Below are 121,970 nucleotides of genomic sequence, written 5' to 3'. Positions count from 1 at the left end.
TAAAAATGCACTTGACTAAAGTACTTTCTTTTTAACAGTAAAAGGCATGTTTGATTGTGTTTTATACTTTTTGTGATGGATTATTATGAATGAGATCATAGAGTGATTGTATTGACTTCAAGGCTATGCTCTGTTACAAGTTTTCTTCCCCTTGGTTATACAACATGCTATATTTACAGTTATTTGAAAATCGCAATAAATTCCACAGTGTGGATTTTGATTTCTATATCCTGCTTTCAGACTGTTTTATGTTGTTGTTGTTTTTGTTTTTGTTTTCTTTTTTGTTTTGTTCTTCTTATACTTATAATCTTCAAAGGGCTATGCAGCCTATCCCAAAGATCTGTATGTTGATTACCAGTTGTGAATGTCAAGCATCATAGACATTGGGATTACATTCTACTCTTTGCGAAAAGTGTAGGAAATTAACGTTCATAGGGCATGACTTTCCTACACATGGGAGCTCCAGTTAAAAACTGTCTTTCTGCGGAAAGGAGTGTTTTCCCCTAAACCTGAGCCTTCATCGAGAACAGAGGGGAGGGGCATGCTTACACTCAACACAGTGACAGTCACATTTGTCTGATTAGCGTAGGACTTGAAGTCTCGAACCCCTATGTATTTGTATGATGGAAGTTATATTGAGGTACCACATGATGATTTGAATTTGCCAAACTGCCTCCTGTTTTCTTTTCTTTCTTATTTTCATGTTTAAATATATTTGATGCATAGTTATATTTTTTTAAAACCCAATGGCAAAAGTAAGATTTTTATTTTCCAAGCATTTGGATACCTGTCACCTCCACCCCATCATACAATAAAATGGCAACATGCATGTACCATAGAAGAAAAAAGTGCCTCGATCTAGCTGCGCTTAAGAATGATCAACAATGATGATGATGATGATGACGATGATGATGAAGATGGTGATGATGATGATGATGATGATGAAGATGGTGATAATGATGACGATGATGATGATGATGATGATGATGATGATGATGATGATGATGATGATGATGATGATAATAATAATGGTCATTTATACTGCGCCATACAAGAAGTACCGTACCATAGCTTCAAATGTAAAAGAACAACAAAAAGGGGAAATGGTACCCCATAGGAGGCTGCATTGAAAGGGGCTTCCCCTGGTCTATGACGTCAAATAGCGGAAGTAACTGCCGCGCGCACAATGTGACGTACGGACTCTCAGAACAGCTGTGCAGCACAATCATTGACGATCGTGAAAAGAATAACAAACAACTGTTTGTTTGCTGCTCTACGATCTAACCATATCAATTCAGTAAGTCTTTAGAAATTAATTGATATTATTTACGTTCATGTCCCAGGCTTTGTGTAATCTTTAACTATAAAATGTCTAGGCCTACTGTGTATGTGTGTAAAGTATTTTTAAAAAGGCACTCCAGATCCAGCTAGCTCCGCGTACATATGCTGTACGCGTCCGAACAGCTACAGGCCCGGGTACGGCATGAGCGGCAGGCAGATAAGGCCGCGGCCGCGGGGAGCTTAACCGATGCAATGGATGGGGAATTTAAGTGTCACACCGATATGGACAGCATTTCCAAAAGGTGTTGTCACTTTGATCGTCTGTGTAAAACTAATGTAACTATTGTAATAAAGCCAACTTTATTTTTTTTAATTTTATTTTTTTAATATTTTTATTTTAACCGCACATTCACTAAACAATGTGTATATCTGTATTGACTGTGCGCATCAACCCACAGTGCGTTAATCTTCATTTCATGAAGCCTGCACTTTTTAGGAAGAAGAAGAAGAAGAAAGCCAAAGGTAAGTTTTATTTGGCCTAGAGGAATCTATATTATTATTAAAAGTCGTCCCAATAAATGGTTTCTAGTTCTTGCTATTTTGATTGCCAAGTATGTAGCCTAGATCTTGCCCTTTCTAAACATTATGTTCCATCAATTTTGCAGGTGCTGCCATCTGACATCTAGCATCATGCCGGGGCCGGGGCTAATACTTCACGACACAATCTCTGTCAAGTCGCAGGGAGGTGATTGCAAAATTGAGCTCTGTTTTGGGGACATCACAAAACTCAAGAAAAAGGACAAAGTGGATGTCATCTTTGTGTCTTCTTTTGGGAGTGAGTAATTTTTACAGTTTTACAATATTCTTTCTGTGTCTATCTCTTTCTCTCTCGCCAGTCTGTGTCTTTCTTTCTCTTTAAGTGTCTCCCTGTCGTCAATCTTGTAATAATATATCTCTTATCTATAGTTTTCTCATTCTATGTTTATCCCCCCCCCCCCCCCCCCCCCCCCACTCCGTGGACTGCATTTGTGTCATTCCCAAAATATCCAGTAAAGGGGTACTTTTCACCCAACAAAGTCCGGCCCATATTGAGTTAAACACACCAGAGATAGGGGAGTGCTTTAAAAAATCTGGCCCGTATTGACTTTACACACCAGAGATAGGGGGTGCTTTCAAAGGGAGGGAACATGCATACATTGTACATGTAAGCTTACCCTACTGTAAATAACAGTAATACTGAGTGGGGGGGGGGGGGAGGGGGGCCCGAATGTTAATGTCGTTATATTGTGTGTCTTTCTCAAAATACACGTTCACTGTATGTCTTCTTCATCCATTTCACTTTCATTTGTATTTTACCATTATAATATTAACAATACCTAAATATATTTATCAGTACATTTCTCTCTCTAGTATTTCTCCACTCTCGATCTGATCATCTAAATATTAATTAATGTACATATTTTATGTATCAACATGATGATTTACATTTATGTGTTATAGAATACACGTCAGTGTCCACCAATTTTCTCCCTCCCTCTGTCTCAAGCCCCCCCCCCCCCTCTCTCTCTCTCTCTCTCTCTCTTCCCCTCCCCCTTCTCCCCCTCTCCTTCTCCTCCATAGTATTGTATGACTGTTGACTACAGTGTCATGTACACAGTAAGCATATATGTAGGTTCAGCCAGTATTGTTTCTTTGCTTGTACTTACAGTTACTTGTAGTTAATAAAAATCCACTTTGGACAATTTGTACAAAACTGTATAACCCATCAAAACGAACGCTAGATACGCGTGTTCATGAAAGGTATACATTTAAATGCACTGGTTGTACATTATCTGAAACACAGGGGAAGTATTGTTTTAGAACAAAAGGTATTCATGAAGCATCTTCATCAGCATCTTCATCAGTTTCAAAAACGAAAAGTATATTGCAAATTTGAATTGTAGAAATAATAAATTCACAAGAAAATGGTTTCAATTCAGGAATTTGTTTACTTAAAATGATATTTTTTCTGTATTTGTTTTTCTTTCCATGAGCGTTAGAAATGAATTATTGATTTGTTAGTTTTCTGTTAACTCAACAGCTCAACAATACTTGTATCTTGAAAAGCCAATTTTATTTTATTTATGTTATTATGTAAATTACCTTGAATATATATTTTTGTATGTGTTTCAAATGAAAATCAATAAAATCCCTGTGGAGGGAAAAATATGAAAAAAAAAGAAAAAAAAATCTTCATCAGTTTGGACGTGATAATTCTGAAAAATGTGCAAAGTCTCCTTGTGTAAAAGATCTGTGGATATATGGGGGTCATTCATACAAGTGCTACCCTTGAAGTGTCTTATTTAGGTAGCCCTTATGTGGACTTTAAAGAATACCATTCTAATTTGAATCAATTTGAACGAATAACTGAACCGTACTGAAAAACTAAAACCCTTCTTTAGCTTTTAGTTAGTTGCCATAGTAGGCTGTATGAGATATTCCAAGCAATGTGGAAGTCTAAGGTTTAAGAAAAAGTGAATAAAAGAGATAAGTTATAAAATGAATATAAATCATCTTTTTTTTTCTCAATCTTAATCTGTCTTTAATATTTCTCACAATTACATATCTATCCAGATAACTATGACAAGATGCCAGGCACAGTGATCGGCGCTCTGCATGAAAACTTGGGTGTAGACGTGAAAGAGCTATCTCTAGATAAGGAAGAGGATCTCCGCTCTCTCTACTCGTGCTGGTGGTCCAAGCCGCTACCTTCAAAGATACCTTATCATAGACTACTCTGCTTCGAAAGTAGAAGGTAAGAAGAAGAATTAATGTGTTATAATTCATTTTGTGGTTGCAAGTGACTGATAAAAGCGTATTCTTCATTTTCTTTTTCTTCTTCCTCTTCTTTTTTTTTTTTAATGACTAATATTCATCTGACATCATCATCATAATTATTATTATTATCATTATTACTATGAATATATGTATATTTTCAGATATGTTTTCACACTGTTTTCAATGCATGTCAGATCAAACTTATGTATTTTGTGGAGGAAATAAAATACCATATTGCACTACATGTAGATCCTACATATATGGTTCATGAATTTACTGCATCCAATGTTTCCTGCCTTTTAGTCTCACTTAAAAGACCTATTCATTTCAAGCATTAAAGTGTTTTCCTGTTTATAAACATCACAAAATGCTCCTGTTTATTTAATACAAACATTACCAAATTTGCCCAAGACATGTATAGTTTGAAATTTGAAGTTTATTTGTTCCACATTTACATACAAAAAACAATTTAATTTTTTTGTTTTGTTTAAACAAGCGTATAAGCGTAGATTACACCAAAAATTAAAGATTTCAGTTTCAAAATATATCAATATGATAGACAAGGTTATACAATGCAAAATGTGGGGAGCCTAAATAAAAAGCATATCTTGTATGTGAATAGGCTCCCATACTGAGTAACAAATAAAGTTAGTAGGTCTGAATTTAAAAGATATTATAGGAGGCGAAGAAGGAGTAGTATAAAGGGCGTACAAGGAGAGTGAATTTGAGAGAGAAAAAAATAATAAAGAGTAAAGAAAATAATATAATAATGATAAGTAGGAGACCATCATGGTTTTGCTCAGGGGTATATATGCATTACGTCTCCTTTTGCTTCTTGGTTTAACAGGCATCGTTCAGGTCGCCCTCAGGAGTTGGTCGGCCACGCCTTCAGATGCCTGGTGCCCATCCTCAAGAACAAAGATGCTAGCGTTATCACACCATTACTTAGCACAGGCAATCAGGTAGGTGTCTAGCGTTGTTGTGTATTTTTCCTTTGGACATTGTTAGTGGTATAAGTTGTAAAAGTAAATCTATTTGGGGGGTTTTAAAGATAATGTGTCCCTTTTGCAGCCAACATCAAATTCTGTAGAACTTTGCAGGAATTATGAATATGTCATATATGTCCTATCTGTGAAATGTAAACGTTAGCAGTGTCCTAGTATCTCTAATTATGCAAGGAAACCCGTTTACTTCCTAGACTTTCCTGTCAGACACTATTGAGTGACTAACTGACATTTTTTTCTTCTGAGGTAATAACATACATAAAATGAGCTGTAACAGGTACATGAGCATTTGTCTACATTAATAACCCACTACTTGTAATGGCCATAATTAAACTGATTGAATCTTGAATGTGATTGAATGTGCAGCACAAAACGTACAATCCTTCGGTACAAGATGTCTGAAAATCAAACTATTACTTAGGTGATTACAATCACTTATGTCGATTCTACAACCAATGGTCGTTATTTTACCACAAAAAGTCATTTTCAAACCCTTTCGTTTTGAGGGAAGTTCTAAATAAGTACATTGTACTGTCTTTCATATGCCGTTGGAATTTAACCTTTTCCTTTGTTTTGACCTGCAAATAGGCAGTAGTACCTTTAAAAGTGATAAATTTGACAAGAAAATCATTGACTAATAAACTTAATAGTGGAATATTTTTTACAATGTACAGCTCACTGTATGGAAGCAGTAGAATCACATAGAGAGAGTGATTATATCACAATGTGATATATGATATCAGAACGGTGTATTAGTATTATTATTTCATACAGGCTGGTACAAATGAGGTGTGTGTGTGTGTGTGTTTGTTTGTTTGTTTGTTGTTGTTGTTGTTTTTTGTGAGAGAGGGGGGGGGGGGTTAAGTGATTCAATATTAATGTATTGTATTTGATCAAGATTTTTTTTCTAGATGGTCCTGCCTGTGTCCCATCTAGTCTGTACAACACATCAGTAGGGAAATGATATTGATAATACAGTCAAACCTGCTTTAGTGACCACCTGTCTTCAAAGACCACCTGTCTACAACAAGCACTTTTTGTGTTTTCCTTGGGTGGTCACTGTAGACAGGTTTGACTGTATTCCAGAATAGATGTCATCATTTACTCCACATAAAATTGAGACCAAATAAGTACTGCTCGCTTTTACCAGTGCTCTTAATTAACTTCCTTTAGTGATTTGAGGGATAACGGATGTCCTTGTGGGTGGGCATCAGTTTCCTGACTTGCTTCCTGAATCAGGCTACCGATAATTGAATACATTCATTATTAAACAGGAAATCAAACCTTAAAGTGTTCCAATCACCAAAACATGTTTTACTCTTGATGAAAGGGGCTCCATGTCTCTATTAAGCTGTATTTGGAATATGAGCTTTTAAATATTACTTCTATAAAGAGATGTAAGGGGTTTTAATACACTGTCAGTAAACATTAAATAGAATAAGGTATGCACGAAACCCAAGTTGAACATGTGTTCTCTACGCAGGTTTTTTTGTTGTTGTTTACTTTCCTCATACCGCTTAACCATTAAGCTATAGAATGCTAGGTAAAGTTTTTGTAAGGTTTATTTTATATATTCTAGATATTCAATGAACACAGATTATTTGTTCACGTGATTGGTACACTTGATCAGGTTGTTGTTAATGAAGCAGACAAATCAGAGAAGGGCAATGTGTTATGAATGAATTATATCCTTTATTCATTTATTTGATTCTAAAAATGGAAGATCTTTCTTTTCATTGTCATCGACTTGACTTATGGTAGTGATACAAGAAGACCCATTAGTCAAATCAAAGGATTCTCATATTTGAATGAATTAAAAGGATGAAACCATATGCCCATGCAATTGGCAGCACACGTCGTCTCATAGAATCTTCTGTTCACGTAGAAGCAGTTGGGTGAAATTTGTAATGAATTCTGACAAATATTAAGAATGTTATGACTTTATCGAAAAGCAATCACTACATGGAATTTTGAATCCCAAATGTATCTATAGTGATTACGGCTTTCAAAAATGAATGTACCAGTAAGTGTTTTATTGTTTGTCAGAATTTGCTTGCATTATCACCAATCTACTTCTCTGATATTTCTGCTTTCTTTCCAAGCATTTTAATTGATATTACATTGGACACGCCTGATAATTTTGATCTTTAAATTCTTTTATTTAATCAAAAGATAATTTTTTTCTTCCAATTCATCTCGAAATATCATAGGGCAAGGCCTGATATTGTCCATCTACATGTATGTGATACCGGTTAGGGCCCTGTATATAAATTAGGGTTGCTTTGAGAACCATGTACATGCATTTACACCGGAGTGTTGGCTCAGTCAGTAGAGCGTCCGCCTCACATCCGGGAGGTCGTGGGTTCGAACCCCGGCCGCGTCATACCAAAAGACATTAAAAGATGGGAGTTGTTGCTACCTTGTTTGGCGTTCAACGATAAGGGATAGAGCAACGTCGATCTGGCGCTGCTCAGTGGCTGCCGGGCTCACGATCAATTGGGCAAAAAGAATTTCTGTTTCGGTTTAATAAAATTTGGAGTGGACTATTACGCTATTATTATTATTATTATTATCCAATAATGAGAAAAAAAGGAATGAAAAATACATACCTAGACAAGCTGCTGTTTTCCACAAAGCTTTGTCAGTTAGTGATCATTCAAACAGCTTTATGACATTCAACAATCAACATTACCCAGCATTTTTTTTGTTAAGGCCCCTTCTTAAAGTAGCTACACAAAGAAAATTCACTAACAACTCATAATTAGAACAGATTACATATGGATGGAAAGATTTTCTTTTGAAAAACATGAACAATTTGCTGAGAAATCATATAGATATCATGGAAAGGCGTAAAATGCAATTTTTCAAGACCCTCCTTAGACCCCAGAACGCCACTGGACGTAAGTCAAACACACAAGCGTAGCGAGCTCTGAATTGTGACGTCACACACTGGACGAACAGCTCAGTGCCGTTTAGCAGTATGCAGCTAGCCAGCCGTGTCCCGTATGTGATGTCACAAATATTGACGCTCTACAAAGGACCGCTGAAGGCAGAAAATCTGGATCTCAAAACTAACATTTTTGAGAGTTGATTACTGCGGGCCCCAAACATATTTTGAAGAGAAGAGTTGTTGTATTTGATCGACAAGGCTTCCCCTTCGCAATGATATGAGTTTTGCATCAATTCAAAACACTTTTGATTCTTCGTGTGGCTACTTTAATTATACAAAGAGCTGTGGTTGATCAAAGTCTGAACTTTGCAAGTCCTTGATCAATCACAAATTTATTACAATCCCCCCTCCCAAAGTACACGTATCTTTGTGATTGATACGAAGTTGTGATCAATTTCAATCAGTTGCTATTCTTTGCCGCGAAACAGCTAGGGCCCAGGCCTCGAAATTGCAGTTGCCATGGTGCTATTGACAACATGCAGTGTACATAAGTTGGAATGACAATGAAAAGTATTGTAACATGTGAACTTTGTTCAAATCCATCCAGTGTTGAAAATTGAAATGACCTCCAAAAGTTGAATATATGCAACTTAAAAAGTAATTGTCTAGTTTGCCTGGCTGGCAAACCAAAGAAAAGATTATTAAAGGGATAGTTGAGTTCTGTTGCAGAGGGCGCTACACAAAATAATTTTTTGTGAGATAGTGAAAAACTGAATGTCGAATTTGAAAGAGCATCTTTGTTTGATCAAAGTCGGTTCAGAGACGGCTGAAATATCCATAAATATAACGATTTCTAGTATTTGTGTACCACCTCAAATATTTGATAATTTGAAAAAGCCGTTGAAAAACGTTGACAAAACGAGATAGCGCCTTTTACGTTGTATTTCAGCCAATGCCGATGTTGGCTCTTTCGTGTTGGTTATTATTACGCACGACCAGCCAGCCCATGTATTGTTAATTAATTAACGGTCACCATATTTTTTTGAAAGTGGAGCTGAATTGGTATGATTGTATTGGCTAATTATACACATTTTGGGGTCTAAAATTACCTTCATAGCAATTTTAGGTTCTAAAAGGGCACTAGAAATGTCATAGATATGAATAAGAGCAATAACATTTGAAGGCATTTGCGGTCTGAAAACAGAACTCAACTATCCCTTTAATAATTGAAAGCAATTAAGAGCAGTGTAGTGAACCTGATTTTAAGAGTACCTGTATTTAAAGAAAGACGATAGAGAATCTCATCAAAGACCACATTTTGGGGTTTTCCTTTAACAGTTTTCTCATTGAAACGTGTACTATAAAGGAATACATACCACTGTCTTCCTGAAGTAGTATGTACATGTACATGCATGACTATATATAATTGTACCAGTACAGAATATGTGCATCATTTGTCATGCACTGTCCATGCATCCCATTAGGAGCTCTGTATTCCCTCTCTTGGAAAAGAAATTTGCGGTCATGCAATCTTGACAAGGAAGCCGTATTGACTCATTAGGTGAAGGTCATAATATGATTGTGCCTCCGTCATGATGTCATTATATATTGCACAAGCAGCTGTAATATATCTGCTCCTTATTACATGGTGATATTGTCAGTAGTCATGTACCTGTTCTCACCCCTTAAAGTTTTATTTTTTTATTTTTTTATTTCCCCCTGGATAGCATACAGTAAATCGATGCCTAATTTTAATGTCTAATATCAAAGATGGGTATTGATTTTAGCATTTTGTCTGTTAATTGTGATGAACAGGTTTTATATTCTTCAAACTTTTATATTGAATATATTATTAAATTATAGTGCATATTCTGTGCTCTGTCCTTCTTTTTCTTCCCCTTCTTTCCCTTCTAGCTCGTTCTTTCTCCCCCCCCCCCCCCCCCCCCTAGCCTCTCTCTTTTTACCTCTTCCATTAATTTTCTCCCCTCTCCCTGTATTTCAGTCTCTACCTATAAAACCTTTTAATGTGAGACATATGATTTGATTTGTAATCTAAATTTGTAATAATTATTATAATGATAAAATGAGTTAAACTGATAATAATAAGAATAATAACAATGAAAATAATAATAATATTGATAAGAATAATAATTACAATGTTATATTGTGTTGGTAATTACTCTGGATATATGAACAAACATTAAATATAATGTACATTCAGAGAAAATGTCTATATATAATGTGAATGTTAAAGTGCTTTATGTTTATTCTCTCTATATATTTGTTTTAAGTTGTATAGATGTATCAATTCATGTGTACATTTTATTTATTTACTTTTCTCTGTGAATAACACATGTACATGTACATGTAAACGCAACAAATTTCCTTTTGGACCAATACAATTTTTGAAATATGAATTTGGACTAAATTGTGTAATCATTTAATTGTAGAAGGCTATGATGATTCTAATAGCTTTTCACATTCCAATAATACACAGCATCTCAAGGAGTACTTGGAAGGACCAACATAATTTTGCATCCTCAAAGTTTAGTTTAAGTTGTTGGTTGGTTTTACCTGACTGCTAAGAAAACATGTGTATGATTAAATAGTATGCAACCAGGATACAAACTGCTTTAAGTCCTCTCCAAGGAACTTGGCAATGAAGATTAAATCAAAGGGAACGAGCACATCAACTTCGTTTGAACCTGGGACCTCCTGGTTACAAGTCCACTGCTCTACCACCTAGCTGTATACCTAGTGTAAATAAATTCCTGCCCAGAAGCCTGATTATATATGCATTAACATTTTCATTACCATTATTTGTACCCTTCTTTTTGGTGGGGGGGGGGGGGGCATTGGACACTTTGTTCTTGGTATTTTTCCTGAAGTCAATAGCGCAAAGGTTATTATGCTCTGGTAATAACCCTGTATAACCCTGTTATTACAAGGGGGAAAAGAGAGTTTGTGCTGTATATGATTCTCCTTCTGTTTTGCTATATACACTGCATTGTAAATTGATTTATGTAATATATATGTTTACAAACAGAATATTGATTTGTTACATTACATTGTAAATTGATTTATATGACATATATGTTTACAAACAGAACATTGATTTGTGACATTGCATTGTAAATTGATTTATATGTTTATAAATGGAATATTGATGTACACATCAATGAAGTTAATACTATACGCTTCCCCCTCTTCCATCACCTGACAGGGCATCGACCCTAAGGTCATGTTGGAGGGCATGGTCCACGCAGCAATCAGCTGGGTCAAGGCTGGCCTTCCCATCAGGCTCCTGAAGATCGTCATCTATGCAAACATTAAAGATGGACAGGCCACTAATTTTTTTCGAGGGGTGGATAATAACATCCTGGAAAATTTCGCAGAGCTCAAGTCGAGATATGAGTCAGCTAATCTTATTCCTCAGGTATGCCTTTATTTATGAAGTAAACCATTGGAAATGAATCTCTCCTGGACATCTAAACCCCTACCCCTTCCTCGCTCCCTCCCCCCCCCCCACGCCCTCTTTGCTCCTCCAATTCTCGACATGTCTGCAGAGCTCAAGTCCAGATACGAATCGACAAATCTCAGGTCAGGTCAGGTTCAGATTTGAATGTTCTAATCTCATTCCCAGTTATGATTTGGATTATAATTCACATTTTACCCTTATGTTCCCCCTCAGTAATTACCCCCCCCCCCCCATCTCTTGTTCTGCACATCCTGAATCACACATTTATCACTATGATGCTAAAGCTCAGCAACAACTAATGTGTAGGTCATATATCTAAATTTATGTATTTCATTTGATTGAGCACAATATTATTATAGGCCTAGGAAATAATCATAAGTGTATACAAAAATTACATACCAGGGGGGTGTTTCACAAAACTTGTCATCAATGACAAATGACAGTTGTTGTTATAAGCTACTGAAATGCTTGCTCTGATTGCATTGTTATCAGCAGATTTGTCACTGATATTTGTCATTTGTCATTGTAAAAAGGCTTTGTGAAACGGGTCCCTAGTATGTATATAAAATATTTGTTCTTTGATTTTTTTTGTTAAATTAATCATTATAATCAAAAGAGAGTGATCACTGAAAGTTTGCAAATAATGAATTTAATATATAACTTTTCCATCAATACATGCAGGAGGTAACCCTGGAATACGACGTCTACCTCTCGTTCAGCGACAAGGACCAGGAGATCGCAGACAAGATCCAGGCCCAGCTCCAGGAGGAGAAATCTGACATCCGCATCTTCACCGCCAGACAGAAGGTGGATACGGAGGCCTTCTGGCAGGACCAGATGTATGACGTGGTCTCCAAGTCGGCCAGAGTCGTCACAGGTAGCTTGAACGAAAGGAGGGTTTTATCAAAATGGTGGTCCATCTACTTGCTTTAAAAATGAGGTTGAGTACTGGGGGGGGGGGGCATTTTACAAAACTTGACATCTGTGACAAATGACAAATTTTGTTATAAGCTACTGAAATCCTTGCTTCTGATTGGTTATCAGCAGATTTGTTACTGATTTTAGTCATTTGTCATTGGAAAAAGGCTTTGTGAAATGGGTCCCAGGTCGCGCAATTATGTTGTCAAAGCAATAGTCTAGAAGCAATTGGAAAATGGCTGATTACAGAGCTGCCAACCAGTATGATTTTATCTTATTTTGTAGGATTTTAATAAGTAAATAGGACAGTACGATTTAATTTTTTTTATTTTTTTTATTTGAACAAATTAAATGTGCTTGTGTATTTTGTGTGTGTGTGCCATTTTCATTGGCAAATTGCCCATTCTCTCCTGGAAACTATCCTACAAGCATCTCACATTGGCAATTTTGGGATGTTCATTGGTTCATCAAACACACCAGTCATGACGAAATCATGCATATCAACCAATGGTCCATAAAAATACATTTACATGCTGTTCATTTGTTCATTGAACGATCATTCATGACGCACTCTAGCATATTCAACAAATTATTTGTAAAATATGCTCATGCATAATACTTCAAAATGTTGATGAACACAGTCTAACATTTAAAAAAGTATTTATCGATCCAACTTTTTTTTTCTTTTTTTTTTGGGGGGGGGGGAGGATAAGATTTTTGTTCAGTTGGGGTAATTGGCAACTCTGTGATTAAGCAAACAATTATGCAAACAAAAATGAGTATATGGGACTACATCCAAAATGTTTGGACCAAATTTTCATTCATTTTATCATCATTTTTCAAATACAAGGGCATTTGCAGAGGAAAGCCTTTCAGGTGACATTTCTTTGATCATATTATTCTAAAATAGCATACAGAGAATGAGAATTCTTCCAAGTATGAAGTGTTCTTATCCTTTTCTATAGAGCTCAACCTTCTTTTCAAACAAGGGTTCTGCCTGATGTCAAGAAAACTTAAGCGTTGCTAGTATACACTTCACATTATGGTATCACCAATATGTACAACAAACCACCTGACCCTGGGTCGAAATGCAGACTTTACAAAGGGACAGAATTTAGAGTAAAACAAGTAGCAAGGCTAGTGTAGGGGACAGCAAGCTAGGTCACAAACAGACAAGAACAAGATTTTTAAGCTGTAAAAACACCTTGTATTTGGCTAGAAAGCATCAGATACATGTACCAGCATACTCACTTGTTAAACTGAAATATAATATTCAAAATGGGCCTTGGAAAATCTGTGAGAGCTCCTTGAATTTGAACCCGATATTTAAAGTGATGGGTTTTTGCTGGTATTTTCATTCAAGATTGTCAAAACATACACGTAGCAGACAGTATACGGTACTGGTATATAGATGATAATGTTAATAATAGTAGTACCGTATGTCTAGTTTGCACAGGGTAGCCACATCAGTATTAAAACTGTTGTCCCTGAGGGCACTGCAATCATGTTATGCCATGAAAAGCGCCTCAAGCAGGCAAGGAACTTCTTTCTACCGGTACCCATTTACCTCACCTGGGTTGAGCGTGGCAAATGTACATTAATGTCTTGCCAAAAGACGTTCGTGCTTAGACATGAATGTACATGAGTGCATGTTTGTGATCAGCATCTTTATCTTTATTAGTCCTTATGGTGCTATCAAATTTACAGAAATGAATTCAAGACCAGATTTTTCACAATTTTTTTTTAGCAAGTCATGTGGAAGCAAACAGTTGTCAATTCCATACTAATTAAACTAGTACACGACTTATGGACCCATTTTGATTTAAAAAAAAGAAAAAGAATCTTTGTATCATCAAAAGTATTTTAGAAGTATTAGCTTTTGGAAGTTTGGATGTTAAATCACCTGCAGCACTGAGACAGTTAATATGAATAGGAACCTCCATCTTAAAACTTTAATAGTCAGTTGTTGACTCTATGGCCTGCAATGTCTGCTAAGACGTTTTAAAATTGAAAACTTGAAGATAATTTGTCTTTTCATTCTTGATTTTTCCATCTACATTTATAGGAATACGATATTTTTCCTGTGTCAATTGAGCAAACTTGTTGTACATAAGCTGTATCAACTTTGCATCTCAAAGCTATTTACTATAATTTGCTTGCATGCTACTTTTCACCCCAGGTGGCTCGGAGCGAAGTTTCCCCCAAAATGCCAAGAAGAGCCCCCAAAAATGTGCATAGACTTCAATACAACACAAACTAAAGAGTGTTAATTTCATAAAGCAAGCTTGAAAAGTAGCCCCATAAATTTGTTGAATATTTGTTTCCCTGTTTCACCCCAAAGTCCTCAGCTCCAACTACCTGGCTTCGGAATCCTGTCTGGAACAGTACAACATCGCCCTCTGTTGTAACAGACAGGCGCATCGCAATGTGCTGGCGCCTTTTTTTGTGGAGACAGTGACCCTTCCAACGTATATGGGTCTTGTGCAGTATGCAGACTGCAGGTACTTTCCCTCTACTATCCATCCAGATTTTTGCAAATGAATCAGGCTTATAATAAGGAATTTTTGTAAAGTAGCTTAGTAAAATCTAGTGACAAAAAGCTGGTCTACAAAGCACAATCAATTTCATTCTAGCTATCCTCTGGTATAGCTCGATGGTATATGTCCATTGTCTCTGTATTTTTATTTTTGTAGAACTTTGCCTTGAAATTAAATAATTTAAAAATTTTAAATAAATCTAACTAACAAAATGATGGATAATTAATTTTTAAAAACAGAGATCATTTCCCTTTTGGCAGCACAATTTCTTTATAGTCAAGATAAGAAGATGACACAAGAAAATGCACCGGTTTAGTGGGGATTTTATTATTCCTCTCCACGACACATTGTAAATATTCGACAATCAACAGACAATCAGACTTTAGCTCTCATTTTATTCTATTGAAAAGATAGGGCAAGTTCAATTATTGGTTGCCCCAACTATTTCTTTTGAAATTTTTGCAATATTTAGGCTAATTTCTCCAATCTGCAGCACCTCCAAAACTCTTTATTTTTTATTTCTTGGCCTGCCTATGATATTGACTCAAACAGGGAGAACATGGATGCTAGCATAGCCCAGGCCTGCGGTCAGTTGGTCAAATCGCTCACGGCCACAGACAAAGTGGTCAAGGTTGCCACCACAGATCCCAACCACTACGATGTCTTTGTGTCGTATTGCCATGCCGACGCAGACCAGGCCACACCCATTGTCAGCCAGCTGCAGAAGCTAAACCCTGAGCTGAAGATATTTTATGACATACAGGAACTTAAGACTGGTGAGGGTCACTTCTCTGCACTTTCTACTCTACCCTATATAACACAGCACATCTCACAGTTGCATTCACAATTCTAGTTCAGTCTATACATGTGGCATTATAGTTCATTTTACATATTTCTGTTTCCTTAGCATGCTGTGTGTATTTGTTGAGCATTTGTATTACTGGTCTTATAGTGTTGTGGCAACTCATTCTGATGTTTTGAACACTGGTGAGCACATCTTCTCTGCAATCTCTGCTTTTCTTCTTAACAAAGCACCCTCTGCAATTCTAGTTCAGTCTTCTGCGGACTGGCAGTTATAGCTACATGTATAGATCTTCTCTATGGTTTTTGTTGCCTTTTACTTCTGCTGGCATACATGTACACATTTTTCTTGCACATAGATCATAGAGCCTTTTGTGTTTTTGTTGTCATGGCATTACATTAAGCTTTTTATCACAGTAATGATCTCTTTTCTTCTTCTTGTCTCTTAGCTCATTATATATATATATATATATATATATATATATATATATATATATACAGGTATCTCTGGTATACTAATTATGACTAACATGTACAGTACCAGTAGTTGGAGCTATATTCCAACCATTCTCATGATTATATTTTGTGTTTGGAGCCAGAAGGGTTTTGACTCATATTCTTTAACGCCCTTCTGGTTCCAAACAGACAAAAGATGAACATTCATACATAATCTATACACTATATATATATATATATATATAGACCCTCTCTGTCAGAAAACTTTAATAATAATCTGTTAAAAAAATACAAAACAAGAAACATTCATTTATTTGTTTGTTATGTAGAAGAAATAAAACATTAAAGATACAAACTCATTGTTGAATATTAAGACTGATGAAGCTGACATAATTTGCACCTTTGATAAGGCATCATTTGTCTATTAATGGTTTTGAAATGGAGACTAATCTTATTCATTTTCAATTGGTGCCATAATACCAATTACAAAGTATGAAAATTGGAGGTGTACAGTTGAATGCCTACGGTATAATGCACCATTAAACCATTTTGTCATGAGATATAATTATTCATGTGTTAGAATCATTTTGAACGTTATGAAATATTTTTCCGGGGTATTATATTGTAATTGATATGTATTTTGAAAAATGGCATTTCAAAGATATAAATTATGTTAAAATTCCCTGCAGTTGTTGAGAAATCATTTTCTCTTATCCCTCTTTAATACACTATACCATGCAAGTTGTCACTGTATAATGCTTTCCCTAGTCAAAATAAAATAGTCTAAAGCTAAGTCTCTACATATATTTTTCATTTATCTTATGTTCTAAATCCCTAGCATAGAATTTTTTTTTTTTCATTTTTTCCATAAGAAAATAGAAGAAAAAAAGTCCAAGTTTTCTAGGAAATAGAGAAATAGAGAGAAAATAGCCCCCCAAATATATTTATGTGCATGTGAAAAACAACAAGATGATTTTTCTTCTAATTTCTCATCCACTTTGTCCAATATGTGATGTATTCACTATCTTTCTCAAAATAAGTAATAATTGAGTCTGCATTGAAAATCTTTCTTGTCTTTATTACTTTATTCCAGTATCCAATATCCTATTAAAATTTTGTAAAAGTAAAATAAATTTACAGAGTTGCATGTTCCTTAAAGGGATTGGGTAACTTTGTCTTAGATTCTTAAACAAAGTCCTGGATTTAGCTCATGCTGCAATGATAATTATAAACCTTTAAATCAGTCAGGAACCCTATGACTTTTACAAGCTGATCACCTGTCTGATTATCAAGATATTTATGATTGGAAATCGAAATCAAATTTTGAGTTTTCCTAGCGGTTTTCATAAAACTACAGTCTATTGGGGAAAACGAGCTTGGTAAAACCGGTCGGTCAAAGATTTTTACTTTTTTGAGGCTCTTCATGATCATTTTGAAGCGCCAATTTTTTTAGGGCTTCAATATTACACTATATCAAAGACACTGATAACATGGAGGGCCATGCATCTCAGATTTAACATTGTTAAACGATGCCTTTAAAAGTCATTTTTGAAATTTGGTGAAAACAAAGTAAATTTACAAAGTTACATGTTCATTAAAGGAATCTCTAGATTCATGTAGGTTTTAAAGGAGCTTGAAATCCTCTAGACAAGGGATAAATCAGACATCTTCATGTTTCTTGAATAACTTTGATATTGTTGTTGTTGATCATTTACAGGGCATGAATGGCAGCGTACCTTGTATCATTCAATCGACGGGACATCCTGTATGATAGCTCTCATATCACCCAACTATCTCAAATCAGCTGTGTGTATGGAGGAGTATAGCCTGGCACAAACTAAACATCTCTCTCATGTAAGTTGTTTCTTTGAAGTCAAGCAAAGGTCAAGTCTTTGATTAAAATTTATATGGGCCCACTTACACTGGAAAAAAATGACCATTATTATTATTATCATCAGGACTTAACCAATCAACTTTATAACTATTGTTTTAGGATGATTTAACATAAGAAGTACATGTATTCATCAGGATACTGGTGAGTTTCATATTAAAAGCACTTTATAGAAACATTTAACCTCTTAAAGACTTTCCAAAAGCAGGGGGAAAAATATTTTACAAATTGGGGGGGGGGGGCTACTTTTCAAGCTTGCTTGCATGAAAATAACACTATTTAATTTGTTTTGCATTGAACTGTGCAAATTTTTGGGGGGCTCTTTTTGGCATTTCGAGCGCAAATTTGCCCGAGCCCCTGTGAATTTTTCCCTGTCCAAAAAGTGCTCATAAACATTAAACAATTATCGCTATCACTATAGGACACCCTGCACCTGATCCCAGTCTGCATCTCTGATGGCATCGAGAAGGACTTTGCGCAGGTATCCCACATCCCCATGCTGGACGCTCGTCCTGGAGCTTACGCCGGGGTGGTCAGCAGCATCTGCTCTGCGGTGGTGTCCTGGCTGGAGACAAACTCCTTCGCTCATCTGGACAAACTGCTCAAGAAGAATCTGGTAAGTACTCTCTAGTAGATTATTTCAAGACCAGTCTGAAAACTTATCTAATGAGCAACTTTAACTAATATCATCTTTTTTACCATGTATAATAGCATAATTGTATCTAAGTATAGTTTATATGTAGCTCGTTGTAAGCGCCTTAAGCACCCTCTGAGTGGATATGTTGCGCATTATACATGTCTTTATTATTATTATTAAGTAGAGGTCTTTACCCTTTTCAACCTCATGGATAATTAAGCAATGAAATAGAAAATCATATTGTACAACTTGTCTCTGAAAATCTGGACAAACTGCTGAAGAAGAACCTGGTAAGTGCTCTCCAGATAGTGTGTCACTTCGAAGGGCAATCCAACTTCTGTAATAATTGTGTGAAAGAAGAAAAATTAAGACAAAGATGATGGTGCGAATGTGAAAGATACTGGACAAATGATAAGTTATGGAAGTTATGAATGTTTGAAAGATAAGATCACTAGCTCTATGTGAATCTCTGTTTGGTCATTTTTCTAGGATAATCAAGTGGATGTCCCGGATATGATGGAGAAACTCAGAGCAGCGAGGTTCTGGGCAGAATATGCGAAAACCTTTATATCTGTTAAGACCTTTCCACCCACATTTGAAAAGTTAGAGGATGCAGAAGGTAAGGCTGAAACCACAGGAAAGGATCAGAATGGAGCAGAAGAAGCCAAAGAAGGAGAGAAGGAGATGAAGGAAGGGTCAGAGGGGGCAGGAAGTGATGTCAAAGGTGATAGTGGTGTTGCGGAAGTACAGACGGAGACCGGAAAGGAAGATGAAGCGAAAGAAGATAAATCAGGTGAAGTGGGTACAGATGGTAAAGAGGATGTTGGACAGATAACTGAAGATCAGAAAGTGAAGACGAAAGAAGGAGAGAAGGAAGAACCAAAAGATGGAGAGGAGAAGCCAACTTCTGAACCTGAATGCCCACATAAAGATGGCGGAAGTGCGACACAGTCTGAGAAGACTTTCAAGTCAGCCACTGTAGTCTTCAGCTACCACCAGACCGACGTCAAGTTCGTCTACTTCCTCAAGCAACTCATCAGCGCCTATGCCCCTCATCTTGTCCTCAAGTCCGAGTTCAAGACAGACCAGGCGCGACTGGACAGCCTGGAGGCAGCGGACAGCATCATCGCTCTCCTCTCGCCGAACTACATCGAGTCTCCTCAGCATGTCGAGGAGTTCCACATGGGTCTCTGGAGGCAGCGTGTGAGCCCTGAGGAAGCCCCTCTCCTGGTGCCGGTCCAGGTGGCCCTCCTGCCCAAGCGGCCCACCTACTTCCAGCTGATGGGATATCCAGTGAACTCCTGGGATGCCATGTGGGCCGACCTCTTGGGAGTGCAGAACATCAGGTCACCCGCAGAGATCGACAACTTCCGCCATTCTCTAGTGAAGAAGAAGCTGCCAGCGATCTCTCCAGATGAATTGCATCCGATGACAGAGGTTGCTCAGGTTGTGATTTCTTCCATCAAAGCTAGAAGGTTAGTAGATTTGAAGGATGGTAGTTCTTTAAAAGCACATTGCGTTTCTAATGTTTTACAATTTCACTAGTATGATAATGACTTACATCATTAGGAATTAGTTTTACGATTGAAAAACTGGCAACTTACTTCAAGTTGCCAGTACTTATCTGATAAAGATAAACCATAGACATCGAAACTATATAGGGTCAGTATCTTTTGGACATGTCATAAAACTAATTCCTGATCATAAGTTGTTTTGCTTTTCAATGGATGTGAAGTAAATGTCTCTTCTAGTTCTTTTCAACTACATTGAAGAATTATATGTGTTTCTATGAATGAAAACTAGATGAAAGTTTGGTAGAAGAATGAAGATGATGACTCTGTTCAGTCTTGAATTAGCTCTTTTGAAAGAAATCCTAAAATGATTTTACAGGGCAGATTGAGAGCAATTGTGTTGTCCTTGAACTTGATTTGTATGTAGAGTTAGATGGAATTGTCTGCAAGAGAGAAAAAAGACTCTTTGTAAAAGCGAACAGGTTATCATCCCTCCTGCTCTTAAGGAAAGGTGTATCTTAACCCATTGCCTACTGGAACTGGGTGGCTCCTGCATTAAAGCCTATGGGAATGATAGAATTTAATAGTTGATGGGTTAAGATGAATTCTGAAGTATTTTACCTGCAGTGTCCTTATCTACATTGTATGTCTGAGTGAAGATATTTGGTTTCATATTTCTGGAGAAGGGTTGTGTACATATCAGTGATGTAACACCAATTTTACATATTTTTGATTGTACGTTGTACTCTACCACAGGACAATCATTGTAGAGGATCCACCTCGTGTGCGACCAGCTCTTGTCAACACTGTGGTACTTCAGAAAGAGCTTGCGACACTCACACAGAAAACTGCACCATCGTTAGATCAGGTAAGTCAAGAACTTGTTATAAGAAATATCATTGAGTTGAATTAAACTTTATTTGATTCCAATCACAGTAAAAATTACCTTATACATGTACATTGTTGTAAAACATAGGCAAAGAAAAATAAATATATACGTTGAAAAAAGAAAGAAAAAAAGAAAAAGAAATCATGATTAAATCTACAAAAAGTATAGGATGGAAAAAGGTGCATCCGTAAAAGCCACAGGGGCTTGATGAATGGGCGCACCCTGAGCGCGTCACAATATAATTAATGATAAAAAGCTCAGTCTGCTGGAGAAGAGTAAAGGTATACAATGACAAGAAGTGCTGCTAAGTTTACGTTTAAACGATTTGTTGAACTTAATTGGTTGTAAAGAATGTGGCAATGTGTTCCAAACTTTAGGACCATTATGACGAAGAGAAATTCCTGAAGATTCTTGAGTTTCTGTTAGGCATTTCCTAATGAGTTTGATAATACTTTCTATTATGCCATGCTCGTAAAGGTCTGTTTGTGTTCTTCCTCTGTATATGAATTAAGGCAGATATCTTCTGAAGAATATTCAATTTTGTGAGATATAATCTGTATTGATGTGTTCTTTTTCATTGGGAAAGCTTAAAAGTATGTACAATGTATGTATATTCACCAACACTTCCAGTGATGGAGAGTGAAAATGCAATCAGATACATTCTTAAATACATAGATCTCTAATTTATAAATAATCACTGCTATATTGTCTTTACATAGTGTCTGGTTGCTGTACCAATGCCTGAGGAAGGAGCCTCAAAACCATGCTCTATCATGTAAACAGACATGATGACTTAAAGGTGTGCAGGAGGGGCACTCACTACACAACACTTGCTGTATAACATAGAACAAATAGAAATGAATGACAAAATGAGGAGAAGAGGGATTTTCAGGCAGAGCACTGATCTCGGTTAGCTGACTAGCTTGCCTTCTTCATTTACAAGTGCTGGAAATTATAAATCAATTAGGATGAAATTGTTGTTTTTCATACTATTTTTATTGATAATGTATTACCGGTATACATAAAAGTGGATCTCAATGAATTTCAGAGGGAGAAAGAGGATGAAGAAGAGGAGGAGCAGCTTGAGGATGAGGGGAAAGAGAAGGGGGAGGGGAAAGTGGATCAGGAGGGAGGAGGGGGATAAGAAAGAAGAGCCAAAACATATACAGGTCTGAGCCAGTTAGAGGTGCCTAGATGAAATAAAACTGAAATTACCTCATTTTTGATCAAATTAGACTTCCATTTTATATCAATTTTATTCAATTGAATCCTAGATTGTATCTCGCATGGATTTTCATTCCATCGTATATTGGAAATGGGTGTAGGTATATTTAACGTGACTGAAATAGTTTTATTATAGATCTTTATCATCATTTATGCAAAAGTGACACATATCAAATGTTATAAAAATCTCAGATCATGTAGCACACTGCCAAGTTATTTGAATTATATGGCAAGAAAACTATGTTATAAGGAATTCAATTAATGTTGATTTTAATCTGAGAGTATGAAGTGAGAGAGATAGAGAGAGAGAGAGAGAATGGGATGGGATGTGGAGGATGCAAGAGAATTAGAGATACTGAGGCGACCAAATTTGACCAAAAACTTTAGTGTAACTGATTCCAATCTTGCTTGACCAAATCTTGAAAACAAATTATTTAATAATTGTGACCAAAAAAGTTTAATTATAGATCTCTATCATCATTTTTGCAAAAGTGATACATATCAATGTTATGAAAATCACAGAACATGTAGCACGTACACTGCCAATTTATTTGAATCATATAGTAGGAAAACTATAAGGAATTCAATTAATGTTGATTTTAATCCGAGAGTATGAAGTGTGAGAGAGAGAGAGAGAGAGAGAGAGGGGGGGGGGGGCAGAGAGAAGGGGATGTGGAGGATGCAAGAGAATTAGAGATACTGAGGCGACCAAATTTGACCAAAAACTATAGTGTACCTGATTCCAATCTTGCTTGACCAAATCTTAATAACAAATTTTCAAATAAGTGTGACCAAATCTAAATGAAGGATTATATGAGCAATACTGTTAATAGAGGTAATGGATTTCAGTCATTGAGATTTATCTTGAAGTGCTGTATGGATCTGAAACCAGGAAATTTCTTATTTTTAAAAACATAAACCTTTATCATCTGTGAGTTATTCATTTAAAATGTATGTTTACATGAAGAATACTGTGTTTCAATTTTGGTATTACAATATCAGGACTGTATATACATTTTTGAAATAATGTATCCTTTTACAATGTAGTCTTTGAAGACGGGTAATTACTTACTGGTTGTAAAGAAAAGAATGATTTCCCCAAGAATGAATATTCCATCACTAAGTAGATGAACCTCTTCCGTGATACAGTGGAACCTGTATTTAAATACCACTCAAAGGAGACTAGAAAGTGGTCTTTATAGGCAGGTGATCTTTAAGTACAGGACTACAGGTTCCTTCAGTACATTTGTCAGTGGCAAATGCTGATGAGGGGAAACAGAAGGAAAAGTAATCTTTTTAGGCAGGTGGTCTTTCTATACAGGTGGTCGCTAATTAAAGCACTTTTTACTGTATTAATCTTCTGTTTGTTCAGTATTTCAAGTATTCTACATGATGATTAATTGGGACAATGCATAGTGAAAGTCAAGTTTATGCTTTCAAAGGGTAATATGATTTGTGTTCCATGTCATATAATTCAAATACCGGTAATTCATGTTTGCGAGTGCATTATTAATATATGCACTACACGCAGGTTTAAAAAGTCACAATCAGATAATCAAGATTAACCAAGTGCAATGTGCTAATATAAGAGCCTCAACACATTCATTATTTTTTAATAAAACGGGTATAAAATATCAATGTAAGTAGAGAAATAAGCACGTAATGCCAAGAATGGCACTGTCAGAAATGTGTACTGCATGTATTTGTTACACTTCTTTCTTTTCTATTAAAACTCTTTCAGTTTAGTGCAATATGATTTTAGACTTAACTAGTCTCCCCAATTAGAAGTCTAGCTAAAAGAACATTGTGAATGTACTTATTTCTAAAGCATTTTATTATTGTATAAACATGTTATGTCATAATAAATGAGTATAATCTATATGAAGGTCAATATTAATGTCAGTATCATTATAAGAAGCATTACAATTTTAAAGGTGCATTTAGTATTAATGGTTGATATCAGATGAATGTCTTCCTATCTTGTAACCTATTATAAATACTATATATCTACAAGTATTATGAGATGTTACTTTTAGGATATCTAATGTAGTTCCTACTATGAAATTAATATGATTTTTAAAGACCTTTGAACTGGATATATTTTGAAATCAGTTTATGACATAGAAACAATTTGTTTGTATTAGTCATACACTCTTTGAAGTGGATATCTTCTTCTGACATCAGTTTATGACATAGAAACAATTTGTTTGTATTAATCATACACTCTTTGAAGTGGATTTCTTCTGACATCAGTTTATGACATAGAAACAATTTGTTTGTATTAATCATACACTCTTTGAAGTGGATTTCTTCTGACATCAGTTTATGACATAGAACAATTTTTTTCATTAATCATACACTCTCGATGGACAATGTAATTATAGAGTTTAAAAGTTGTTAGTGTTTTATAGCTTTATTTGTGTGTCTGGTAGATTATTTTTATGATTGGTTCATTTTTTATGTCTGGTTTATAATTGTGTAAAACTAATAGTGATTAGCATGATTTAAAAACAAGTTTAAATGGCATTATTAATGAGGTACATGTATTGTACATGTTTCTATTGTGATTAAGTACCCTGGGGTTGTTTCACAAAGATCCTAAGTTGAACTCTAAGTTTGACTTAACATTATTGAGAGCCATTTGAAGTCTTAAAATAATATATACTCAAAAGCACAAATTCAAGTAATATAGACTTTTCATAAATTCCACATCAAGAACATGAAATTTCCTTGAAAACATTTGTGCCTTTTAAAAAAGTTTTACAAAATATTTTCTAAGATGCTAACAGCTTTCCATAATTGTTAAGTCCAACTGAGAGATAAGTTCAACTTAGGATCTTTGTGAAACATCCCTGGTCTTTAATGTAGTCTTATTAAAAGCCAAGGTAGCCACATCACTGAGTATTAATACTGCTCAGTCTTCTGATTCTACGGGCCCTGCAACTACTTCCACCCCACCATTGCCAGGTACCCATTTACACCTGTTTCGAGAGGCGAACATATGGGCAAAATTATTCACACACCTTGTCCAAGTATGTATAAAGCACCAAGCAGGGAATTGAACCTGGGACCTGTCATGTGAGAGTCACAAGCCTCCACCAATAAACCACAGTGCTCCCACTCCCTCTTTAATGGGAGTCAATCAACTCCTTTAATGGATACAGAAGGAAGAAAGTGGGTGATCGAGAGCACTATAATTTAATGATATAATATGCATTTATTGTTAACAAAATCATGTGCAAATTATATACAAGTCTATGCGATAATGTAGGTTACACTATGAATATGACTGACAAAGAAAGCAGACAAAATATACAGTTCCTCAGGTAGACAAAGGAACATCCCTTCACTGCTATTATGTAAAAAATGTGTAGAACAGGTGTCACATGCATATTCACCTTTTTACATAATAGCAGTGTAGGGATGTTCCTTTGTCTACCTGAGAAACTGTATATTTTGTCCGCTTTCTTTGTCTGTCATATTCATAGTGTTATTTTACCTGACAGCTAAGAAAGAAATAAATGCTTGTTAGTATGCAATGTATTAATTGTAATGGTATTTTATGTAAATGTATGTTTTGATAGTTCTTTATATGTATTTCTGTGTAGATATTTGCTTATATCTGGCTATATTACCTCCTTAAAAATAAATTTCTTTGAGCAAAATTTTGTTTTTACCCTGAATGAATTTGTTTACATTAAGTGTCTTCCTCCAGTTTAATTCAATTTTCTGTAAAATTGAATGATAAATGATATATGTATGCTTTACATGTTTAATGGATAATCAGAACAGAATTTGATGATGATGATAATAATTATAATAATTATAACAATAATAATAAAGATGTACCATCGGCGGATCCAGGGGGCCAGCCCCCCCCCCCCCCCCCCTGGCAGCTTTAAAATAAAGGGGGAAAAGAGAGCCATGTGGAAAAGAGACGAGAAAGAGAAAAGAAGGTAAAGGAGAAGAAGAAAAATAGAGGCTTAATTGAAATAATAGGGGCTGTGTGAATCACAAGGAGAGAATAACAATTTTCATTGCTCATGATGGCCATCTTGAAGGTTCGTTTTTTAATTGCTAAAAAAACTGAAAACTAAAACCAAAACCCTGGCTAAGACTGCCCCTGCAGGGGCCCTACGATGGGCCCCTACGTACTGTACCCCATGCATAAGCATAAAAGTGGTTCTCAAGAGAACCCTTTGTTCTATGAAATTGTCCGTAGGAGAAATATATATGTGTGTGTGTGTGTGTGTGTGTGTGAGAGAGAGAGAGAGAGAGAGAGAGAGAGAGAGAGAGAGAGAATATTTATTGTCAATGAAATAAACCAGGGGTAGAGAAAATTTCAAGGGATAGATTAGAGTTCCTATCACCCTTGACGGTTATCTTGAAGGTTCTGAATTCACTAATATACATATGCAGGCATAACTATGAAGTGCCCCAAATTATAGACTGATTTTTTTTTTTTTTCTTAAAATTTAAAATGTATTCATGATTTTGAACGTTTGACGTCATGGGTCACTAACGCAATTCGATTATGGTGAACAATAAACAAAATTATAATCAGGGACTGCTTTTTTTGTCAAGGAAGTTTTGTGCTACCTGATGGATGTGGAAACTTGATGATAACTCGCAAATGTATGAAGGGGTGATATGAACCAAAATCTGTACAACCAGTTTTGATAGCAAAAGTATAAGAGCAAGTCGAATTCTTTGAAGAAAAAAAGAATGATAATGATAATAATTTGAATGGAATTTATGCAAAATTTGATTTGCTGTCATTGCATTGGTTTTTTGTCTCTCATCAACTTAAGGACAAGGCTCCAAACTTAAATTCACCAAAGAAGGAACAAATTCATGTAGGTAATCATTTGCGATGGTAGTCATCAGAAAATCAAGTCTAAATAGCCTTTGAATCTTAATTGTCGAAGATAACATCTTATGCTATGTAATTTCATACGTAAATCGCTCATGGATTGAAAATTACTGTGTAGTATATAACATTCTGTATAATGATCTCTAAATAATTCGTATAGAATTGTTATCCCTTTTCACCCCCTCCTTTTCTCTCTCTTTGTCTCTCTCTCCCTCTCCACCATCTCTCTCCATCTCCTCATCATCTCTCTCTCACTCTCTCCCTCTCCATCATCTCTCTCTCTCTATCTCTCTCCACATCTCTACTATCTCTCTCTCTCTCTCCACATCTCTACTATCTCTCTCTCTCTCTCTCTCTCCCTCTCCACCGTCTACTCTCTCTCTCTCTCTCTCTCCCTCTCCACTGTCTTCTCTCTCTGTGTCTCTGTCTGTCTCTGTCTCTCTCTCTCTCTCTCCCTCTCTCTCTCTCTCCATCTATCTATCTCTCCCTCCATACAGTGCGTCCCAGAAAAAACGAAATCGAGAATTATCGATGATTTATCATGACTTAGTCACATTTATAATTAATAAATGACACATATTTGGAAAGCTTAGATCCTCCTCTTTCATTTGATGCAACTCATATGATGCATATTTCATGAGTGATTAAAATTAATTTGAAGAGAGGAAATCAAAAAGTCATTTGGCGGACGGTATCCGAATTTCAAAGAGAAAATCACATTTCTAGAAATTTGAGTTTCTGCCCTTTCATATGACATCTAAATTAGGAAAAATGAGCAAGGAATGTCAAAGTTCTGTTTGTTTAAAGTAGTGCTTGCATTTCCATAATTTTATCAAACGAATTCGTTTTCACTGGCTGCCTGCAGTAGCAACAAGCAAAATTGACAACAGACTTAACTCCGTTTCGTTGACAATCAGCCATGCATGACGTCTTTCGTCTACGGCTGATTGTCAACGAAACGGAGTTAAGTCTTTTGTCAACTCTGTTTGTTGCTACGGCAGACAGCTAGTGAAAACGAACTCGTTTAATCAAATAATGGAAATGCAAGCACTACTTAAAACAAACAGAACTTTGTTATTCCTAGCTCACTCCTGATTGAGGTGTCATATGAAAAGGCAGAAACTCAACTTTCTAGAAATGTGATTCTCTTCTTGAAACCGTCCGCCAAATGACTTTTTGGTTTCCTCATTTCAAATTCATTTTAGTCGCTCATGCGTGAAATGTGCATTATATGAGTTGCATCAAGTGAAAGAAGTGGATCTCAGATTTACAGATTTGTGTCATTTATTAATTATAATTGTGATTAAGTTATAACAAAACATCGATAATTCTCGGTTTCATTTTTCCTGGGACGCACTTAACTTAATCACAATTATAATTGATAAATGAAACATATTTGGATAAACGAAACCGAGAATTATCGATGTTTTGTTATAACGTTAAAAAAAAAGAAATTTGTTCATGTACAGTCCTTTACGATGTTATATGTCAGATTAGTGCCCACACATACCCGGTCGAGTAACTTTGATTAATATTTCAGGAAATTTTGCTCCATTTTCTTTCGCTTGCCTCCTAAAGGCAAGCACTGTGTACTGCTCGTATTATCAGACGAGTGGTAGCGAAAAGTAATTATCATTACAAAAGCATATATCCCTTTGAAAGTAGCCCGTTAGTTTGCAGCTAGGCATGAATCTTTTGTCTACGTATCTGCAAGCAAGATCCAGTTAAGCACATTATGCCTGGCATACTTCTCCTGGCGGCATCGAAGATGGTACAAAGGGAATGAGCAAGATAGGACTCCATCTCTTAAAACTCCTTGGTCCTAACACTAAAGCATATCTGCACAGGTAAATTATATTATAGGATTACACATGAATCCATATAAGCAAGAACTTAAGAAGATAGAAAGCATCAGGAATTACTTAAAGCAGGTAGTAATTCGCTCGTCCAAATGATGGGAGTATTAATTGATTGATACTCTGTTTCTTGCAGGGCTTTGTTTTGGTTTCGTCTGATGACACAATAAAATCGAATGATGAAGTAGAAATCATACACAACGTCTACATTTTCCTTCGTTGGAAGTTCACTTACGACACTTCTATGAGCTTGTGTTAGCATATATTTAAGAGCGATATATTATAATCCGACAAACTTAGGTGTACCTTTCCCCTTTTCGGAGGTCATATTTTGAAGTCATGGCAAACTGCTTAATCTTGTACCAATTGCTCGTCGCTTGTCTCCTCGTCAGCTCGTCCTTTCAATCTTTACATCGACACGATGGAGATTCAGCGATGACATCCTTAACACTGGACATGGGCAAATCTTTCAATGGATGCGATCAGAACCTTGAACTAAAAAAAGCTTCTTGTCGCAAAAAAGACCTGGACACGGTTCCCCAGAATCTTTCTGAGGATACTGAGGTGCTTGACTTGTCTGTGAACAATATCACCAAACTCTTGAACTCCTCGTTTGAAGTATACCCTCTGATCAACTACTTGGACATTTCTTCTAACGATATAAGAGCGATAGAATCTGCCGCTTTTTACCCCCTCACGGGCTTAATGCACCTGTCTTTATCCTTTAACCCGCGTATTGTGCTTCCAGCAACAGGCGTCTTTATGATGTCTTCACAACTTTTATTTCTTGATTTATCGTCATCAAACTTAACATCGCTCCCCAATGACATTCTAAAATGGAGTCCACATTTAGATGCTGTACATTTGACATTCAACCAGCTCTCCGTTATCAATGTAAGTTCTTGTGGCATGGTCGACAGTGTAGACATTGATGTTAATCGACTAAAACACATTACGGTGAGAGACTTCACCTTTGTGTGCCGCACTGATACTCTAGATCTTAGAAATAACCATATCCAATCAGTAGACCCTGATGTGATCGCATCACTACATGTTCACTCCTTGATGCTAGGTGGTCGCCAATTGAGTGACGAGGTGTTGGCGAACATCATCCTCGGAATATCAAAATCAGACATCGAACAGCTTACAATATGGTATGGTTCTGTTGGTGCGTTTCCTAAAGGTTTCTTTGATCCTCTGCGCGATTCTTCTCTCTCTGTTCTGGTCTTCTACAGCAACAAACTGAAGAGCCTCCACTCTTTAATCTTCTCAAATTTGACAAAAGTCAGAGAATTCAGTTTCAGTCATAACAAACTCGCCATACATGAAATTAATCCAGACTTTTTCGACGGCATGAATGCGTTAAAGGTACTGGCAATCAACAACAACAGAGTAAGACAAATAAATCCTCACAATCAGACTTGGACAGTGGAATTGTCGGAGTTCGACTTATCCGGTAATCTGTTTCAAAAAATATCTTCATCTGTATTTCACGGTTTAGGTAGTTTAACTTTCTTAGACATGAGCTCGAACAAACTCCTTTCTACCTTTGAGCTGACGGCCTTTTCGGAACTTGACAATATTCAAAGCATTGATTTGTCCGGAAGTCATTTAACTGTTCTGGAATTGTACACCCCATTATTAAGATCTCTGTCCCTAAACTCTGTTAATGCAAACGTGTTTCCTAGCTATTTGAACCCAGGAGAATCGTTTCAACATTTACAATCCCTTGTTAAATTAGACATAAAAGACTCTCGGCTTGACACATTGAACTTATGGAATAAATTAAGAAACGCGTCACTTTTCGACGGATTATTGGATCTTAATTATTTAGATTTAAGTAGTAACAACTTCGGGGGTATTTTATATTCAGGTATATTCCGGCATCTCTCTGTTTTACAAGAGCTAAATCTAGACTACTGCGATATTACAAATCTACATTCTCTTATCTTTTCGGGGTTGGAATCGCTTCAGAAATTGAGTTTGAAAGGAAACAACATCCAGCATATTCATGATGATGTATTGTCGGGGTTGGTTCAAATAAAAAGTTTCAACTTTGAAGGAAACCGTCTCGAATACTTGGAGGAGCTAATGTTCTCAAACAACTGTAAACTCACAAATCTTTCCTTGGCCAACAACAGATTAACGCGCTTTAATCAAAGCACTTTTAAGCCGATCTTTTCCTCCCTTTCTTCGCTTGATCTATCAATGAACTTAATTGATTGTAACTGTGATCTAAAGTGGCTTATTGATTGGTTAAATGAACCTATAAGCCTGAAAAACAAGGACAAAACTATCTGTTCGTCAGTATCTATGTGGCCTCTCCGTGAGAAACCCCTGCTTGATTTTGATTCAAATGAACTCTGTATAATGAACTATGGTCTATTCTCTCTGATTCCCCTCGCCTCCATTATCTTGATTGTCATCAGCGTGCTGTTGTATCACTACCGATGGCAGTTGAGGTACAAACTCTTTCTCTTGAAACTGGCCGCGCTGGGCTATAACGAGATGCGAGACGCTCGAGACCACAATGACTACGAGTTTGACGTGAACATCATTTTCTACGACGATGACGAAGAATGGATTTTCGAACAGCTCCGACCGGCTCTCGAAGAAAGGCTTCCACAGTTTCAAAGGAACGTTTATGGGGACCAAGACCTTGTGTTGGGTATGCATTACTTAGATTCCGTCGATTACGTGGTGAGCCATAGTTACAAGACCATCATATTGCTTAGCAGAGCTGCTGTGCACGACCACTGGTTTATACTCAAGTTCCGTACGGCCATGGACCACGTGAGTGACACTCTGACTGAATTTGTTGTCGTGGTTTTCCTCGAAGACATCCCAGGTGACGAGATGCCATTCTTGGCGAGGTTGTACCTCAGTGATGGTAGACCCTATATTCACTGGACTGAGAACGTGAGAGGACAAGAATATTTCTGGGATGAATTGACCAAGAATCTGACCATTAATCTAAGGACGAATGATTTGATCCCAAACGAGTAGCAGTCATGTATAGGAATCAACAAATACGTGTGCTGGTTATCAGTATTGAAAGTGGTAGTAGTAGTTGTAGTCGTAGAAGTAGTAACACCAGCATTTAGTAGTATAAAGTTGTAATATTAGTAGGTGGAGTAGTGGCAGTAGTATTAGTAGTAGTAGTAGTAGTAGTAGTAGTACTAGTAGTAGCAGTGGCGGATCCAGGATTTGCCGATAGGGGGGGGGGCCTAAAATTTAAAAATAGCGCCGACCAATTTCTCGCTCAGTGGGGGGGGGGGGGTTGTATGATATGCACGTATTAAAAAATTGTACATTAAAAACTTTTTTTTTAAAATTATTTTAAAAAGAGGCCAGGGAGGGGGGGGGGGGGCGGGCGGGCCCGTCGGCCCCCCCCCCCCATGGATCCGCGCCTGAGTAATAGTAGTAGTAGTAGTATTAGTAGTTGTAGTAGTATAAAGACACACTTAAGCGTCGGGAATGGTACATCGAATCGTCTTCTTCTCTAATAATTTAATGAAATGTCATAGCTTCCGCGCTTCACGCGGGAGGGGGGGGGAACTGAATTCAGACAAGGATTAAGATTCGAGAATGGTACATCGAATCGTCTTCTTTCTTTAATAATCTATTGAAACGTCAGAGCTTCCGCGCTATGCGCGGGGGAAGGGGAACTTGATTAAAACATTAATGATTAAGAGTCGAGATGGTACGTCGAATCGTATTCTTTCTTTAATAATCTAATATAACGTCTGAGCGTCCGCGCTACGCGGGGAGGGGGAAACTCCCCCTCCCTGCACCCAACCCCCTAGGGAGCCCGGTTTGCACGCTTCGCGTGCTCACTATACCCCTACCCCTAAATGAAATCCTGGCTACGCGCTTGGGGAGGGGGTGCAACCTGCCACACGCTTCTACCTCTTGGTTGCTTTGATCAATTGCCGATTTTTTTTTTGCACCTATCATCCCCCCCCCCCCCCCCCCCCCCCCCCCCCCCAACCACGGATACAAATCGACACCCTTGGTTTCTACCTACTGATTCCTATTACTTTTTGGCCACATGACTTCGAGCTGAACGGACGGTTTGAGCGGAGCTCCTGCCACCCATTAAGATTACACGTTACACAACGCAAATTATGGCATCCCATGGCCCGAGGCCCACTACCCGACAAACAGCAAGTAAGCAGCCGGCCCCATCGGCTCCCCCGACTGACAAAGTTCGTTCGCCTACCTCGACTGACAAAGTTCGTTCGCCTACCACCCCGGATCCCTCTAATGCGGTTTTACAACGAGACATTGCAGACTTTTCAGATAAAATATTATCTAAACTTGATAATATCAATACCGAGCTACTATCATTTCATCGTCGCCTAACAGATGTGGAATCTTCAGTTGAATTTAACTCTGCCAAAATATCTGAAGTAGAAAATTCCATACCAGCTAGCATCGCGCCCCTTCAAGAGGAGATATCTAATCTAAAAGAAAAACTTCTTCTGATGGAAATCTACAACAGAAAACCAAATCTACTATTCTACGGGGTTGAAAGCGAACCAAACGAGGATATCTATCGCACGCTTTGTAAAGTTTTCATCCATCTTGGAATAAATGAGGAAACCGCCAAACAGATCCAAATGATCAACGCCCACAGACTACCCTATCGCAACCAACCTAGGACCCCAGACGCCGGTGCCCCAGCCCGTTCCCGACCCGCTCCGATAATCGCTAAATTCGTCAAGATGCCAGACAGAGATCTCATTCTTTCTTCTTTTGAGAACCTAAGACGCCCGAAGGAAACATCGCAGCAACTAGGAAACGCAGCGGAAATGCGACATGCACCACCGCCTGCCCCTCGCATAACGGTCAGGACGGACCTCCCTCCCACCCTGAAGGCTCATCGCGGCCATCTTGCTGAAATTGGTTACAAGTTGCGAAAGGAGAAAAACCAATCTACGAGAATAAAGTTGCAAGGTGCTAAAATCGTCCTCCAATGGAAGGAGAAAGGTTCTACCACATGGAATCCCTACAGAGAATGAGCAAAATCAACGTTTTACCAGGTGACACAAACAATTATTCATCTTTTAATTTGAGGTCCGAAAAACGAAATTTGATATAAGTGAGTAAAGTAAACGAGAAGTTTATGAATCATACTTATAATTATATTCTATGTCACTTTAATATCACTGTACATTGCTTGCATCGAGTTTCAAATGCCTTGCTTAGAAATAACAATAATACATGAAAAGTAAATCTTTGTTTTGAATTTTGAATTTCTGAAGCAATTTTGTAATCAGGACTCTGATTTTTGCTTATGCTCTAAGATAAAACTAAAGTGCTTCCTTTTTTCATATTTTTTGTTACAAAAACCATGAATTTGGTCGATATATTTACAGGAAGCCATTTCATGTAACGTGTGAAGAAAAAAAGGGGAAAAAGAAAGAAAGAAAGAAAAAAAAAATAATACTGTTAAAACCCTAGAGATCAATGAAAAGTACACCCGTTAGGTTGGAGGCATGTATTTTCCATCGCTGTACTTGATGAATGGAAAGTTTAAACCCAAGCATTTGCCAACTCCAAACTCTTTACCAAATGTTGGAGGTATTACATTATATTATTACTGCAATTTCCAGTGGTAAAACCTGATTATAAACATCATTCAATTCGCAGTCCACCGCAGGATATATTTATAACTAAGAATGTACATGTAGCTCTGTATATTTTTGGCCCCGCCCACCTTTTTTCTCATGGGGTATAGACCACCCTATAGACCGTAGAGTAGTACATGGCCGATAAAGCTACCATCTAACCATGGACCCTTGGACGTCACTTAATTCGCAGGTTAGAAGTTACATATTTTCCAACCCCTCCCCACCCCCACCCCCACCCCCGTTGGGTTATGGGCAAGTATTTGTGTCAAAGTACATCTTGCTTTGAATTACGGAAGCTTTTTGTAACAGGATTTTGATTCGTGTTAACCCCTCTCTTTTACAGCATATTTCCACGTTAGATTGTTCCATTTACAGCAACATTAACCTTGAATATAGTCGTTAAAGCAATATATAAACCCTTGGACTTAAATACATGTATCTGAACGGGTAACCGACCATGGGAATCATTGCATACTAGACCATTAATGTCACCCAATTATGGTTAAATTTGCATGCCGACAGAAAGGTTTAAAGAAAATCTTTGTTTTGCAGGGTCACCTGTATCAATCACAAAGCCTATATTTGTATGAAACGCTTATCAAACTGTATCAAATATTTGGGCTCGTCGTTCAAGTGCGTGTTACGTTGGAACAGGGCGCGGCTTTTCCGCGCCACGGCTGACCGATCCTCACATCGGTCCGCTGTGACGCCCTATCACAAAGATAATTGACGCTTTGAGCGACGGGTTCATTAATTGAGCAGCCTAACCTTCATTTCAAATCTGCATTTAAAAAAGGAAAAAGAAAGGATGTTTTTTGTGTGCGTGTTTTACTTTTTTGTGACTGGAAAATTCTGGAAAATTTTGGAAAATTCGATTGTCCAAATACGTAAAGCAGTCGAACCCTGGAAGAATTGTACGTTGTCACGAATACTAAATTGTCATGATTGTATACCTTTCAGGAGTCATACGGTAACATTTTTTTTTTTTTTTTTTTTTAAATCATACAGGAATTTATTGCATACCCTCCACTGGGCTGGGGGCTGGAGACAAGTTTTTTTTAATGTTTTTTTTTTATCAACCTTTGATCTTGATTACTGGGTTTGTCAAGAACGAACTCCTAACTCTGGGTCAATAATTATTATCTGTATAGCATTCAATTGTTTTGGGTCCATCTGTTTTATTGTAGTTGACTGAACTTGTTTTGATGACCGGGAATTCATGTCAAAACCCTCTTTGCCACTTAATAATTGTACTCCGAATTGTCATTGCTATCAAGCATTATGTCATGGTCTGCTTTAGCATGCACGAAATAATATTTTTCGTCTGCACAACGAATCTCTTAGTTTTGCAAAACACCCGTGTCAGTCACGCGATTCGTATATGATGGGCTTATTAAAATGTAACAAATACATGGGCTTATCGTTCACATGTGTCTAACGTTTGGGCGTGGCTTCTCCGCGCCACGGCTGACCAATCTTCATGTTGGTCCGCAGTGGTGCTCTATCTCAGAAATACTCGACGCATGGGTGCGATGGGTCCATTGTTTGACCAGCCTAACTTTCTTTTCAAAACCGCATTAAATGTGTTAAGCTTTTGAATCTTAAGAGAATTGTATTGTCACTAATCTCAAATTGTCATGACCTTTCGGGGGTCATGCAGCTCCATTTTGTATCATGCAGGAATGTATAGCTTACCCTCCACTGGCCTCGGGGTCGTAGACAAATTTGTATTAACCTTTGATCTTGATTACTGGGATTGTCAAGAACGAATTCCTCACCCTTTATCAATAATTATCTGTATAGCGTTCAACTGTTTTGGATCCATCTGTTTTATTGTGGTTGACTGAAATTGTTTTGATGACCGGGAATTCATGTCAAAACCCTCTTTGCCACTTAATAATTGTACTCCGAATTGTCATGCTATCAAACATTATGTCATAGTCTGCTTTAGCATGCATGAATATTTCTCATCTGCACAACGAATCTCTTTGAATTGCAAAACACCCGTGTCAGTCACGCGATTCGTATATGATGGGCTTATTAAAATGTAACAAATACATGGGCTTATCGTTCACATGTGTCTAACGTTTGGGCGTGGCTTCTCCGCGCCACGGCTGACCAATCTTCATGTTGGTCCGCAGTGGTGCTCTATCTCAGAAATACTCGACGCATGGGTGCGATGGGTCCATTGTTTGACCAGCCTAAGTTTCTTTTCAAAACCGCATTAAATGTGTAAAGCTTTTGAATCTTAAGAGAATTGTATTGTTGTCACTAATCTCAAATTGTCATGACCTTTCGGGGGTCATGCAGCTCCATTTTGTATCATGCAGGAATGTATAGCTTACCCTCCACTGGCCTAGGGGTCGTAGACAAATTTGTATTAACCTTTGATCTTGATTACTGGGATTGTCAAGAACGAATTCCTCACCCTTTATCAATAATTATTTGTATAGCGTTCAACTGTTTTGGATCCTTCTGTTTTATTGTGGTTGACTGAAATTGTTTTGATGACCGGGAATTCATGTCAAAACCCTCTTTGCCACTTAATAATTGTACTCCGAATTGTCATGCTATCAAACATTATGTCATAGTCTGCTTGAGCATGCATGAATATTTCTCTGCACAACGAATCTCTTTGATTTGCAAAACACCCGTGTCAGTCACGCGATTCGTATATGATGGGCTTATTAAAATGTAACAAATACATGGACTTATCGTTCGCATGTGTCTAACGTTTGGGCGTGGCTTCTCCGCGCCACGGCTGACCAATCTTCATGTTGGTCCGCAGTGGTGCTCTAGATCTCAGAAATACTCGACGCATGGGTGCGATGGGTCCATTGTTTGACCAGCCTAACTTTCTTTTCAAAACCACAACGAATCTCTTTGATTTGCAAAACACCCGTGTCAGTCACGCGATTCGTATATGATTGGCTTATTAAAATGTAACAAATACATGGACTTATCGTTCGCATGTGTCTAACGTTTGGGCGTGGCTTCTCCGCGCCACGGCTGACCAATCTTCATGTTGGTCCGCAGTGGTGCTCTATCTCAGAAATACTCGACGCATGGGTGCGATGGGTCCATTGTTTGACCAGCCTAACTTTCTTTTCAAAACCACATTAAATGTGTAAAGCTTTTGAATCTTGAGAGAATTGTATTGTTGTCACTAATCTCAAATTGTCATGACCTTTCGGGGGTCATGCAGCTCCATTTTGTATCATGCAGGAATGTATAGCTTACCCTCCACTGGCCTCGGGGTCGTAGACAAATTTGTATTAACCTTTGATCTTGATCACTGGGATTGTCAAGAACGAATTCCTCACCCTTTATCAATAATTATTTGTATAGCGTTCAACTGTTTTGGATCCATCTGTTTTATTGTGGTTGACTGAAATTGTTTTGATGACCGGGAATTCATGTCAAAACCCTCTTTGCCACTTAATAATTGTACTCCGAATTGTCATGCTATCAAACATTATGTCATAGTCTGCTTTAGCATGCATGAATATTTCTCATCTGCACAACGAATCTCTTTGATTTGCAAAACACCCGTGTCAGTCACGCGATTCGTATATGATGGGCTTATTAAAATGTAACAAATACATGGGCTTATCGTTCACATGTGTCTAACGTTTGGGCGTGGCTTCTCCGCGCCACGGCTGACCAATCTTCATGTTGGTCCGCAGTGGTGCTCTATCTCAGAAATACTCGACGCATGGGTGCGATGGGTCCATTGTTTGACAAGCCTAACTTTCTTCTCAAAACTCAATTTATTTGTTTATTTTTATTTTTTTGGTTTTTGTATGTGACAATTATCATGATGGAAAATTCGATTGTCCAAATGGGTAAAGCATTTGAATCTTGAAAGAATTGTACGGTTGTCACTAATCCTAAATTGTCATGATTGTATTCCTTCCAGGGGACATGCAGTAGAACTTTGTATCATGCAGGAATGTATTCTTTACCCTCAAATGGGCTTGAGACAAGTATTCGTTATCCTTTGATCTTGACGACTGGTATTATCAAGACCGAAGTCCTCACTCTTTATCAATAATTATTATCTGTATAGCATTCCAAAAATTTGAGTCTATCTGTTATATTGTAATTGACTGAACTTTTTTTTGTTTTTTGAGCGGGAATGTCAAAACCCTCTTTGCCATTTAATATTATTGTACTCCGAAATGACGTTATTGCTATTAAGCATCATCTCAGAGTCTGCTTTAACATGCATACATTTTTCTCCTCCGCACAACAAATCTCTTTGTTTTGCAAAACTCCTGTGTCAATCACAAAATCCATTGTTATAGACTGAACTAGTTTTGATGAGCGGGAATGTCAAATCCCTCTTTGCCATTTAATAATCGTACTCCGATTTGTCATTATTGTTATCAAGCATTTAGTTTCTTCCCAGCCCCTCTATTTTGCGTGTCAAAAATACACCCTTTACTCGGGCGGTCGGGCTCCGCTCTGTTGCTCCTAAGCAATTATTGTAACTGTGACCAAGATGGGTCTTATTGTATTTTTATTTGTGTTATATTTTGAAGTTACCCGCACACTTGCACTTCGTACACACACAAACGCACCAGCATCACACATGCAGTTGTTCATCCTCCAAATTTTCGGTACTTTACATAATACGTATCGTTAAATGAATTCGCACGCGCACACTCCCGATATTCTTGTCGACGATATAAACGAGAGCAAATACTACACACCCCAAGAATTCAAAAATTCATTTTCTTACAAACCAGACAATATTTCACTTTTACATATAAACTCCAGAAGTCTGAACAAAAATTTCGAATACGTTGAAAACCTTTTACACTCTTTAAATAATTTTGCATTTTCCGTCATTGGAATAAGTGAGACTTGGTTACATCAGAATTCTCCAGATATGTTCAATTTGCCTAATTATAAGTTGATTAGGGCGGACCGCAAAGGAAGAAGAGGTGGCGGTGTTGCGTTTTATATTACACAAAACATAAACTTCAAAATCCGTTCAGATATTAAACTAACACAAGCTGAATCTTTATTTATCGAAATTAATAACTCAAATGCCAAAAACGTCATCATAGGTTTGATTTATAGACCCCCTGATTCTAATTGTGATTTATTCTGTGACGAACTGGATTTTTATCTTCATAAAATAGGGGATGAAAATAAACACAATTTTATCCTTGGTGACTTTAATATCAACTTCTCACCCTCATCTGATAACAGTAACTCAACCAATTGTATGCAGTTGATGCATTCATACGGCTTTGTTTCGATTATTAATAAACCCACCAGAATAAATCCACATTCATCAACTCAGATTGACAATATTTTTTCAAACGTACATAACAACAAAACCATCGGTGGAATATTGTGTTCTGAAGTGTCGGATCACCTACCCATATTTTTAACTTGTGAATGCAAACTATCTGGCCGTAAATCATTTGATGAGCTTATATATCGCAAAGAATCCAAACGTAATATAGAATTGCTGAAACAGGATTTATTTTTCGAGGGATGGGCTGAGGTATATAGTGTAAATGATGTCAATACTGCATATAAACATTTTAGTAACAAATTGCAATATTATTATGAAAAGAATATTCCTTTAGGCAAAATGAGTAATAAGCGAAATAAACCCAGGAATCCTTGGATAACTAAAGGTTTATTGAAATCAATACAAACACGCAATCGCCTCTACAAATTACATTTACACAATCCAACTGACACTAACCTAAACACATATAAAATTTATCGAAACAAATTAACAAAACTTATCCGTACATCCCGTAGATTGCATTTTTCTAATAAAATAAAAAAGGCCAGTTCAAACACAACTGCAACTTGGAAAATTATCAAAGAGGTAATGGGAAAAAAAACGAATCCCCCACCCACGGATAATATCACATTAAATGGCACTAAAATACATGATCCTAGTCTTCATGCAAATTCATTTAATTCATTTTTTACGAATATCGGCCCAGAACTCGCCAGCAAAATTAATAGAACTCACGCACACTTTAAAGACTATCTTTCCAATCAAAACCAAGAGTCCCTCTTTTTAAATCCGACAAATCCTAGCGAAATTATTAACATTACCCAATCTCTTAACAACTCAAAATCGCACGGTTTTGATAAAATAAGTATGTCTCTCCTAAAAGAAATAATGTATCCACTTGCAAAGCCTTTAACTCACATATTTAATCACTCGTTATCGCAAGGTGTTTTCCCTGATTTATTAAAACTAGCTAAAGTCAACCCCATTCTCAAAAAAGATGATCCTCACGAAATTAGTAACTATCGTCCAATTTCCCTACTCCCAAGTATATCTAAAGTCTTAGAAAAGATCGTTCATAATAGGCTACACAAATTTATCACTAAACACAAAATACTCAATTCAAATCAATATGGCTTCAGAAAAAATTACTCAACTGACTTAGCATTAATTCAAATTTATGACAAAATTACAAGTGCCATAGCTAACAAAGAGCATGTTATAGGTATATTCTGTGACTTGAGTAAAGCATTTGATACGCTCAATCACGCTATTCTACTCTCCAAACTCAGTCATTACGGAATTCGGGGTCAGCCACTCTTATGGTTTAAAGATTATTTAACAAACAGAAGACAATATGTTACATTTAATAGTTATGATTCTGATCCTCTTTTAATTCAATGCGGTGTTCCTCAAGGCTCCATCTTAGGTCCACTGCTATTTCTTCTTTATGTAAATGATATTATCAATACATCCCCCCTTCTTTCTTTTATCTTATTTGCCGATGATACAAATATCTTTTATTCCCATAAAGACCTTAATTCGTTAAACAATACTTTGAATTATGAAATTAACAAAGTATCAGATTGGTTTAAATCCAATAAACTTTCACTTAATACAAAAAAGACTCATTTCATGTATTTTAAACATCATTCTCATAATACAGAAACACCTATATATATTAAAATCGATGGTATGCTACTAGAGAAGAAAACTAATTCCAAGTTTTTGGGTGTTCTTATAGATGAAACCTTGACTTGGAATGATCATTTACACCAAGTTACAATGTGCATTTCCAAAAGTATTGGAATAATCTCCAAGTTAAAGTTTCTTCTACCCCATGCAACCTTATTCCTACTATATAATTCGCTAGTTCTCCCGTATATAACATATTGTAATAGTGTATGGGCAAATTGTGGTTCGACAAAAATCAATTCTATTTTCAAACTGCAAAAGAAAGCCATACGTATTTGTACAGGTTCGCATTTCTTAGCTCACACTGATCCTTTATTCTATAAACTTAAAACACTAAAAATTTTCGATCTGAACACTACTCAAGTAGCAGTTATTATGTTTAAGTACATTAATAATCTGCTTCCACCATCCTTTGATAACATGTTTAGGTTTAATAATTCCGTTCATTCATACTCTACTCGCATATCTGGAAACTTCCATCTTACAAACCCCAAATTATCAATAACACACAAATCTGTTAGACATTCTGGCCCGGACATTTGGAATGATTTACCCGACAACATAAAGTCTTGTTCAACCATCTACTCCTTAAAAGCTACACTTAAACGACAAATAATACAATCATACGCTCCCCCTCTCTAAATTAGTATAACAAAACCGTGACTTATTTATTCTTTATCATGCAACTGCTCACTGCACCTGCACTTGCACCGCACCCTCTTGGTCACTCAGTTTTTCGAAGAGAGTTATGTCGCCAATTCTTTTTACGAGGCCGCCATCCATCTCCAGCCTAACCGCTCACGATGGCGGTCTCCTGCGTTCCAAATTACCTCTCTAATTTATTGAAAATATTTCATATTTCTTATGTTATTGTATGCTTCGTACATGTTTATCGAATGATATAATTGAACATGATTTTTCATTTAATTACTTTTGTAAACATTGTATTCATTGTATTTGTTATTGTTCGAAATTTTGTACTTTGAATTTGAATTTGTATATTTTTGAACGCAGAAATAAAATCAATCAAACAAACAAAAACAAAACTCTAAGGCAAAGCGCACACTACACGATCTGACTGTGATCCGATTTTGGAAGAATTTACAGCAGCATTTTATATGAACATTCCAACATGTAAAATATCAATGAATTAGGATCTGTTTATTCATGTAATTAATAAAATCTAGCTTTTAGGGTAGTTCAAGCTTTTAGGAAATTTCAAGCTTACTTGACGGAGTAAAAGGTAAATCGGCTCAAAATCTTCGTGACGTCATACGATTATCTACGATTTGAAGCCGATTTGGACTCAATTGTTACTAGAAGGCTTAAAGGCACTAACAAAATTGTTGTCAGTATTCTTATCGTTATTTACAATCTAAATCAGCAAAACGTTCTTTGTTTACATTTCCATAACTATTATAATTGCCATTTCTTCAATAATCGGATCGCAGTCGAATCGTGTATTATGAGCCGGCAAGTGTAAGTGTAAGTATTTATGGAGAAATGAATCTCTTTCAGATAACCAAAAGCCCATGTCCATGAAACCTCTTTAACGACGACCTCTTCTGTAGACTACGGTTTGGGACATAACACGAGGGGTTATATTGATAATTCTAAGTACAATTATCATTGTCTCATTGGCTGTTTCACAGAATTGTATCGCAAATCTCTCGATGTCAGTGAAATTTCCTCAAGAATACCGATCTCTGAAAATATAGAAATACTTTAAACAACTATATGGATGTACGGAGTGAGAAAGGAGGAGGATGAGGTGTCCCCGTCTAATTTGAGCAATTTTAAACATGATAATCAGCGTTGTATTGCACTTTCGAAGTAACTGACCATAAAACATAAAATGTATAACAAATGCTTAATTTCTATGATAAATTTCCTCTCAGCCAATCAGATGCCTTGATTTCAGTAGCTTATAGTATTGTAACTTGTTATTGATATCAAGTTTTATGAAACAGGGCCCTGGTTCCCCTTTTTTTTTTTATTAACGAAAGCACTTGGAGAAACTTGAGAATCTGAAAATATTATATAGAAAGTAGGAAAATGCTTTTTTTATAGGAATTGGATCAATTCTGACATTTTGTTTGTTGGGGATTTAATGGATGGTAAAGGTTTTCTACCAGTTAATGAGTTAAGTGCGAAAATACTATTTAAGGATGGAAGGTGGTAGAGTCAATATGCACGTATTAGAAGAGCGATTCAATCACTCGGGAATATGTTAGTACTTGCAGATATGAAAGTAGAACATAGAGAGTATATGAAATTTAGATCCACAGCGTTTGTATATAATGATATAAAATTGATTGAGGATATGATTTCAGTTAGACAGTTGACAGGTAAAAGAATATATCATGAGTTAATTAAAACAAAAATCGAAAAATCTAGAGCGGAGGAATTTTGGCGTAATACTTTGGAAATTGAATATATACCTGTATCGTCAGATGTTTGGTTATTTAAGTTAAAAAGTATAAAAGACAGCTTACTAATTAATTTCAATTTCAAATTCATGTATAATATTTTAGCAATACCATATAATTTGTTTAAATGGAAAGTTAATGCCAATGATAAATGTTATTATTGTAATCAAACAGGTGATTGTATGCACATGTTCTTTTTTGTAACGAAGTCAGTATGTTTTGGAATGAAGTTGAAAGGACTATAAAGAAATATTTCATGTCTAATTTTAAGTTCAAACCATGTCATCTATTGTTTGGTATTGATTTCAATTCAAAGAAGGAAAAAAGATGTTGATATTATTTTGAATTATGCACTTTTTACTATTTACAAAAGTTTTGTAGGAAAAGAATTAAAAAAGATAACAACTAAAAAGAGACTTCTTCATATTTTTATTTACCTATTAAGTTATCGTTTACAAATAGAAGAAAATATTAGAAAACCATGTATATCCCTCCAGAAATGGAGGCAAATGTTTAAACTGTGAATATGTTTATATTATTATGAAGAAAAAAATAAAGAAGACCTGAAATGTTTATTTTACACACAAAAAAAAATATATATATATAGAAAGCAGTAGTAATCGCTCGAAAGTTTATTTCATTTTCCACATAATATAAACAATGGCAAGATAATCACAATAATAAACATAATGATATAACAGAAAATTAGCATTGGAATATCTAGTTTTTTGTTAGTCTTGTAATGAAAAGTTTTGTTATAGTTACAGGAAATGAAAAATGAACCTGCTTCAGAGGCGGCGCTCCCGGGGGAAGGGGGCACAGTGCCCCCTACTTGTTTATGTACCCCCAAAGTGCCCCTTTTTACATAGGAAAAGTGCACATTTTACTTTGCCAGTGCCCCTATCAATGTTTAAAAGTGCCACTTCCCCTTTCCATCTCTGATAAGTGCCCCTTTTATCTTGACACGTACCCCTTTTCCTTTGACAAGTTCTCATTTTCCTTTGCAATAAGTGTCCATTTTCCGTTCTCATAAGTGCCTTTTTTAATCTCTAGTAAGTTCCCCTTTCAGGTACGAGAAGCGCCCCTTTTCACTTTTGATAAGCGCCCCCTTCACCTCTGATAATTGCCCTATTCAAATCTGAGAGGTTCTCATTTTCCTTTGTAAATAGTGCCCCTTCCCCTTTTAATAACTACCCCTTTTTAACTCGGATAAGCGCACCTTATATTTTCACATGTGCCCCCTTTCCCTTTTAATAAGATCCACTCCCCCCTTCTCATCAAAGCCCATTTTCACCTCCGATAAATGCCCCTATTAAAACTGATCGCTGCCCCTTTTCTTTAAACATATGCACATTTCCCTTTATCATTAGTGCCCTTTTTTCATTCTCTTAAGTGCCTCTTTTCATGTATGGTCAGTGCCACTTTTCAGATGCGTTAATTGCCCCTTTTCACCTCTGATAATTACCATTTTAACAATGATATGTGCCCCTTTTTCCTTTCTAATAAGAAACTTATCCCTCTTTCATAAATGCCCCTTTTCACTTCTTATAAATGCCCCTATCAAAATCTGATGGGTGCCTCTTTTCCGTCCACAAATGCCCATTTCCCATTCTCATAAGATCCCTTTTTATCCCTGGTGCGTGCCTCTTTTTTTAGGTGTAAGAAGTGCCCCATTTTCACCTCTGATAATTAGTGACTGATTGTCGGACTGGTTTCCTTACGAGCAACATCATTCTGTAATTATTGTAATCGTGCGAGCTCATTGATTGATTGATTGATTTTTATTCGACAAGCTTCCAACATACAACAATATACAATAATAACAGATCAGAAATAAGTCAGCTTGAACAGGATAACCCACGAAAGCTCGAGAGCTTATTTCCAGTGGGGTCCCTTACAGACATGTATAAAATTAATAACTTAAAATAGTAATAATTATTTACAGACAGATAAGAAAAATAAAAGAATTACTTAATAATGATAATAATAATAACAGCATTAAACTGATGATAGAAATGATGCTAAGTACAAGAAGAAAAGGAAGAAGGAGAAGAAGAAAAAAAGGCGGAGGTAGAAGAGGAAAATAATGATGAATTTGTAGAATTTCTATAACGTACGAAAACATAAGTATATATACAATATGAAAAAGTATGAACTGGCAGAAGAATACAAATTTCAATCATATAACATGTCATTTACTTTTCTTATCTGGCTGTCAAGTTGGTATTCCTTTAATTTCCTCTTAAAATGAGCATAGTTTTCTATTTGCTTTACACCATTGGGAAGGGAATTCCAATGTTTTATGGCATTGTAATAAAACGAATTTCCAATACTACCTACTCTATCTGGTAAGTTAAAGTTAAATCGGCTATTTCTTGTATTATAATCATGTAAGTCAGTAAACAGATCGAAGTTGGATCGAATATAATGATTCGACCTAGTATGATATATTTTATGCACGTGGTGCAATACGAGTTGTTTTGATCTTTGGTCGACTTCAAGAAAACCAGCTTTAGAAAGTTGATTTCGAGGCAACTGGACGAAAGGGCATTTATATGCCACTTAATTTCCCAAATCTATGTGGCACTGGGAATTGGATATTTACGTTGCGCAACTTATTGATACCGGACTGATTTAGAGGATTCTTGGACATTACCCCCTGGGCATGCAATCACCCGCCTGTAAACTACCCCCCAATGACAATTACCCTCAGGTAAAATAACCCCCGAGGACAATTACCCCCAAGGACAATAACAACCCGGGAAATTACCCCCGGAGAATAACCCCCGAGGAAAATTACCCCCCCCCGGAAAATTACCCCCTAGAACAATAATTACCCTCCCCGTGGACAATTACCCCTGAGGATAATTAGTTGGGCCCCGAAGAAGAAAAAAAATCTGCTTTTATTAAAACCAACTTATTATCAGGCTGTACTTCGATCTCCTTTAACGGACAGGGGAAGGGTCCTCGGTTATCCTGGGGGCAGGGCTTGGGGCGGGGTAAATGGCTAGGGGTTAGTTTCAGGGGTGCATGCATCGGGGTAACTGTCCTCGGGGGGGGGGGGGGCGGAGTAATTGTCCTCGAGGGATAATTTTCGGGGGGTTATTTTCCGGGGGATATTTAGACACTGAATAGGTTTGAGTCATACACATTTCATACACACGTAAGATTTAATTTCAATGAATGTGATTTTTTTTGTTTAAATCATGAAGATCGTGTACACAAGCCTCACGATTATGGGTAGGTTATATTAGGTTTGAATGTAGTAAATTGAGAGCAGCTCAGGGAGGCCGCGGCCCACCAACAGATGCATTGGAGAGAAGCACTGCCACTGCACTGTAGATGATTTGCACGGTATACATTTGCAAGCATTTCTACGTCAGTCAGCTAGTACAGCACGTACATACCGGTAGGTACCGGTACGATGTCTTAGCACTCCCAGTCCCGATTGCGAAATTTGGTCACGTTCTTGGTCAAGGAGTGAAGACAAATTATCATCATGTCGAGTCCGACGTCGATAAATTTAGACATCTTGACCCAAGGGGGGTTGATTGTCTTTATGGAAGTGTATCTCTACTTCCAAGAACTTTACAGTGTAATGTTAGTGTCTCTACTTTTCGTTTACATGGCGTCTGGCTACAGGACAACGAGAACTGGGAATCGAGCCTGCGTGCTGGTGCTAGGAGACATCGGGAGAAGTCCCCGCATGCAGTATCATGCGCTCTCGCTGGCAGGCGAGGAATTCGACGTGGAAATGGTGGGCTACGGAGGTAAATGAAAAGTGAAATATATGAGGTCTAAAACTAAAATGAATTACGAGATGTGTATCTAACATTCATTTGATTAACTATGAAGGTGTTAACAACATAATTTTGAAGTTTGTTCAACTATGTTGTTGAAATGTGGTGTCATTCAAATCTTCAGTTCAATCCGATCTAACTAAGTTAGACTCTACAGGTAGGGATAGCCTTAAGGGCTCCCTCGAAATGTCATTTATGATATTATTCGAGGGAGCCTTAAACGGCACCCATAGGGTCCCACGGAAAGGTAGGTAAACAACAACTAAAATGTGTCCAAAATCACACTTTCCCGCACCCGACCAATATTGGACAGTGGCTTTGATAAATTTTGTTGTAATTGTAATCCTAATTAGATCTACCTCCTGAATTTAAAAATCGGAGGTAAAAATAATAAAATAAAAGCAATTTTCTTACCAGACCGATACAGCTCAGCTCCCTTTTCATGTGTACCGTGTGAATTCACAATCTCTACACAATGGTGATGACCTCTGACTGGCACTTCGTAAATGTGCTGCTTCCGTATAATGCACTGAATAACACCCATACAGCGCATATACGGAAGCAGCACAATCCCGGAAGTGCCAGTCAGAGGTCATCACCATTGTGATTGTAAAAATGATTGTAAAAAACATTTTGAGGGAGCCCTTAAGGCTTGGGAGGCCAATGCCAAAATCTATCTTTTAATTACTAGATCTAATTTGTTTATAATAAAACAGACATTATAAGAAAGCATTTTCTTTCACTAAGAAAACTCACCCATCTGCCGACTCCAGACGTCTAAGTCTAAGGTCAGGCATTTGATTTTTGGATGCTTTTCCAGGCAAACTCAGATTCAGAATCAGATTGGGTGATTTCAAGTTGGATTTCGAAAGATGGTGTTACTGTTGATGTTATGAAAACACCAACACCAGTCACAGCACTGAACTTGAAATCATGTTGGTGTGTGAGAAAATGAAGACTTAAGATTTTTGTTCAGTTGGATTTGATTTAGATCTAAGTAAAGTAGTAGTAGACTCTAGAGTAAAGGAGGGGGTAATATAATCGACCATCACCAGTTTTCGGCCGATCCGTTGGATGCATGGTAAAATCCCTTTAAAGGTACTATGTCCCTTTTGCAGCCAACCTCAAATTCTGTAGAACTTTGCAGGAATTATGAATATGTCATGTATGTCCTATCTGTGAAATTTAAAGGTTAGCAGTGTCCTCATATTCAAATTATGCAAGGAAACCCGTTTACTTGCTAGACTTCAATGTCAGACACTATTGAGTGACTGACTGGCTTTTTTCTTCTTTGGTAATAACATACATGAAAAGAGTTGTAAAGGGTACATGAGCATTTGTCTACATCAATAACCCACTTCTTGTGATGGCCAAGATTAAACTGATTGAATCTTTGCGCAGCATAAAACGTATGACCATTCGGTACAATTGTCTGAAAATCAAGACTATTACTTTTGGGCTCTATAGCCCTAAAGTCGATTTGACAACTAATAGTTGTTATTTTCCCACTTGAAGACATTTTCAAGCCCCACCTTTTTTAGGGAAGTTCTAAATTAGTATTATCTTTCAAATGCAGTTGTAATTTAACTTTTTCATTTTTTTGGCCTGCAAATGGGACATAATACCTTTAAAATACATCGCATAATACTTAATAGCATATCATATATCCCACACATACCATACCAGAGTCACTGAAGAACCACATTTGCAATGGAAAATATATCCTAAAATATCACAATTTAGCGATGTACATTATGTAATCGGCGTTCCCGCTACCCGAATCTGGAAAATCGAGTATCTTACGCGTGTCTGTAAGAAATATGGGTACCATAAAATGAGCTTTATTTCAAGTATTTTTCAGATTTAGAGCGCGATTTTGTGTGAGTCGCAAGACAAAAGTATCTCATCGCATGTATTAAATCAATGCAGCCGGACACCGCAACGCTCACACGATATCTCTGTCTAATTCAGATTCCAATTTCCTATCACCGCAGAGCTAGTTTTCGGCGTGGCGAGCACCGGGGAGCTCCGGCGTGGGATACCTGCTCCGCCCGCTAGTGCGCGCTTCCTATTGACTTTGTACATGCGGCCGAAAACTGGTTCGCTATGCCGATAACTGGTTCCGAAACAGTGTAAATTGAAATGAATATTGTTATGGCAATTCGTGATTTTTTTCTGGGATTCTTTTTTTGTTTATATAATAATATTTGCTTCATGATTTGAACAAGAAATGATAATAAATAGAAAGATTAAATGAAAACTTACCGTTTGAAATTTGATCTTTATTTTATGAGGAAGTTGAAGAGGGAGATTACGTGAGAAGCCCGCTCTAGCATGTAAGTCAATCTTTGAAGCCGAATGGGACTACTAATCCAACAACGTTGTAATCAATAGAAAGATCTCTATAAAAGAAAAAACTCGAACTTTAACCGTTTGGGAGGGAAGCGGAGGGCACGTAATCTCCCTCTTCAACTTCCTCATAAAATAAAGATCAAATTTCAAACGGTAAGTTTTCATTTAATCTTTCTATTTTATTTCGTAAGTCTCGACGGAGACTACGTGAGAATTTAAAGCCAGTAGTCCCATTCGATTCTATGAGCAATTACCTAATTGCATAAACTGGCATAGAGAAACTCTATAAACAGAAAGTAATGCTAACTTACTACTGAATATATATTATAACCTTGCTGTAGGAACACGAGTTCGTATCTTTAGACACTCTATTAATTGCTGTTAAGCACTGCATCCGTAAACTTCTTGCCCTTGCTCTCCAAAGGCCTGTCATAGAACTTTTGGAAAGTATTTTCCTTTGCCCAGCCTGCTTGAGCCAGTATGTCTTTAAGAGGTACATCCATCCTCTTGGCAGTCGACGTGGATGCTGCGCGAGTTGAGTGTGCTTTAAACTCGGTGTTGACACCTGCGCTTCTCATCGTTAATTTTATCCAACGCGAAATTGTTTGAGAAGACGCACGATGATATGGCTTGCGATAGCAAATTAGAAGGAATCTCTCCTGACCCCTAATATCCTTGGTTCGTCGAAGATATTCTCTCAAATACCGAATGACACAAATGCGGCTATCCGCTTTATAAGCCGATACCTGAATGGAGCAACCACTACGCCCAGGTTGATTTTGCTTAAGTTTCTTGTCGAGAACACATTCCATATTCTTGTCTGTCAAATTCATCTTGTCCAAGTTCATATGGTATAATGTTTGAACTCGTTGTGCTGAAGTAAGTGCTAGAAGCATAACCAGCTTGTGTGTCAAATCCTTAAGCGGGAGCTTGGTTGCTGGATATAGCTCCCGTAAGTAGTTCAGTACAATTCCAACATCCCAAGTCTTGGTATATCTAGAAACTGGGGCCCTAAGATGAAAAACTCCCCTCATGAAACGGCTAATAGTTGTGTGCGATCCAACTGTATGAGAATCATTCTCCAGAGTTAAGAAGGAGGCCAATGCACTCCTTGCCGTGTTAATGACACTATAGCCAGCATTGCCATTATAGAACAAATCACTTAAGAATTCTAACACATTCTCAGCTTTTGTCTTGAGTTTGTTTAAATTCCTCTGCTTACAAAATGACTCCCATTTCTTTATGTACACTTTATATTGTCTTTTCGTTGAGTCCTTCCAAGATGCAGAGATGATATCAACAGTTTTTGCGCTCAGGCCTTGTTGTCGGTAGCAGCAGCTCCAAGCCTGCAACAAAGAAGATCAAGATTAGACAAAGGATGAGAGAGGTTTGACACAGGCTGTCTGAGAAGTTTCTCACTTTTGGGTAGGAACAAAGGTTCTCCAATAATCATATCCTTCAAGAGAGGGAACCAAGCCTGTGTAGGCCAATTCGGGACTACTAGTAAGCCTACTGCCTTATCGGCCATAATTTTTTGAATGCATTTTGGGACAAGACAGAAAGGAGGGAAGGCATAGAAATTCAGATTCCTCCAATCTAGTGTGAACGCATCCACTGCCAAGGCATGGGGATCTGGTCTCCATGAAACATAAGTAGACACCTGTGCATTAAGCCTAGAGGCAAACAGGTCTATGTCAGGGATACCGAAATGTTTAGCAATGCGTTCAAACTCCCTTTCATTGAGCATCCATTCTGTCCTATCATTGAATTTACGGGACATAGTGTCTGCTTCAACGTTATCCCGGCCCGCTAAATGTGCTGCTGTTATCCAAATGTCCCTTTCTATACACCAATTCCATATGTGTGTGGCAGCCTCATTACAATGTGGGGATTTCACGCCCCCCATTGCATTGACATACGCTACCGCGGTGGTATTGTCAAGCCGTAAAAGGACATGCTTATGAGACATATTGGAACAGAACGATTTAAGTGCCAGGCCAGCAGCAAGAGTCTCTAAATAATTAATTTCATTACCCTTCGCTATCACTGCCTCTTGACTGTTCCACCTACCCCCCGTATGGGTGGTCATGTTAGTTGCACCCCATCCTGCCCCACTGGCGTCTGAGCGCAATTCCAAATCAGGGTTTCTACGGTTTATCGGCCGAAAAGAAGAGTCAATATGACCAATCCACCAAAGTAGTTCCCTTCTAGCTTTGTCCAAGAGTTTCATGGGCCTATCAAAGTGGCCCCTATTTAGTCTCAATGAAACTATCTTTCCTCTTTCTAGTTCGCGATAATGCAAAAGCCCATATTGAGCTGCCGGAAAAGCTGCAACTAGTTTTCCTATAACCCTTGCAACTTGCCTAATGGAGGGAGTGGCATTTTCAAGTAATGCTGTACATGTTTCCTTTAGTTCTTCCTTCTTATCTGAAGGCAAGGTCACGGTCATGTCAATAGAGTTAAGCACAAACCCAAGGAATTTGATTTCTTGAACCGGTTCTATCACCGATTTAGTGGGATGAATAATGAACCCCAATTCAGAGAGCAGTTCTGAGGTAGCTGTAACCGCCTTTGTGGCCTGTCTGTGAGACCTACCGATAATAAGGGTATCATCTAAATAGCCTAGTACAACATGGCCTGCATTGTGTAGTGAGGCAAAGGCCGGTTTCAGCAGTTTGGTGAATAGGCGAGGAGCAGAGCTAAGCCCATTTGGGAGTGCTTTATATTGCCATAACTGTCCTTCCCAGATGAAACGCAAGTATTTGCGCGACTCTGGGTGAATTGGTACTGAATAGTATGCATCTCGGAGGTCGAGAGAAGCCATGAAACAATCTGGCGATAGCAGTAAAACTGCTGAATTAATGTTATCCATCTTGAAGTGCTGATAGGCTACGCTTTTATTCAATTCAGACAAGTCAAGAATTAGTCGAAGACCCCCACTCTTTTTGGGTCTGGTAAAGATGTTAAAGATAAATTCTCCTTGTGAATGACTACAGCGTTCTATCACATTTTTTGTCTCGAGACTCAGAAGCTCTGAGCTAATTTGTCTCGACTCTAAAGCATTACGCTTGAATGTATGAAAAGGTTTCTCCCTCGAGGGGGGAAATCGAGCCGGATCAAACTCAATTTTGTAGCCTTGAACAGCACTCAAAATGTATGGATCATTGGAAATTGCACGCCATTTATCATGAAAAGACTTTATTCGACCTCCGACAGGCAGTGTGTATTCACTAGAAATAGAAGAACAATTTTGACTCACCTGATCACTGGAGTCAGGTGCCTGTTTAGCGTCTGGGACTACTTTTTCCCTCCTCGGAAAGGCCTGCGTTGGCCCGTCTGGGGTGTTTGAGTGTGTGGGGCTGGTCTGCCCCTCCACGACGGGCGGCGCCCTAAAAAAGGCCTGTTAGTGTTCATGTTACCCGCTCCAGGGTTGTGTCTTGCTGTGTTGGAAAACCAACCAGCATCTCGGGCCTGACGTTTTGCAGCCTCTGTATATCTCCTGTAAGGATGGTAGCTGGGTTTTGGAAAATTTGCGGCACCTCTCATAACACCTGCAGCCGCCTTATGTTGGTCCTGAAGGTCTTTGACCTTTTTGCCCAGTTCATCCCCGAACAGGAGCTTTGTGACCGGGTTAGCCGGCTTGCAAAGATGAGTATAGTTCTTATTCATGTCTGGTCTAATCATGTCTTTTCTCATGCAGTTCATTTCAAAGTTTGCATTACAGAGGAGTGCGAGAGCATCCTGTTGCGTATCAGACATGTTGTGAGAGTCCAAGGTTTGGACGAAAGCTCCGATTCCCTTTGTCAGTGCTTTTTGAATCCGCTGAAGTTTCAAATCTCTGCTACGAGTCTCGGCGGGGAGATTCTCCCAAATTGCGGTATTCACTTTTGGAGCGTCCATCAAAATGCAATTTGCAGGGCATGGGTACTTGGTAGCTGTTTCTTCAATTGTTTTTTCCTCCAAATTATGTCCCATCAAATAAGATGCGGAGTTTGCTAGCTCTGAATCGAGCGGCTTCCCCACGCCTGTTGGCACTGCAAATTTTGCGGCGAAGGAGGGGACCGGAGCGTCGTCGCTGTCAAGCCCAAATCCAGCGGGTTCCTCACCGGGGATTCCTCCGTGTTCCTCACCGGGGTTTCCCCCGTAATCGGCTTGCAGCGGCCCGCTGCTACCCGCTGCCATGTCATGATCATGGTTATCCCAAAATTCATCCGCCGTTGTGAAAACGTTGTCGCCTTCCCGCTGAAAATGCGGATTTTCTGAAGACGTAGACGTAAATGTCTGTTTGGGCAATGCATCTACCACTTTAGTGAGGAGTCCCTCAAAGTGATTCAGCCGCTCTTTGAGCGATTCGATCTCGGGATTTGGTTCCACATGCTTTTTCTTGGAACTACATTTTTTCGGCGTAGTTAGTGAGGTAGACGCTTTTTGCTGAGTCGGCACTGTCGAGCGCTTGGGCTCAGGATGACAGGCTAGTGAAACCCCCGCACCAGGCTTGGCTGGATGCGACGGCACGTTCTCGTTTGCTTTGCCGGGAGCACGCTCCCGCTCGGCCGAGCCCGATTTATCTCCTTCTGACATTTTCTTCTTAGAAGTAGACATGAATTGAAAGTTGTCTAGCAGAATCAGTATAATCCAGAAAATAATCCAAATTGGAAGGGGCTAACTAAAACCCAGAAAAACTGACGAAAAATCGATAGATTGACGAGTCGATTGTAGTTTCCTGCAATCATTGACCACGCGAGGAACGAATTGACTTACATGCTAGAGCGGGCTTCTCACGTAGTCTCCGTCGAGACTTACGAAATAAAATAGGAAGTAAAGAGTAAAAAAAATAGGATTTTGTCTTAAGTGGCCGAAAACCCCCTCCTTTACTCTACTACCAATACTAATTTAAATAATTGTTGCTTGGTGGATAATTTAGACATCGTCTAAAATAAATTGTGGTTTCCAAGAAGAAAATGTTCTTGGTCATGTGTCTAATTCTAGAAGACTATGGAGTATGGGTCTACCGTACTTTAATACTGTCAGTCAACATGTGAAATTAATGCTTTCTGTTTTTGTCCGTTATGTTATGTACTGTATGATCCAGCAATACAGTACTTACAGTAAGGCTGATATTGATCCTTGCTACTCTGGTTCCAAACAAGAGACCGAGATATCATTAACATTTTCTGTACAACAAAAGGATACTGTTATACCAATTTGTAACTGATGCTAGCCTGCAGTTTCGAAAAGTTCAATCAAATGAAAATGGCACTCATTTGAGGTGTACAAAATGAGTTGTGCTCTGTTCCATCCATTTTTTTCAACTGTATGTACTTTTTATTTTCAAACCTACCTGTAGGCTCCAAACCTCATGAGGATTTACTCAGTAACAAACAAATTACATTGCATGTGATGGCGGATCCACCCTCTTTCAAATGTAAGTATCAATATCAAGAAGATGATGGATTTCATAACATTTTCATTAAATAGCTTGATAATGAATCAAAATTTGAAGTGCTTATCTTCTAAAAGAAAAAAGTTGTTTTGCTTTGATATCACAACAATTTTAGTGCATTCGATATATGGATTCTTTTCGCCATGTAAAGTAACAAATTATATTAGATAGCTTAGACAGATACCGAGATGTGATTGGTCCAGAGCTCGTCACGTGATATCAATTGTGAGGATCCAAATTGTTATATTTTCCTGGCCGGTCACTTTTCGGTGTTATATTAACCAGCTGGTGAAATGAATATATTTTTAATCAATGCATGTCGCCCTCTTGAGGACTGTATGTCACCAATTACACACATTACACCATTACCGAGGGTCATTTCATTTTTTCAATATTTTTTTTTCATGATTTTTTTTTTCCCTTGAAATTATTTTTTCCACATTTTCTTTTTTCCCCCAAAATATGTTTTTGGGGGTAATTTTTTTTTTCCCGAAAAATGCTTTTTTGGGGGTAAGATTTTTTTTTTTTCGATTTTTTTTTTTTTCCCCAAAAATTGTTTCATAATTTTTTTTTTGTAAGGTTTTTTCTTTTTCTTGAACTATCTCGACAGATTATTTTTCTGTAATTTCCGAAAAAAAAGGGGAATTTTTTTTTTTGGCAAACACTTTTTGGACCCCCCCCCCCCCCCCACAAAAAAGGGCTATCTAATATAACAGTTATTGACTGGCAGGGGGTATATAACACTCTTTGGACCTGAAGGGAGTTATATTTCCCCTCGTGACCATATTTTCCCTCAGCGCTGCGCGCTTCGGGAAAATATAACCACTTGGGAAATATAACTCCCTTGAGCGGTCCAAATAATGTTATATTACACCCCCTGCCAGTCAATAACTGTATAATATTAGCACCCTATGAGAATTATAGAATTAAGTTTAGCTGTGTACATGTAGCTCTTACTCTAAACCCTGTCTATAATGGGCAAGGGAAGTTTGAGGGGGGGGGGGGGCAGGTGCTTCCATCTATCAAAGGGCAGGAGCAAATAGTGTTCCTAGATATAAATGTGCTCCCATTCTCACCTTTCATAATGTACAGGGGTCATAAAAGTTGGTTCTGTGAATTGTTTGTCAATTGTGATTTATTCTAGTTTTGCCGTCGATTGTGAGATATGGAGTGAAGGTGATCTACCAGTGCTTTCAACTCTGTTGGGTGCTCTTCTTCAAGATGAAGCTGCCTTCACACATATTTGTACAGGTAAGATATCCAGAGTGGTCTGTGCACATAATTCTAAAGCCTTATTAACACTTCTTTGCCTCTCTGCAAGGTCACTTCTTTGCTACACATGCATTTTAATAGCATGGACTGCTATGTGCGAAATTACCCATTTCTGGACTCTATCAGCTCCATGACAACCCTTTTAACACTGGTATCATAGGTTATTCTTGCACAGGAAACATAATATTTAATTTCAAGCCTTTTGTATATATATCTATTCCATGATGAATACTATATTACACAGGGAGACTACATGTATATTGTTGTGGTATATAAAGAGTTGAAAGAGTCTTATACTGCTTTCAAGCTGGCTTCTATCGGAGTCACCGATGAAAATACCGATTTAATTTTCCTTATGTGAACAAAGGTGAAACCGCAGTTTTCACCCTGTCGCTTTCATACTGCCGGTGAAATTCACTCGCTTTGGCGAGCCCATCCCGGAAGTGAAGAATTATTACGTAATTATTAAGCCCGCGCTCCGTCTAGCTGGCATGCAGTATGTTCAACAAAAAGTAAACAAACATAGCTGGTTACTATAAAGCGCGCGTACACTGCGACATTAGACCATTTTAATCGCTGTTTCTCCCGAACGCTTTCACCGTGGCTGTTTCATCGGTGTCACACCGATAGAATGAGAATTTCACCTGCTCTTGAGCAGGTGAAATTAATCACCTATTTCTCTTCTTTTCATCGGCTATTTAATCGCCTTTTTCATTAATACTGGTCGTTTCATCGGATGTTACCGGATGCATCTGATGAAAATCAGGCCATTTAGAAAGGGGTATGAGAAGGAGTGTCATATGACACGTATACGGTATGCTTCTGTGACAATTGCTCCATTTTGTTTATCTCATTTTTCTGCTTTCATGCAAATAAACTAATATTACAAGGATTGGATTGTCCTTTGACCCTAACACTAAGCATACCGGTAATCTTAAACCCTAGGGTGACCCTAACCATAAAGTCCATAACCCTATATATTTTTTACGAAATAAAGCATGGAGTAATTGTTGCCAAAGTAATTATGTTGGAGCATCTGGAAAAAGCTATGTTTGAAGAACAGGGCTTGGCAAGTTCGATGTCACTTTCCTTGCCCATTTGCTTGTTTACTTGCCCTTTAAACTTATAGTACATAAGCTTTATAGCAAATTTATGCAGCTGTACCACACATGCACAGGCTTAAAGTATGTCCAATTTCAATTGTCTTTAGGTGTCTTTCGGCATTGACTTGTGCCCATTAAAAATGAAATGGTTTTTTATTCTTACTATCCCCAGAACCCTCCAGCCATCCCCACCCTAGCTGTTGCCTGGTTTGCATGCAAGGTCTATGGCAGCAAGTTTGTGGTGGATATGCACAACTATGGCTACACAATACTGGGCATAACCCTCGGAAAGACCCACCCCCTTGTCAGGTTCGGTGAAAAGTAAGTCATTCTTTTGTTCTTAGGCCTCTTTCATCTGACTTTGAGTTGTGTTATTAATGCCAGCTAAATGCAAGGCATCTTCACATAAGTACAACACCAATTTTTTTTTAAATGATTGAAAACAATTCATGGCACAGTAAACAGTCAAGCCGATATTCTATGCACATTACACAGTCATTGGTTTGTGAGGAGTAAATGAATTGCTAAGCTGACTTTTTGAAAAAAGAGAAATTCTTGTGCCTTTGTTCTGTGTCAGAAGTTTCCCCCTGCAAGTCTGGCACTGTCCTGTGCTTTTTAATGCCAGGATTACCTTGTTGTGCTATGGAATTGATGCTTCATGTGCAGCCAGAAGCTATACTTGAGCTATTATTAAAACTCATATTCTTTGCTAAAGGGAAAAAGTGAAGATGGCATTAGACAAATACAAATGCAATCAAAATAGGATCAAGCACGTTGCGATTTATGAATACCCGGTAGTGTTTTTTCTTTATTGCACAGCTATAAAGTTGTCTACATTGCACATCCTTATTGTTGAGTAAATCTCAAAGAAATGAGAAATAATCACAGTTTACATACATGAACAATACCATAAAACTGGTTTTTTTCTGAACTCAAACTTTCTATTTAATTGTATCCATTTTTTAAAGGAAGCTCATATAACTCTATATTTTTAATCTTCAGGTTCGAGCGCTTCTTTGGCCGCCAGGCTGATGGCCATTTCTGTGTGACGGAAGCAATGAAGACGGATCTGATGGATAATTGGCAGATCAAACGTCCAATCACACTGTATGACAGACCAGCAGCAAAGTTCAGAGAGACTCCAATCGAAGAGCAGCATGAGGTAAATCATGGGAGATTGAGCTTTATTTCAGTCAACAATATACACATGGTTGCAGTTCCAGCTTAGGCCAAACAGTACAGTTGCAGAGTCATATGCAAGGGCACCATAAACATGATTTTATTTTCTTCTTCAATGTTATAGATCCCAGGTTATTGGTTGGTAATAAAAAATGTTGAATTATATCACACGTATTGCCACCCTTTGTGGATGAACCCCTCACATATTTTACTTCAAAGGCTGAGATGCATGGCCCTACGTGTTATCAGAGTCTGTGATATGGTGTAATATTTGTGCTTCAAAATGATCATGAAGTGCCTCAAAAAAGTAGAAATCTTTGAGTGACCGGTTTTACCATACTTATTTTCCCCAATGGACTGTAGTGTTCTAAAAACTGTTAGGAAAACAGGCGATCGGCTTGTAAAAGTCATGGGATTCCAGACTGTCCTAAGGTTTATAATTATGATTGCAGCATGAGCTAAATCCAGGATTTTGTTTCAGAATCTGAGGCAATGTTACCGAGTCACTTTAAACATCACCAATGCATCACTTACGATGGAAACTGGCACAAGTAAATCAGAAGTTACCATGTCTCGTGTTTCTTCTTATGTAACATTCTCTTGTACTCCCAGTTATTCACAAAGCTGGCTGCAGACTATCCCGAGTTTGCGTCTGAATCTGGAATGGAGGGGGAGACAGCCTTCACATCCATGGCGTCCGGTGAAGCGAGGAGGCTCGACAGAAGACCAGCTCTGCTCGTTAGCAGTACCAGCTGGACTGAAGATGAAGATTTTTCCATCCTCCTAAGTGCATTAGAGAGTGAGTATCATAGAAAGGACAGCTTAACACAGTGCAGAAAATTAATTTGGGAAAACTATTTGTGACAAATTGTCAGTGGAGCCGCTTTTTAAGAAGTTAAAATTCGACCCCCTATAAAGTACTGTACTCATACTCACTATAATATATTTAGAGCTTTGTAAATGATCCTGTTGCTTGAAAGCTTCTAATATATGTGTTTACAGCAGTTCAGTATTGATTAAATGATAATTTGACTGCAGATGAAACTTACACAAAGAAGGAATTGCTTCTGTAAAAATAAACCAGGGTTGTGGTAGTGACGAGACATTTTGACTGATTCAAATGAAACAAAGAATATTTAAGGCTAGAAATAATTGTTATCTGCTAAAGGAATTTGGCAGAAAATGTGTAAGAGTTGAATAATGAGATTGTATAAATACATCAAGGTGGTTGTCCCAATCCAGTGGGGACTGATTTTCGGTAAGTTTTATTAACTTATTTCTTAATTTGTTTTTCCATACAGTCCATCTCGTACAATTTGAAATGATTGCAAGCATATTTTTCTGAAAGCTCTCTATTACTAAGACTCAAGATATATATAGCTTTAAGAAATCTGCTTGTAATATTGGGCCAGTAATGATTAAAGCCCCACTGCACTAGTTTGGCCAGGATGAATTAGACCTTCCTGCATGGTCACTGACAGGTGGTTATCTCATCAAATCAGCTCTCAATTAACATTAAAAAAGGGGATCATGGGGGACCAATGGTTACCGATTAGGCATTGTTTGCTAAAAGGAGGGTGCAAGTAGCTATAAGTACATTTTCATCAACAATAACATGAAAATTCTTACTTCTACTTATGTTTCAGAATACGAGGCTGCAAAGACTGAAGGTGTTGCCAACTCCAAATTACCTGCCCTAGTATGTGCTATCACAGGAAAGGGTCCCCAGAAGGACTACTACAAGGGACTGATAGAAAAGAAACAGTTCAAGCATGTCAGGATCTGTACACCCTGGCTAGCTGCTGAGGACTATCCAAAGTTATTAGGCAAGTCTCTCACATTAGGTTCTCAAAGGAACTCATCCCTTTTGATACCATTAAAGTGACTCGATAACTTTGTCTCAGATTCTAAAAAAAATCTTGGATTTAGCTCATGCTGCGATCATAGTTATAAACCTTTAGGTCGTTCAGGAATCCCATGACTTTTACAAGCCGATCGCCCGTTTGATTATCAAGATATTTATGATTGGAAATAGAATTTAATTTTTTGTTTTCTTATAACACTACAGTCTATTGGGGAAAATGAGTATGGTAAAACCGGTCACTCAAAATTTTAAAAAATTTTGAGGCAATTTTTTTTGGGCTTCAATATTACTATAACAGACACTGATAACACGTAGGGCCATGCATCTCAGATTTAACTTTGTTAAACAATGCCTTTAAAGTCCTGATATATCTTGAGCTTGGGGTCATAGAGGAGGGAGAGTTGGGGCATGGCAAGATATGTACACCTTGGCTAGCTGCCAAGGACTACCTGAGGTTATGGGGCAAGTCTCTCAGATAGTTTCAGGAGGCGCGATGGCCCGTGGTATAGAGCAGTGGTCTCGTAACCGGGAGGTCCCAGCTTCGAACAAAGTCGATGCGCCAGTGCCCTTTGGTCAGTCATTAATCCTCATTACCAAGTCTCTCGGAAAGGACTTAAAGCCGTCGGTCCCCTATTTGCTTACTTACAAGCATACGGATGACCAATACTCTTTTACAGAATAGGAAGGTTTCAAACAGGAGTTAAAATGCTGTCAGTATCCATTTGGTTCTCCCATTTGGGTTGACATGGACAAATAAAAAACTAATAATTTGGGGGGAAATGGAAATATGGAAAAAAATATCATATTCTTCTCAATAGAAATATTTAGAATGCTACTATAGTTTGATGCACTTATTTATGTTATTGATTATTAATTCATTTAATAGAAACTGAGGTTTGCTTTAAATAAAATTCCTATCAAGTCTAATGAACTTCATTATTGTCCAGTTTGAATATGTAGCTAGCTTTCTATTCAATACTGAAAGTGAAGATCCTTGGAAAATCTTAGACTTCATGGGCTCATTTGAAAGATAAGGGCAGTGTTTCACAAAAACTAAGATTGATTTAAGTTGGACTTAACTATGGCAGGACGTTCATGCCACAGTTTACTATCACCATTTACTGGTATTGGTCTCCAAGGGACGTACAAAACATGGTCATAAATCTATAGAATTTACCTTTTTCGATAGTTCATTATTGAAGGGAAAAATAATATCGAAACATAATAATGGTGAGAGCAACTAGTGGCATGAACAGCCGGCCATAGTTTAGTCCAACTTAAAGTTGATTTTAGTCTTTGTGAAACACTCACAAGGACAGATAAAAAAAATATTTTCATTTAGCTTGCTGAAGATGTCACAAAAAAGATTAAAATACATGTCACTCTACCAAACTTACTGATGCTATTCATACATCGGGGGATCCACAAACTACAAGCACTGCTTTTTAGTGGATCCCCCCCCCCCCATTTCCTCAGAAGTTAAGAAATTCTTGTAATAATTTTATTATGTGCAAAGTTTATTTGTATAGTTTCTTGAAAAAATGAATTATGTATGAAATCAAATGTAATATCTTTGTTTACCTTTCTGTTGGAAATGAAATAAATATGAATATGAATATGAATTGCTAAAAGAGTATTGTTCACACTTGACACAGGTTCTGCAGACCTTGGGGTGTGTTTACACTATTCATCAAGTGGCCTGGACCTACCTATGAAAGTGGTTGATATGTTTGGGTGCGGCCTCCCAGTCTGTGCAATAGACTTCAAGTGGTAAGTTACACATTCCAAATATTTACATAGTGGTCGGTTACAGGTCACAGAGGCATTGATTGTAATTCCAAAGTGCATTTTGTGTTGCAATGTATGTTATCCTTGGTTGTCCTGGAGGGGGGGGGGGGGGGATAATTTTCCTAGGGGGTTATTTTTAGGGTGAGGGTAATTTAATTGTCCTATGGAGGTAATTTTCAAGGGGGTTGTCCATGGGGGGGGGGGGGATACTTTTCCAGGAAGGGGAGGGGGGGGGTGATTGTTCAGGGGGAAATTGATATTTTATACATTATACATTCCAAATATTTACATAGTGGTTGGTTACAGGTCACAGGAATTGATCGTAATTCTAAAGTACATTTTGTGTTGCAATGCATGGGGACCTATGTTCGATTGAAAAAGAATGAATTTAAAGCTTGTATGACTGAAATCAACCTCACAACACATTACCCAGCTTTCTATGTGTGAGCAATTAAGGACAATGAAGAAATTAAAGAATGAACAATCCATGCATTGAACCCTTGCAGATGATGAGTCAATTAATCTATCCAAGAGTTTAATTGTTTTTCTTATGGAGTAAAAACTTACTGTTTCTCTTTACAGATTCAAGTAATCCACATATTTTGGATCTAATACATTTTTATCGTTATGTCTCCCTCCGTCTATAACCTATATTTAGCATTGGTGAGCTGGTGAAACATGAAGAGAATGGCCTGATTTTCAAAGATGCAGAAGAACTATCAAGTCAATTCCAGGTAAGCAAAAGGAAAACGTAATGAAGGTAATTAAATTGAATTTGATAATATTTTACACAAAAAACAAATTTCTTTGCATGATCTTCTAAGTAGAGGTGTTGTGGTCGAGTGGATATGTCGCCGGACTGTCGATCACAAGGTCCGCGTTTCGAGTCCCGCCGCCGACGCACTAATGTCCTTTGGCAAGACATTGATCTACATTTGCCACACTCCACCCGGGTGAAGTAAATGGGTACCTGGTAGGAATTTATTCCTTGAAATGCTAGAGCACCGTATGGCAGCCGTGCTAAAGCCAGGGTAATAATTGGGAGCGCCAGGAGGGTTAAATCTGACTGACATGAGCGCTATACAAGAACCCACTATTATTATTATTATGATTTAATCAGACAGGGATTTGTTATCACTAAAATTGGTATGATTTTCGCTAGTCTAGAGGCGGAGATGGGGGCGGAGACATAGGTGTCCTCACATTTACTCTGATGACAGTTACTCTGTATTTTGATTTTCCCCTTAAGACTAAAGGTAAAACAAAGTTGGGGTATGGGGTCATGATTTTGGTTCAAATGAACATATTGGAAGCATATGCGATTTTACAATATTCAATGATCGTTGTCGCGGTTGAAATCGAGTCTAAAGTGATGAAATTATAAATAATAAACTCTGTATGTTGTATAGCTCCCTCTCAAGACTGATATTACTTTAGCTTTAAAACAATGTTTCTTGACTACAATCAACTGATTTGCTTTTCCCGTTTCGAAATTATATATCAGAACTGCATATTCTGAAATCCCCTGCTTGTGATTGGGAGATAACTTACTTTATACTGTGCTACCAGTTGAAGAAGAAAATGTATTTCAATATATAAATTACAACTGGTATATGTAGTTGTGAATTATAAAACTATTGTCAGTGATATTGTCTAAGCTTTTGTAAATTTGTATACCGGTACTTGAATTGATATGCACTTTGTACTGTTTCTGCACATTGCTGATTGTTGAAGTTATGGGCGTGTATATACCGATACCTGATACCTGATACCCTAATTTCCCATACCGGTATATTGCCTTTATACACCTGCTGTAAACGTACTCATTATGTCTTGCTGTTTGCACTCATTTTACATCTCATGTGTAAATTTACAAAGTGGTAAGTTGCTATAAAACTTCCTGTTGTTTGAAGTTCAATGACATATAAGTGGTTTGTTTCGAATGTGTCACATTCTGATATAGATAATAGTTACTATGTTGACTTACTCTTATTTTTGAGGGAAATCAAACATACTTGTACTGCATTTGTAGAGCCATTTTTCCATCATTATTGACCTTTGAAATGTGATTCTTCATGTAGTTTGGGCAATGCATTCCAATATCTCCCTCAAGGCTAGTAAATGAATAGTACATGTATGTGGACACTAATACATCCCCTTTCTTTCACGTAACACTTCTATTTTCTGTCAAAAAATGAGCCTATTATTTTGGCCATCTATGATATTAATTTTTGTATCGATTCCCCTTTCAGTAGTTGAAAACAGAAACCAAATTCTATCAACTTCCATCACCATTAGTGATGCCTTTTACAATGAACCATAACTAAAGTTCACTGCATGTATAAACCAATTCTATTTTACAGGCTTTCTAAGTTTCGAAATGTGTCTAACTGATACTGCTCCAATTGAATTGTTTATGTTTATCCTAGGATCTGCTGTCTAGTTTCCCATCCAAGCAAGGCAAGCTGAAGGTCTTCCGAGAGAACCTCAAGACATTTCAGGACCTAAGATGGGAGGAGAGCTGGAAGAGAACAGTCAGACCAACTCTCTACACCTAAGACCAAAGACCTGGGGGGTGTTTCACAAAGATCTTAAGTTGAACTTATCTCTAAGTTGGACTTCAAAATTATGGAAAGCAGCTATGAAAATATTTAGCAAAAGTTATTTTAAAAGGCAAAAAATGTTGATTCAAATCATTCATATTTTCTATTATCAAGGAGATTTCATGTGCTTGATGTGGAATTTATTTAAAAAGTCTAAAATACTTGCTTTTTCGCTTTTGAATATATCTTGTTTTAAGGCTACAAATGGCTCTCCATAATTTTTAAGTCCAACTTAGAGTTAAGTTCGACTTAGGATCTTTGAGAAACAACCCCTGGACTTTAATCATTCCATTCCTATATATTGAGAGCTTCTCCAGACATGTGAGGCACTTTAATTCTGTTATTTATATATATCCCATCGCCTGGCAAAATGTAGTGAGATTAAACAAATACTATTTTGTTGTAGTAAAACTTCAATTTCTGTGTGGTGCTTGGGCAAAAAGTGAGAATAAGAGATACTATGTAGCAATAGACTTGGGATTTTGTAGCACAGTCAGCTTTAGTTCATGGCCAGTATCCTATTGTAATGACCAACCTTACTGCGGTCTAAGTTTCCATTTGTTAAAGATGATATTATTCCCAGTATTGGGTTGAACTGAATTTGTAGAAGTGCTTAAATTCTGCTGTGTAATATGATGGGCTATTGTTGAATAGAATACGACATGGATGTATTTTCATTGAAAAGCAAGCTCTTGCTTTAGCTTTAGCTTTAGCATTAGCTTTAGCATTAGCTTTAGCATTAGCTTTAGCATTAGCTTTAGCATTAGCTTTAGCTTTGAATGATTCAATTTTTGCCATTTTACCTTCCACTTTTTTTATGATGTGCCTTTCTTTTTTATCCATTTTTAACAGTTTTTTTTCTTAAATATGACTCTACTTTAAGTTTCGAAATAATTTTCACTGTATGCCTCAAGAGACTATCATGAGAAAAAAAGAAATTAACATTCAAGTACTTATTTTCTGAACTCTTAAAAACCGAATGTCAAGCTATATTGTTCCAAGGAGATTTTTTTTTCCTCTTTTACTAGATAGTACTTTAATACAAGTCCTTTCTGTAAAAAAATGTGGTATTGACGAGGTATAAGCAGGTACCTCAGAAATGCACACAATATGTATTTATTCTTTGCAAACTGCATTCAAGAAATATCCACAGTTTATGATATTGAAATGTGTTTTAGCCTTATGTGCTAATTAGGCTACATTTTGCATAATGGTGTGATGCCCCCCCCCCCCCCCCTCACAGTAACATAAGAATAGCAAAATTTGAGAGACGGACAGAGAGACATGAGCAATCTATGAGAATAGGCCTAACATGATACTGGAGAAGTTTGGATGGTTCAGTGGTCAATAATACACTGTTTGGTTTGGTTTGGTTCAGGGGCGTAAATCCGTACCGAGGAGTGGGGGAGATGATCGGCGATAGCCATCACATACTAGCACGAGCACACGCCCACACTAATTTACGCAAGCGCGTGCAATCGCGCACGCACAAACACACCACACACACACACACACACACACACGCACACAAACGAACAAACAACAAACACACATACCCAAACACATATGTACATAAATTTATACATGCACACATACATGCACGCACATACCAAATTTGACAACCATAAAGTAAAAGAATTGGACATATTCCGAAATACTGACAGCTGCAAACTGTAGTGTTTTATTATAATGAACTCCGAAATAAGACAACACACTTTCAAGTAGTAACATAAAGATTGAGTATTTCGTCAGGAAGATGCGAACTCTTTATTTTGAGTTCCATCACTTAGAAAATGATGTATAATGGTACTACCACAGGAACATCAACAAAAATGTTTCATTGGGGGAGGAAGCGCATTGTAAGTCATATTCCTTGTTTTCTCTTAAAGGATAATTAACTTTAAAAAAAATCTATCTATGACCAAATAGACAATTCTGAGTCCTTTCTGGAAAGCCTAGGACATGGAATGTTTTATAAGAGCCAAATGGTAAAACCAGTCCGAGGTAGTACAGACCTACATTGATCTAGCTGTTTACTGGGGGCCGCCATTGTACCATATTACCATTTCATTATGGACTGACAATAATGCACTGCAAATTGGCCGCAGGCGACAATGTAGGAATGGTTACTTAACAGTAGAAACTAATTAATATAATCAGGTATGGGGTTGTAATGAGTGAACACACCTGCATTGATATGGAATGAATGTGACAGGTGAGCTTGGCTGGATTGAGGATAGAATGGATGGCAACCTTAATAACACAACTAGACAAAAATACTGAACTAAACTAAATACCTGACTGAAAAGGAGCTTAGAAAACAAAAAAATAGAACAACTGGAAACAAAATGTCAAAGTATAAAACTGAACTTTAATAAGAAAAGGGAATGTCCAATTAACACTCCTACAAGGTATTTGCGTATCACCTGTGTGGCGTGGCGTGGGCAATTTGCAGTGAAATTTTTTGAGGATCTCACTGTGGACGTTGCATACAGCCAAATGTGGCGTTGAGTCGTTTTGGGGACATTGTGCTCCTCAACCATGTTTTTAATCGACGCAAGTTGGAGATACTCCTCTCGCACTCACTTGACGATATGGGGCATACAAGGAGGAGCTGCATGATAGCCTTTACCTGAGGGAATAGAGTGTGGACCTCTGGTGTCATATATCGGTACGTGTCCACTGATTCTTAAAGAGATGACGCGCCTGTGGTGTGACGAAACATTGGAAGTTGTACTGCCAGGATGTCTGTCTTCAGTTCCGGATGTCTAATACATGCAAAAACATGAATACAAAAGTATTTTTGTACTTACCAGATTCAGGAGTATTTACAAGTCTTATAAGACTGTAAGGGAAATGAATGACTGAGACAAAAAGAGCAAAGAAGGAAGAAAGAAATAACCAACCACTCAAAGAAAAACAAAAATACACAACTTTGTACGAGTGGTCATACATCATGCGTGTCTTAATTTTGAGAATGTATTTCCCTTCCGGCTTTGCCACATTTCCACCATTATCAATTATATAATGTGATTCGTAAATACGTAGATCGGAAATGCATCAGGAATAATTCAACGGGACTATAAGATTTGTGCACCTTTTGGCAATATCCATGTCATTTCTTGTTCCTAGCAAGACCTCCTCCAGCTGAACATAGTCTCCTAATCCAGACTTTGATGGATTGAACCTGTCTTCCACCTGGACAATGAGGTCATCGACGAAGGAGAATTACTTCTGCCTGCAGTATGCCTCTGGGTTGTCATGTGTGTACTGGTCTCCTTCACCGGCCAGTCGCTGGGGAACACGTCTTCTCCGTGGCAGCTTGAGAGGGTCTAGGTTGTACTCCTCTATCTTCTGTTCAGTTGCGTGGTACAAAGCGAGAAACTCCTCGTCACTTTGGCTTGAACAGATCTCTCTTGTTGCGATCCTTGCTGCTTCCAGCATTCCTGTATATACAAGTTGTAGGGATGGATGAGAGACAACATTATAAATCACCTTTATTATTATTAATATTATTAGCTATTCCACACAGACTATTCGTTAAAAAACGCCTAAACATGCAGCATAATGGCGATTTATTTTGAAACTAACGAATGGAATACCAATAAAGTACCGAAGTAGTGACAACAGCTCACCTGACACATTTGCTGACTTGGTCTGCAATGCAGAATTCAGTTGCTCTAGGATGGCGATAGGCTTCATGGCCATTTGCAGACCAAGGAGAGTATGACCCTTGTCAAACCGGTCAAAAAGTCTCTCTTAATGATCGTGACATACTATATACGTGTAGGCTATACAGTTATACATATATAAAAACATAACTCATTTCTCATGCATTATTCCGAAAATTGACATAATCACTTCTTTTTTTTTCTTCTTCTTCCTTTTTTTTCTCCCTTTTTTTTGTTGTAATCTCAGGGGGGATATTTGTACAGACCATCCCCCCCTCATTCAAGCGAGGGGGGATGCATCCCCCCATCCCCCCCGGGATTTACGCCCCTGGTTTGGTTTGATGGTTTGTTTTACCTGACCGCTAAGAAAGCATGTGTAGCTTGAAAGTAAGCAACCAGGGGACAGACGGCTTTAAGTCCTCTACAAAGGACTTGGTAATGAGGATTAATGCCTTACCAAAGGGCACTAGCAAATCCACTTGGTTTCGAATCCGGGACCTCACGGTTACAAAACCAATGCTCTACCACTGAGCCATCGCGTCTCCTTTGTAGTTATGAAGGCTTTGTCTTATCTTTTAAAGAGGTGCTTAATATGTTGATTTCCCCCCTTTTTTCAAAGTTGACTGTTGCTTATTATAAACTTGATGCCTGTACATTTACTGTCTATTTAATAGATCGAGGTAAAAAATTATTCAAAAAGTGATTACCCCATTGCTTACTGGAACCGTATGTTCCCTGTATTAAGCCAATGACAAAGAAATGATTTGGTAGCCAATGGGTCTAAATGTATTGTCTACCACTGCATGTACAAGATGGTAGTGATTATGATGGTTCATTTGAGCAACAAAATAGTCTACAGCTGAGAAAATTGAACACATCTGAAAGTTACTAGAAACTGATTAAAATTTATCTTGAATGATTTTCAACAGAACAAAGAATTTGATGTGTTTTATTAAACCATGAGTATAGTGGAGAATGAAGCGGATCATATTTCTAATTTGTCTAATTTTCTATATATAAGAGCTATGTGAAATTTGAATTATATACTTCTTAATGATAAGACCTTTCTATTACTAATGATAAATTACATGGACATTGATTTTGTATACCATTACCGTGTAATGATTAATGCTTCTATTGATAATTTGTATTTATAGCTCCAGAGGCTTATCTTTCAGTAATTTTTTTTCTTCATTAAATATGGTTTAGAGTAGTACTGATAATCTAATTTATTTCCATGTTTAAAGATTCTGAAAGGAGTTTCTTTCAATGAAAAAATTAAAAGTATTATTCACCCTTTCTAGTAGTTGCCATTTTGTTTTACAGGTGATTTATTTGATGATCTATTTCGACTCTATTCTCGCTTCTGGGCCCCGTCTTACAAAGAGTTGATATCAATCGTAAGTTATTTGCGATTGATTTCAATCGTAACTCTGTACATAAGAGATAGGAGACTGCAAACTTGCGATTGATTGGAGGACTTACGATTGATTTGGATCGATCGTAACTCTTTGTAAGACGGGGCCCTGATCTGTATTTTGAGATAAGGTTGAATCAATTTGTCTTACTTGTAAATGAGGCCTTCCTATTTTAGATATGGATTAAACCTCGATGGTGTGCTGTTAGATGCTATGTTTTGATGGTTTGTAAAAGAAATGCATATATCAATCTACAAGTATGTATAATACAAATGATATGAGAAATGAAAACCAACGATTTATTTAATTGCTCCTTGATTAAGGAATTTGTATTTGATGCATGATCAGTGTTTAATCAACATTAAATCCTTTGGATCATGATTTCTAGTGAATATGTTTTAAAAAAGGGTTCTATTTTAGTCTTACTTTGAACGTGTATGCCTACAAGTGTACTATTTCAGAATGTATGTGATGTATGTTTTAAGTCAAGTACAATTTGATTATTAGTTTTTTGTCCAGAATTTTTTGGGAATGAGAAGGAGGGGATCAATGTCATTTGATCGCTTTAGCCTTTAAAATAATCCTGTCCTGGGGGGTGTTTCACAAAGATCCTAAGTTGAGCTTATCTCTAAGTTGAACTTAATAATTATGGAAAGCTGTTAGCATCTAGGAAAATATTTTGTTAAAGTTTTTTTAAATGGCATAAAATGTTGATTCAAATCATTCATATCCATATTATCAAGGAGATTTCATGTTCTTGATGTAGAATTATAAAAATTCTAAAATATTTGATTTTTTCGCTTTGGAATATATTTTATTTTAAGGCTACAAATGGCTCTCCATAAATTGCAAGTCCAACTTAGAGTTAAGTTCGACTCAGGATCTTTGTGAAACACCCCCCTGAACGGCTTGAGTGAATGACAAATGGCATCAGTTGATCTATTCTTTTGTTATTGAAACATATCTATACAGGATAAAAACTACAGGACTATTTTGCTTCTTGGTTCTGGTATGTTGTTTTTGAAAACGGCACTGTCGTCCTGCATGTAGAATTGTAAATAGTGTGAGTGGATAAAAGATGAACAGAAGGGTTGATTAAGTGAGTTATTGATTGATGACATTTTTTTATTGATTTTTAAAAGTCATTCTTGCACATATTAGCAGGATATATAGAACTGATTGAATGCAATTTAAAAAAAGTATGGTATTGATGGAGGAATGGATAACTAGATGGATGGATTGATTGTTTCATTGCTTAGTAGTAGCAGTAGTAGTAATAGTATGTAGTAGTTGCTGTAGTAGTAGAATAAGTAGTAGTAGTAGTATGAGCACAAGTAGTAGTGCTGGTAGTAATAGTAGAAGTAGTAGTGGTGGTGGTAGTGGTAGTAGTGGTGGTGGTGGTAGTAGTGGTTGTAGTACCGGTAGTAGTAGTGGTAGCAGTAGTAGTAGTAATCAGGCGCGGATCCAGGATTTCTTAGGGGAGGGGGCCCAACTTTTTGTTTTTTGCTCCCGAAAATTTGAAAATCGCGCCGGCCGAAAAGTCGCTCAGTGGGGGGGGGGGGGGGGGGGGGGGGGGGGGGGGGTACAGAGCACAATTTTTTTTTTTTTGATCCTCAAAAAAAATTCAATTTGCACCCCCCCCCCTTGAGCGCCAGGGGGGGGGGGCCCAACCCCCCAAAAAGGTAAAAATCACGTGATTTTACATGATTTTTTTCTCAAGGGGGGGGGGGGGCCCGGGCCCCCCCCCCCTGGATCCGCCACTGGTAGTAATAGTGGTAGTAGTGGTGGTAGTAGTGGTGGTAGTAGTGGTCGTGGTAGTAGTAGTAGTAGCAGCAGCAGCAGCAGTAGCAGTAGTAGTAGTAGCAGTAGTAGCAGTAGCAGTAGTAGTAGTTGTAGTAGACTTAATTGTATAAGTTGTTAAGCCCAAGGCTAGTCTGCCACGAGGTCAACTGCACAGATTAAAAATAAAAAACATTATCATATAAATAACATGAAAAGTGAATGCAGTTATAATAATAATTTAAAGCATTAAAATACACTTAAAAGGTGAGTAAAGGTAAATAGCATGAAAAGTGAATGCAGTTATTAAATAATTTAAAGCATTAAAATACACTTAAAAGGTGAGTATTGTGCATTTTATCACTAGAACACTTACGAAAACATTGAGAATAAAAGAAAAAGAAAAAAACATAGTTTTCAATATTAGACCTACAGTTTGTGTAATATTGGACTTCGTATCATTCCCATGATGCGTTAAAAAGAAATTGAATACATAGTTCTAAATACATGTATTTTGTTTACCCCATTTTTTTTTTGTCTCTTCATTTTCTTCTCCAATTTGCCTACTCTCTGTTTAAACCAATTATTCAGGCTGTATAGAAAAGGACACACAAATATTTCAAAAGTGATACAGACTTTGGGGAAAACCCCAAGACATTAAACAGAAAATATAAAAAAAACACTGGACGAAATATAAATGCATGTCATCAAGTCTTTTGTTTTCTCTGTCATTAACATATTTCAGGGGCACGTTGACATCCATAAATTATATAAAATTCACGATAACATCATTTATTAGGACCTCATATGCTTGATTGATTAGTTTTGAGAGTGCCCAGTGGAATGAAGAACAAATGAAAATTTGTATCGTTAATGAATTTTGAAATCCCAGGCCTTCTCAACTAGTTTATTAAAAGTGCCAAAACGAAAAGAATTGGTAGTTGAAGTGCCAACCTGTATATTTGACTGTGCTGCGAGGGAGCGTAGCGACCGAGCCGACAACGGGCGGGGTCCATAGGCGAAGCCCTAGCAGAGGTGCACCGGGCAGAGCCCCTTGAAGCTAGTGGAATTTAGGGCTTTCTAAAAGGACCAGATGTGGCATTTTTAACACCTTTTATTCCAAATATATCAATCATAATTTCATAAATTAGGACTATTCTTGGGGAAATTACACTGGAGGTAAATTTATATGTAGTTGTTTTGGTGCAATGAACACGGGAAATGTCCAAATTAAGTAAAAATCAAACAAACAAAAACAAAATGTGTTTCCAGATATCGGCAATGTTAAAATTGGTAGCACATCGTAAGCTTATTGTCATTTAGAGCTCAGGTTTAGAGTCGTAATAAAATGGTAAAAAACATTATTCCCTTTCAGACATTTTGAGCTCAGCAATGAATGCAACTCTTTGATTTGGCTGATTTTTTCATTCTAAATCATTATTATTATTATTTTTTTTTTTTTATTTTTTTTTTTTTGGGGGGGGGGGGCAACAGTCGCGCGCTCCTCCGACTGACCGCAAGCGCCACAAGTTGCCCTTAGTTATCCGATTTTGCTCAAACCTGTTTGATTGGTTTGTCTGATTTGTCTGCTTCTATTAAAAGAAAATTATCTTTGGAGTGGACTTGCTCTTTAATAGGCCGGGTTAATTTGGTGCTCTTGCTCTCAGCTGATCGAGGGGGCAGATTCCACCCCACCCCACCCCCCCCCCCCCCCCACCCCCGGATCTGGGCCATGGAGTGAAGAAAACTTCTAAAAAGTATTTTATAAAAAGGAAAACTTGTGAAGTTTCATACCTACATCTTTTGTTTTTTAATAATTAAGTATGGCTAATTGACTAAAGGCGTAAATGGGGACATGTTCATTCTGGCAGCCCATAGCGTTGCCATTTTGACGCTAACGCTACCTGTTGGTCGAAATTTTATTAATTTGGTATCAAAAGATGCGTAGGTGATGAAGTCATGAAAGCTCGTGGCGTAAACAAATATATATCCTCGAAAGTATTGCGGCTCGCGTACAATGGGGAAAGGGAGGAATGGAGAGAGGAACTGCTATTGAAATAATTTTAGTTCTGTTGTGCTATTTGTGCTTCAATACAATAACCTGATAGAAAGAGGAAGTGCTACACCACAATATTGATAACTCCCTCAATCGTGGATATGTGTATGGAAACGACAAACGCGCGCCGGTAGAGTTATATGGGAAACGCATTTAGTCCCATTCGACAACGAGCTCAATGTGCACCCGGAGTCTACAGTTTCCCATCCGGTATCCAATATATTTGATATCGAAACAATATCATATTTACTACCACAGCTGGGGGAAGTCTCAGTGCCGATCGGTGTTTCATGCGCTCTGGATATAATTAATTTCTGTAGCAAGGAGCTTTCATTGTTGTGGAGGAATACATTCGATCTGTCAAGGCTAGGGAGGTGACACAAATCAGGTACAGTAATATTGTTTTATCGATTGATCATTATCAATAGGTGCTCAATATATCATGCTGACATCGTAGTTTGCTGTTCATTGACCTGCGTCTAGGTCTAGCACTATATAATCCAAACCGATAATACAGACTGTCTCTTACTTCGAACCAGAGGTTTTCTTTCCAAAATGCCTATTAAGTGTAGCTAAAGTATAAGTGTGTTTCTTCTTGTTGTCATGTTATTTTACAGAATATGCCCATCGATTAGGTGCTCTAAAAATCCAATGATAATTAGTTATTTTATTACTTCTAAAATGTTCAATAGGTTTATTATTATTTTTGATATTATCATTGATATCATAATTATTATTATTTGTATTATTATTATCATTATTATCATTATTATTAGCATTATTGTTGTAATGATTATGAATGGATCATTTCTTTATGTGTATTTAATTTGAACAAGGCCTCCATGTATGAAATTCTACTGTGCATTAAATTTTAGGCCAATCGTAATTAAAGGAGAAAAAATGAAATTCTGAGAAGTTGCTTTGTCAATAAATCATCCTTATTATTTAAAAATTCATGTAGGCAAGTGAATCTTCAGAAATCTGTGAGGAAATTCAGGAAAGCTTATCATTGATTACACACGAGACCTTGCGCTCATTAAATACGTGTTTATGGCCGTATAGTAAAGAGAAATGAGTCCAAAGTATTTTGACCGCATCTACTGCAAGTATACTGATGGTATCAAGCTGGGCCCTGTCTTACAAAGAGTTGCACTTGATCCAAATTAATCGCAAGTCCTCTAATCAATCGCAAGTTTGCAGTCTCCTATCTCTTATGTTGATAGTCATATATAGCTGCGATTGATATCAACTCTTTGTCAGACAGCGCCCTGGTGTCTCTATCAGAGCTTGAATCAGACAAAATATCAAGTTAAATTTTATTTTTATGTCAAATTATTTTCACAATTCCATAATAATTATGCAGCGTAATTCAACGATACTTGGTAAAGTATACGACATACCTTGGACTTGTCCAGATGGGTAAATAAAGAAAGATGGATTGATTTGTTTTATTTTGTTTTGATTTGTTTTATACGCAACAGTTTTATACTTGGTTTTCTCTTTCGCCTCTCTATTCCTTCTTTCTTTTTTTTCTTTTTTTTTTTACCCCTATCCAGTACATTTTTGTTTTCTGTATGTATATATAATAATTTCGTTTGTTTGTTTGCCAATGTAATCATATTTCAAATGTATTTTATCAACAATTTGTATTTTTATCTTGTGGGTGGACCCCTTTGAAAACCAGCTTTTAGCTGAAAAGTGTGATCCTTCCCATATGTGGAAAACAAATATATTTATAGAGAATTAGATATAGACGGATAGATGGATATATAGATGGATGGATGGGCGGATATAATTGTGGGTGGATAGATAGATTAGATGGATAGATAAATATATAGATATATATATATAGACATATTATAAACAGACAGTCGGACATATAGAACGTTAGATAGATGGAAGGATTGGACAGAATCTTTCAATAGCGACGGCCTTACTGTACACAACCATCAATGTGCAGTGTACATACGCATCATTATTTTGATTGAATTGCGCATATAAGGAAATTAAAACACGGCACGGAGAAGTCATTAAATCACAAAGTTATGCTTTTAAAAGAGTACACTGCAATTAGCTAGAAATATCATGTTTCATTGGAATGGTTATTGTTTAACGGAAAGCGATATCAGCTGAAAGGGAAAAACAGTCTCAGGGCTAAAGTTCAAATACATTATTAGCACAAGAAACAGAGGTTAATGATAGTATTTCAAGAGAAACCTTTGAGAAACATTAACAGCGATAGAGACATGTAAACAAGTCATTGCAGATCATTGCACAATCGTCGTGCAGAAATAGATAATCGACGACCATTCCACGCTATACAAAATGTTTGCGAGTGCACTAGTGAATTTTGCATATTTTGGGGGTTGGCTTTGAGTTTATAGCTATTTCTCAACGTCTCTACCTCGGCTATTATAGAAGAAAGCGCTCAGTCATCCGTGCTATTGAAGAGTGTAAAGTCCGGGTTTTTTTCCTCGAACAAGACAATTAAGATGTATTTGCCATCAACAAAAGACATGTGTATGTGCAAATACATATTCTTCAAAGCATATATATCTTAATCGGCGTCACAGGGTGAAACAATGCGTGTCCTGCTCTTTGATGCTTTGAAACACATTCCTATCAGTGAATCACATACAAATAATACTTCGCTTGTGCCTTGTTTGTAATAGGATGACGAACTTGATTAATCTATTGTGCTATGTTGATAAATGTGATAATTAATATTGACGTTAAAATATAAGGTGACCTTTGAACAGATTAAGATAACATTACCTTCTCTTTCGTCTGGTAATCTTTCACAAACACACACACCAGGCGCGGATCCAGGATTTCTTAGGGGAGGGGGCCAACTTTTTTTTTTTTTGCTCCCGAAAATTTGAAAATCGCGCCGGCCGAAAAGTCGCTCAGTGGGGGGGGGGGGGGGGGGGGGGGGGGGGGGGGGGGGTAAGCGGACACTTTTTTTTCTTTGGAGTCCAACCCTCTCTCTCTCTCTCTCTCTCTCTCTCTCTCTCTTCCATTTAGCTCCCTCTTACCCTCCCCCTCTTATGTATACGTAACTATGTAGCTATGTTAGCCATATACAATATAGAATGTATGACCCGCTAGACCAACTCACATTTTTTTTATCTCTCTCTCTTTCTCTCTTTTCTCTCTCTCTCTCTCTCTCTCTCTCTCTCTATCTCTCTCTGCGTCCCTCTCTCAGTCTCTCTCCCCTTTTCCACTCTCTGTCTGAACAATAATTGTGCTCATATTTCTCGCTTAGCGATCTACACTTGTAACAAAGGTATACTGACATTTCTGTGCATAGCGTTTGACCTTTCTGTTTTGCCTTGATAACAAAATGTTTGCGGGGTGACGTAATTTGTTGATCGGGTCTTCAAATTGCACTCATTTACCCTTGAACCATAATCATCATCGTACAAACTAAAACCATTAACACATTTAATATACAACTATATACTTTTTAACAAGATTATAGGTATATTCAACCATGCGTATGAATATCAAGTCAAAATTTACGTTAATATTAAACTGAAAATGAAACTAACTCACTGCGGATGTAGATACAGGTGTTTATACGTATGTGAAAAATAGCCGAAAATACAGTAGCGTAGTTACTATAGGAGCATCCCGGCCCCCCCCCCCCCCCCCCCCCACTCAGAGTTATTTTTATACACCCCTTGTTTTACAATTCTCGGGCCGGACTTTGTCGCACGAAAAGTACCCCTTTACCGGACATTTTGGCAACACGCATGCGGTCATTCCGACCTCTGAGTGGGGGGGGGGGGGGGGGGAGGAGCATACGGACGTGCCAATACCAATACACCCCCCCCCCACACCCTCCCCGAGAACTTGAAAATGAGAGAAAGAAGTACGAGAAAGAGAAAGGAGAGGCGACAGCGATGGTAAAATATATGCTTGAGCGCTATAGTTACTTAAAGGGAAAGTCCACCCTGAAATTAAGTTAGTTTTAATAGGAGTAGAAAAATGAGAGAAACAAGTCAGTGAAAGTTTAAGCAAATTCCGATTAAAAATAAGGAAGTTAGGATTTTTGAAGTTGTGATCAATCAAACACAAATTGGCAACTCTATGACGTATCATGCGAGCTCAACTTCCATTTGCTCAGTACTAAAAAAATCTAAAATTTTCATTTTCCCTCAAGAAAAATTTCAACCATACATGCACCCTAAATATAATAATTGCAAATATGTTTCTATACTCCCCCTGCAAGGAACAAATATATATTCCGTCATCAATAACGAAGAAAACATGATTTTATGGAATATTATGCACAAAGCAAATGAAGGAGAGCTCGTATAATAAGTCACAGAGTTGCCAATTTGTATTTGATTGATCACAATTTCAATAAGTCATAACTTTCTTATTTTCATTCAGAATTTGCTCAAACTTTCACTCACCTGATTTTCTTATTATTCTGCCTCTATCGAAACAAACTTATTTTTGGGGTGGACTTTCCCTTTAATTGGCAGCTCGGCTACGACCAGGGTAATATGTGTAAAGCACAATGAGCGTCAGAGCCTGACGGATACCGGCGCTATGTAATTAACAATTTTATTATTTATTTATTATTAAAATAAGATGATACGATATTTATTTTAAAAAACACACACACTTTTAAGTCAGATTTCTTCTTGAAATCCATATACATGTATAATAATATTATAAAGATGTTAGCAAACACAATTCATACTCACAATGAATTCCATCATGGAACGACTAAAATGATATCTATCATGATATTAACTGCTTGTTTCAATTTTGTTTAAGTAACGTGATATTTTTAAAGCAAACAAGTCATACACTTAACTAAAGAGATCACGCGCATCCTTACTCCCATCGGTAGCACACATAATCACGTACACACCAAACCGTGCCTCAGTTCTCAGACGTTTCACCAGTATTTACAAGGTACTTGCTGACTTGTGAAAGAAATAATACAGTCCAAAAGTTATGAAAAGAAGAGTTAAATAAAAAGACAGAACTTCATCCAAAAATAGGTTGAAATCACTGATCTAGTGTAATATTTATGCACATTTCAATTGCACAAATATAATTCCTGCTATCAGCACAAGTTTTCCAGTTTTTCAATAAAAGTGTTTGACGCTTTTTCTATAAACTTCAAGGTCATCCCTTACATTCTAAGTCAAATAGATTAATAATACTGCTTTAATAACGATTATGTCAAAAATATTAAACTGTAACTTCGGGGTTTGGTTAAAAAAGAAAAACATGGCGCATCTGTAAGTGATAATACTTGTAGATTGGCAAAGTTTGGCAAAGTAGAGTCTTGGGCTGTAGACTAGCAAGATCTGAGTCATGTTATGTATATTTCATCTTTCCAGTGATTGCATTTGAATAATTATATACTTTTTATTGTTATGCTTGAGGGAATTTGGATAGCCATATTTTAAAAATAGATCCGAATAAAGACTGAAATGCAGGACATCTATATTTAATCTTCCCAGTGATTGCATTTGAATATTTATATACTTTTTATTTTTATACTTGAGGGAATTTGGATAGCCATATTTAAAAAAAAAAAGAAAGATCCGAATAAAGAGGGAAATGCAGGACAAAACGTGAGATAAATTGTATTTAAACTAATACACGTTTTTCCTAGCAAAGAGCTATTACATTTTCCTTTTATGTATAGATTTTATCACAGTTGTCAGATTGCGAATTGCATAAATTACAGGTTAAATCATTTCGAAAATGGTCTATTGAACTTCTCCTACTAGACGTATTACTTTTCATCTCTAACATTGCCCCCACTCCCGCAGACCGATTAAAGCTAACAGCGTTTAGATTTCTGACATGCATGCAAGGTGAATGCGGCTATTGTGACGTCATAATTATGACAATACCGAAAAGAACAATAGCAGAAAATATATCTCCCGCGACCTGCGTAGTCCAAAGTTCGATTTGTACAGATAAAGCAATAAAAGAAAACATATAAAATTAATAGAAATGTAGTTTTCACCTATATATCGACACTGTTATGGAAAATAAAGGTATGGTACAAGTTTTTGTTTGCCCGGGGGTCTCAGTGATGTAGAAATAACGTGGGCATGCGTGACCAAAAGTTTTCCAGAAACCCCCTGAACGAGGATTTCATCTAAAGCCAAAATACACCATAAATGGGGATTTCGCGTGGTCCCCCCCCCCCCCCCGCCCCGAAAAAGCGTACTCCTAAACAAGTATTGTAAAATTGTACACTCAAAAAAAAAAGTGCTAAATTTAGCACTTAAAGATTCAATTTTAGCACTTTTTAGGAGCTCGCATAGTGACTGCACTCGAAGTGCTGAGTTAGCACTTGCACCCGGGCTACTTTGCTAGCACCCAAAGGAGCTGACTGTTGTGCACTTAAAGTGCCAAGTTTTGCTCTCTTTTGGGTGCTAGCAGAATAGCCCTTGTGCAATTCCTAACTCATGCGTTGTTTGACATGCCCCATCTACATTTGGTATGTGGTCAAGGTGGATGTCCTTCGTCATTTACCACTTTCAACTCTTACAGGAAACATTTATTAAACCAACATCCACAAGAAGAACCTGAACCTGAAGTTGTACAGGGTATGGAGGGTCTAGTTGATGCTGATTTGGGTGTTGCTGTTGGTGAAGTGCATAATCCTGCAGCAGATGATGCATTTGATGATGATGATGATAGGATAGGCCTACTACAAGAACAAGATGGAGCAATGCATAATGACAGTACAAGACACTATGAATATGACAGACAATGAAAGCGGACAAAATATACAGTTCCTTAGGTAGACAAAGGAACATCCCTTCACTGCTATTATGTAAAAATGTGTAGAACAGGTGTCACATGCATATTCACCTGTTCTACACATTTTACATAATAGCAGTCAAGGGATGTTCCTTTGTCTACCTGAGGAACTGTATATTTTGTCCGCTTTCATTGTCTGTCATGTTCATAGTGAGACCAGCTGCATTTTTCATTGGTTCTCTTTTATCAAACACCAACATGACCCATGCTATGACAAACAGAGTGTTATCTGCTGCAACAGCTTTGAATACTGATGTTGTTGACAGTTTAAGGAGCAAAGTTATTCAGACTTTTGAGGCCTTGGGTATTGACCTGGAGAATGAAGAATGTAAGAATCTCTTAGCTGAATTTGATTCAAAAACAAATATTCACAAGGTAACAGCTATTATACTAACCGACCAATCAGATCAGGTTATGCAGTCAGCACTCGATGTTAAGTGCTTATAGCACTCGTTTTCTGCACTCAAATATTCAGCACGTTTCGGTTTCCTTGTTAAAGTTAACCCGTCAAGTGCTGATTTTGGCACTTCAAGTGCAGAATCTCACTCAGCACCCAACATTTAGCACCTCAGTTTTTTGCGTGTAACCCCTTGACCATTTTGGAGTGCGATGGGGATAACTATCTAAGTTGTTGACAATATAAAATAAATCAACTTGCGCTTTTGATGTAATAGTCACAATGTAAACAATTATTTCAATAGAGAAGCAATGACATCAACCTGTACACTTCCAAATGGTTTTAATGCACATGCAGCCATTATTAGTCCTTACTTTAAAGAAAAGAAAAATTACATTTCAACTTTGATCTATTTATATAAAGTACATGTAGTTTTTAATTAAAAAGTACACAATGTACAATGAACAGTTACTTTTCTACTATGCAAAACTTGAGACTTGATAGGTCATAATATCGCGGGCATCCATCTTGATCTACTGAAGATCTTAAGCAAGTTCCCACGAGCTTGAACTCGCGTAAACTCGCCTGCACTTGCTTGAAATGACTGATCTACGACGCAACATCGAGTTTCCTACGATGGATGTACGCAGGGACGTCTCCAAAGGGGGGGGGGGGGGGGTGTGGGGTGCGACACCCCCCCCCCCCCCCACCTGTCAGGATATTGTCGTTAAAATTGCGCTGCCGTCGGGGGAAAAAGAGAAAAGGGGGAGGGGAAAAAAAGAGAGGGAAAGGGAAAAAAGAAAAGGGAGGAGAGGAAAGAAAGGAAAAGAAAGAATAGAAAGGAAAGGAAAAAAGAATAAAAAAGAGTTAAAGGGAAACAGAAGAAACGGGGGTGAATGAGAGGAGAGAGAGGGAAGGTAAGAGCATGAGAGAGGAGGAGTGGGAGTAAAAGAGAGAAGGGGGTTGTTGGGTGGAGTCGTCTCGTCGAGGGAGCAAGAAAGACACGGGTAAATATGTTGCTGTGTCGGGTCAGCTGCATGTGTCGGTATTCTTGCTCGATCCTCATGTACTATCAATGCAGAAGTTTGAAGTCGGTGAGGTGTATATTGTCGGTCGGCCGACAAGTTTTCCCTACGAACTGTGACTTTTTATCCGCTGTGACGACTTCGAGAGTGACTAAAATTACAATAATTGTATTTTCTCGAAGTTTTACTTTCCTATAATATCAGCTAAAGAAATCAGAGGTTCAAAACCTGCCCCCCACCCCCTACTCCGGGGTCGGAATGACCGCATGCGTGTTACCAAAATGTCCGGTAAAATGGTACTTTTCGTGCGACAAAGTCCGGCCCGAGAATTGTAAGAAAATGGGGTGTATTTGACTTTCACCCGGAGATTTCTTTAAAAAGGGGGTGTTTTTTTTCTTTTTTCTCTCATCTCTTTGGATTTCTGAGAAATTATTCCGAATTTAGGGGGGTAAATTAAGCATTTTCCCGAATTTAGGAGGGTACATTGAGCATTTTTCCGAATTTAGGGGGGTCTCCAAAACAGGAAAAGCCCGCGAAAGGGGGGGTTCGGAAATGTTGGCAGTCCTCAGATAGGGGGTGCTTTCAAAAAGAGGGAACGAGCATATGCATACCCTAAATAACACTGAGTGGGGGGGGGGGCGGGGTTTAAAATCGTCTTCCTTTCTCGCGCGGAAGGTGAAAACTTTATTTAGACGAGTCGAGAACGGTACAACGAATCGTCTTCTTTCTCTAATAATTTAAGGAAACGTCAAAGCTTCCGCGCTTCGCTTCGAATTCAGACAAATAGGGCTTATTATACCCTTGCCGTCCTTTTTCCAAAATTCACGCCTGACGGTCTAGCACGACACGGCACAGCCTCCTGAGGGCATCCCGTGTGATCCGTTGTTTGAGCATAGATTTAAACGCTCGCGGGGTAGAAACCGGAAGTCTTCTCCCTGATTCACGTACGTGATCGGCCGTGAAGATGGATGTAAACAATGAGGTTTGCTGAACATATATGTCAATATATGTTCAGCAACGTGTTTGACCTAAATTTCGCGATAACATTGAAAATTTGAAATACAAATAGATCACATTGAACCTTGATTTTCAATTTGTCTCATGAATTTTTTTTAAATTGTTTATAAGAAATATATTTCGTGTAGACATCGTCAATTTTTATTTTTTTCTGGGGGATCCACAAACTACAAGCATCGCTTTTTAGTGGATCCCCCCCGTTTCCTCAGAACTTAAGAATTTCTTGTAAAACTTTTATTATGTGCAAATTTTATTTGTATAGTTTCCTGAAAAAAATTAATTATGTATGAAAAAAACGGAATATCTTTGTTTACCTTTCTGTTGGAAATGAAATAAATATGAATATGAATATGAATATGAATGAGCGGCGCTGTCTAGCGAGGTTTTTTTTTTTTTTTTTTTAATTTTTATTTGTGTACTGCTGTAGAGATTGCGTGCACTTTTTCACTGTGGACGTGTTACCATGTACCTCGTGATTACCGCAGACATGCATTGTAATTTAAACGGCACCCGCGCTCATCTCCTGTTTGAGAAGGAATGTCTACCCGCGTTTACCTCAGAGGCTCAGATCATGTAGTAGGTCCATGCTCAGACAGTCGTCTGGTGTGACACAGAGTACGTGACGTAGATCTAAACAGGATATGATGTATTCATCAAACAAATTGCGAAAGGGGAAGTCTAGACCCTGGACAAATATTAAAAAGGCTTTATTAATCACTAGAATGAATCAGATGTAGTTATGACATCATGCCAAATAATTTGTCTCCACGTGTTCTATGTGTTCTATTAATACCCCGATCATTGGAGTTCAAACAATTTGTGCATCTGATTACTTTTTGTATCCAATGAAAGTCTCGATATGAAGTCAAATTATGTGTCAACTGGAATAAAGAAACTGAGAATGAATAGAGAACCTGAACGAATGCATGGATGGATCCTCAAGGAGCAACTTGGGAACAGGAAACCCAGGCAGCCACTATACTTAAACAACAAAAAGTACCCCCCCCCCCCCCAACAAAGACAAACATAATTATAAACACGGATCCATCTTGGACAGGTGAACGTACTTTCATCATCAAAAAGTCAACACAACAAAGACAACACGGATCCATCTTGGAAAGGTGAACGTACTTTAATCATCAAAAAGTCAACACAACAAAGACAACACGGATCCATCTTGGAAAGGTGAACGTAGTTTCATCATCAAAAAGTCAACACAACAAAGACAACACGGATCCATCTTGGACAGGTGAACGTACTTCCATCTACAAAAAGTCAACACAACAAAGACAACACGGATCCATCTTGGACAGGTGAACGTAGTTTCATCATCAAAAAGTACAAAATACAAAGACAAACACGGATCCACCCTTGAAATAAGAGCGTTCTTATCATGAAAACAAGATAATTCGGGGCTCATTATGAGCTATATCTCATGCGGAAGGAAACAATTAAATAACATTTCATGACCAAAGTTGATTTTATCGCAATATTGTAGGCTAACAACAATATTACTGCTGGAAACATTTCCTCTACAGACACCCCCTTCCGATCCAAGAATGCCGTTGATCATTGCGTGATCACATTCAACAATCTGCTATCATATCTAACATCCTGTACGTGAACTTATGATTCATTACATATTCGTCTATACTGCTCTCCCTTAAAAAAGTAACGGACGCTAGTATGCATTCCCCCCAAATTGTACGTATGACTGCGTCAGCGAATAACTGCGTCAGCGAATGGTGCAGTCTTGACGCGCCATGAGTTGGGGATATTCCCTCACAAGACAAGTGTGTAAAAAAAAAAACGCATCACGGGGGATATCATACAAACAAAATATGATTGCAGTATGAAAAATGCGTTAACATGGGTCAGATTACTAACAAATCCGGGCTAATTTTATTCACTAGCTAGATTGATAATAGTAGGCTTTATTGACGCAATCGAATCGACACCTCGTGTACGGGTATAACGCCGGCTGCATTTTCTATTCAGGCGCTATTATCAAAGACATTCGAATTGATAAGTGGACATGAAAGGCTCAGACGAAGACTCTAGAAGTAGTTTACAGAACGCGGCCTGACCCAGACTTTTTGGTTTCTGATTTGACATAACACTAGTGTGGTAAATTAGTTAATTTACATAGACCATTTCGTTTAAAAAAACCTCGCCAGTCGCGAGCGTTGTCCTGCGTTAGGGAATCACGCTTCTAGCGCGATGGGTATATACGGATCATTATTTTGGCGCAGAGCATTGACGCCTCGTGTGCACCCGGATGCATATCAGTGTTAAACGTCACAAAGGCCTAATATAATATCTGTAAAGCGCTTTGAGAGAGCCTGCGGTCTTGAAAAGCGCTATATAAGAACGAGCTATTATTATTTGGTCGTATTGTTACTTGTTAGTATAAGTATTAGAAGTAGTAAAGCAGTAATAGTATAGGTAATGTAGTAGTAGCATCAACAGCAACAATGGTACTACTACTACTACTACTAGTAGTAGTAGTAGTAGTAGTAGTAGTAGAAGTAGTAGTAGCAGTATCAGTGGTAATAGGAGTGGTATATAGTAATAGTAGCGGTGGTAGTAGTAGTAGTAGTAGTGGTAGTGGTAGTAGTATAGGCCCCTAGAAGTAATTTAGAAATTTAGTATTGTATTCATTTATTCAATAATAATTAATTATTTTATTTATTTATTTATTTGTGTATTTCTTTATTTATTAATCTACAACATTCAACTCTTATTTCCCCCATTTTAGAGCACGATACGGATAGGACTACAATGGATCCGAAATGGGAGGACGAGCTGGAGTCGCATCGGTTCGAGATGACCCGAGTTCTCCGACCGGATCGGTACTTCGAAAAGTTTCGGAGCGAGCGAATCCTGGACGAGTTCGACACACAAGTCATAAACAACGAGACGAAAAATCCCACACGGGACAAAAAAGCAGGTTAGTATTTTTGTGATCTGATATTTGGGTCATTTGAAGAATTTGCCCTTAATTTCCGCAAGCTTTGCAAATACCCTCAACAACAATCGACAAATACAAAAAATGAAAAAATTAGAAAGTCATGTAGACCCTAATATTTCTCTCTCTCTCTCTCTCTTGGTCTCTATTTTCCTGAATTATGTATCCCCTCTCCTCTCCCTCCCCATCTCCCCCCCCCCTCTCTCTCTCATCGTGCACATGCAAAATAAAAAGATCTCGTTCCAAAAACTGCTGTTTACTTTAGAACAACCTTGGAAACATTTAACATACACATTCATAAAACATAATCATAAATGTATTTATCCATAAAACTCCCACGTTAACGAATCGAATGCTAAAAGAGGTTGAAATTATTACAGCTGTTCACAAGTTTCCTGAAAGCGAAATACAAAAAAAAATTAAGTACAAGTAAAAACCAAATGTTGTCATAATAATGATATTACAAGGCTGCAGGATAGTAGAGAAAACGTTTGGTTACAAGGCAGGTCAATTGTTATGTTTATCAATTGTGACTGTTTTCAGTATCATCAAAATCTCTCGATCTGCGTTCTGTCAACGATATGAATTAGATATGATTTGTATCCTGCAACTTTCTAGATGATTATTTCAAAACGCAAAATCTATTAAGACTAATCGAATTTGTTGATTGAATCTGTGTGTCCATCATCCGGGACATCCAACTCGGCGCCATTGTGTCATAGAATGGTTACGGTATACAATATGACATCATTTTGATAAAGGTTTATATCGGGCCTCTAGTTATGCACCTGTGCAAAGACTTTATTCGCTTCAATACTTTAAAGATGAAGACCACAGATAGAACTGGGCCCAACATACTCGCAAATACACCCTCACCATCTCCCTTTCAATCCAGAATGGTTAAGCGACGCTCAGCTGCTTTGAGCTAGAAATGAGAGTACTCTTTCCCTTTAAGTATATTTTCAGTATATTCAGTATAATCCATCGTTTTACGCATTACATGTGAAGATAAACAGTTTAAATTAATGACCGTGTCAGGTTGTCTACAAAACGTGTTCTGCTCTGAGACTCGTGGTTTTAACATTTCCGCTTAACGTGTCCGGTAAAGTGCAATTGAAGTTATAGGTTTCTTCCTTGTAGCATTTCCTTGCTTTCATTTCCTTTCTTTACAATTTAAAAATCGAAATAGATTCTAATATATATATATATGTAAAGGTTATCTTGAGGTTCTGGTAATAGATGCGTCACCAGGCAAGTTGGAATGTTAGGGGGTCGCATTTAAAATGCCGTCATGATAACAAAGAACAGTCATACACACAAACAAACAAAACAAACAAAATGAACAAAACAGCGCCTCTCCGAAATTTTCCCGAATTGATTATAGAGGAGGGGAGTTACACACTATTATGGTTACCCAAACCACCCCCTTATAAAACAGCATTTCAATAAACACACTTCCATATCTATGATACTCCGCAGTATAGGGAAGGTTTGGCCTCGGCGAAAGTTTACGGCCTATAGTTGAATCGATCGCAAATACTCAGTAATTTTGTAGTATCAAATACGTCTTTTAGAACGCCAAATTCAAGACTATCTGATGATAGGATTGTAAAGTAGTTACTTTGACTTTAGAGGTCCCTTTTTTCTTCAGTTGGCACTGTATAAAACTTGACACCTCATCACCGAGTTGACCTAAGTAAATAGTTTTTAGGGCAATCCCACCCTTGTAATAATGTAATTTGTATATGAAAACGGAGAAATAAAAGAAAAAGAATGGCGGTTGTTTGATATAATTCGGACCAATAATAAGAAAGTTGTGAGTATTTGAAATATGGGATCACTATAATTATATGCGAATCGAAAATTGGAAATTTGGTTACTTGAATGTGACGTATATGCACGGACTACTCTCCCGTTTGTTGTGTACGAAAATATCATACATTTTTGTTTTACTCCTAAACGCCTTCTTCCTTGGGGCACGTCTCAAAATGTATTGTGCATATATCATTAAAGTCTGTCCCTTTTGCAGCCAAAATCAAATTCTGTAGAACTTTGCAGGAATTATGAATATGTCATGTGTGTCCTATCTGTGAAATTTAAACGTTTAGCAGTGTCATAATATTCAAATTCTGCAAAGAAACCCGTTTACTTGCTAGACTTCACTGTCAGACACTATTGAGTGACTGACTGGCTTTTTTCTTCTTTGGTGATAACATACAAAAATGAGCTGTAACGGGTACATGAGCATTTGTCTACATCAATAACCCACTCCTTGTAATGGCCAAAATTAAACTGATTGAATCTTTGCGCAGCATAACACGTACGACCATTAGGTACAATAGTCTGAAAATCAGACTATTACTTACTGGCTCTATAGCTCTTAAGTCGATTCGACAACTAATAGTCGTTCATTTCCCACTTATAGACATTTTCAAGCCCCCCCCCCCTTTTTTTTTTGTTAGGGAAGTTCTAAATTAGTATCTTTCAAATGCCGTTGGAAACTAACTTTTTCATTTTTGGGGACTGCAAATGGGACATAGAACCTTTAAAGGTTTTCTAAAAAGGAAAGAATCATAGTATTTTAAAAGAAATTGACCTTTTAATCATTTTTTTTGTGTTGAAACAATTAATGTGAAATTTGTCTGGCACTTAATGAAAGCGATACTACCTATTCAGCACATTTGAAGTGCCCGTACATAGTGATTATAACTTTCGAAATTCATAACTTTTTCATATTTTGGGGTCCGATTTCGTTCAAACTTTCACCGATTTGCTTCTCCGATTTTTCTGCTTTCTTTTAGAGTAGCTTGCTATCAAGGTTTGATTTCCCTTAAATTACCCGACCCTTCTCAGCTGTAGGCCTGTATTTACTTGTTCTGTGGAATGCAATGATAATCAATCTTTTCATTGTGTATTCATAATAAATAATTGGTCGTTGTGCGTTACAGCGTCAACACTCAGAGACCACAATAGGATCTGTACTTTAGCCGCTCCTGGCAGAAACCGACAGATCTAGGCTCTGCTCAAGGCTTTAGGGATTGTGGTAAAGTGTCAAATTAGGTGTAGATCCACTTTTTGCTTTCATACAAGTACTCTTGCCTTCTTAGCGATCATGTATCTTTAGTCTTTAAAGGTATTTAGACAGTTCTGATATTTACAGATTGTGAACCAATGTGTAATCAAACGTAAGGAAACTCAACAAAGTTCTGTGCCTGCATTTCCATAATTTGATTAAACGAATTCGTTTTACTGGCTGCCTGCCATAGCAACAAACAGAGTTGACAAAAGACTTAACTCCGTTGCGTTGACGATCAGACATGCAGCAAAAAGACTAAAGACTTCATGCATTACTTTAATCAAACACAACTTCGTTATTCCTGGCTCATTTTTCGTGTTTGAGATATCATAATTATGAAAGGGCAGGGAATGAACTTTCTAGAAATGTGATTTGTTTTTCTTTGAAATTCAGATACCGTCCGCCGAATGGCTTTTTGGTTTCCTTTCCTCAAATTGCTTTTAATCCCTCATGCGTGAAATATGCATTATTATGAGTCGCATCAAAATGAGAGGAGGATCTAAGCTTTACAAATATGTGTCATTTATTATTTAAATTGTGGCTAAGTTATAATTTAAAAAAATCGAACATTCTCGGTTTCGTTTTTTGGGGGACGCACTGTATAACATCATCATCAGTGATCTGTCAGTTTATGACAGGTTCAGTGACCCAATCAGAGTTCTACTTCATTGTCTCTCCAAATACTTCGGTCTTTATTAGTATAACATAATATGATAATAATAATAATAATAATAATAATAATAATAATAGTGGAGTCTTGAATAGCGTTCATGTGTGGCACATTGCCTGCAATGTAAAAATGTTAACGTTTGTTTACTAACATGCTTTTATCCCCAATATCCAAACACATGCACTTAAACATACATTTATAGGTGAATTCAAACACTTGAAACGCAGGTAAATTTAGCATTTATTGTTAAACAATCAATTTATCCGCTTGTTAGCAAACAATTTTGTCTCTTACTGTTGAATGTTGAATGGTTTATCCGCTTTGAAATTGTTCAAGCACATACAAATTAATGGGTCAACCGTTGTTAAATTTAGAGTGTGGCGCTCCTTTGTTGTGACCCTTGTTTTAGCACGGCTGTTGTTACAGCGTTCCACCAGGGACTTGATAGACAAGTCCCTGGTTCCACCATTTCAAGGAACTAATTCCTGTCAGGTACCCATTTACCTCACCTTGGTGGAGTGTTGCAATTGTAGATTAATGTCTTGCCAAAGGTCATTAGTTTTTCTCTTTTTTACCACAGTTAGAACATCTGCTATCAGCCACAGGGCTGTTTTTCAGCAAGTCCGTGGTTCACATACCGGAGACTACTAAGGACTTTTAGATTGAGTGGACGTACGAGAACGGCGTGAACTTCCACTGATCATGTGTGTCTATGACAAGCCGTTTTCACATTTATTCCTATTTCTTGATATCAAGAATTACCATTGCTTACAATAGAAAATCATATATTGATATCAAGTATCCAATTCTTGATATCAAGAAATAGGAATAAATATTATAACGATGACATGGACACGCATGATCGGTGGACGTTCACGCCGTTCTCGCCCACTCAATCTAAAAGTCACTAATATCTACTATCTGTGTTCAGCAAGCCATATCCCCATTTAAAAAAAACAATTGTTCACATGTATACACAATTCTAAAGTACACATAATAGATGGCGTGAGAGTCTAACTTCAGACACTTGTTTAAACGGAAATTGAGCCCGCCGACCTTCGGCTTCGGCAAATTGAAACTAGGGGAATGTCCCGTTATTTTTCCCCAGTATGGTTTGAAAACTGATACTATAATTTTTCATTCCTTTTCCAGCTATTTCGTCAGTCGTTAGAGATTTCGAAAATGCGTATCGGAAATCAAGTGAATAAACATTTTGTAGAGAGAACCGTGGGATAATAGTTGCACAGAATGGGAAAGAGAGACAGAGTGACAGGTTAAGGAGTGAAGAGGGAAGAACAGAACGAGAGAAGGAGGAGATACATATTAATTGTAAGGAATGAGAAAGCCAGGAAAAGAAAAAGAAAGAGAGAGAGAGAGAGAGAGAGGAAGATGATATCTCTGAATCATTTAGGCCCGCATTTAGCCCTATATTATATTCTGGGAAGAAAATGATTAAATTAACTTGTCCTAATAAAAGAATGTTGTTTTACTTTGTATTTTAATGGTATTTTTTAAAACTAGCTTCGATGACGTAGGCTATAATGTTTGCAGATGGATTTTATTCTTTTGTCTCATTTCCCCCTGATAATATATGTGAATTCCAGCTTCCACCTCGCTAGAACAAATAAAATGAACTCTGAATTTAATAGCCAACATAGTTACTCACTCGATATTGATGAAGGTGTTTGAAAAATGAAGATGAAATCGGAGTGCATTCAAGAAAACTACTTTTAAGTGCATTTTCCATGAAGTAAGCGAATCCGGTAAAAATGTTGAACAAATAATAAATAGAAATTTGCACGTTCGGTACTCTTGGGTACCGAGGACGAGTTTGGACTTTGGATTCAATACTTTTCAGTTCAGTTTCATTTTCAGTTTATTGTTTTCCATATTACAATATAAAACAGTTCTTCATAAATTATAATCATACAAAAGAAAACTAAATCCTGCTACAAAGTTAGTTATTGATCGAGTTATTTAACAGCTTTCACAAGAAGACGGATATATATATTGACAGTGAAATATGACAAAACCTAATAAAAAGCAAAGCTTGTAAAGAATAGGTTCCGTACAAAAAATGATGAAGAAGATCGTCGATAATTTGACATGGCGCGATGAGAAGGATATTAACAAAAAGCGTTTATGCAATATACATGTATATGATATATATCGTAGACCGGAGTTTTAAATACAAAAAAACTTATATATTCAAAAGTATATATTATATCAGAATTTTTTTCAAAAATAATATATCTATTACTAGAAAACACGAGACAAAACCTTGAAGTAAACATACAGAAGCCATATATATATATATATATATATATATATATATATATATATATATATATATATATATATGCATGGGGAGCATTTACATATATTAATTTACATATCAATTAACATATATGTATGCAACCTTTTTGTAAACTTTCAAAAGTGCAATAGGCCTACTCTACACTGTTCCTTCTATAAATATGTTAGTATTTCTAGTTTTATTTATTTGTTTTTGCTTTTGTTTATAGGCATGGTTTTGTTAGTGTAACCATGCATTCAGTATTTTATTTTAACAATTGATAATAAATATTGTATGATTCAAATAGTGTTATTTTAAAAAAGATATATGTTTAATTTGATATTTCACACGTATGTATATGATTGCATTATTCGGTTTCAATTGGTCATACTCTGATGTACATTCTTTGTTGGGTGCTTGCCTAACAAAGCAACATGCGCTATATTGCGTCCAACTTGCACAAAATATGTTTACACAATACAACGACGACTGTAAGCAAAAGCTTAAAGGGACGCCCTTTAAGCTGAAAGGAGAAAATGCACGTTTTTTGGATGAAATATTTCCCAAGATTGTGTCAAATTTTACCTAACAAGCATAAAACCTCATTTTCAACCAAATATTGGGTATAATTTTACGCATTCTTATTTCGATAACGTCGTCCACAATGAATCTTGGTACTCAAGTGCTAGATTTGTTCGCCCTTCCCTTTGCGAGAACAAGATCATAAATATAACGATCTCAAAACTAATCAATTTCCCAATTTTTCTACATTAATAACGCGTTCAATGAAATGTTGTTGGAAGTCTCATTCTAATGCATTATGAACTTGCACCTTAAACCTTGAACTTTGAACCTTACACTTTGACCAGGTCAATTTCTCGACATCGTGCGAGAACGAGGTCACGTGGCCTACAAACTGCTCCTAGAATGCATGGAAGCCGATCACCCGGATCTATACATGAACATCACCGGTATTAACCCGGAACCAAAATCATGGACGATTGGCCTCAGCAAGACTTGCTCTTGTGAATGTAAGTTGTTGCCTTAAAGGTAAAGACCAGTATTGGAAATTCCCCAATTTCAAAATTGAAATGGAAGCTCTCATTACCAATCATGTGAAAGAATATGTTTTGACTAATACATGATGATAAAAAATGTGCCGGGAAACCGCCTACTAATTCATATATTTGGTAAATTTGTTTCTCTCATGGTCTGAGAGAGATATAGGGTAGTCCCATATACATCTTTCTGTGTATAGTGCTTGTAACTTTACGAAGAATGGGCCAAATTTCTTATCATTTTGATGATTCCAGAACCTTGCAGATGCTAGATGCTTGATGATCAACCTTTTCTGATCGATTCCACAACGTTTCTTTCACAATGCAATCGCATGACCATAACTGGTCTTTACCTTTAAATGTGTCAATTTGTCAAATTAAATCAGATCAAATCGAATCGTTTCCACTATGGAAATACTACAATTATCAATGAAAAGGTAATACAAAATGCTGATTATTATTTATTATTATTATTATTATCATAATATTATTACTATCATTATTATCATTATTAAATGACTGAAGTCAAACAAGATTTTGTTGTGGGTTGGGATTAGTTAACGATACAAATTCTACTTTCTCATGTACAGATAGTCAATAATCAGTCAAGTTTATTATAATTGAAGTGAGAGCATAACATTTATTAAGACGAAATAATTCATAAAGTTACAAATACTATAATATCGATTGGTTGAAATCTAGACTAGCAAGTCTGATGGTGACTATATACTCCGTATACTCAAATGTACTCTCTGATAATGTATTGAAAAGTGACCGTGAAATAAATAAACACTTAAACTTCCTGTTAACTTCCTGTATAAGTATTAATAAAGTACTGATAGATTATTGATGAATATAAATGTTAGTCTTATAATCACATAACCCTCTCTGTTCAAGGAAAGTATATCCTGAAAGCATCTATGTTTTATGTACTTTTATCATCTTACATGTATATATACACTTACAGAGCTTTGTTGTAGCGATTTGATCACCAGTTGTCGGAGCATGGGTGTCAACAGCCAAACAATTACACGTTTTGCCAATTTTTATCCTCCCCCCTCCCCTCACCCCACCTTTTTTAAAGGCATTTTTCACCATGAATGGTTAACTAGACTTTGTGAACTTTCGTTGTTTTTACTCATGTCTTGGGTGAGGCTAGACAGTTCATCCGTTGCCAGTTCAATTGCATTTGTCCTACCACTTTTCATTTAAAATGCGCAACATCAGTTGGTTAACTTTGCATCAAAAAAATAGTAGACAGTATGTTACTCGGTATTGTTTTTAAAAAAGTAATCTTTTTGCCCAACTCTTTTGAAAGCTTTAACATCAAACACCCATGATCATAGCAAGGGTGGTGGCCCGGGTGGTGGGTAATTGAGGACAAATATTGTGGTCAAGTTGTAGTCGGCACATCTTAGTATGAACCACCACCCATGCCCTGTCCTCCTCTGAAATAATTAGAAAGCGTTTATCTCTTTAAAATTAACATGAACATGACATCACCAACGCTACCTTGTGGCGGGGGTAACAACGTATAGGGCCATGATCATATTTTTTAAAAAAAACACTGAAATTCAAACGTGTTCATCTTCTTATTCTTTCTCGAAGCCCACGACGATCATATCTTGCTATATCTAGTGGAGGCTTGCAGAAAATAGAAGCAGCATTTACTCTTCGACAGTGATCAGTCAAGCTTTACGTCATCTTTGATGCAGGGGGGGGGGGGGGGGTTAACACTTGGTCACAATACAGAGTTCATGATGTATCATGTAGATCAATGGCCGTTTGACATGCAGGCACGTAGCCACGACGGGGGGGGGGGGGGGGGCACGTGCCCCCCTAAATTTCCAGGATCGGTTGCATTTTTTTAGACCCCTTTTTTGACCTCGATCGATTACAATATTATGTGCACCCCCCCCCCCCCCAAACATCAAACTCTGGCTACGTGCCTGATGACATGAATAAACTCAAGTTCAAGCGGCTTCGTCTCCCGTTCTTTTTCCTAGGCCACGACGATCGGATCTCGCTGGATCTGATGGAGGCTTACAAGAAGGAGAAACAGCAGAACATCTCCCTGAGGAGAGAGCTTGAGAAATTCACCAAGACCTATGACAAGGGACTCGAGGAGAAACTCAAGCTGAAGCACGTGAATGAAACCATGAAAAAGCAACTCGACGTGCTACAGTCAGAAACAGGAGAAGTACAAAAGGTAAGACCTCAACCATGGGCGTTTAATTTTTTTCCGGGGCAGTATAGGGGGAGGGGCCCTTTAACCCAAAGCAAACAACAAATATATACTGTGAGTTATTGCAATGTTATGGGGGAACAAACACTCTAGTTCCCTGAGTGGACACAACTAAAATGACTGAATGAGGGTGAATTGTGAAAATATTTTCCGTTTGACACCATGCTGATATTGAATATGACCTCTAAATAGAACCTATTATATTTCTATGTTTGTTTCGTTTTCTTTTCTCCTTTTCTACTGTACATTCCTGTTTATAGGGTTAACGAATTCTACCTTTAAGCCATAGTTGGGTATTATATAGGCCTAGCAGAAGCTAATCGAGGGGAACAAAGTTTGGGGGTCGGGAATAACTTTAATCCCCAAACCCCTTTTTTGATTTTCAATAGAGCTACAAGCATGCATAGAAGACTCGTAAAATCAATATAGGTAAACCTATACGACTATAATTATGATAGACACTTCTGCTAATCTTTCGCTTGCCCTAGTTGCCGTACATCTCACTTTACTGTCAACCTTGGCAATCTCTCAGATAGGATGTAAAATAAAACTCATATGAATAAATTGTAGAGCCTCTGTAATTAACTAATCGGAGACAAACAGCTAAAAAAAAAAAAAGATTTGCGAGTGGAATGTAAAATTTGAGTTAAGTTGACATAATTATATGCATATTGCATGAACAGTTCGATTCATGTGCAGACAATCGGGAGGTTTGAAGAATTATTTCACTGACTGATAATAAAGCATGTGTATCATAGTAAGTAACCAGGGGACCGACTGCTTTAAGTCCTCTCCGATAGACTTGGTTATGAGGATTTAATGCCTTACCAAAGCGCACCAGCGAATCAAATTGGGTTCTACCATTGAACCATCTCGTCACCTCTTTATTACCTTATTTTCCAATTTATATTTATTTTATCCAGTTAAAGGACGAAATCCAGTGGAAGCGATTTCAGATATGTGATCTTCAGGCGAAAGCTTACGAGGCCCAGACGCAGTTGATTTCGTCCAACGATAAACTCAGAAAGGTGAGCGTCTTATTCAAAGCCACACTGCACTACGTATAGCTACATGCGCCCTCTATATAACAAACAATGCCTAATCAGTGCCTGTTGGTCCCCCACGATCCTCTTTTTAAAATGTTAATTGAGAGCTGATTCGATGAGGTAACCACCTGTCAGTGACCTTGCAGGGAGGTCTAATCCCCCTGGCCAAACTAGTACTTATAGGTTTTAAGGGTTATCTTGTGATTTGTTGTGTCAGAGCACGAATGGAGAACCTGAGACTCAGAATAAGAGGGAATTCCGATAGCTCGCAAGTGTATTGGCTAATAAAATATCCACACAGAAGAAAAGGAAGAAGAATTAAGCGGGGCTTATGTAACTTGGTGAAATAATAAATATGTGAAAAGATAGAAAATGGGGCAACGTACGGATAACAGGAGACGAAAAGGAAAATAGATAGGGACCTCACAGTCGACTCAAGTAATGACCACAATGCATGATTATCATTGCTCGCTGTACTTGACATTTTGAACTGTCATATCCAAGGGATGTAGATATGAATTTCTTTCACTCATCTAGTGTCGATGGATGTTGTCAGTAGGATCCCACTGCGTTTATCACATGGCAAATGAAATAAAACTTGACGCAGAATGTGACTGAAGACGTGGTGATTATCTTTTAATGGGAACAAGAGGTTGATAATTTTAAAGAATTCATGGTGGTTTTAATTACCTGCGAAACACTTGTAGTATCCCACATTCAATTATTGTAACCTTTTACAACAAAGTCACTTATATTGAGTAGTAGTAGCTGTAGTAGCAGCAGCAGCAGTGGCAACAGGGGTAGTAGTAGTAGTAGTAGTAGTAGTAGTAGTAGTAGTAGTAGTAGTAGTAGTAGAAGTAGTAGTAGTAATAATAATAGTAGTAGTAGTAGTAGAAGTAGCAGTAATAATAATAATAGTAGTAGTAGTAGTAGTAGTAGAAGTAGTAGTAGTAGTAGTAGTAGTAGTAGTAGTAGTAGTAGTAGTAGTGGTAGTAGTAGTAGTAGTAGTAGTAGTAGTAGTAGTAGTAGTGGTAGTAGTAGTAGTAGTAGTAGTAGTAGTAGTAGTAGTAGTAGTAGTAGTAGTAGTAATAACAGCAGTAGTAGACGCATTATAAGCTTTATTGAAGAAACTTTGTAGCGCAAGATCTTTGATTTTTGTTTTATTTGGGGGTTAGGTGAACCTGGAAAACAATGCCTTAGAGAACAAGGTCCGGGAGGCCCAGGCCAGGCTGACTCTCCAACGCAAGAAATCAACACGGTTAGAGCAGGAGAGATCGACGGACAGGATGCAAGCCAGCGAAACCCTGAGGTCACTCGTCGACCAACTCCATGAACTAGGTCTGGACCGAGCCAAAAAGATGGAGGTAAGGATTTTAATCAGTCCCCTTTTCAGCAGTCCCCTCCATGGCCAACCTGTTTTATATGCCTTTTGTACATTGTAGACCAATTACAAATATATTGTTAAGTTTCATTGTTTTACTATGTACAATGCAATCCCATGTACTTTATTTTATTTTGTTGAAAATGGAAATAAACGCTTTTTAATTTTTATTTTAAATCTTTGACCCAGAGCTTCTCCACCAGCCTCAGCCAGATATATTCGGAAAATACATTTGTCATATATTTTTTAATTGAGGTATAAATTTTATCGACAAAAGCAACCTATCATCTCGGCTTCCATTGATCTAACTCAAAATTATTAGTTACTTTTCAAATATATTCACACATATGCACACACACCCTTACCCACACAGAAATATGCAAGTAACAGTGCCTCAACAAAAACCGTCGCAATAATTAAAATCTACATTAATTAAATATGTTCAAGCCTTTTCCTAAATGTTGTTGAATTTTAACATTTTCAAACATTTTACATAATTTGATGAAGTTCAACTCGAAACGATTAATACTACGGCATCAAGAAATTGATTTGCCGAGGTTTGGTCAGCTCGAAAGTCCAGAAGATGTAGAAAATATAGCCTTGAATTTCTTGAACTATATACGAGCTTCATTGTCTTGACATTAGTTTCACCCGATATTATTTGGTTATCTATTTACAGATCGACATTCGATACATTTCATTAACGATGCTATATAGGACCATTAAAGATAAGGTTGAGTTCTGGGAATAGGTGAAAAATAATTTGTGAGCGTTATCATTGTATTATGCAAGTGTGGAAGAACATCACATAAAAAATGTTCCCTGAAAAGCATGGCTCTTAATTTCAAATGCCTTAATATTCTAAATATGGCACGTAACGTATAATCAGGACAGATTTTTATTCCACATGTTCGTGAAGTCCCATATACATCTTTCTGTGTACATTGCTTGTAACTTAACCAAGACTTGGCCACATTTCTTATCATTTTTGATGATTCCATAACCTTGCAGTACACATTAATACTTATATGCTAGATGATCATCCTTTTCTGATCAATTCCACAACGTTTCTTTCACAATGCAATCGCATGACCAGAACTTAACTTTATCTTTAAACTCTAACTACATATGTATAAGTCTTTTTTTATTCCAAAGTGTGTCTTCAATCACAAACCCATTCGCATATTTATCTGCTGTATTTAGGACAAACCACCAGTGAACAACGATGTACACGATCAGACCAAACTGGATATAATGGTAGCTGATAAGGAAGAGGCCGTGACCAAGTGCGAAGAGACTGTCAATGAGCTAGTCAAAGTACGTAAACAACTCTACGAGGTCCAAGAGGCGAAAACGAAGGTGAGTTCAACAAAGGATAACAAATTTCTCTGAATGATAATACAGTCAAACCTGCTTTAGTGACCACCTGTCTACAAAGACCACATGTCTACAAGGACCACATTTTTTGTTTCCCTTTAAAATGGTTTCTCATTGAAGGAACCTGTCTACAAGGACCACTTTTTGCGTTTCCCTTAGGCGGCTGCTACAGACATGTTTGACATAAAGCACTCATAAGGCCACGCAAGGTGTTCCAAACCAAGGCGCCCTAATATTTACCCGTCTTTAGCTACACTAGCGATTTCGGTGCTGACTGTATATACAAGGAATTACTTCCTCTAGCAAGCCATTTAACGGCTCCGGGTCGTGAATGGCAAATGCCATGACTGAAGATCAGCGTTTTTCCAACCTGGGTGCCGCGAGACATTTTTAGTGAATTCTATTCTAGAAATGACGTGAATTTCGTGGAAACAAAGTTTTAAAAACCGGTATGTGTATTCATGAACAAATAATGTTTTAAAGATATAATGAAGCGGTTTTTTTTCTCAAACAGGATGACTTCAAGGAGAGGAGTGCCTGAAGACCTGGGGGCCGTTTCACAAAACTTGTCATCATGCAGTGACAAAATGACAATTTGTGTTATAATCTACTGAAATCCTTGCTTCTGATTGGTTATCAGCAGATTTGTCACTGATTTTTGTTCTTTGTCATTGAAAAAGGGCTTTGTGAAACGCCCCTCAGGTCTCTGGATTCGGGTGACGCGAAACTTTTATTTGTGTATTTCTTTACTGGGTGCCGTGACTATGGCAAGGTTGAAAACGCTGATGAATATTCAAATCTTGCCAAAGAACAGGACAGTAGTCTTGCTCAAGGGTTCGAACCGTATATCCACTGTGAAACCATTCGATTAGGACACATCCAATCAAATCATAGCGTAAAACAGTATAGAAGAAGCATAATAATCAGTGTGAACATTTGCATACCATATCCAGATTCTAAGCCTCTGATTGGTCAAAAGTTCAGTCATAGAATTTGCTATTGACGGCGATGACATCATAATTTCATAGTAAAAAAGATTTTTTTTTAAATCCCGCCTATATCATCATTTTTATGTGTACGACTAGGACGCAAAGACTGTTGACATATGCGCATGGCAATGAGTGATTCAACTAACTGAATCAAACTGAAACAACTAATTTAAAATTGAATTATCTTATGATTAAAATTGCAGTTAGAGGCCGAGAATGAAGAGTTAGACACAGCTGACACCTTGCTGAGGGATGAACGTGATACGGTGATGGAGCGTCTAGAAATGGCGCAAGAGGAATTGACGCAAGTCAGTGCAGAGCGATCACAGGTGAGCATAAGCTGACGCATGAATTCAGTGGCGTATGAGGTCGATCCCTGACCCACGCCCCGTCCCGTCGAGAGCATAGGAGGAAACATCAGTGAAATCTGCACTTGAGCCATGGGCACGTGTGGCCATCTTTGTACATTCCGACCACTGGTCTGGTATTGCATTATGGGTATGCCACTGGAGTTTCCTCCTCTCGTTATGGGATGTCTAAAATCTCAAAGTATTTTCTTTTCTTTTCTTTTGAAGCTTATTTGATGTTGTGACGTGAATGATCGAAATATCAGAGTAAAACATTTCTTATTTTGTATTTTGTCGTTCCGATATCGTCACCGGGAAGCATGTTTGCATAGTCCTTTAATGAGTACCGAAGTGTGACGTCATACTGGCCAAGTTGTGAAGATTGCTTGTTCCAAACAATTTTGTGCTAAACAATGACTTGGTGATCACACCAGCACCAAAGACTGAATTCGCCTTGCAATACAGCCTGTTGTTTAAATGGTTTTGCGGTGAACCTCATGCCCAGGCTCGATCTGTTGCCATGGTCGTTTTAATAGAACCAGTATCCAGGACGACGAACGAATATGACGTCAGCACTTCGGTACTGCATGGAGATGATCAATAATGACCTTTGACCTTTGAACCCACAGGCCATCTCCGAGAGGAACAGGTCTTTCGAAGAGACAGCTAGGTCCATGCTCGAACGTGATGAGCTGGTAAAAAAACTCAACAACGAGAGGCAAGCGTTTCTCAAGCAAACACGCCAGCTCTTTGAACACAAAAGTAAAGTTCAGCAGCTTAAACGAGATAAAAGGGTAAGACATGCAGGGTCCTGATCTAAGGACTCCTCCACGAGTTGTTTTGGAGGCATTGAGTTAAAGTTAAAGACCAGTTTTGGAAACGCCCCCTTCTCAAAAAATGAAATGGAAGCTTTTATTACCTATCATGTGAACGAATATGTTTTGATAATTACGTAATGATACAAATTTTGCAGAGAAACCGCCTACTAATTGATATATTTGGTAAAATGTTATATCTATTTGGACCTGATAGATATAACGCACGTGTCGCGTAGTCCCATATACATCTTTCTGTGTACAGTGCTTGTAACTGTATCAAGACTGGTTCAAATTTCTTATCTTTTTGATGATTCCAGAACCTTGCAGCATACACCAAAACTTATTTGCTAGATGATCAACCTTTTCTAATCGATTCCACAACGTTTCTTTCACAATGCAATCGCATGACCATAACTGGTCTTTATCTTTAAGACTCAAATATGTGTTGACAATAATGTCCATCAATAATCGGATTGGAGGTAAAATCGTCAAATATTATGTATATGTTTGTCAAATGTATTTATGGTAACTGAATAAACTGGGAAATGTGTAACCATGAAGCTTTACAGGCGCTAAAATTTTACCGAACAAAATTTGACATAATAATTATGTGAATATACTTTCTTTGATGCATAAATATGACTAGGGGCGTGATTTGGTAATGTGATTTCGTTGAAATGACTATTTGACTGATCTTAACTTCCTAGAAAACATATACGGAGATATAAACATAATTAGTAATCGACAAACCGTATTTTTTATCATTACATCGCATTAATAATTATGAATGATTGATGATGGTACAGATAACACAGAATCATTCTGAAGTTCAGATATGCATGTAAAATGTAAATGAAAAGCTTTGATGCAACTGCAGAATGCATTTCAAAATATCATTTATAGAGTGAATACTTCTGTATAAAATATTTAACACCTATTCATAGCTATGATTGATTGTACTCATTTCAGTTACTCCGCCAAGACGGTCATCAATCCTTAACTTTATCAGTGAGCATTGTGAGTATAGGAACTCCTATTCACTCTTAATTCCTCTATCTGTATTTCATTGCCGTTGTTTAATTACTACCAGGGTAGCTCTGTCAGTGTACTAAGCGACTTCTTCAGAGATCCTGCACAACTTGTAGGATACGAGGCGATGAGATTAAAAGATTCAGTACATTATACAGCTAAAGCAAGTTAAGCTTCTTAAAATATGAAACAAACGACCAACATATAAATGCGTATTGAAGTTGCATGAAATGATATCAAAGTTCGAAAGAGATTTGCCGATGATTGTTTTGAGATGATTTTGAACCTAATGTTCTAATCCTATCGTTGCATCTTTATTTTTGGAAATGGTCTTTTTGCATTGATGTTCCTATAATATAGTTCCTATTCATTTACGAGGAATAACTGCTGCGGTTGTTGTTTTTCCGGAGGTTTCACGTCATATATGAACGAGCCTTTATTCATGATTTAGGGATCGTCTGTTTATTTCCCTCATCATCTTGGACAACGGATCCTAATGGCAAGAGAATATTCTGCCCCCATGAATATCCCATATATGCAAAAAATTGCCTCCCTATATACCGAAAGAACCAATCATCTGCCAATAGGAGAGTGTCCCTCTAAAGATGACATTAAGCTATGATAACAAGCCATTAATATCGAATTGAGTTTTGTTATGTTGAATGTCCTTTTCAGAAAGGTACCATACCTTTATATACAATTTTTTCTCAATTTATTTGGAAGTTGTTTACCTAAATGAAAATGTCTCTTGATAAAATCACCTGTAACATATTGACTCCCTTCCCACTCATACAGGATGGCTCAAATGACTCCAAGAGAAGTTCTGGTGCCAATGAAGTCAGTTATCTCGAGGGCGGAAACGCAGGCGCACCGTCAACCGATACCGCCAAACCAACGACGGTGGCGGACGGATCGCCATCAACACAACTCCACACTAAACGTTCCATCAGCCAGATCAATCAATCCGGCTTCGATGCCGACGACGACGATGATTTTGTCGATTACGAATACCCAGTGGGGTGGCGCAAACGTTCTCAGGTGGTGTCGCATGGTGAAATCCCGGCGGCTGTGCGGGAACGGAGGGCTAGCAACGCGTCGAAATCCGACAACCCAGGGGAACTAACCAGTCGACCTGACAGAAACGAGGATCGTGACTCCGGCAATGTATCCGGCATCGACCAGGCCAATGAAAGCTCCGATAGGATCTTGGACTCACTCCCGTGTGATGTTGATGAAAAAATTGGCACGCTGTGGTCCGACTTTGATTATTCCGCATCATCCGGGTCGAGGTAGGTTAACACAACTATAATTTTCTTTCAAATATCATACAGTCCTAATGTCTGCGTTTTGATGATTATTTCTCTGAATAAAGAAAGGGCCCTGAAATAAATGGTGATCCTTTTCTGCTTCAAAGGCTTCCATTTTACCATATGAGCCGAAAAGGAATATTGTCGGCATATTCATCTTTTCTTTTACCTGTATCGCTCGTACTTGCGTTAATTGATATATTTTGGTATTGGCACTGATCCAATTATCCGCGCCATTTACTGGTGTACAATAAACGGGTATTTGATACGCAACACTTTAAGGTCTAATTTTCAACTTCGTTCTAAGAAAAGAAAAGAACAAATCAAATACTATGCCGTCCGAAGAGTATTTACAATGAAAACTGAAGCTGGGAATATCTGTGAGAATCGCGAAGTTACGAATGTAGTCACGAGATTTCACAAAATTGGTACGAGAAACGTAAAGAAGACGATCAACGGAAATTAAGATGGTCGTGTATAATATTATTGTCAAAGAGCGAGGGCGTACGTGTGATCGCAAGTATTGCGTAACAGTGTTTGGCTTCAGGCGCTGGAAAACTAGCTTGTCGTTGAAAGCATCATCGCTTGGAAACATAGGGTGCGTTTATTGACCTAATTTTTTGGCTAGAATCAGGTTTCTCAAACGTCTTTCAGGCAAATTTAGAAGGTGATAAACGAAAAGCCCTTTTTAAAGGTCTTTAGATATGGGCATATCTAAAACGCAAAAAGGTGTGTTCTGAATGTGACATACATCCAGAATCACGTTTCTGAGAGATGATAAACGCAAAGCTGTTTGAACCCCACATACAAATCGGACCACCCAGGTTAATTTCCGGTTCGGAGGCTAAGGCGCCATGTGTTGTGTACAAGCATGTGTGTGTAGTTGACCTCCGAGAAACTGTCTGCTTCCCGGGTCAAACGGCGAAAAAACAGCTGCGCAGACACAAGGCCTTTATTTTGAATCGTGAAGAGACGATAAACGCGACATCCAGCAAATCACTTTCGTATAGTGGGGTTCGATAGTGGGGTATGATAGTGGGGGTACGATACATCTAGTGGCAAGACCCAATAAACGCACCCATAGAGAACACGATTGCGTACACCCCCAAAATTGAACTCAAGGACAATTTAATACCTATATCCAATAGAAATCGTGTTTAGGATTATGTAATGCGTCATTGCAATGTTCGCATATTATTTTCAATGTGAGAGGAGGGGAATGATGTTGAAATTGCCACAGGTTAAATTTACAGAAGTCTTTGCGATCATGTTAATTAAGGAGACCTCCGGTCTCGTGAATTTGATGGCCTGCAGGTATAGATGCGATGACATTTACTTCACAAAGAATGTACACTGTAGTTCGAGCGTATGGCAAGCCGTTTGAATATTAATTTTATTCCTATTTCTTGATATCAAGAAATTATTTTCTGTTGTAAAGCAATGGTAATTCTTGATTATCAAGAAATAGGAATAAATGTTAGAACGGCTTGCCATATACGAGCGTCTGGCTTCAGGGTCGTGAAAAATTGCTGTTAAACAACAAGCAAACAATGTCAAACATTATTATCTACTTTGAAATAAAATTCATTGCTTTGTCTAATTGCAAGAAGGATGTTACTGCCATTGAAAATACGTAGCTCTAACGGCCTCCTTCTGACGATTGCAGACCAAACAAAACATACTAAGCCTATACATTATAATGTGGCCCCTGTAACGTGGATCATAATGGATTAGGTTCCTTTCTATACTGTGATATGGGGGCCTATATTTGTCAGTAATAGCATTGTCTACATACATGTAGATCATTCTTATCATACGTTGCTTTCTGTTCCTTTGTATACAGCTATTTTGATATAATTATAAGACCGAACAAAATATACCAGGGGCGCATAGTGTACATTATCATACACGGTATTTTTTTCCTTGTATGCAGAGATTCGAAACCAGAGGAGAGACGGCCGGAGGAGAGACCAATCTTGAGACCTAGTTTGTCTAGTGGTATGTCTACTGAAGTTAATGTGGGATCTCTGAAGGACAAAAAACGTCGTCCAGGACCTCGTCTTAGCAGGTACTTAACCCCACCCCTCCCTATCATTCTCTTCTCTCTCTCTCTCTCTCTCTCTCTCTCTCTCTCTCCTCTCCGGCGATCTAAGAGTTGCAAAATGCACTTTCTTACTGCAGAAGAGTGGAGATCTAAATTTTAAAGAAGATATATAGGCTCACTTCGTTACGAGTGGAATTCTGATCTGTTGCATAGTTTAATGATTTAAACCAGCCGTCTTTTGATTTACCTACACCTTGACCTTTATTGATTTCATTTCATTGAAAATTTGATAAGCAAGATTATTTTTAGAGAGGTTTAACCTATAGGCCTACGAGAAATTATGACATTAAGAATCATAACAAAGTAAACATTTTCCCAGCTTACGAATGCGGTATATGCACATATGAATATGGGATGTGCACACTTCATGTAAAATAAAACAAGCTAAATTAAAGTCATCGTTTTATATTTTTCTACCAGTTGTGATGTTCCACCATCGAACTACATGGTCGATGTCAAACTTAATAGACGGAGTAAAACACTGGGCAGTTATCCGGATGACCCCCTCCAATCCACTCCGGAACACTGATGAGGACGGTAAACTCGAAACGCAAATCTCAGATCACGTGGTCACAGGGTATTGACCAATCAGGGGCTACGATCACCTCATTAGTACCAAATTAGACACTATTCTATCTAGTTATAAAACCAGTTTACACTGGTGTAACTTAAGTCTGGGAGACACGCCCACATCAATTCACTATTAACACTATCGTGTTCACGCCAAGGCACCCATAATATGTTTATTTTGCAAACGAGTATTATTAAATTTGTCTAACTTCTCTGTATAAACGTTATAAACGATGTAAATATGTTCTTGTTTATTCAGGGCCCCATGGAAGACCACTACTTGTTGGTGAATGGGCTACCCTGTCAAAAGATTAGAAATAAAGGGTCTATGGCATGGGGTCCCTTGGCGTGGCACTAAAGTACTGTGCAAATTATGGCTTTCGTTATAGTTGTGAATGTATACATTTAGGCATCCTCTCAGCCGATGTTTTTATCTTAGAATAGGAAGGTATTTATATTTGAGGTAACTTTATCAAATCTGAAAGATTTGAAATATAATTATCAAATTATGTTATCAAATATAAATGAAAAGTATTGTTGTATAAATATTCGATAAAATCAGGGTTATTATCTTTAGTAGATAAGGTGATAGGAAATAGATTTTTGACAGTCGACGAATTAACAGATACAATTATTTAGTATGATCGTGGTGGGTGGTTATGCATGTGAATATGCCAAAATACGAATCGTTATACAACAAAGATGGAGGCAAATTATATAATATGGTAAACAAGTTTGATAATTTTAATGATTACCAACGTAAATCAATGATATATTCTAATTTGAACTTGAATAGTTTTGGGTTATCAATACATTGTATTACTGTGAAACAAATCTGTACGGAACTCATGAAATTAATTCAAAAATCATCTAAGGCGGTAGATTTCTGGTCCTCTGTAGTTATTTAAATTGAAATATGTTCGTGATAACTACTTGATTCAATTCACTTTAAATTTATGTATAATACTTTACCAACACCTGTTAATTTATTCAAATGGGAACATAAAGAAACGACTTGTGTTGTTATCATAACAAAACTGGTACCACATTTTTTTTTAATGCGAAAATATTTATCCATTATGGAATTTTATTGAAATATTATTATGTATCTCCTTTTGTAGAAATGGTAAATTCTCACTCATTTATGTTGTATATAGTTTTCATGACGGAAAGGAAAATGTTACAAATATTAATTTACTACTTCATTATGCTTTATTTGAAATATATAAAGCAACTGTTGTAAATAAATTTAATAAAACATGTAGCAACAAAAATGATAGGGACATTTTCTTGTTTATGTTAAATACAGACTAGAAGTTGAAGAAGATAAAACTAAGAAAATAGATGCGATTACTACTAATCAGATGAAGATAATTAATGATTACTTATGTTGTATATAGTTTTCATGACGGAAAGGAAAATGTTACAAATATTAATTTACTACTTCATTATGCTTTATTTGAAATATATAAAGCAACTGTTGTAAATAAATTTAATAAAACATGTAGCAACGAAAATGATAGGGACATTTTCTTGTTTATGTTAAATACAGACTAGAAGTTGAAGAAGATAAAACTAAGAAAATAGATGCGATTACTACTAATCAGATGAAGATAATTAATGATTTACATGAAATGCATTTATAATCTGCTTTCAAGTAAATACAGATATATAATTTGATTCTATTTAAACATGTGATGTTTGCTTGTTGTAAATAAGTATGTATGATGTCATTGTAAAAAAACATATTGCCTTAGTTTGAAGATATATAAATTAAAGTTCCATAGCGTTTTTAGAAATTTCTTTTTTGTCTTCAAAATTATGGAAAAGAAAGTTAAGAGTTTGCACAATCTTCGATCATTTGTTTTGCATTGCAATCATTACTTGTAGGTGAATTCTTACTAGCCTAAGTACTCCGTTCAAATAATATGTCTGAGTTTACGTATCACGAGTAAGATAAACAGTATGTTGATTTTTCTGCCGGGATAATACAAGCATCATTAATTCAAAGCTTGTGAAAAGAAAAAATTGTTTACTTTTATTTACTGATTGGGTAATAAAGGGTGTCCCCCATATCACTTTTTTCAAATGGATAATCAAGTGTCCTCATAATGTGCTTGTATGTAAATAGTTTGAAGAAGTAATGAAATATACTATTTCATGCACTTTTATTATGTAGCGGGTAAAGGTTTAATGTATATCTATATTTTTATAAGGTTTGATGATTTACTTGTCAAATAAAATGCTTAAGTCAAAGCTATTTAGTAATTTTGCGCACCTGCGAATATGCCATTTTCGTAACGTACAGTATTTGAATTTCTATAGGTCTGTCTCTCTCAGAATGCCGATTACATACATTTTGCGTTGTTAAGGCGGATAAACATTTGAGTTTGTCCAACCGAGCAACACGTTATATATATATGTAATCTGTATTCTGAATATTGTAATACAGAAATTGTAACAGTTGAATGTAATAGTTCTTGTCTAGGCATTCGACAAAACGGGTATGCATTAAAGTTGGACGAATTACGAGAACTACCTATGGAAACGAAAGCCAAATTGCTGTGGTTCTGATAAAGGATCCATACGACGATCAAGGAGAGGATGGGATAAGCCTTTAAACTATTTTTTATATGACTCTTTATCATCGGATCAGTACATAGTTTTGTATATGAGAAACATTTAATACATGAATCATTAAACAATATATTTGTATCATGGAAATTGCATGTATATTGTTTCAGGAAATAGAATATCATGAGCACTTTTGCGGAAGTTATTATCATTCTATTTTCATATTACCTTAGCTGTTACTGATCAAATTCCCAGTACTAGTGCTACATGTGTGTGTGCGCGCGCGCGTGTGTGGGTGTGTGTATGTGGGTGAGTTTGTGTGTGTATAAATATATATCTATCGCTGCATTGATCCCCATCTTCTGAGAAAAGTGATAAATTACATGTTCTGTTTTCTCTCTTTTACATTTTTAGTCCACGTTTAATCGAAAATGAATAAAGTATAGTAATAATAAACTGTAGTTGCCCGATGCAGGTGTTGTTTGTTTTAGTTTGAATGGCGAAGTCGGAAGATTATTGAGTTTTATGACGGAGTATCTAGTTCAGACCTTCTCCTTTCTCCAAAAAGATTTAGATGTACTATTTTCGACACTACATGTGTTTAGATTTCAAGAAGTCCTTATAAAATCATTTCAAAGGATGGCCTGAATCAGGATTGTATGTGTGTCATTGTTTGGTTAGTGACTAGGTGTTGACACGGACTTGGAATTCCTTTGAAATAAATTCCTTTTAAAATATGGATGATATCGATACGATATGCTAACAGCAATAAAGCTTGCGTTATATCAATCATGGGCCCCGTCTTATAAAGATTTGAGATTGATCCAATACAAGCCCTCCAATCAACCGCAAGTTTGCGGTCCTCTTTCTCTTATGTACACAGCTGTATTTGATATAAACCACAAATAAGTTGCGATTAATATCAACTCTTCCGATTCACCAAAATTATATGAAATTGAGTCTTGCCGGAAGCCACATGCTTTGTACGCACAAATGTACTATGAAATTTGATCCAAACACTTCATCTAATTAATTTCATATTTCGAATATGAGGATATTTGAAGAGCAGTCCTTTTCTTCTGAGATGTCTTATATGAAATTCTTCCATACTATCACAAAAATAGTGGCAGAGCTCACACATTTCGCCTTTCCTGGAACTCAATCTTCTCATAATTATTTTCTCAGACTTTCAGGGATGTTCTTCTTTCTCTCTCCGTCCTTTCTCAATCCCGCCTGGTCTACCGCCCGCTCAATTCCTCTTTTGTTTCTTGCTCCTAACTTCTCTCTCTCTCTCTCTCTCTCTCTGCTTCTCATATACTGATTCTCTCCAACGAATCTCAAACAGTTAAACCTGTCAAATCGGATCACATCCGAGTATTAAAAGAAAATGTGTGCTCCTCCTCCACCCCTGTGGCTTACTTACATATAAACCACAAAAACCAAAGCCACCGCTCCACCACAAAAAAAAGAAGAAAAAAAAGTGGAATCTGAAAGCACAATCCTGACGAAAGTTGCTGTCTGTGTGTGTGTGTGTGCGACTGTACGTGTGTGTATGTTGTTTTTAATGTAATGTATGATCGTATTACTTCATACTCTTGGTGCGTGGGTAGATGGGCAGAAATCAATCTCACATTGGCGTCTCTGGTTGCTAAACCTGACTGCTAAGGTCAAACAACCTTTTTGTTAATAACTTAGATGGTCTAATCTAGTGGGTGAAAAAGGGCAGACCGTTTCGCGACAAGCTTCCAGACTATTCAAAAGATACGTCAAATGTTTTGTTTTAAATGTTTTTTACCCAACTATGCCAGAAAGGGAGTCCTTGAAATGTCTGAAAGCCCCTAAAAGGACTGTTCTGGGGATATGCCAGGCAGTTCTCATGGTTACCTGCAAAGCAGCAATGCATTCCTTGATTATAGCCGATTTTATGCTATTGCATTTTCTGTGGTACACGGCATATATTTCTGGGCCAAGGGTAGAAATTGTACCCAGAAAAAAGTTCATTATTGTGTGGAAGTTCCTATTCCTATATTCACGTCAGTTTGGGGGCAAAAGTTGTAAAATAAGAAAAAAGGGGGATATAAAATCCCAAATGCAAATGATTTCATTCCCAGACATTACATGCAAGACCATAACTGCACTGCAGTATTTATTAATTTGGTATAAAATATTTTTATGTTGACATCTGTACAATAATATAGTGGTTCAAATTCAAAATTTAAAAAATTATCCATTTATCAAAATGTGCTTTCATGACATAATATATTCATTGTACAATTTTACAAATCGATCATAAAATTTGATATATCCTCTTCAATTTACATAAAGGTTTCAACATTTGTCCACATTTCTAAATGTTTGTTGCTTTGCTCCGGTCCCTAGCATATTTACATGTAGTTGTTAGGATCACTACCAACACAGGATGAAATCAATAAAAAGCACTTTAAAACTTCAAAGGTTCAACCTTCTGTATAAATCCTAACTTTCCACTGCCTTGCAAAATTATCAAATATATTCTTTTCACAGTGTTAGTTAACATTGTCATTATTGCTTAATTTAATGGAATTGAAAGGGGGGTTAGGTACCATAATATGTATGTTTATTCGATGGGAAGTGGTCTTTTCTATAACTGACATTGCATCTGTGCAAATTCATTAAAATTAATGCTATATTTTTCTGTCACATATCTACAGTATCTGTACATGAGTAGGGTTGATGTAACTGATTATGAATCAATAATTCCATTCCTGATTTGCTGAACCTTTTTGGCACACTCATGTTGTATCAAAAACTTCTTATATAATCAGTATACATACAAGGAGAAGTAACGTCTTGACTAGTTGATTTTTTTTTCTTCTAGTATAATGATATGACGGTATTATGATATGACAATATGTTAAGTATATATGTATAAAATAATAAGAAGAAGAAGAATCTAGTTTTACATCTATACCGGTAGTGCTTTAAAAATGATAATATCTACACTTTAAAGACATTATATATATACAATGGGCAATGTTAACCATACACATTCTTTACAAGAAAATTAAAAAACCTCCATGAGGTTAGGGCACAAAATATGACAACGTCCATGTTAAGTTGGTATGAGATCTTCTACTACAAAGATGAAATCATCTGTTGCAGATTTGTATGCAATTAAGATATATATACATAGTGCCCTACCAGAATAATTCCTGTTTCACTTGCTTCTCTTCAAAATATTTGCTTAACATGATTTCCTTTTTTTACCCGCGCTACATGGGCATCACATTTATATATTTAATAAACTTGGGTCTACAATAATAATAATAATAATAATAATAATAATATTTAATTTTTATATAGCGCTTAATACAAATGTCTCTAAGCGCTTTACAAATTACTATTAACCCGGTCATTGGATTCAGTGCTATGCCTTTTAAGCTAAACTAAATTTGAGCAAACATTGTTATGGTCGATAGGAGACAAAGTCTCTCCCAAAAAAAAAATTTCCTCAACCCCACGGAATGATAACCCATCAATTATCTAAATAATTCATCACTCAAAATAAATTCAATCAATTACTGACGGACCTGTGTTCAAGGAGAATCAAGGATTATGACTACATCACGTTCGGCTTTCCGTCTGGTTCTTGATTTTGTCGCTTTAGCTGCCACTGATGATGATGATGATGATGACGATGACGATGACATTGAGGAGGAGGGCAATGTTGATGATGATTGTTTAGTACCGTCATCGAACATGGAGCAGAGGAGGTCTCGCTGACCACCACCTTTGACGAAGAGTCTCATCTTAAGCGACGGTTTTGCAGGCGTAGGTAACTTGTCATCATCTGGTACCAGAGGTGACAGGACATTCTCTGCAGATGGAGGTCCGCTACTTTCTACTTCTGTAAAATAACAAAAAGAGAGAATTGTAGCACTCTATACCATATAAAGGGTTCCTTGAGGTTATCACAAAGAGAATGAGAGCAGTTTTTCCCAAAGAGCTGACAAGAATAATAACATTTGGGGTAAATTTAAAAATTCTTCATTTTTATTCAAATCTGGTTTCTGGTTCACAAGCCACTAATGATGACGTCTTTTGCATGGTCATGTCATTCATGTATAACTCCTTGCAATGGAATTGACCAGTACCTTTAAGTTTAAAGTGACTCAGGAACATTGTCGAAGATTGATGAGAAAACTGCGTAATTTTTGTATGAAATGTTACTTATTATATTCCCTCTACTGTACTAACCCTCTAACTTGTACAAAATCATGAACAAATTCTCAAACCACAAAGATATTTATGGTTTTCTTTGAAGGCGTCACTGTGCGACACCCTCTAACAGTTAATTCTCCCAAACATTTTTGAATTTTCACAACCATTTTTCTATGAATATAAGACAGGCTTTTAAAAATCATTCAACACTTAAATGTCTGGAATGGTATAATAGAGCCAATTCATTGCTTTGTGGCGATTTTACATTCCCCTTAAATGTAATCAAACTGAAATAATATAGTTGGTGGAATAAAAGAATCAATCAGATCATTTTTTTTGTTATTTTATTAGATCATTATAAATGGTCCATTTTCACTCAAACTTTCAGATAATTTTTAAGTGTACATCTAGCCGTGAAATCACTACCTTAGCACCATTTTCTCCCATCTGAACAATGTTACCAAGTCCCTTAAACATACATGCCAACATTTGAAAATCAGAAATCTGTACAAATTATGCTATTTAAAAAAAAAAGAGGAACAATCCTAACTCTCCTATTCAATACTACAGACAAATTTGTACAGGAAGAGGAACACCTGCATTAAAATGATAATTATCTTCTCCCAAAAAGAGGAATGTTCCTCTTTAATCTGAACAGTTGGCATGTATGCTTAAAACAAGCATTTGCACATTTGCAGAATGAAATTCATATTATTTGAGGGAGTGAGAGTGAGGCCCGATGAGAACAGACATACCTGGAGTAGTTGGTTGTATTTCGTTTAGGATGTTCTTCTCCTTGTGAAGAAAAGAGGGGAGGTTACCAGGGTTGAAAGCGCAAGACTTGCGATGCAGTGAGATTGTATCCAGCTTGCCTACGTACTCGCATCCCTTCCGACGAAAAGGGCAAGCCACCGTGTGATCACCAACCACGTTAGCGATGATGAAGTCATAATGTAAGTCTGAACGTCTCAAGGGACGCCTGCAAGAAAAACAGGATTAAAAATGATTTGAGATTTAAAAACAAGTTAATCCACAGATGTATGGATTAACCTTAAACAGGCCTGTTGTTACAATGAGGTGTGGAGCAAAGCTTGGAGTAATATCCCCCATTTAATTTCCGTCGGTCAAAAAATGTGTAGCTGCCATTTCTAAAACTTTTACATTAGGACTTTCACTCTTTAAAATTAGTTATCCCTGTTTTTGTTAAATATTAAAATTTGAGATCTTCATGGTTCTCCCTTTTTCTTGCTTATTTCCTCTCTGTTTGCAAACTTATGTGCAATTTGTATTTGTGAAGGTTTGTGTTTGTGAAGGTTGTGTGTGTGTAAGGGGGAGGGTAATGATACCCCCCCCCCCCCCTCAGTTTCTAATAATTCTGGTTGTTCTGGGGTTCTTTGATACGTATCGATAAACATTACAGATCAATGACTGTGATATGACATTCTCTACTGGAAAAAGAATCCACTATCATATTTGACTTCATGGGGGTGTTTCACAAAGGTCCCAAGTCAAACTTAACTATAAAATATATTCAAAAGCAAAAATTCAAGTAATTTAGAATTTTCATAAATTCCACATCAAGAACATGAAATCTCCTAGAAAATAGGGATATTTATGCCTTTAAAATAACTTTTACAAAAAAAATCAAAGATGCTAACAGCTTTCCATAATTGTTCAGTCCAACATAGAGATACCGGTAAGTTCAACTTAGGACCTTGTGAAACACCCCCCATCTCCTTCAATCAATCATGACCTTACAGTAAAATGGTAATTTCATGTTATAGATAGATACAAACAATGCATGATAAAATTTAAAAAAATAATTGCATCAAGATTGGAGAAGCATTAGATTTGTATGATATACATTGCATATCAAGCCAATTTGTGTGTTACAAGGGCCTTTACCTGTCTTCTGGGCAGTTCTTCTTGTGTTTCAGCCATGTGTAGATACACTGAAACAGAGAAAATAAAAAAACCTGAAGTGACTGTAAAGAATAAGTACTTATTAATCAACTGACACCATTTGGTGATCTCAAATCTTACAACACTTAAAATGGTCCTATATGCTGGTACTGTTTGTTTTTGTTCTGCTCCTTTATCTTTGTACAATATACATCTACCTATTGTCAAGAAAATTTCTCCTTTTATTCTAATAAACAAACAAACAAAATCTGTATGGTTTACGACCTGGCACCCACCTCAACCATCTGTAAGCTATTTAAGGTTAAAATTCATAGGTTTGTATCAACTACAAATTACTACATGCAGTTTGCCTACACTTCTTTAATTTAACCTTACATAAAATAAAAATTATATTTCCGTTTAATGCCTGTTTCAAAAACCAATGTTTTGATACATCATCTTCAAAACTGATGAAAATTCCTGTATCAATTTAAACCCACCTCTTTACAAAAGCTATGACCACAGGGGGCTCTCTGAGGCTCTGTGAATACTTCTTGACAGATGGAGCAAAACAGATGGCGACTCACAGCCTCTGGGTCCAAGAAATATCTGGGGGAAATGAAAATATCATAGATCTTCTGATATTTACTGCAACACATGCTTTAACCAATGCCAACTTTGAGCCACCACCGGCATTCCAAATAAAAGTAGCAGCAGATCACCAAGCTAATGACAGATGTATTAAGTTAAGAGAAAACAGATGTGACAGCACGATAGAGCCCGAGGCTGAGCTGAGCCGAGTAAGGAGACGATTACCATGAATACATAGTTAGACACATCAGTCATCACAAAAAAACCAACAACAACAAAATGAACTATACAACAATATTATCTATCTATCTATCTATCGACATCAATTATTAAATATTTACAAATATGACTAAACCTAGACCAAAAATTTCTGTCTCTTTCGTTGGTTAGCCTCTTCATTGGGTAGGGTGACTAGGGTCGGCTCCTCTCTTTGGACAACATTTGCACAGGAGACCCTACGGTCGGCTTCTGTGTCTAAGTAAAGAGAGGAGCCGACCCTACCCAATTCCAAATAAGAGGCTAACAAACAAAAGAGACAGAAATTTTCAGTCTAGTCTCTAGACTATCCCTTGGGGCCCGTTCCTAGAAACCGTCATAAGTCTAACTTCTTGACTATCCCATTGAAACGCGTGTTAATTCTATAACACACGTTTCAATGTGATAGTCAAGAAGTTAGACCTATGACGGTTTCTAGGAACGGGCCCCAGATCCATAGACCTATGCTATGTAGAATCTATCCGATCTTGATCATAAAATAAATGAAAATGCCCATTCTCCGTTATTTCTCCTATTCTTCATTCATCTCAGACTTTTTCTTTCTCATCCACACAAGTCTACCCCATTAATGCCGCTTTGCTCGCTCCGCACGGCCCGGCAGCATCGGGATCTGACGAATCAGACTAGATAGTACCCCCGTGTCTATGATGGCGCGGCTGCACGGCAAAAAGTGCCACTCACTCCAGTCCGTTTTGCCCGAGTGCGTTATTTTCCTACATAGGCCTAGATGTAAACGTGTGGGATAACCTAATAAATTGCTCCTAAATAAATCACATTTTAAAGGGTAAGAAGTATATATAATGAAGTAAACTGAAACCTCCGCATACCTTTTGTTTTCTTGATCCTCCCTGTCTTCAGGTGAAGTTAAAATATTGCTAAAAGACTTTCTTTTCCGAGACATTGCTCCCTTGATCTTGACTCTTGTCGTACTTTTAAATTAACCGCCTATGATACACAAGAGGGCAGCATAGCAACTGAGTTGAGACAAATGAAGATTAAACATTTTTGTACATTTCATCCCTAAATTGTGAAAACCAAAACATTATAAGTTTCTTTAACCCTTTAAAACTCGAGGACAACAAAAAAACAGTACAACCCCAATCATCAGGTGTTTAGCACAAAAGACAGCTTAGACGGTACAACTGCGATGATGAAATGAAAATGTACATAGAGAAAGGGGGTGAGAGAAGGGCAAGGAAGAATGAGAGAAAGAGAGAGAGAGAGAGAGAGAGAGAGAGAGAGAGATGTGGGTGAGGGATATTTCTGTTATATGGGTGGCATTCAATAATTTTATTTTACTTTTATTCAATAAGCCTTAGCATTATGAGACCATACAAATCAAAACGTTGGTGAAGTACAGTTAACCAGGCGCGGATCCAGGATTTCTTAGGGGAGGGGGCCCAACTTTTTTTTTTTTTGCTCCCGAAAATTTGAAAATCGCGCCGGCCGAAAAGTCGCTCAGTGGGGGGGGGGGGGGGGTACAAAATTGTGCTCTGTACAGAGCTCAATTTTTTTTTTTTTTTTTTTTTTTTGCTCCCGAAAATTTGAAAAACGCGCCGGCCAAAAATTCGCTCAGTGGGGGGGGGGGGGGGGGGGGGGGGGTAGTGAGCACATTTTTTATTTTTTTTTATCCTCAAAAAAATTTCAATTTGCACCCCCCCCCCCCCCCCTTGAGCGCCAGGGGGGGGGGGGGCCCAACCCCCCAAAATCGTAAAAATCACGTGATTTTACATGATTTTTTTCTCAAGGGGGGGGGGGGGCCGGGCCCCCCGGGCCCCCCCCCCCCCTGGATCCGCCACTGCAGTTAACCCTGAGTATACCGACGCAACCGAAACCGAAACCGAAACAGAAACAATGGGGAGGGGAGCAAGAGTTTCACTAGATCGAGGGTCATTAATAATTGCTTGACACTTGTCCAACGTAAGCACCATGCAGAGGGAGGTGATGGGCGTAAAGGGAAATACGAGCGGCTCATGCACCCCCTTTGAAACTAAAGTGGCATACCTTTAGAACACACGTCTCAAAATGTGCCACCCCTCCGGCCCTCCCCCTTTACATCGTATTGTTATTATCTGCAATTTTTCAAGCCTTTTTTAAAATTTCATTTTCTTTTAATTTCTTTAAAGTTTAGTTGTGCACTTCATTTCATTTTATTTATTTCAACACGGATCACTGTTCATGATTCACTTGTAAAAAGTTCAAAAGACGGTTAGTGACTAACTTTAAGCATTGGGGAATACTGTTGGAGGGGAGGGGGCAGTTACCCCCCCCCCCCCCATTAAAATTTAAATGTGATTTATTTCTAATTCGGTACCAGTGACTTATAATTGTTGCTGAAATGACATGATTTCCGTGGGTTTTTTTCTTCTGCCCCCTAAAGTTTTTGCTCAATACGCCACTGGATAGCAGAAGAGCGAAGATACGGAGGAAGATTGTTTCACAATGATTAGATCTATCGTCCAGCACAGAACGTATTTGCAGACTCTCAAATAGATGATTACATGCTGATTATCACTTCTTGAAAATAAATCGACACAACATTTTTCATTCTGACATATTCATATATTCATTTCAGTCCATAACCATCAACAATGATATTGTAAGAGTACGATAACTGATTTTCACCATCCTTTCGTTTGAACGTTTAGGGTACCCTTTTTATGGTTTTTGTGAGATCAGTGCTTAAAAATCACCCCTTTTTAAAAAGACACCCTTAATTTCGACGCCTTTTTGGACAAGGGTGCGTAGCTAGTCATATAAATTTGGAGTGACCCCCCCCCCCCCCCCCCCCGCCCTTCCCTCGGCCCCTATGTCTCGGCTCCTCTACTCGCCGATAGTATCGTCATCAATGATGTCATCATGAGATGTCTAGTTCTAGCTCTTTGTGAAACAGTTCAGGTAAATCAGAGACATCATGTACGCTAAAAGAGAAGCGTTTTGGGAAGCAGTGGAGAGTTGTCAGCCGGACGTAATTATTGCCAACGAAACCTGGCTAAAACCAACATTGTTGAACTCAGAGATGATGCCACCAGGTTACAATACACCCATCAGGAAAGACAGACCCGATGGATATGGAGGCGTTCTTCTTGCCACCAAGAATGATCTAGTCGACTGCGAAGTTGAAGTAAAGTCTGACTGTGAGATCATTGCAACCAAGATCCAGCTCTATGGCCAACAACCGCTCATTAGTGTCTGCCTACCGACCTCCTAAAAATGACCTGGTTTATGCTCAGTCCCTGTGCCAAGCAATCCGTCAGATTATCGTTAGTAATCCATCTGCAGTAGTCTGGGTCAGCGGGGATTTCAACCTTCCTGACATAAATTGGAAAACCGCGGCTGTAGATGGTCACCAGTACACCGCTGCACTCAACAACTGCTTCATATCTACATTCAACGATGTTGGGCTGTCACAGACTGTCGACTTTCCAACGCGAGGGAACAGAACACTCGACCTCTTTCTCACGAATAGACCAACACTTATCAGCAAATGCGTACCTTTGCCAGGAGTCGGTGATCATGACATGATCCTCGCAATATCTGATGTACGTGCCAAGAAACTGAAACCAGTCCGTCGGAAAATCTTTCTATGGAGAAAGGCTGATTTTGATTGCATCAAATCAGAAATTCTGTCTTTTGGGAAGTCATTTGTCGAATCAAATTCCACCAACACCAATGTGGATGATATGTGGGAACAAATATCTTGCGAGCTCCACAAGGTGCTTGACACCATGGTTCCTTCCAAGTTTTCTTCTCCACGCTTTAGTCAACCATGGATAAATCAACATCTGAAAACCCTATCCAGGAGAAAGAAACGAGCGTACAAAAGAGCACGCAAGTCTCGTAGGCCAACGGACAGGGACAGATACAAGAATCTCAAGAAAGTCATGCAGAAAGAATGCAGATCTGCCTACCATTCATACATAAACGACATGCTTTGTGAAGAAGCCCAGGACCAAAATCCAGTTGAAACCAATTGGAGCAAAACCAATTGAAACCAGTTGCCAACTGGTTTCAATAGGGAAATTGGAACAACTGGTTCCAATTGAAACCAGTTACCAACTGGTTCCAATTGAAACCAGTTGAAACCAATTGCCAACTGGTTCCAATTGAAACCAGTTGAAACCAATTGCCAACTGGTTCCAGTTGCCTAATTGGTTTCAACTGGAACCAGTTGTTCCAATTTCCCTATTGAAACCAGTTGGCTTCAATTGGTTTCAATTGGTTTCAACTGGTTTCAATTGGTTTCAATTGGATCCAATTGAAACTTACAGTTGGCATAAACTTAATTAGTTATAAGTTAATTAGCTCTTGCACTAATTATCGCTCATGTCAACGAAGAAGCATTACTATATGTGTCTACATTAAGTACAATGTAAAGGGCATCATAATATGCAGACCATATAATGTACTTACAAGGAAGGCATTGCCATTATATATTTTTGTATTTGATGTATTTTGTACATGGTTAGTGTTTTATTAATCAACTTTTAATCTGTGTAATTACAAAAATATGTTACTAATGAACATGCTTATCATTGCTAATTAATCTTTATATTTATCTAAAACAAATGCATTACTTGCAAATGAAAATTAATTGATAAGTACATTGTAAATCAAAATAAATTACATAAAACATTGATCTGCACACAAGCAGATAATATGCAAATTAACTGGTTTCAATTGGATCCAGTTGGGTAACTGGAAATATTTCCAATTGGAACCAATTGTGCAACTGGAAATGAATTCTAACTGGAACCAGTTGGGTAACTGGAAATTACTTCTAACTGGAAATGAATGCTAACTGGAACCAATTGGGTAACTGGAAATGAATTCTTACTGGAACCAGTTGGGTAACTGGAAATTACTTCTAACTGGAAATGAATGCTAACTGGAACCAGTTAGGTAACTGGAAATAAATTCTAACTGGAAATGACTTCTAACTGGAACCAGTTGGGTAACTGGAAATGACTTCTAACTGGAAATGAATGCTAACTGGAACCAGTTGGGTAACTGGAAATGAATTTTAACTGGAACCAGTTGGGTTACTGGAAATGAATTCTAACTGGAACCAGTTGGGTAACTGGAAATGAATTTTAACTGGAACGAGTTGGGTTACTGGAAATGAATTCTAACTGGAACCAGTTGGGTAACTGGAAATGAATTTTAACTGGAACCAGTTGGGTTACTGGAAATGAATGCTAACTGGAAATGAATTTTTACTGGAACCAGTTGGGTTACTGGAAATGAATTCTAACTGGAACCAGTTGGGTAACTGGAAATCGGACTTCTAATTGAAAATGAATGCTAACTGGAACCAGTTGGGTAACTGGAAATGACTTCTAACTGGAACCAATTGGGTAACTGGAAATGACTTCTAACTGGAAATGAATGCTAACTGGAACCAGTTGGGTAACTGGAAATGACTTCTAACTGGAACCAATTGGGTAACTGGAAATGACTTCTAACTGGAAATGAAT

The 121,970-nt window shown here is 37.4% G+C and overlaps 6 protein-coding genes across 7 annotated transcripts; 4 read left to right on the top strand and 2 right to left on the bottom strand.

Annotated features, from left to right (window-relative positions):
• The first annotated feature begins 1,215 nt into the window (after positions 1 to 1,215).
• On the top strand, positions 1,216 to 22,222 carry LOC100892549. 2 transcript variants are annotated; one of them, XM_030991414.1, is made up of 13 exons: positions 1,216 to 1,297; positions 1,947 to 2,116; positions 3,895 to 4,075; positions 4,946 to 5,060; positions 11,216 to 11,428; positions 12,152 to 12,347; positions 14,730 to 14,889; positions 15,478 to 15,701; positions 17,900 to 18,036; positions 18,495 to 18,689; positions 19,200 to 20,185; positions 20,978 to 21,089; positions 21,830 to 22,222. In XM_030991414.1, the coding sequence occupies exons 2-13, from the start codon at positions 1,972 to 1,974 to the stop codon at positions 21,887 to 21,889; spliced, it is 2,724 nt and encodes a 907-aa protein (XP_030847274.1). In that variant the 5' UTR covers positions 1,216 to 1,297; positions 1,947 to 1,971; the 3' UTR covers positions 21,890 to 22,222. The 2 variants fall into 2 exon arrangements, with proteins under 2 accessions (XP_030847274.1, XP_030847279.1); XM_030991419.1 differs by lacking the exons at positions 14,730 to 14,889; positions 15,478 to 15,701.
• A 9,024-nt stretch (positions 22,223 to 31,246) lies between these two features.
• On the top strand, positions 31,247 to 32,069 carry LOC115926438 (toll-like receptor 13). The gene has a single exon (XM_030991151.1). It carries the CDS (start codon positions 31,272 to 31,274, stop codon positions 32,067 to 32,069), a length of 798 nt encoding a protein of 265 aa, XP_030847011.1. The 5' UTR covers positions 31,247 to 31,271.
• A 15,453-nt stretch (positions 32,070 to 47,522) lies between these two features.
• On the top strand, positions 47,523 to 65,554 carry LOC115918808 (chitobiosyldiphosphodolichol beta-mannosyltransferase-like). The gene is made up of 10 exons (XM_030991397.1): positions 47,523 to 47,862; positions 55,592 to 55,669; positions 56,832 to 56,938; positions 58,235 to 58,383; positions 59,065 to 59,224; positions 59,854 to 60,040; positions 60,888 to 61,067; positions 62,761 to 62,875; positions 63,552 to 63,627; positions 65,323 to 65,554. Exons 1-10 carry the CDS (start codon positions 47,592 to 47,594, stop codon positions 65,449 to 65,451), a joined length of 1,452 nt encoding a protein of 483 aa, XP_030847257.1. The 5' UTR covers positions 47,523 to 47,591; the 3' UTR covers positions 65,452 to 65,554.
• On the bottom strand, positions 50,416 to 55,053 carry LOC105436954. Its single transcript, XM_030991405.1, has 2 exons — positions 53,504 to 55,053; positions 50,416 to 51,590 (listed from the first exon to the last, which is right to left on the bottom strand). The coding sequence occupies exon 1, from the start codon at positions 54,844 to 54,846 to the stop codon at positions 53,542 to 53,544; it is 1,305 nt and encodes a 434-aa protein (XP_030847265.1). The 5' UTR covers positions 54,847 to 55,053; the 3' UTR covers positions 50,416 to 51,590; positions 53,504 to 53,541.
• Positions 65,555 to 74,590: 9,036 nt separating the features above from the next.
• On the top strand, positions 74,591 to 109,985 carry LOC115926584 (caspase recruitment domain-containing protein 14-like). Its single transcript, XM_030991392.1, has 13 exons — positions 74,591 to 74,808; positions 86,428 to 86,619; positions 93,549 to 93,710; positions 95,744 to 95,946; positions 96,906 to 97,010; positions 98,204 to 98,392; positions 99,613 to 99,768; positions 100,979 to 101,104; positions 101,752 to 101,916; positions 102,910 to 102,957; positions 103,765 to 104,258; positions 106,210 to 106,344; positions 106,801 to 109,985. The coding sequence occupies exons 2-13, from the start codon at positions 86,451 to 86,453 to the stop codon at positions 106,907 to 106,909; spliced, it is 2,061 nt and encodes a 686-aa protein (XP_030847252.1). The 5' UTR covers positions 74,591 to 74,808; positions 86,428 to 86,450; the 3' UTR covers positions 106,910 to 109,985.
• Positions 109,986 to 112,845: 2,860 nt separating this feature from the next.
• Positions 112,846 to 117,450, bottom strand: LOC105441318 (ligand of Numb protein X 2-like). The gene is made up of 5 exons (XM_030991387.1): positions 117,321 to 117,450; positions 116,127 to 116,235; positions 115,630 to 115,676; positions 114,480 to 114,703; positions 112,846 to 113,410 (listed from the first exon to the last, which is right to left on the bottom strand). Exons 1-5 carry the CDS (start codon positions 117,392 to 117,394, stop codon positions 113,100 to 113,102), a joined length of 765 nt encoding a protein of 254 aa, XP_030847247.1. The 5' UTR covers positions 117,395 to 117,450; the 3' UTR covers positions 112,846 to 113,099.
• Between the last annotated feature and the right edge of the window lie 4,520 nt (positions 117,451 to 121,970).

Source organism: Strongylocentrotus purpuratus, unplaced genomic scaffold, assembly GCF_000002235.5.
Source record: "Strongylocentrotus purpuratus isolate Spur 01 unplaced genomic scaffold, Spur_5.0 spur5_contig_845, whole genome shotgun sequence".
Lineage (NCBI taxonomy): Eukaryota > Metazoa > Echinodermata > Echinoidea > Camarodonta > Strongylocentrotidae > Strongylocentrotus > Strongylocentrotus purpuratus.
This window is presented reverse-complemented; position numbering and strand designations above follow the sequence as displayed.

Bases quoted from the DNA above. Each gene is read 5' to 3' on its own strand.
- LOC115918808 (XM_030991397.1), top strand. From the start codon at position 47,592: ATGTCGAGTCCGACGTCGATAAATTTAGACATCTTGACCCAAGGGGGG. The intron at 56,939-58,234 runs GTAAGATATCCA...TACTATCCCCAG, and splicing joins CTTCACACATATTTGTACAG to AACCCTCCAGCCATCCCCAC. The intron at 62,876-63,551 runs GTAAGTTACACA...ACCTATATTTAG, and splicing joins TGTGCAATAGACTTCAAGTG to CATTGGTGAGCTGGTGAAAC.
- LOC115926438 (XM_030991151.1), top strand. From the start codon at position 31,272: ATGAACTTAATTGATTGTAACTGTGATCTAAAGTGGCTTATTGATTGG.
- LOC100892549 (XM_030991414.1), top strand. From the start codon at position 1,972: ATGCCGGGGCCGGGGCTAATACTTCACGACACAATCTCTGTCAAGTCG. The intron at 4,076-4,945 runs GTAAGAAGAAGA...TTGGTTTAACAG, and splicing joins CTCTGCTTCGAAAGTAGAAG to GCATCGTTCAGGTCGCCCTC. The intron at 15,702-17,899 runs GTGAGGGTCACT...GATCATTTACAG, and splicing joins CATACAGGAACTTAAGACTG to GGCATGAATGGCAGCGTACC.
- LOC105436954 (XM_030991405.1), bottom strand. From the start codon at position 54,846: ATGTCTACTTCTAAGAAGAAAATGTCAGAAGGAGATAAATCGGGCTCG.
- LOC115926584 (XM_030991392.1), top strand. From the start codon at position 86,451: ATGGATCCGAAATGGGAGGACGAGCTGGAGTCGCATCGGTTCGAGATG. The intron at 97,011-98,203 runs GTGAGCGTCTTA...TTTGGGGGTTAG, and splicing joins CCAACGATAAACTCAGAAAG to GTGAACCTGGAAAACAATGC. The intron at 99,769-100,978 runs GTGAGTTCAACA...TTAAAATTGCAG, and splicing joins TCCAAGAGGCGAAAACGAAG to TTAGAGGCCGAGAATGAAGA.
- LOC105441318 (XM_030991387.1), bottom strand. From the start codon at position 117,394: ATGTCTCGGAAAAGAAAGTCTTTTAGCAATATTTTAACTTCACCTGAA. The intron at 116,236-117,320 runs GTATGCGGAGGT...CATTTCCCCCAG, and splicing joins GAGGATCAAGAAAACAAAAG to ATATTTCTTGGACCCAGAGG. The intron at 114,704-115,629 runs GTAAAGGCCCTT...TTTTTCTTGCAG, and splicing joins AAGAACTGCCCAGAAGACAG to GCGTCCCTTGAGACGTTCAG.